A 121,896-nucleotide genomic window follows, 5' to 3' on the forward strand; every position below is an offset into this window, starting at 1 on the left:
GCATATTGACTGGTGCCTCTTAGTTCCCCCTCCCCCTCTCTCTGGGAGATATCTGCACACTGACTGGTGTCTCTCAATTCCCCCTCCCCCTCTCTTTGGGAGATATCTGCACGCTGACTGGCGTCTCTTTTTAAAGTTCATTGAATCACAGAATCCCCACGTTGTGGAAGGAGGCCATTTGGCCCATCAATTCCACTCAAACCCGACAAACGGCATGCCACACAGACAGGGGAAAGAATAAAAACCCTCCACCCACGCAGACCCTCTCAACTCGGACCCAGAGACAGAACGCCAAATGAATGCTTTCTTTCTGGGCTGCATTATAGAAGAAACAGGGAGTGCAGAAAGTGAGCTTGTTCAGCCCACTGAGCCCGTGCTAGCTCTTTTGAAAGTCGCTGACACTCGGGATTTTGTACATGGTAAGTTTGGAAGATGCTGCAGATAAACAGAGCAAGACAGAGACTCAACAGAAAAAGAGGAAAGGGTCACTTTTATTGGGGTGAGAGCACAATACTTTTCCGTCACCTTCCTGTCTTCCTCAAGAGAATTCGAACAAACCAGAAGTCAAACCTAAGGAGGTCGGCCCAGGAAGAACACTAGCATTGTGGCAAGAGCCAGCGAGCAACACAGCCTGTGGGAGGAGCAAAAGATATTAAATGGACTGATGTTCAACGTGAGGTCAGCGCCGCACTGTCGGAGGGTCAGTGCCGAGGGAGCGCCGCACTGTCGGAGGGTCAGTGCCGAGGGAGCGCCGCACTGTCGGAGGGTCAGTGCCGAGGGAGCGCCGCACTGTCGGAGGGTCAGTGCCGAGGGAGCGCCGCACTGTCGGAGGGTCAGTGCCGAGGGAGTGGGCACTGTCGGAGGGTCAGTGCTGAGGGAGCGCCGCACTGTCGGAGGGTCAGTGCTGAGGGAGTGCCACGCTCTCAGGGGGGTCAGTGCCGAGGGAGTGGGCACTGTCGGAGGGTCAGTGCTGAGGGAGCGCCGCACTGTCGGAGGGTCAGTGCTGAGGGAGTGCCACGCTCTCAGGGGGGCTGTACTGAGAGCGCTGCACTTTTGGAGGGTCAGTACTCTGTGGGGAAGGGGGCTGGATTCTCCTGGAGGGGGGTGGCGAATCAGAAAGCAGCAACCATGCGCCACTGGGAGGGCAGTGGCCACTGCTGTTACTACAACCCAACTTGCCAAGATCCAATCAGCCTCTTCTCCCCAAGTTAGTCAGGATGTTCATGGGGCATTGCCAACTCCAGCATCATGAGGGGATGGTCTTGTCTCAGGAAGAGCTTGGATCCCCTACTCCCATTCACAATACCTGCCTGAAAGTGCTGGTCACAGTCCCCGAGTGGGACCAATAGCGATAAGGTTCAACTTGGAAAACAGGATGGGATCGGTAGGTTCGCAAGATCTTCCTGGCGCTGAAACAGAAAGTCATGGGGTCAGACCGTGGGAATTTAACATCCACCGCGTGTTCTTCATTCACTCACTGACAGGATGTGAGTGTATCACTGGACACACTGACAGAAGTCTCTGTTTACAGAGAGATTCTCTCCTTGATGAAGGAAATCCCTGATTAAGGGCTTATGCCCGAAACGACGACTCTCCTGCTCCTCAGATGCTGCCTGACCTGCTGTGCTTTTCCAGCACCACACTTTTCAATGTCTCATTCTGTCAGGGACAGCGTTTAACGAGGGACTTCCTCCTCTCTCTGTCAACAGCCCTATTAAAAGAGGAAGTCTCTCTCTGGGACCCTATTTAAAAAAGGGACTCTCTCCTCTCTATCAGGGACACTGTTTAAGGAGGGAGACTCTCCCTCTGCCAGTACAGTGTTTAAAGAAGGAATCTCGCTCTCTCTCTCTCTGTCAAGGGCCCTCTCAAAAGAGGGAGTCTGCCTCTCTCTCCCTCATGGACCCTGTTTAAAGAGGGACACTCACTTTGTCTATCAGAGACACTGTTTAAGGAGGAAGACGGACAGTGTTTACAGAGGTAGACTCTCTCTCTGTCAAGGACCCTGTTAAAAGAGGGAGTTTTTCTCTCTCTGTCAGGAGCCCTGTTTAAAGAGGGAATCTCCCTCTGTAAGGGACCCTGGTAAAGAGGGAGTCCATTTCTCTCTCTCTCTCTGTCAGGACAGTGTTTAAAGTGGGAGTCTCTCTCTCTGTGTCTCATTGTCAACGGCCCTGTTAAAAGAGGGTGTCTCCCTGTCTCTCTCTCTCTCAGGGACACTGTTTAAGGAGGGAGACTCTCTCTCTCTGCCAGGACAGTGTTTAAAGAGGGAGTCTCTCTCTCTCTGTCAAGAGCCCTGTTAAAAGAGGGGGTTTCTCTCCCTCTGTCAGGGGCCTTATTTAAAGAAGGAATCTCCCTCTGTAAGGGACCCTGGTAAGGAGGGAGTCCATCTCTCTCGATCTATCTATCAAAGGCTCTGTTTAAACAAGAATCTCTCCTGCTGTGTCAGGGAATGGTGTTTAAAGAGGGAATCTCTCCCTATCAAGAGTCCAGTTTAAAGAGGGACGACACTGGCTATGTTTTACCCAGCTGACCCCTCCTGAATTTTGACCACTCACCCCTTCCACTCATTTGTGGCGAGCAGGTATTGCCTTGAACTCTCCTTCCTGACGTCCAGCGAGCAAAATGTGGCAAACTCCTTCGCGATCTCCGCAGGAGTCGAACTCCAGCCTCGACGTACCTTCACCAACAGGATAGGAGGTCGCTCGGCCTGTGGGTCAGGCCCCGAGAGGGACTGGGAAACACAGCATTTACAGCCAGTGTCAACAATCAGCACACCCAGGATAACAGTGTTAGAGACGGTGGAAAGCTACCGCTACACTTAACTGCATATACAGTGATCCGTCAAACACACTCAGGACAGAGACAACATTGTGTTAGGAGATGGGACACAGAACAATACAGCACAGGAACGCGCCCTTCGGCCCACAATGCTGTGTTGAACAGGATGCCAAATTAAACTAATCCCTGCTGCCTGCCCTTGTTCCATATCCCACTGCTCCTGCAGACTCTGAGTTTACAAAATACCATGCAAGGACTGCACAAAACACTACATAGGACAAACAGGAAGACAGCTAACAATCCGCATCCATGAACATCAGCTAGCCACAAAATGACACGACCAGCTATCCCTAGTAGCCATACACTCAGACAACCAGGAACATGAATTTGACTGGGAAAACATTACCATCATAGGACAAGCCAGACAGAGAACAGCCAGGGAATTCCTAGAGGCATGGCATTCATCCACAAACTCCATTAACAGACACATAGACCTGGACCCCATATACAAACCACTACAGCTGAAACTGACACCCGGAAACGGCAAGAAGATCCATCAACAGACACATCGACCTGGACCCCACATACAAACTACTACAGCTGAAACTGACACCCGGAAGCGGCAAGAACAATCCACTATAAATACCGGAAGAAACATCTAAGCAGCGCTTCACAGGAGGCTCCAATAGCACTGATGATGTTCCCTAGCCAGGGAACGAAACGTTTGCAGCAAAAACTTCCAGCTCGGCGAACAGAACCATAACAACGGACACCCGAGCTACAAATCTTCAACCAGACTTTATCTAAAAGTCTCTTAGAAACGCTCCTGTCGTATCTGCCTCCACCACCACTCCTGGCAGCGGGTTCCACACTCCTACCACACTGTGTAAACATCCTGCCCCTCACATCCTTGAGAACTTTCCCTCCTTCACATTGAACGCATGCCCCTAAATTTAGACATTTTACTTCGGAAAAAGCATTCTGACCATCAACCCTATGTGTGCATCTCAGAATTTCAGAGACTTTTTTCAAATCGCCCCTCAGCCTCCGTCACGCCAGACAAAACAACCTGGGTTTTTTCCTGATTTGGAGATGCTGGTGTTGGACTGGGGTGTACAAAGTTAAAAATCACACAACACCAGGTTATAGTCCAACAGGTTTATTTGGAAGCACTAGCTTTCTGAGCGCTGCTCCTTCATCAGGTGGTTGTTGAGTACACAATTGTAAAACACAGAATTTATAGCAAAAGTTTACAGTGTGATGTAACTGATTATACATTAAAAAATACCTTGATTGTTTGTCAAGTCTCTCATCTGTTAGAATGACCATGACCGTTTCGCTTCTTTCATATGTAAATCACGATTTCATTTTTAAAAGTTACATTCTCAGGTTAACTTTAACAATTGGTGTCAGGCCAGATAAGATGTTGAAGGTTTTAGCCCCCAGTTAGAGAACACTTCAGTGATCCAGAACATTTGACCTCGGACCTTCGGGTGACCATCCTCCAAGGCGGACTTCGGGACAGGCAGCAGCGAAACGTGGCTGAGCAGAGGCTGACAGCTAAGTTTGGTTCCCATAGGGAGGGCCTCAACTGGGACCTTGGGTTCATGTCACACTACAGGTGACCACCATTGCACTATACACACACAGACACTCCTCTCACACACACATACAATCCTATGCAGAGACATGCACACAGACACTCCCACACTCTCACATACGTGGACCCCTTTATACTCACACACGCACACAAACCCACATGCAGATGTACACATATATGTTTGTGGGGTGAATTTTTACTTGCAGAGTTACATTGTACTTTGCTCAAAAACTGCATGAATCCATATTAGACTCCGTTAACTCATTTTTAGATTAGAATCAGTCTAAATATTATGGCACAGACAACAGAACACAGGGGGCTAACACCTACAACATCTTATCTGGCCTGACACCAATTGTTACAGTTAACCTGTGAATGTAACTTTTATATAAAAAAAATGTGATTTACATATGAAAATAGTGAAACTATCATGGTCATTCTAACAAATGAGAGACTTAACAAATAATCCAGGTCTTTTTCAATATATAATTTCAGTTACATCACACTGTAAACTTTTGCTATAAATTCTGTGTCCTATGATCTTATACTCCACAACCACTTGATGATGGAGCAGCGCTCCGAAAGCTAGTGCTTCCAAATAAACCTGTTGGACTATAACCTGGTGTTGTGTGATTTTTAACTTTGGTTTTTTCCAGCTCATACTCTCTAACCCAGGCAGCATTCTGGTAAATCTCTTCTGCACCCTCTCCAAGGCCTCCACATCCTTTCTCTAAGTGTAGTGACCAGAATTGAACGCAATACTCTAAGTGTGGCCTAACCAAAGTCTTACAAAGCTGCAACATGACATTCTGACCCTTGTACTCAATTTCCTGACCAATAAAGGCAAGCATTCAATACACCTTCCTTACCCCCCCCCCCCCCCCCCCCCCCCCAATCTACTTGAGTGGCTACGCAGTAGATTCAGTAAACAGTAAAGCATCCTCTACACTCAAACAATATTAAAGCTCTGATGACACTGTCTCCATCAAACACTCTCAGGACAAAAACAGCATGGAGTTAGAGTAAAGCTCCCTCTACTCTACTGAAGTGAAGGTAACGTTTTCCCTACTGTCAAACTGTAAACTTTCCTCTGCTTCTTTCAACTGAAAGTAAAGCTTTCTCTACTCTTTTGAGCTGCAAGTAAAGCTGCCTCACCACTGTCCCCCATCAAACACTCCCAGGACAGGGACAGCACAGGATTAGATACAGAGTAAAGCTTCCTCTACACTGTCCCTCCCATCAAACATTCCCAGGACAGGGACAGCACAGGATTAGATACAGAGTAAAACTCCCTCTACACTGTCCCCCATCAAACATTCCTAGGACAGGGACAGCACGTGATTAGATACAGAGTAAAGCTTCCTGTACGCTGTCCCCACATCAAACACTCCCAGGACAGGAACATCATAGGACTGGATATAGGGTAAAGCTCCCTCTACACTGTTCCCCATCAACATTCCCATTACAGGGACAACACAGGGTTAGATACAGATACAAACTCCCTTGACAATTCTCTTTCAAACACTCCCAGGACAGGGCCAGCACGGGGTTAGATTCAGAGTAATGCTCCCTCTACTGTGTTCGCCCATCAAACACTCCAGGACCGGACAGCACGGGGTTAGATACAGAGTAAAGCTCCCTCTGCACTGATCCCACATCAAACATTCCCAGGACGGGGACAGCATGGGGTTAGATACAGATACAAACTCCCTCTACACTGTTAATGAATGTAATGTGAAAAATCACTTTGCAGTTTTGTCATTCCCTGAATGAAGGTGAATCCAACCTCTGGCATCTTGGTTGGTCATGGTGGCAGAGTAGATGTGTCATGTTGGAGTGAGACTGCAGTGGAGAGAGCTCAGTTTCTGACATACTGACCCAGAATAGGCCAGCTTTAATTTGAGGGTTGTGTTGCCTTGTTCTGGGACACACACCAGGGGGAACCGTTCCTCTCCTGATTGACTCTCTGTGCTCACGGTGCCCTTTGAACGGATTTGTCAAGATCAACTCGGGCTTACAGGGATAGGTTGAGGGGAGTGGGCCCTGGGGGGGATGCTCTTCATTTGTGGGGGTGGGTAATTGCCAGAGATCAATGGGCCAAATGGCCCCTTTCCGCTCTATGGGGATTCTATGAATCCCTTGCTGATCCAAATGAACTCGGAACCTGAGGTGTAAGAGGTCCCTGTTCATTCATTTAACCCTTTTAGCTCCCAGGTTCATTTCTGCTGAATCTGCATGACCCCACATCTTTCTGAGGTCAGTCTGCCCTTCCTGTGGCATGCTGCCCCACTGCTGATTGGACTTATTCCTGTCTCATGTATCGAGATTCAGTGAAAAGTATTGTTTTTTTGTGTCATCCCAACAGATCACCACTTGCGAAAGTACATCAGGGTAACAGAATAGAAAGCAGTGTGACAGCTACAGGGAAGCTGCAGAGAATGACTAACTCTAATAAAAACACAAAATCGGTGCAGGAGTAGGCCATTCGGCCCTTCGAACCTGCCCCACCATTCAATAGGATCATGTCTGACCATGCAATCTCAGTATCCAATTCCCACTTTCTTCCCACACCCATTTGGCACGGCACTGTTGCCTTACAGTGCCAGGGATCCGGGTTCAATTCCCACCTCGGGCAATTGTCTGTGTGGAGTTTGCACATTCTCCCCTGGTGTCTGTGTGGGTTTCCTCCCACAATCGAAAGATGTCCAGGTTAGGGTGGATTGGCCATAGTGTGAGGCGCACTAGTCAGGGGTCAGTATAGGGTAAGGGACTGGGTTTGGGTGGGTTACTCTTCCGACGGTCAGTGTGGGCTTGTTGGGCCGAAGGGCCTGTTTCCATACTGGAGGGAAACTACCCCCTTGGTCCCTTTAGCTACAAGGGCAAAGTCCAGCTCCATCTTGAATATATCTAATGAACCAGCCCCCATAGCTTCCTGTAGGAGAGAATTCCACAGGTTCAGAGTTCTCTGAGTGAAGACATTCTTCCTCATTGTTGTCCTGAATTGACTTCAGGCTTTTATACGTTTCTATGAGATTACCCCCACCCCCCACATCTTCTAAATTCCAGCAAGTACAAGCCCAGAGGATCCAGGATTTCTGCAGAAGCCAGTCCTGCCATTCCGGGGATCAGTCTGATGAACCTTCGCTGGACTCCCTCAGGAGCAAGAATGGCCTTCCTCAGACTAGGAGACGAAAACTGCACACTAGGTGTGGCCTCACCAAGACCCTGGGTAACTGCAGCAAGACCTCCTTATTCTGATACTCAAATCCTCTTGCTCCGAAGGCCAGCATTAGCTTTCCCTGCTGTACCTGTACACCAACCTTCATCGACAGTTCCACCATGACACCCCAGGTCCCGCTGCACCTCACCTTTTCCTAACCTGCCACCATTCAGATAACAATCTGCCTTCCTGTTTTTGCCACCTAACTGAATAACCTCACATGCATCCACATTATCCTGCATTTTCCAAGTATTTGCCCACTCAGCCAGTCTGTCCAAGTCACGCTGCATCCTCCTCACAGCACACACTGCCACCCAGCTTAGTGTCATCTGTAAATATGGCGATGTGGCATTCAATTCCTTCATCCAACTTGTTAATGTACATTGTGAACAGCTGGAGTCCCAGCACTGAACCCTGTGGTACCCCACTCCTCTCTGCCTGCCATTCTGAAAAGGACCAGTTTATTCCAACTCTCCTCTTCCGACCAGCTCTCTATCCATGTCAATACCTTATCTCTGATACATCGAGCTTTGATTTTCCCGAGTAATCTCTTGTGCGGAACCTCGTCAAAAGCCTTTTGGAAGTCCAGATATATACAACATCCACTGATTTTTTGTCCACTCTACTGGTCACATGCTCAAAACACTCCGAAAGATTTGTCAAGCACAATATCCTTTTAGTGAATCCATGCTGACTAGGCCCGATTCGGTCACTGCTTTACATTCTTATTACACCCTTAACAACTGACTCCAGCAATTTCCCCGCCACCAATATCAGGCTGTCTGGCCTAGAATTCCCCGTTTTCTCTTTCCCTCCTTTTTGTAAAAATGGAATTATATTAGTTCCCCTCCAGTCCTTTGGGACTCTCTTCCAGAGTCTATAGAATGCTGGGAAACGATCACCAATACACCCACTATTTCTAGGGTCACTTCCTCAAGTACTCTGAGACAAAGAGCAACAGACCCCGAGGGTCATGTCCAATTGTAATCCCAATCTCCCCAATATCATTTCCTGACTAATAAGGATTTCCTTCATCTTCTTCCTCATGCTCCACTCTCTGGCCCCTAGCATTTCCGGAAGGTTACTTATGTCCTCCTGAGTGAGAGCAGATCCAAAGTATTTATTTAACTGTGATGTGGAGGAGCCAGTGTTGGACTAGGGTGGGATAATGTTAAAAATCTCACAACACCAGGTTATAGTCCAACAGCTTTATTTGGAAGCACTAGCTTTCAGAACGTCGCTCCTTCATCAGGAAGCTGGGCAGCTATAGTGCTTCCAAATAAACCTGTGTGATTAACTTTGTCCACCCCAGTCCAACACCAGCTCTTTCACCTCATGGCTACCACTAACCGCGTTCTCAAAGTGGAGAGGATTTCAAAGAAAATTGCGCATATCGACACAGACGAAGTGCCCCACAGCTCCCTGAAGGAGTAATGCTCCCATCACGAGTGCTTCCAAATAAACGTGTTGGACTATAACCTGGGTGTTGTGCGACTTTTAACTTTGTTCAAGGTCCGTTCATTAGTCTGATACCAGCGAGGAAGAAGCTGTTCATGAATCTGTTGGTACGTGTTTTCAAACTTTTATATCTTCTGCCCGATGGAAGAGGGAGGAAGGGAGTAACCCGGGTTGGGAGGGGTCCTTGATTATTTTGGCTGCTTTCCCGAGAGCGCGGTAAGTGCGGACAGGATCAGTGGAAGGAAGGCTGGTTAGCATGATGGACTGGGCTGTATTCACAGCTCTGAGATTTCTAGCAGTCTTAGACAGAGCGATTGCCATTCCAAACTGCGATGCATCTGGATAGGACGTTTGCTTGGTGCATCTGTAAGAATTGGTGTTCCAGTGTTTTGGGGAAGGAGAGAGGGCGGTAGGGTTTAGCCAGAGAGCTCCGTGTGTTTCAGATTGCACCCCCGTCCCATTCCCGCGCACTCCTGGACTCACCGTGAAGGAGACACGTGCTCTGATCACATTGACATTGTTCTCGTACGGCTTGAGTACGTCCAGATACTCCCCAATCCGTGGGGTCCGGGGTTCAAAGAAGCTGGAGGAGGCAGGGGAGAGAGAGAGAGAGACAGAGAGAAAACGGGGTCATGGGGAAGGGGAAGAGAGGAAGGCGTCGGCGCGGAAGGGAGAGGGCGCCAGGGAGAGGGCGACAGGGGGCGCGAGGGAGAGGGCGACAGGGGGAGAAGGAGGGATGGGGGATTTATATCTGTTGAGGCATTAGTTAATAACATCATATCGTGTTGGCAGGCAGCTCATGGGGTCTGACTCTGCCGTCAATGCAACCCCTCCCCTATGGATAAAGTCCCATCACCATGTGCATGGTGCTGCAACCCTCCCCCAATCTCCGCGAGGGTCACCTGTTTGCAGATGACACCAAGGGAGCTGGACAGGATTGAGTGTTGGGAGAGCAGAATGACTGCGTCGGCTGGCACAGTGGCCAATGGACCAGTGTGGGAAAGTGTGAGGGTAGGTGCTCTGGCAGGAAGGACAGAGAGTAGACCAGTTTCCACCCTGTATCTGAGGAAGGACGTGGTGTTGGAAGAGGTACATAGGAGGTTAACAAGAATGACCCCAGGGTTGAAGGGCTAGTCTTTAGAGGAGTGGTTGAGGACTCTAGGTGTGCAGCCAATGGATTAGGGGTGATCTCACTGAAACTGGGAAGCGAGTCTTGAAAGTGTGTAAGACTTGCAGGAGAGAGACATAGCGAGAGAGAGAGAGCGAGCGAGCGAGACAGCGAAAGCGTGAGTGAGTGTCTTTGATGCACGTGAGGGGGACGGGACAAGTGTCTCTGACTGTTCGCTTGTGATGGCCGGACCTACCCGCTCTGATGGGTCAGCAGCAGCTGGGCCAACTGCAGCAAGACTGTAAAGAGGATGGAGACATGTTAATCTTCGCCTTCCGTCTCCCCACCAACCCATCACGTCTGCTGACAACGCTCCCCCGACCCCCGCCCTGCCCCCTCTCCCCACAACTCTGGGAGCAGGGAGCCCTGGTTCCTGTTGTGAGAGACTGGGAAGGAGTGCAGACTGAAAACCCAGTGTGCAGCAGAGCAGGCTCGCTATCACACTGTTCTCCATCTCTCCAGACTCAACAGTGGACTAAATACCTCACTTGTGAATGAAGCCTTCCCTGCCCCTTGTCCCATGCTCTCTCTCAAGAGGAAACAAGCTGACCGTAGAGTTTTTACAGCACAAAGACCGGCCTTTCGGTCTGCCACATCCATGCCAGTCATCAAGCTCCTATTTATTCTAACCTCACAGCCTTGCGTGCTCAGGCATTTTACGTGGTCATATAAATATTTAAGAATCGTGCAGCACGGAAATAGACCCTTTGGCCCTCATCCACGCCGACTAGTCCCATTTTGCCTGCGTGTGGCCCATATCTATCTAAACGTTTCCTGCCTACATACCCATCCAGATGCCTTTTAAATGTAGTAATTGTACCAGCCTCCACCACTTCCTCTGCCAGCTCATTCCATACACGCACCACCCCTCGCCGTGAAACAGTTGCCTCCCGGTCCTTGTTAAATCCTTCCCCTCTCACTCTGCCCTCTAGTTTTGGACTCCCCAACTCTGGGGAAAGGACCCTGGCTATTCACCTTATTTACACCTCTCATATTTTTGTTAACCTCTACTAAGGTCACCCCTCAGCCTCACACACTCCAGCCTATCCAGACTCTCCTTATGACTCAAAGACTCCAGGGTCAGTAATTTCCTTGTAAAATTTTTCTGCACCCTTTCCGATTTCATAATATCCTTCCTAAAGCAGGGTGACTTGTCTGCATTCTTCCAAAAGTGGCCTCCCCAATGTCCTGTCTCTGTACTCAATGCTCTGACCAATGAAGGCAAGTGTGCCGAATGCCTTCCCTACCACTGCCTACCCCTGACACATTCTCAAGGAGCTACGTACCCAAAGCCCTCGGTCTCTCAGGTTCGATAATACTCCCCAGGGCTCTACCATGAAGTGTAGGAGTCCTGCCCTGGTCTGTCTGACCAAAATGTGACCCCTCGCATTTATTTAAATTAGACTGTATCTGCCACTCCCTACAGCTGATCAAGATCCTGCTGTACTCTGAGGTAACCTTCTTCCCACTCCATTATACCACCAATTGTGCTGTCATCTGCAAACTTACTAACCATGACTCCTGTATTCTTATCCAGATCATTGCTAAGTGCACCCAGCAGCAGTCCCTGTGGAACATTGCTGATCACAGGCCTCCAGTCTGACAGACATGTCTCTCCACTGCTTGGAGCGGAGTGCATGGCTCTGGCTCCATATACCTCCTATGTTACACACTTGGAGCACTGTGCAGAGTTCTGTATATCTCGGTTAGATCACATCTGGAGCAGTGCGCACAGTTCCGGGTCTCCGTATTCATAAAAAAGGACAGAGATTTATTTTATTAAAGGCAAAGATTTTGATGCAAGTGCATAAAGAGTTTGTTGAGACACCCCGGACTTGGTGAAGTCAGAGGAAGAGAGAACAGACCAGGCCTCTTGAAGTAGGCAGAAAGTATGCCCTTTAAGATGAGAAAGGGCACTCGCTATAGCAGGGAGGGGTGGAGATAAATAATACTGGCACACTGAAGGGAGCACTGGATTAAAACGCGAAGTAGGAAGGACAGAGTGATGGGTGAGATGAAGAGGGGGTAGGAGGAGTCGATGGACTGAGTGGTGTGTTTGGATGATGCGAATGCCATTTAAACCCAAACGTTGAGGAATTTGATCAGCAAACCTGTCCCACAGATAAAAGCATCAAATGCGGCTTCATGAGGATAGTCACTTTGAGCTGAAACAGAAAACAGAGAGATGGCGGTTAATCCATTTACCACAGTGTCTGTCACCCTGACTGATACCTCCCAGCTACACACTGATTGACTCAGTCCCTCTTTTTGTACTCCCATACTCTTGGAAAAAGAACTTGACTGTTCACCTTGTCTATGCCCCTCATGATCTTATAAACCTTTAAGGTCACCCCTCAACCTCCTCCCCTCCAGGGAAAGAAGCCCCAGCCTATCCAGTATCTCCTTATAACCCAATCCCGGTAACATCTTTGTAAATGTTTTCTGCACCCTTTCCAATTTAATGTTATCCTCCCTATAACAGTGCTACCAGAGCTGTAACGGTATTCTAACAGTGACCTCATCAAGGTCATGTACAGTCGCAAAATGACATCCCACCTCCTGTACTCAATGCTCTGATCAATGAAGGTAAGCATGCCAAATGCCTTCATCACCCTGTCGACCTGTGACACCACTTCAAAGCAAAAAAGTACCTGAACCCTTCGGTGTCTTTGTTCAACAACACTCCCCAGGACCTTTGACTCGCCTCACTAAAGAGCAACACCTTACATTTATCTAAACTAAACTCCATCTCCCACTCCTCGGCCCATCAGACCAAGATCCTGTTGTACTGAGGTAACCTGCTTCACTATCCACTATACCACCAATTTTGGTGTCATCTGAAAACCCACAAACCACGCCACCTCTATTTTCATCCAAAGAAGTGGCAGGTGGAGTTTAACTCAGATAAATGCGAGGTGCTGCATTTTGGGAAAGCAAATCTTAGCAGGACTTATAATGGTAAGGACCTAGGAATGTTGCTGAACAAAGAGACCTTGGAGTGCAGGTTCATAGCTCCTTGAAAGTGGAGTTGCAGGTAGATAGGATATTGAAGGCGGTGTTTGGTATGCTTTCCTTTATTGGTTAGAGTATTGAGTACAGGAGTTGGAAGGTCATGTTGCAGCTGTACAGGACATTGGTCAGGCCACTGTTGGAACATTGCGTACAATTCTAGTCTCCTTCGAAAGGATTCAGAAAAGAGTTACAAGGCTGTTGCCAGGGTTGCAGGATTTGAGCTACAGGGAGAGGCTGAACAGGCTGGGGCTGTTTTCCCTGGAGCATTGGAGGCTGAGGGGTGACCTTATAGAGGTTTACAAAATTATGCAGGGCATAGATAGGATAAATAGGCAAAGTTGTTTCCCTGGGGTTGGGGAGTCCAGAACTAGAGGGCATAGGTTTAGGGTGAGAGGGGAAAGATATAAAAGAGACCTACGGGGCAACCTTTTCACACAGTGGGTGGTACGTGTATGGAATGAGCTGCCAGAGGATGTGGGGGAGGCTGGTAAAATTGCAACATTTAAGAGGCATCTGATGGGTGTATGAATAGGAAGGGTTTGGAGGGATATGGGCCGGGTGCTGGCAGGTGGGACTAGATTGGGTTGGAATATCTGGTCGGCATGGACGGGTTGGACCGAAGGGTCTGTTTCCATGCTGTACATCTCTATGACTCTAAATGGTTGATATGAATGACAAAGGAGTCCCGGTATCCTTAAACTCTTTGCCCAAGTTCTAGACATCCCCCATGAGAGGAGACGTCAGTGTTCACTCTATCCAGACCCCGAGAATCTTACACATTTCAGTTCAACCACTTCTCCATCCCACATCCAATGGCTAAAGACCTAAGCTGTTCAACCTGTCCTCGTGGGGTAACCCTTTCATCCTGTGAATGAGTGGAAAGAGACTTCCCTGAATTCATTCCAAAGCAATTCTATCTGTTCTGAAATGGGGAGGGACCAAACCTTATGGAGTTCCCCAGATGTCATCTCACCAACACACTGTTACAGCTGCAGTAAAACTTCCCTGATGTTTTTATCCCATTCCTCTCGCAAATGACCATAACATTTCGTGAGATTTTTTAATCACTTAACATAGAACCCCTACACAGTGTTGAAGACAGCCATTCGGCCCATCGAGTCCACACCAACCCTACAAAGAGCATTCCACCCAGACCTGACCTTCCTACCCTATTGCTGTAACCCTGCGTTTCCCATGTCCAATCCGCACTAACCTGCGCATCTTTGGACTGTGGGAGGAAACCAGAGCACCCGGAGGAAACCCACGCAGACAGTCGCTCGAGACTGGAATCGAACCTGGGCCCCTGGCACTTTGAGACAGCAGCACTAACCACTGAGCCACTATACTGCCCTGTAATATTCTCTAAGCGATCACAGTACTAATGATAAATTTCGCTGCCAAGTTGTATGCTTCCTTCATCCCAGTCACTGATATAGTTGAGAAATAATTGAGAACCGATCACTGGTCTTGGTGGCACTCTACCAGGGACAGCTAACCAGCTCAAAACATAAATATCTGTTCTCCTCTCTGCTTCCTGTAGGTTAAGCAATTCCTTATCTCTGAAAATATCTTAGTCTTGACACTATTCCTTCTTATTGTCTGTAGCAACTTTTGATGTGGCTTTAACGAAGGGTAGGGTTTTCACGATGTAGATCTGCTTGTCCCTCTCACCTCTTTGTTGTTCACTCTGTCTGTGTCTCTATTTCCCTCTCCCTCCATCTTGGTTCTCCACCTCCCTCACATTTTCTGTCCATCTCCCTATATCCTTCAGGCTGTCTCCCTCCATCAGTCCATCCAACCGTCCATCTCCCTCCGTCCTGGTCCCTCTGACTTGCCTGTTCCCACACTGCCTGGCCATCCTTCTTCCCATTTCTCTCTTCCTCTCTGCCTCTTTCTCAGTCCATCTCTCTCCCTCCTTCCTTCCATCCTTCAGGCACTCTGCCTGTATTCCTGATGAAAGGCTTTTGCCCGAAACGTCGATTTTCCTGCTCCTCGGATGCTGCCTGACCTGCTGTGCTTTTCCAGCGCCACTAATCCAGAATCTGTTTTCCAGCATCTACAGTCCTTGTTTTTACCTCCTTCCTTCCCTGTCTATCCATCTTCTTCCTTCACCCTCGGACTCTCACATTTTCTAACTCTGCCTGTCTGTCTGTCTCTCCGTCTGCCCGTCTCTCGGACTCTCTGCCTGACAGTCTGTCTCTCTGTTTCCAGACCCTGAAGGGACAGGGAAAGGCAGTGACGTTACTCACAGTATCTCTGGCAGACTGCAGTGTGGTTCAATGTGGGTCCACGCTGGGCCAGGTCGATGAGTCGGCTAAACGAACATGGAGCCAAGGAGAGTGCAGACGGGTCAACATTCAGACTGTGTTTCCATTCAGCGTCCTTCCAAACCCTGCCTCCCTCCCACAGCCCAGGCCAGGCTGTGTGCAGGAACATCACCCCACCGCTGCTCCATCTCTCACTCCCGATTCTTCCTGTTTTCAGGAGTCTGCAGAGAGGTTTCCCAGCCTCCCCCCTCAGTCACCACCACCTCGGCCATGGTTCCTCCATATTTCAAGGCACATTCACCACGGACCACATTGGCAGCAACTCGCTGTCCCACATCAGCTCAATGTTAACATTCGGCCAATTAAATGTTCGCTCCCCCTGTGATCTCACCCCTCCCTCCCTATCTCTGTAACCCCCTCCAGCCCCTACACCCCCCTCCCTATCTCTGTAACCCCCTGCAGCCCCTACACCCCTCCCTATCTCTGTAACCCCCTGCAGCCCCTACACCCCTCCCTATCTCTGTAACCCCCTGCAGCCCCTACACCCCTCCCTATCTCTGTAACCCCCTGCAGCCCCTACACCCCTCCCTATCTCTGTAACCCCCTGCAGCCCCTACACCCCTCCCTATCTCTGTAACCCCCTGCAGCCCCTACACCCCTCCCTATCTCTGTAACCCCCTGCAGCCCCTACACCCCTCCCTATCTCTGTAACCCCCTGCAGCCCCTACACCCCTCCCTATCTCTGTAACCCCCTGCAGCCCCTACACCCCTCCCTATCTCTGTAACCCCCTGCAGCCCCTACACCCCTCCCTATCTCTGTAACCCCCTGCAGCCCCTACACCCCTCCCTATCTCTGTAACCCCCTGCAGCCTCTACAATTCTGATTCCTAACTGCTCCGAACCTGGCTTCTTCCACATCCATTGATTCCCATCGCTCCATTGCTGTGGCCCCTTTAACCTCAGGAACGTCACCCCTGATCCTCTCTGCACTTCTCTCTCTTGTTCCCCCGATTAAGGGGGTGACTCACAGCTAACACTGGCCTCTCTGACGAACGTTCGGTCATGCACTGGCACTGCCACCCTAATGCCACCAATTCCCAGGGGGTGAAAGTTTGACCTCTAACCTCATTGCGACCTGGGTTCCATTTACCTTTCAAGGGCAGCGTGAAGAGCGAAGAGATTAGGAATTCGGAGAGACAGAAACTCCTGTAAAACAAGAGGAAGGCACCATGTTTACCTGGATTCAACCCTCCAAACCTTCACGCACCCCCCCGTATCTGGGCAGCATGCTCTGTTCTGAAATGGTACACTGTAGCATTGCCACCTCTGTCACTATGTGGCACTGGGTCAGGGTTGTTTGAGATAATTCACTGGCCACACATTGTCCACTATCTTTGCTGCATCTTGGGTTTGCCTGGTGACCACAAAGGAAGGGAAATGCCAAACTGGCCTTCAAAGCAACAGGATCCAATATATGCCTTGCAGAGATTCTTTCACTTGCAATCTATTACCAACCGGATTTTCCCAGTCCACCTGCATATTGAAATCCCCCATGGTCACTGTAACTTTACCTTTCCTACACCCCTTCTCAATCTCCTTGCACCCCAGCTCCTGACTGCTGTTTGGAGGCCTGTAAGTATCTCTAATTACGCCTTTTTTACTTTTGCGGTTCCTCAATTCTACCCACAACAGATTCCTCGCCATCTGACCCTACTTCCTTTCTTACTGTTGAAGTAGTTTCATTCCCTACCAATAAGGCATCCCCACCCCCTCTGCCCACCTGCCTATCTTTTCGACAGGATGTATATCCTTGAATATTCAGCTCCCAATCCTAATCCCCTTGCTGCCGTGATACCCACACGTCATACCTGCCAGTTTCAATGTGTGCCACAAGCTCATTTACCTTATTCCTTATACCGCGTGCATTTAGATAAAACCCACTCAGTCCTGTATTAACTCCCCTTCTGCTCACTGTCTCTAGTTTGTCTAGTATGCTTGAAAATTGATAGCTAACCCTTTCCATACGCTCTGTGCTGAACATTTTAATAACCTCAGAGTTCTGTACTGTTAACTCCTGCTTTAATTCAAGCTCTCTAATGTCCCTGATCACTGCGCCTCCCACAGTTACGCATTTACCTGCTTTATGTTATTGACTCTGTGCCAATTAGCTCACGGCTCAGGTTGGAATCCAGAGATTACCACCTTTTTGGTTCTGCTTTTTAATTGAGCTTCTAGCTGCTCATGCTCCCCTAGCAGAACCTCTGCCCTAGTTTGTCTATCTTGTTGGGACCTACGCGGACCACGATCTTTCCCCTCCCACTCCAAGTTCCTCTGCAGCCCAGCTGAGAGATCCTGAACCTGAGCAGCAGGTTGGTAACACAACCCTGGGGACTCGCGATCCTGGTCACAGAGAACAGTGGCTCTGCCTCGAACTATTTTATCCCTAATTAAAACAACATTTCCCTTCTCTTCCCCCTGCTTGAATGGCTCCCCGCACCACGGTGTTGGGGTCAGTCGGCTCATCCTCCCTCTGTCCCTACCATTCCTATATCTGGGGACATTTCCCTCCCCCTCTCAGTCTGATATCTGCAGAGATTTCCCTCCCCCCTACCCCACCCCCAACCGATATACAGAACACAGAATATTACAACGCAGAACAGGCCCTTTGGCCCTCAAAGTTGCACTGACTTGCAAAACCAATCTGAAGCCCACCTAACCTACACTACTCCATTATCTGCAGAAGTTTCCCTCCCATCCCCATTCTCTTTCTCCCCCAAAAGTCTCTCCTATAACTGGGGAGGTCTCTCTCTCTCTCACACACTCTCCCCAATAACTTGGGGGGGGGGCTCTCTCTCTCACTCACACACACACACTCCCCTATAACTGGGGAGGTCTCTCTCTCTCTCTCTCTCTCTCTCTCTCACACACACACTCTCCCTTATAACTGGTGAGGTCTCTCTTTCTCTCACTCCCCTATAACTGGTGAGGTGTCTCTCTCTCACTCACTCCCCTATATCTGGTGAGGTCTCTCCATCTCACAGTCTCCTCTGTAACTGGGGAGGTCTCTCTCTCTCTCTCACTCTCCCCTATAACTGGGGAGGTCGCTCTCTCTCCCTCCCACACCCTATATCTAGGAAGGTCTCTCTCTGTGTCTCTCTCTCTCTCACACACACACACACACACACTCCTATAACTAGGGAGGTCACTCTCTCGCTCTGTCTCTCAGTCACAGTCCACGTATCTGGGAAGGGCTCTCTCTCTTTCTCTGTCAAAGTCTCTCTATTTGAGCTGGCGGGTGAATTCCTTACCTGTCTGGTCCTCTTGCTGATGTGTTTGGTGTCAAACACCGAGGGGAACAGCTTGTGGGTACTGGTCTTAAACTCAACAAAACTCTCTGAAAGGGAAACAGACAAACAGCTTCAGGCAGGGGGCACAGGGATGGCACAGCTGGGAAAGGACAGGGGAGAGCACGAGGTAGACTGGCACAGTATGGCATGAGAGCAGGGAGACGCGAGTGGGAGAGAGGAAGAATGAGAGAGAAAGAATGACAGAAAGGGGGAGATAGAGTGAGGAAAAGGAAAGACAAGAGGGAGAGAACAAGGCATGGAAGGGGGGGCTGACAGGAGACGGGCTAAGCGGCAAAGTGCTGTTTGACATGTCAAAGATAATCATCCACACAGTACCTGGTAGTGGTCGATAAAACTTGTCATGAAGGTACATCAGATCCAGGAGCATGTTATGTCCAATCAGAGGCTGGGGAGAGGAAAGCATGAGGTACAATAATTCACTCCACGTGAGACAGGGAGGCAGACAGAGAGATAGACAGAGAGGCAGACAGAGAGGCAGACAGAGAGGCAGACAGAGAGGCAGACAGAGAGGCAGACAGAGAGGCAGACAGAGAGGCAGACAGAGAGGCAGACAGAGAGGCAGACAGAGAGGCAGACAGAGAGGCAGACAGACGCAGTCTGTGGGTGAGGAGGGATTGGGGAGAGAGCCTGGAAAACAGGGAGACAGAGAGCGCAGGGAGAGTCAGGGTGAGGGGAAAGAGAGATGCAGGGCTGAGGGGGCAGAGACAGAAAGGGACAAGGCGAGAAGAAAGAGGAGAGCGAGAGTGCGCAAGAGCACGAGACGATGTGTGAGAGAGCGTGAAAGAGCAAACTCTCTCTCCCCCTCTCTCAGCAGCAAAAATATGCAAAAAAAAGCATTGAGACTCCTCCCCCAACTCTACTTTTAGAGAGACTCACCCACGGATTTCCCCAAGGACAGGGATAGAACGGGGTTAGATACACAGTAAAGCTCTCTCCACACTCTCATACAACGTGGAACAGCACAGCACAGGAATGGGCCTTTTCGCCCACAATATTGGGCCGAACATGACTCCAAAATTAAACTAATCCCTTGGCCTGTCCTTAGTCCATATGCCCCCATTCCTTGCACATTATCTTACCTAAAAAGTCCCTTAAACCCCCTTTCGTATCTGCCTCCAGAACCATCCCTGGCAGCACGTTCCAGACTCCTACCATTCTATGTAGAAAAACATGCCCCTCACACCTCTTTTGTACTTTTCCCCCCTCACCTTAAATGCATGCCCCATAGATTTAGATATTTTAACTCTGGAAAGATGCTTCTGACTGTCAACACTATCAACGTATTGCAATTTTACAGACCATCAGTCTCCCCTCAGCCTCCGCTGCTCCGAAAATAAACCGCGAGTTTTGCGAGCCTCTCCTTATAGTTCATCCTCTCTAATCCAGGCTGCATCCTGGTAATCGTCTTCTGCACCCTCACCAAAGTCTCCACATCTTTAAACGGGAGGGGAGTGGGGCTGGGCAGAAGGTAGCAAAGAATACAAAGAGCTTTAGGGCAGAGGAGATGACTCACTGAGATTCTTGTGGAGAGAGGAGAACGACTTCATTCTTGCAAGAGGATTCGCAGTGAAGTTAAAATTGGAGGTTCCCTGCCTCCATTCCCGATGAAGGGCTGAAACATCGATTTGCCTGCTCCTCGGATGCTGTGTTTTTCCAGCACCAAACTAATCTAGAGTCTGGTTTCCAGCATCTGCGGTCCTCACTTTTGCCGAGCTGTGGTCCTAAGCACTGATCCCTGTGCTTATTCTATCTGTCACATCCTGACAACCTGAAAAGGCCACATTTATCTCAATCCTGTGCGTCCTACTGGAAAACCAATCCTCCGTCCACACAAACACCCTACCTCCCAGGTCATGAGGTTCTCTCCTACCGTTCGGGGCATGTACCTTTTGGGATCTGATCAGCTCACGGAAGACTCGAGTAAAACCAAGCGCAGCCTCCAGCACCAGTTCCACGCGGCAACCATCCCTGAGTGAGTTCTCCAACTGTGCTCGTCTGGAGTAAGTGATCCTGTGAACGACAATCTGGGGAGGGGCGGCGAGAAAGGGAGCGAGAGGCAGAGAGATGGAGAGTGAGACAGAGACGGGGGGGTGGGGTAGATGCAGAGAGATGGAGAGAGAACAAGGATGCACAGACAAGAGACAGTGGCAGAGATGTGACAATAAGGGAAAGGGAGACAGGTGGCGAGTGAGAGAGTGAGAGAGAGAGAGAGAGTTGAAGGAGCAAGAGAGAGGAGAAGGCAAGTCAGAAACATTGAACGAGATGGTGAGAGAGAGAGAAAAAGACAGCGAAGGAGGAACAGAGAGAAGGTTGGGTTGGGGTGGGGAAGAGAAGGGAGGGGGAGAGTGTGTGGGGGGGTGGGAAGAGAGAGAGAGAGAGAGAGAGAGAGAGAGAGAAAGAAAGAGACACAGACAGTGAGGGAGAATGCGAAAAGCAGAGAAACAGAGGACAAGGTGGCGTGTGATTGGGACAGAGGTTCCCCTCCCCCTCACTACCCCCAACACATCTCCCCAACTCATCCAACATGAACCATGCACGCTCCCCAGCATTAGCTCAGCAAGAGGTCCCTTCTCCCTCTCCTCCTTCACACCACCCATCAGCAATACGACTACAAACACCCAGCCTCAACCACCACCACACTTCCCTTGTCCCTCAGACAACATGCCATCTTGCAATCACTTGCCCACAGGACACTGAAAGCCCGGCTGGGAAGGATTGCACATTCCCATGAAAGGCCAGCTTCAGGTACCATCACCCCACATCGCCAGGGAGTTTTACCTCGTTCTGATCATTCACTTCAGTCCAGATACTGGTCAGGGCTCTCCTCAACACCAGCTGCACCTCGAATATCTGAAGACCTGTATCAGAGGAAGAACAAATTCATTTACAGAAACCACATCGCTCAATGCCAACCCTCCAAAAGTGCGGCACTCCCTCAGCACTGACTCTCCGACAGTGCGGCGCTCCCTCGGCACTGACCCCCCGACAGTGCGGCGCTCCCTCGGCACTGACCCTCCGACAGTGCGGCGCTCCCTCGGCACTGACCCTCCGACAGTGCGGCGCTCCCTCGGCACTGCCCCCTCCGACAGTGCGGCGCTCCCTCGGCACTGCCCCCTCCGACAGTGTGGCACTCCCTAAACACTGACCCTCCCACAACACGACGCTCGCTCAGCATTGACCCTCCAGCAGCGCAGCACTCCCTCAGCGTTAACCCACTTAGTGGGAGTGTGTGAGGGAATGAACTCAGTGGGGAGCTGTTTGTAGGGGTATAGCAGGGTGAAATCTGGGACGAGTGGCCTCCTCCTTTACTGACCCTGAGAAGTGAGGTGGAGTTGGAAATGTGGAATGTACCGAGGGGCAGGTCATGCCTCACAAACCTTACTGAATTCTTTGAGGATGTAACAGAACACACTGATGAAATTAGAGCAGTGAATGTGGTGTACATGGCTTTTAGAAAGGTGTTTGAGTCAGTTCCCTATGGTATGGTCATTCAGAAAGTAAAGAGGTATGGGATACAGGGAAATCTGGCTGTCTGGATACAGAATTAGCTGGCCCATAGAAGACAGAGGCTGGTGGCACCGCCTGGATCTCGGGGACCAGCGGTGTTCCGCAGAGTTTTGTTCTGGGACCTTTGCTCTTTGTGATTTTTTAAAATGACTTGGATGAGCAAGTGGAAGGGTGGGTTAGTAAGCTTGCCGATGACATGAAGGTTTGTGGAGTGGTGGATAGTGTGGAGGGCTGTAGCGAGTTGCAATGGGACATTGACAGGATGCAGAATCAGGCTGCTAAGTGGCAGATGGAGTTCCACCTGGAGAAACGTGAAGGGATTCTCTTTGGAAGGTTGAATTCGAATGCAGAATACAGGGTGAAAGACAGGATTCTTGGCAGTGTAGAACAGAGGAATCTTGGGCTCCATGTCCATAGATCCTTCAAAGTTGCCACCGAGGTTAAATAGGGTTGTTAAGAAGGCATATGGTGTGTCAGCTTTCATTCACAGGGGGATAGAGTTTAACAGCCATGAGGTTATGCTGCAGCTCGATAGAATCCTGGTTGGACCTCACTTGGAATATTGTGTTCAGTCCTGGTCGCTTCATTATAGGAAGGATGTGGAAGGTATAGACAGGGTGCAGAGGAGATTTACCAGGACGCTGCCTGGACTGGAGGGCATATCTTATAAAGAACCATAGAGGTAGCTAGGGGTTTTCTTATTGGAACGAAGAAGGGTGAGATATGACTTCATAGAGGTATACAAGGTGTTGATGAAGTGGATAGTCAGAGATTTTTTTCCAATGGTAGAAATATCTCTCACGAGAGGACACAATTTTAAGGTGATTGGAGGAAGATTTCATGGAGATGTCAGAGGTAGGTTCTTTACTCAGAGTGGTGGGTACATAGAACAGACTACCAGTGGTGCTGGTAGAGTCAGATACATTAGGGACATTTAAACGACTCATGATTAGCCACATGGGACATAGTACAACGAAGGATACGCGGTTAGTCAAATCTTAGAATAGGACAGAAGGACAACACAACATCGAGGGCCCGAAGGGCCTGTACTGCGCTGTTGTATGTTCTTACCGGGAACGCAGGGCAGAGTGAGTGAATCTCCCTCCTGGGCGTGGACAACCCATTCTGAAACATCAGTTATCATCACCTTCAGCAGATCCTTCAGTATGGAACTGCAAGAACACGTCGTGATGGGAATTATTCCAGGAATGGGACAAAGATTTTCCACACCTGAGAGTGTTCCACAGCTCAGCAGCTCCTTTCAACAATCTCTCAGCTGGAGAAAATTAGCACACAGCAAGATCCCATAAACAGCAACTTGCTGATGACCAGCTGATTTGTTTGACAGGCACTCCTTTTTGTGATAATCCTAGTACAGGACAGGGGGAGAACCCTCAATGCAGTTTCAGAAACACAGGGGACTCCTTTATGGTCACGTCAAGACAGCAGACAGTACCTCTGACACTGTGACACTCCCATATCGCATAAACCATGACAGCAGAATGCTAGGGTTGGTCTGGTCATCGGACTGCCACACTCCCTCAATGTTGACCCTCCAGCAATGCGGTGCTCCCTCAGCACTGACCCGACAGTGCAATGCACCCTCAATGCTGACCCACTGACAGTGCGGCAGCCCCTCAGTGAGAGCCTCCGGCAGTGTGGCACACCCTCAGCACTGACCCTCCGGCAGTGCGGCACACCCTCAGCACTGACCCTCCGGCAGTGCGGTGACAGGTTTTGCAAGGAAACACGGCCCATCCTGATACACAGACCATGTGGGCGGTGAAGTACCCGGTCTTGGGCTCTCAACTCCACCCTGCTTCCTCAACTGAGACACTCCAACCTTGGTGAACCCCAGGAGACAGTATGTGGGCAGCACCCCATCCCGAGGACCGTGCACAGAATGGCATGGGAGCGCAGGGGCAGGTACAGGTCTTTGACTAAGGACAGAATGTGATGCTTCTCCCAGTCAAACTGCCTGCTCAATGGAGTGTCCTTTCAGACCAGATCCCCCCCAGCTCCTTCACATGATCCAGGCAGACGGTGTCCATCCTCCCTGCCTCCTCCTTACTTGTTCAAGCTCCAGGTCCCAGCGGTGAGAAGGTCTCGGAGTTTTGACTCCTGTTCCTCGTTCAGAAATGGGATGCCCTCCCTGAAAAACTGAATGTGGGGGTGGGGGGAGAGGGGTAAGAGAAAAGAGCCAAGTCAGGATCATGACTGCCCCTCGCTTTCACCCGAGAAACAGCCCCCCATTCGCCGGGGAAGATTACACCTGACTACCTTCTCAGTGCAGGCAATGGTCCCGCAGCCCCAGACCCCAGCGGCAAACTCAACGCCGGTCATGCTCCCAGGGCCTGGGGCTTTCCCGGCCTCCTCGTCCCAGGCACTGCTCTCATGGCCCCCCCACTCTTGGGCAATGGGACCTACTCCAACAGCCATGTCCCACTCCTCCCTGTCTCACGTTACATGGGTTAGGGCTCAATTGAGAACAACAGCCCCACAGGCTCCCCAGCAACGGCATCTGGCAAGCTTTACACTGCCCACCACACTCACCCCGGGGCAGAGCACCATGGCTCGCCCCCCCACCTCGATAGCAGCAGAGATCCAAGGGCACACCCCATCATGGCCACAGGGCACTGCTTCAGCCACAGCAGCAGAGCCCCACGGCCTGGCCGCCCCCACAGAGCCTGAGGGCCAATCCTGCCACACCCCTCCCCCCGACAGCGGAAGCACCCCAAGGCCCCACCTCTCCCACCAGCGACATTGCCCGAGGGCTCTGCCCCCTCCCCCAGCGACAGGGCCCTCCCCCCAGCGACCGGACCCATGGACCTGCCCCCTTCCCCCAGCGACAGGGCCCCATGGACCCGACCCCTCCCCCCCAGCGACAGGGCCCCATGGACCCGACCCCTCCCCCCCAGCGACAGGGCCCCATGGACCCGACCCCTCCCCCCCAGCGACAGGGTCCCATGGACCCGACCCCTCCCCCCCAGCGACAGGGTCCCATGGACCCGACCCCTCCCCCCCAGCGACAGGGTCCCATGGACCCGACCCCTCCCCCCCAGCGACAGGGTCCCATGGACCCGACCCCTCCCCCCCAGCGACAGGGTCCCATGGACCCGACCCCTCCCCCCCAGCGACAGGGTCCCATGGACCCGACCCCTCCCCCCCAGCGACAGGTCTGCAGGGACCCGACCCCTCCCCCCAGCGACAGGGCCCTAGAGTCCCTGCCATTCCGCCCAGTGAGAGCGCCACAGGGCTCCGCCCTTACCCTGTGACAGGGCCCCACAGACCCACCCCTTCCCCCAGTGACAGGGCCCCAAGGTCCCTCCCACTCCCCCCCCAGTGACAGGGCCCCAGGGCCCCGCCCCCCTTTCCCCAGTGACAGGGCCACAGGGGCCCTTACCCTGTGACAGGGCCCCCATGGACCTGGTCCCTCCCACTCCCCCCATCGACAGGGCCCCATGGACCTGGTCCCTCCCACTCCCCCCATCGACAGGGCCCCAGGGTCCCTCCCACTCCCCCCATCGACAGGGCCCCAGGGTCCCTCCCACTCCCCCCATCGACAGGGCACCAAGCCCCCTCCCCCAGCGACAGGGCCCCTCCCACTCCCCCAGCGACAGGGCCTCAGAGCTCTGCCCTTACCCTGTGACTGGGCCCCAGGGCCCCACCCCCTCCCCAGAGTCACATGGTTGCAGGGCCCTGCTCCCTTGCAACAAACTGCAGACCCTTCTTGCTGACGTACCTTCTTAAAGTCAAATCCGTACTTGGTGAGGAAGGAGCAGGTGGAGGACTGGAAGGTAAATTCCGAGTCCAGGGGACCGAAGCTGGGCGGGAACAGGTAGAAGTTGTAGCAGACAACGTCAATCCTGCACACGAAGGGCAGATTAAACAATCTCAACAACATAGACGGCCAACAGCCTGGAGACAACACCATTAACCAAATAACATCAACCTCCTATGGGACACTGAGGTCAGACATTCTAAACCAAGCGACTGAAGGAGACAGGAGTTCAGTGGAGTGAATACTGGGTCAAAGTGATCAGCTGAAGGAGTGTCCTGAGGGAGTGAGAAAGAGAGGGAGGGAGAGGAGTAGGGAGGGAGAGGAGTAGGGAGGGAGAGGAGTAGGGAGGGAGAAGAGTAGGGAGGGAGAAGAGTAGGGAGGGAAATGTAGACCCCTCAGGACCTCAAGCAGCTGAAGGCCCAACCGTCAATGATGGACAACGTTAAGAATCACACAGCACCAGGTTCCAGTCCAACAGGTTTATTTGGAAGCACTACTCCTCTATAACCACCTGGTGAAGGAGCAGCGCTCCGAAAGCTAGTGCTTCCAAATAAACCTGTTGGACTATAACCTGATGTTGTGTGATTTTTAACTTTGTTCACTCCAGTCCAACACTAGCTCCTCCACATCAATGGTGGAGTGACGGGAATCAGGGGAAGAGGGGGTAGTGGCCAGAGGAGGCTGTAGAGAGACAGAGAAGGGGTGTAGGAGCTGGAGAAGGTTACAGAGACAGAGAAGGGGTGTAGGAGCTGGAGAAGGTTACAGAGATAGGGAGGGGTGTAGGGGCTGGAGGGGGTTACAGAGATAGGAAGGGGTGTAGGAGCTGGAGAAGGTTACAGAGATAGGGAGGGGGTGTAGGAGCTGGAGGAGGTTACAGAGATAGGGAGGGGTATAGGGGCTGGAGGGGGTTACAGAGATAGGGAGGGACAGCACGGTGACACAGTGGTTAGCACTGCTGCCTCACAGCGCCAGAGACCTGGGTCAAAATCCCACCTCGGGCAACTGTCTGTGTGGAGTTTGCACATTCTCCCCATGTTCAGCGTGGGTTTCCTCCGGGTGCTCCGGTTTCCTCCCACAGTCCAAAGATGTGCGGGTCAGGTGAATTGGCCATGCTAAATTGCCCGTAGTGTTAGGTGAAGGGGTAAACGTAGGGGAATGGGTCTGGATGGGTTGCTCTTTGGAGGGTCAGTGTGGACTTGTTGGGCCAAAAGGCCTGTTTCCACATTATAAGTAATCTAATCTACCCAGGAGTGAGGGACAGACTGGGTATAGGGGCTGGAGGAGGTTACAGAGATAGGGAGAGGTGTAGGGGCCGGAGGAGGATACAGAGATAGGGAGGGATGTAGGGGCCGGAGGAGGATACAGAGATAGGGAGGGATGTAGGGGCTGGAGGGGGTTACAGAGATAGGGAGGGGTGTAGGGGCTGGAGGGGGTTACAGAGATAGGGAGGGGGTGTAGGGGCTGGAGGGGGTTACAGAGATAGGGAGGGGGTGTAGGGGCTGGAGGGGGTTACAGAGGTAGGGAGGGTTGTAGTGTTTCAGAAAGGTTTTGAGATGTCAAAAAGTCAGTTGATGAGGCTGAAAGCTGGAAAAATCCACTCACCCACTGGCTGAATCCGACTGTTGGGTAAACAAGGAGAGACCTTTCAATAAAAGGGAGAGACAGAGCGAACTGTTTGAAGCTGAAATATTCCAAGAAAATCAAACACATCTGCCACGCCATGCTGATCTGACAATGCATAAACCATTCATTCCATGACCCATGTGACTCATAACCCAAGTTCAGAAACAAGCCATTTGCACTGTAATAGTCTCCAGCACCATCCCACCCCCTCCACACACCATTCCTTTCACCCTCAGGTATTTGCAGAGATTCCCCTGAATGGTAACATCTCCACCAAAACATGCCTACGCAAAGGAAGTCTGGAGAGGAATGCAGTGGTGTTTGTTGAGGTTCGTCCCGAGCAGTTCCATGACGTGGACTCCATGCTCTACGATCTGTTCCCCGGGACGCCAACTGAGACGAACATCAACTGTGTCTGGAGGATCATCAACTCGGTCAAAGATGCTCTTTGGTCTGTCCGAAACCTGTTGACCTTCCAGCTGAAGGAGTTGACCCCGACTGAGTGTTGCAAACTGGCACATTCCAAGGTCCAGGACTACGTGTTGAGGGACGCTTGGTGCAGCTGCCACCATGGCGCGGCGGGGAAAGACCATCATGTAAGAGGCCCAATCAGTAACTGCCACACAACCCTCCCCCCCGCTTTTCGTCAGTATTCACTTAGGAATAGGACATTGTTGCCGATGTGAATATTGAGTCACAATTAATTAGAATGGATGGCTTTGAGGTATGTCGGGAAGAGGTATTGGAAATTCTGGAAAGGGTGAAAATAGATAAGTCCCCTGGGCCTGATGGCATTTATCCTAGGATTCTCTGGGAAGCAAGGGAGGAGATTGCAGAGCCATTGGCCTTAATTTGTTGTCTACAGGAATAGTTCCAGAAGACTGGAGGATAGCAAATGTGGTTCCCCTGTTCAAGAAGGGGAGTAGGGATAACCCTAGTAACTATAGGCCGGTGAGTCTCACTCCTGTTGTGGGCAAAGTCTTAGAGAGAATTGTAAGGGATAGGATTTATGAACATCTGGATAGGAATGATGTGATCAAGGATAGTCAGCATGGTTTTGTGAAGGGCCGGTCGTGCCTCACAAACCTTATTGAATTCTTTGAGAAGGTGACCAAGGAGGTGGACGAGGGTAAAGCGGTAGATGTGGTGTATATGGATTTTAGTCAGGCGTTTGATAAGGTTCCCCATGGTAGGCTACTGCAAAAAATACAGAGGTATGGTATTGAGGGTGCGTTGGATTAGGAATTGGCTGGCTGGACGAAGACAGAGGGTAGTAGTTGATGGTAAAGGTTCATCTTGGAGCGCAGTTACTAGCAGTGTTCCGCAAGGATCTGTTTTGGGACCATTGCTGTTTGTCATTTTTATAAATGACCTGGAGGAGGGGCTAGAAGGTTGGATGAGCAAGTTTGCGGATGATACGAAAGTCGGTGGAGTTATTGACAGTGAGAAAGGGTGTGGCAGGTTACAGCGGGATATAGATAAGCTGCAGAGCTAGGCAGAAAGGTGGCAAATGGGGTTCAATATAGGTAAATGTGAAGTGATTCATTTTGGTAAGAGTAACAAGATGGGATACTGGGCTAATGGTCAGATACTTGGTAGTGTGGATGAGCAGAGGGATCTTGGTGTCCATGTACACAGATCTCTGAAAGTTGCCACCTAGGTAAATAGTGCTGTGAAGAAGGCATATGGCGTACTGGCTTTTATTGGTAGAGGAATTGAGTTCCGGAGTCCTGGGGTCATGTTGCAGTTGTATAAGACTCTGGTGCGGCCGCATCTGGGGTATTGTGTGCAGTTTTGGTCGCCATACTATAGGAAGGATGTGGAGGCACTGGAACGGGTGCAGAGGAGGTTTACCAGGATGTTGCCTGGTATGGTAGGAAGATCGTATGAGGAAAAGTTGAGGCACTTGGGGCTGTTTTCATTGGAGAAAAGAAGGTTTAGGGGTGACTTGATAGAGGTATACAAGATGATTAGGGGTTTAGATAGGGTTGACCATGAGAACCTTTTTCCACGTATGGAGTCAGCTATTACAAGGGGGCATAGCTTTAAATTAAGGGGTGGTAGGTATAGGACAGAGGTTAGGGGTAGATTCTTTACTCAGCGAGTCGTGAGTTCATGGAATGCCCTGCCAGTAACAGTGGTGGACTCTCCCTCTGTATGGGCATTTAAACGGGCATTGGAAAGGCATATGGAGGAAAGTGGGCTAGTGTAGGTTAGGTGGGCTTGGATCGGCGCAACATCGAGGGCCAAAGGGCCTGTACTGCACTGTATTTTTCTATGTTCTATGTTCAAGAAATTGCTGCTTTGCTGACCTCTCCTGAACCCATACATCATGCCCATGAAGAGTCTAGCATTATCCCCCACCCTTGAATATGTCCTGTTTGCTCATTTTTGCACCTGTTCCATTTTCCTTTCCGCATCACTTACCAATCTGCGAGACGGTGAAGCGTGTCACACTGGGTCTCAGTTTATCGTAACGTTCCTGCGGGTTATCAAACAAACTGCAAGCAATTGGGACACTTGTTAGAATACCAATCCTCTGTTCCTACTGCAGCACCCACATCCCACCTCCAACTCCTAATCTCTCATCAGGCAGTAAAGAGGCTCAGTGGTTAGTATGGTGCCTCACAGTGTCAGAGACTCAGGTTTTCTTCCAGCCTCAGGCGACGGTCTGTCTGGGATTTGCACACACTGTGTCTGTATAGATTTCCTCCTGGCATTTCAGTTTCCTCCCACAGTCCAAAGATGTGCAGGTTAGGTGGGTTAGCCATGGGAAGTGCAGGGATACAGGGTTAGAGTAGAGAGTGGGTTTGCGTAGGATGTCCTTGGGACAATCAGTGCAGGAGTCAATGGGCCAAATGGCCCCTTTCCTGCATTGTAGGGATTCCATGTTTTGCCTCCTATGCTCCAATGAAATTCTGTGATTCCTGCTTCTACCTCTATATCCTCCTCCAGGCCCAATAATCCTCTCTGTCTCTGTAATCTTCCATCAATTATCTTCAGCCTTTATTCTTTCCCTAAGATTACAGAGTGATCGTGTTCAAATGGGTCAATGGGCTGAAAAATGGCAGCTAGAGCTTAATCTGGATAAACAGGAGGTATTGAGAGAACTAATAAGAGTAAGGCTCATACAATTAATGGTGGGGCCTTGAATATTGTTGTATAACCTAGGGGTTCAGGTACATTTTTTGAAGACTGCATCATATGTTAACAAGGCATTTGGCACGTTTGCCGTCGTTGCTCAGTCCTTTGAGTACAGGAGTGGGACATTATGTTGAGGTTGTATAGGACATTGGTGAAACCTCTTTTGGAATACTGTGTCTAGTTGTGGTCGCCCAGTTAAAGGAAGGATACTATTAAGCTGACGACTGTTCAGAAGAGATTTATGAGGATGTTGCCGGATATGGAAGTCTTGAGTTATAAGGAAAGGCTGGAATGTTTCTCACTGGAGTATAAGAGGTTGAGAGGCAACTTGATGAAACAACGAGAGGTATAGATTGAGTTAATGGTAATTATCTTTTCCCTAGGATGGGAAATTTCAAGACCGGAGGCACATTTTAAGGCGAGAGGCGAGAGATTTAAAAAAAAGACATGGGCAATTTTTCTTCCTACACAGAGGGTTCTTTGATTGTGGAATGAACTTCCCAAGGGCACGATTACAACAATTAAAAGACATTTGGATAAGTACATGAATAAGAAAGATTTGGAGGGATAAGGGCCAGGAGCAGACAGGTAGGACTAGTTTAGTTTGGGATTATGGAACGATTGGACCAAAGGGTCTGTTTCTGTGCTGCATCTCTCTGTGACTTTGGTGTTTTAAAGGATGTAGGCATCAGGCACACAGCCAACATGTACTGGCCAGCCCTAAATACTCAGAGGGGGCAGTTAGGTTTCGACTGCATTACCAATCATGCTGCCAGTGTTAATAATTTTTTTCCCAACTTAAACTAACAAAACCTTGTGATTTTGAGCAACTCTGTTCCCATTTTGTCGTCTTCCCCAATGCAGGAAGAATTCTAGCTTCTCCAGTTCGTCCTCCAAAGCGTAATCTCTCATCTCGAACAGCATTCTGGTAAATCCCTCCTCAACCATCTCCTAACCATGTTAGGAGTTAGTCCTTTCTTAATCTTGCCATGTCGGACCAGAGAATTCCTTACCTCAGTTGTGCAGTCGGGGAACCGAAGGAATGCAAACCTGTCAATTCGGTGTCGATCGCTGCATTAAACAAAAAGAAATGCAGTCCCAGAAATTGCAGTTATGATAATAACATTCTCATAGATTTCATATACTGAGGTTGCATTCTCCACACACTGGGATTCCAATAATTCCAGTTCGGTCGCATCAAGTAAGCACTCATCTTTATAAGCTATGATGATTTGGAGATGCCGGTGTTGGACTGGGGTGTACAAAGTTAAAAATCACACAGCACCAGGTTATAGTCCAACAGGTTTAATTGGAAGCACACTAGCTTTCGGAGTGACGCTCCTTCATCAGGTGATTGTCACCTGATAGAGGAGCGTCACTCCGAAAGCTAGTGTGCTTCCAATTAAACTTGTTGGACTATAACCTGGTGTTGTGTGATTTTTAACTTTATAAGCTGTGAGCAGTGTTATGATCTAAGCTGATGGCATTACTGGGCAAGTCAGATGCCACACTGAAATTTGGCTTGATAGATCATAGTTTGCTTTGTTTTGGTTTGAATGAGTTGGTCTGTCACGGGAACAGAAGCATGCAGATTTGCTTTAACAATAAAATAGAGGTTCCTCAATCAAAAAAAAATTGAAATTAAGAAAACTACCTAGGTGAAGATCATTGAATATGCTGTAAAGATATAACTGATGCCAATACACTGCTTTACAAATTCCAAAAATCCATTGCTCGGAGAATATCCAACCAGACTAAGAACAATAAATTCAACTGAAGATAAATGTGATTTACCTTGTTAATGGTTTACCTTGTTAAACCATTAAATATTCAAGAGTAAATAGAGGCCAATACTGCTGCCAAAGATGCTTCCACAAACTTTTGTGAAAATAAATCATCACGGCCACAGAAATACCGTCAAGTGAAAACTTAAGCTCACGCGTACAAAAATCCAATGTGTAATTATTCTGGAATCCAAAGTCCAAAGTTAAATGGATTCTCCACATTAGTCAAGAAAAAGCTGGGCAACAATGGCTGTACGGAATGCCCCCGTCCCTGAACTGTATGCCTCAGCATGAGACTATTCAGCCCACTACATAGTGTTGCTTTCTGAGAACTTAGTAATGAGGAAATACTGTCGGAGAGTTCAGTGCTGAGGTCGCGCCGCACTGTCGGAGAGTTCAGTGCTGAGGTCGCGCCGCACTGTCGGAGAGTTCAGTGCTGAGGTCGCGCCGCACTGTCGGAGAGTTCAGTGCTGAGGTCGCGCCGCACTGTCGGAGAGTTCAGTGCTGAGGTCGCGCCGCACTGTCGGAGAGTTCAGTGCTGAGGTCGCGCCGCACTGTCAGTAGGTCAGTACTGAGGGAATGTCGCACCCTCACAGGGTCAGTACTGAGGAAGCACCACACTATCAGTGAGCGAGTGCTGCACTGTCAGACCGATGTTTGGGTCCTTAAACTGACTCCCTACCTGCTCTTTCATGTAATTGCAGTTGTTCACACTCTACATTTCCAATTGAAATAGAAGTGGTCACCCATTATTCTGGGCCATATATTAAATGACCAAAGAACACCGGTAAAATGAGAAATACCGATGTGAAATATGAACAATAATAGACTGAAAAACCTCAAGTCAGGTTTATTCACAAATGCCTGAAGAGGGGCTTAAGCCCAGAACGTCAAATGTCCTGTTCCTTGGATGTTGCCTGACCTGCTGCACTTTTCCAGCAACATATTTTCAGCTATTCACAAATGCTGCCTTTCAGTTGAATGGCCTCCCAGGTTTGCTTATGTTTGATCTGATTTCTTTAAAAACAGGTTAGCCAGTAATTGCAACTGTTGTGGTATGTTGCTATGCATATATCAGCTATCACATTTCTTAGAAATGACTATCTTTTTGAAAAAAAACAATCATTTGGTTGCAAATTTGCAGGTTAGGAATAGCATTGTCCTTTCAATGCTGTCTCTGACATGAAAACCAACAAGGAGAAAGTGAGGACTGTACATGCTGGAGATCAGAATCAAAGAGTGTGGTGCTGGAAAAGCACAGCTGGTCAGGCAGCATCCGAGGAGCAGGAGAATCAAGATTTCAAGCATAAGTTCGTCATCAGGAATGAACAGCTTGCGCTCAAAACAGTGACTCTCCTGCTCCTCCAATGCTGCCTGACCAGCTGTGCTTTTCCAGCACCACACTCTTCAACTATGAAAACCAACATGTTAACTTTACAGATTGTACAAGCCACTGCTTTTCAGTCTATGCAATCCTGAAATAGTCACCAGTTCTTGCATCGATTATCAACCATTTTCTCTGTAAATCACATCCCCCGAGGATTCAGTGGGCACAGCAGATATTTAATCAAGAAATGTCAATGAATTAAATCTCCAACTTTCAGTGAACTTAGGACGCTAGAAAATTGACTACTGGATTTAGTTTAAGGGCACTTCATCAATACTTTTATATAAAGCAAATAATATTCATTACCCCAAGAGAGGGAAAAATCAAATTCAGTGACATGCACTGAGGTTTTATCTTGCCCTCTCTGAAAGAACGAGCATGCAAATATTTGGGGGAGGGAAAGGCAGCCACATCGAAGTAAGAGGGCTCCATTGCCAGCGGTGAACTGGATGTGACGGCAGGGTGTGGGGAAGAAGGGAATGTGTGTGTTTTCTTTTTTGCAGGAGGAAGGTGAGGGGGTTAGATTGCTTAAAACAAGCACTCGGATCAAGAGAATCCGTTGAAGTTATTTACAAGGGTATATTTTCCACACGAGTTGCAAACAGATGTAACCTATTGAAAATACAGCTAAAATCAAATTGGGGGATTTAACCCTCTCTTCTCACTAACTGATTTGCAGGATTCTCACCTACAAAGTCACAACTTGCAATCTCCTCCAGGATCTGAGGATACAGCGACTGGAAATTTGCTGCTGTTACCTCGCACATGTTCCTCTACCCACGTCCAACTCAATCACCCTCGCCTTCCGGCTCCACGTGATTCCTTTGCCGCGCCGTTTTGACGTCAGAGCACGCCCTGAATGGATACACACCCGGGCGCAGCCAATCGGCGCCGGATAACTAGTCCCCGCCCACTTCACCCAAATGTTGTCGAAAGGGCGGGGCTTGGCACGTCTTATGTGAACCTCAATTTGGCCCGTCTTCTTCATGGCTTTAGGGGATCAGCCAAGTGTGTTTGTTTGGGGAACATACCCAAGCTGTTCCTCCATTCAAATAGATATTCAATAATCAGACGCATTTGCAATACCAGCCCTTCTAATGTCTGCCAGCCTTTAGGACCCCACTTGGTCTTTCATCCAACCCTACTCGTTTCATCCCACCAATTCATCCTTATCTCTCTCGTATTTTTTTTGGTTTTGCTCAGCTTCCCCTCAAAGTATCTACTCCACTCACCTCAACCTCTCAATTCATTAAGAACAGATTACCCAGAAATTGCAGCTGCTCTGGGATCTTTCTGGACACACATTGGTTGCCACATTTCTCACCAGAAGCCAACTTTTTAAAAAAAAAGAATACTTAACTGGCTGCAAATCACAAATGAAGGTTGTGCAAAGGCATTGTGTAGGAGCACCAGATAAAACCAGTCCTGAGGTTGACTATCAGAAATCAGGGTAATGGGGGATAGGACTGTAAGCCTGCAGAACTTAAGCCCTGGGCAGGAGGTCAATGTCCCGCAATCAGCTGATGGTTGACAGAAAAGACTGCAGCGTTTGCAAGAGATGAAAATGATCTCGGATGCATTGAGCACCTTCTGATGGCTATGTGCCTCAAAGCTGATTGATCCACCTGTGCACAATAAATGCATCGCCACCCTCCAATCCTTTCACTGCTTAGAGAAGAGTTGATCAATCAAAGTTGGATCACAAAGTGGGAAAGTGGATTAAGTGTCAATAGGTCAGCGCAGACTCAATGGGCTGAAGGATCTCTTCTGTGCCATATGACTCCATGACTCAAAGACTGAGATTCCCTATTCATCTGCAGTTATGTGCATCATGGAAGAAGGTTGAGTGTTACTGACCAGATCAAACCCCCACAAAATATATCAAGGAGATGGCCTGGACTCTAACCTTGAATATATTTAAAGGTAAGTGTAAGGCACTGTGCTTCAGATGTGATATGATTGGTCAAACTACCAGGTTATGTGCAAAACACACTTTATTCTTACACCACAGTTAAAATACAAACAGAAAAGAAAAGAATTGGCATAGCTTTAACCCTACATTTACCCCGACTATGTTATTTAACGACTATTCATCAACTGTTCCAACACTGCAGCATTCCATAAACACACCCTTGGCAATGGCACATTCAGCAAAACAGGTTGTCTCACATGCTATCCCCAGTCCAGGAGGTAGGAATACTGAAAGAAACATTGTAGCAGCCGAGAGAGAGAACTCAAATTTAGCTGCAGCAGAGAGAGTTATATCTTGCAGCTTCAAACCCGAACTCCAACTTCAGCTGAAAGCAAAACAAGAATCTGAGGTCTGTGTGAGCCCGACTCCACACAGTCATGTTTTGTTTGTCTAAATTAAAAGAATAAACACTCATGGGCTCAAAGCTGTTTATCCACTGGTTCTGAAGCAGACACTGTGGCAATACCTCTCTGCAAGAGAAAAGCACAGAACAAATCCCTCTTAAAGGGACGTATCGCCACATTGGCCCCTTCATCAATTCAATAATTAGACAATACCAGCCTGAAAACTAATACCAGGAATTAGAGACATCCTAGATATACAGGTAAAGTGCAGATGGTTATTCCATACTGGACCTGGGGAAAACCTAACACTGAGGCTCCAATGCACATGGAAGTTCAGCAGTAACCAGTGTCCACCTCCTTTAATGAAAGGTACCAGTGGTTGTCAAAGGATTAAACCTATCCAGGATCTCCAGCGAATCCTGTGAGAGGGTTAGGGGTTAGAGTTTGAGATGCTTTCAGGAGTTAAGTACATGCAAATGGGGCAGTGCACTAGACAAATTCAAGGAGATCAAGCCAATTTGTATTGGGTTTGGGTCCAGTTCTGGCTGCCACACGTTTGGGAACACATTGCAGATGGAGCAGTAAAGATTAAAACAGGATTCCACGGATGACAAACTTCAACCATGCTGATAGATCAGAGAAAGTAGGATTGTTCTCCTAGGAGCAAAGAAGGAGGCAATTTGATAATGTGTTCGAAATCATGAGGGGTCATGGCAGAGGAAATAGGAGAACTTTTTTGCTGGAGGAAGATTGCGAGGAAGTGGGCACAAATTGAAGGTGATTTGGAAGGAAGCAATTGAGACATGAGGAAGTCTTTGTTTATGCAGTCAGTGGTTGGGGTATGGTGTTAACTGCTTAATACTTAGGAGGAGGCTCATTGAATTGAGCTACTCGTTAGAGAACTTGATTATTACCTGAATACACATCTTTAAGGAGTGAAGGCAGGGGTTTGGGACCAGCTGGAGGCCTCCTCTAGTGAGCTAGCACTGACATAAAGGGCCAAATGGCCTCCCTCTGTGCTGTAACCATTCTGAGATAGACAAACTGCATAAAATGGCATAAAATGCCATTAGAGTGTGCCGTTTTTCACCAGGAGATATGCACACTTTTACACAGTAATGTTAGAGTCCACTTGCCTCCTGGAAGGGCTGTAAAAGGGCATGTGGCACTCACCTTGACACTGCACATTGTCGTGATACACACAATCTGGAGTGATACTCGATGTGTGGTTCAACCTCTCACTAAGTGAGGTGGTTCCTTGGACAGCTACATAGGCTCCCACTCTCCAATGAACATCTCCCATACCAGGCAGTGTCAGCCTCCGACTGACTGTAAACACAAACTGCACTCTGGGCATCACTCCAGGACCACAGTTCACTGGGAAATGCCCACACAGTCGATAGGGGAAACTGTAGCACACTAACACAGACCATGTTAAGAGGACCAAACACTGTAGATGTGAACACTTGCTACAGAATGTGAATCTGGACATGGATAGATACATCATGATCGGTTGACACCAAGGGGAAAGTTAGGAGGAGAACATTTTTTACAAATTAGGACAGTTTTCTCTAGCGTTCCGAGGTTAAGAGGCGATCTGATCAAAGACTTCAAGATATTAACAGGAAAAGACAGGATAGATGAAGATGAACTATTTTAACAGGTTGGGGTATTCTTGGGGTTAAGAGTCTGAGAATTAGAGCTAGATCATGCAGCAGTGATGTTTAGATTAGATTAGATTACTTACAGTGTGGAAACAGGCCCTTCGGCCCAACAAGTCCACACCGACCCGCCGAAGCGCAACCCACCCATACCCCTACATTTACCCCTTACCTAACACTACGGGCAATTTAGCATGGCCAATTCACCTGACCCGCACATCTTTGGACTGTGGGAGGAAACCGGAGCACCCAGAGGAAACCCACGCAGACATGGGGAGAATGTGCAAACTCCACACAGTCAGTCGCCTGAGTCGGGAATTGAACCCGGGTCCCAGGCGCTTTGAGGCAGCAGTGCTAACCACTGTGCCACCATGCCGCAGTAAGCACTTCTACACACAAATGGTGGGAGTTATTTGGAACTCTTTTCCACAAACAGCAATAGGTGCAGGATCAATTAATAAATTAAAATCTGAGAGAGATTTTTTTTTCTCAGCAAAGGTATTAAGGTACGTGGATCAAAAGCAAGCTATATGGAATTAGGCCATAGATCAGCTGTGAGCTCATTGAATGGTGGGGACAGGCTTGAGGGGCTGAGTGGCCTCCCCCTATTCCCATACTCCTATGTTCCTATGATGGCCACACTGAAAATATAGTGTTCGAGGTTTTCGATGAGCTTCCTTCCAGATTAGTTTCCCCACATTGGGGAAACAGGCCTTTCGGTCCAACAAGTCCACACCAACCTTCCGAAGAGTAATCCACCCAGACCCATTCCCCACCCTGACTAATGCATCTAACACTATGGGCAATTTAGCATGGCCAATTCACCTAACCTACACATCTTCGGACTGTGGGAGGAAACTGGAGCACCCAGAGGAAACATGCAGACATGGGGAGAAGGTTCGAACTTCACACAGACAGTCACCCGAGGCTGGAATTGAACCTGGGTCCCTGGCACTGTGAGGCAGCACTGCTAACCACTGAGCCACTGTGTCACCCCAACAATTGATTGCTTCTCAGCTATGCACTTAATTTCCTGCTTCAGGAATGTTGTCACCATGATAAATGAGCAGAGGAAAATTCCGATTTCCAGACCAGGAATTGAACCTGGACCGCAGCAAAGTGAGTGCAAATCCTAACCATTAGACCACCAGGGAATGCATAGGGTCTTACACAGAGAAGGATGTGTGCCAGTCTACTAATCTTCACTGGGGAACACACATTGTCAGTCAAATTCTTATTGCCAATCCCCATCCTTCACTGGGAAACACAGGAACTCTTGATATATACATTATTCAGGACTGTGTAACATATATTTAACATACTCCATACAAGGCAAGGTAAAAATTGTTCACAAGATCGTGTGTTACAGAGTCCAACACATCACTGTGGAAAACATCAAGAAATGTTCTTGGAATACATTTCAGATTCAAATCCTCATTCAGAGGAATATATTCTGTGCATTGGGACACATGAGACACTGTCTGACTCAGTGGGAGAGTCATTAACTGTGGATATGTTTTGGCAAAGCTGACTCCTTCGTGGGAGTCATACGTTCTGTACATCAGGGCTCCTCATACAGAGGCAGACCTGAACATGGAACACACACACAGACACTATTTATACGCCGACACACACATACAGTCAAAATTTACACACACACACACCATTTACATACACAGACAGGCATGCACACACACACACACACACACACACGCACCATTTACACAGACAAACACACTATTTGTACACATACATACTATTTACACACAGACACTTGACAGACCCCAAAGTGGGAATCTTGCTTATTGCATACATCACTGATTTGAACTTTGTAGTCTGTGGAAACATGCCAACAAAAGGGGAACCTTATTACAGACTTCAACTTGACACTGGGAGAGACATACATTTTACGCAGTGAGATATGTTACATTGCTCAGTTCTTCTCAGCGAGAGATGGATAAAGGTGAAATCACCATAATCCTACCAAATCATAGGGCTGTTCTCTTGTTAGAGAGTGATGACAGGTGGTGTTTTAACCTGAGGGTCACCACTCCTCAGGTGAGCTGGGATGGGGAGAAAGACAGTCCTTCATGGTAACATCAGTCGATGCAGGAGTTGATACGATACATTGGCACAGTTTATCAGAGACTGAGAACACTGGGAGAGACAGAGAAATGGTGCAGACAAAGTTAAAAGGCAGTACATACTCAACCAACAACAGAAATTGCTGGAAAAGCTCAGCAGGTCTGGCAGCAACTGTGAAGGGAATTCAGAGTTAATGTTTCAGGTCCAGTGACCCTTCCTCTGAGAGGGGGAGCTCTGAGGAAGGGTCACCAAACCTCAAACATTAACTCTGCATCTCATCCCAGATGCGGCCAGACCTGCTGAGCTTTTCCAGCAATTTCTGTTTTTGTTTATGATTTACAGCATCTGCAATTCTTTCAGTTTTTATTCAGTATGACCTCAGAGTTGGCACAATGCCATTATCAGATTAATGATCACAGGCTTCTGTACAGTGAATAGAAAATATACTTTCCTGACTGTGGGGAGAGTCAGTATTGCAACATGAATTGGGATTAGATTCCAAAGTTTAAAATCACAGCTATGTCTATGATTTACCTGATTTCAGAATGAATTTGAATGGGTATTTCAATGCATTCCTCACTTCCTCCCTGAATTTAGTCTGGGTTATTGTGTAAATAAATGTGTTGGTGCAGAGACTGAGAATCAGTAGCATTTCTCCAATGGACAAAATATTGTGTTTTGTATATGAGGAGGAGGAATAATAATGATAAGGAGCAATTCTCCGATATAGGTTAAACACAACATATATCATCCATAACAAAATGAAATTGCCACATAAACTGAAGAGTAAAACGATGGATTTTCTCCGGTTCACCATCTCGAGGTCCTTGTGATTTTCACCACTGCTGATACCCCGCAGTGCGGTGCGGACTCGACCGGTCACTAAAATAGATCTCACTATCAAGCCGTTGAGTAGCAGCATCAGAAAAAATGGGAGACATGGAGTTAAAATCATATGAAGCAGTTCATATCCAGACCACAATGGGGAAGTGTAGAAGCTTGCTTTAGAAACACAATACCAAGGAACATTATCAATGGTAAATTCAGGTTCATATGTAAAATACCAGGGCAATGCCTCTAAACAGCTCAGCACACTCACTGTTCCCACAACCACAGCCGCCGTTTTCTGGGTACAATATTTTGGTTTCAGCTTCTGACAACAAATGGCCACAAATCGATCGAAGGTAAAAGCGACTGTGAGCCAAACAGAGGCACCCGTGGTTGCAAACACCAGGGTGAGGACGAGGCTACACACTGGAGTAATATGTAGGAATGAATCTGGAAAATAGATTCGAACAGTCCAGTTCAATGTGACATCAAAGATAACAACCAAGAGATCGGCCATTGCCATTCCCACCAGATAGTTAGTAATGCATTTAGAGAGGCCACATTTTCCTCGACTCAGGATAACAATTGCTACCAGGTTAACTGGAAGAGAGGGAAATTAATCCAATAAATTCAAGCTTTGAGTTGGAATAAGAAGAGCAGTTTGATATGATTGAAAATGAATCCTTTAGCATTTTGCCTCATCAAATAGTCACAACATATTTTGGGTCCAGTGACCATTTGCAACAGATCTAAAACATTTACCTCTGCTTTCTTTCCACAGATGCTGCCAATTGTACCGAATTTTTCCAGCACTTTCTGAATTTGTTTCTTGTTTTCAGAATCTGCATTTTTAAAAAAAATTTAGTAAAACATATTCATTAACTCCCTGGGCAGTTCTTTGCCACAGAGAAATGTTGAAAAACAATTATGAATAATGCATTGACAAATCAGGAGAGAACTAGAATGTGGTTTGCACTGGATTCACTAAATGTGTTGAGAGAAAATGTTGAATGAAAAGGTGTCATGACCACTATTGATTGGGAATCTGATGTTTTAACTTCAGATTTGAAATCTAGTATTATGCTGGAGGTAGTTTGGAGATTTTGAGAATCACACGTTTTGTTGCTCTGGGTGAAGAGAGTTGCCAGAGGCTAGGTAAAAACATATACCGTAAAAGTAAATTGATGAGAGGAACAGGAGTGAGTTTGAGGTTTCAGCGTTGGAATGGACGTCCTGAAACTGAGCCAGTGAGTGCAAATGTGAGGGAGACAAGAAAAACAAAAGATCTGAAGAAACTGCTGGAACGCAGGAGTAAATGATTTGGGAAAGTCTCCGAATGGAAATGATAGAAGATTCAATCCAGTTTAAAAGCTCAGCTGAGACTCAGCTGTTTTTGAGAGAACATAGTCTAATGCAACCAGACTTTGAGTTTACCAGCACGTCAGAAAGCCTCATTGGATACATTTGCATTTATTCAATTTGTATGACACAAATTTAAGTTAAAATGTACGCATTAAATAAGCACTTTCTTTGTTGAATGCATTGCTTTTGAAAGTAGAATATCCATACAATTTATTAAAAAAAACAAGTCAAAGGAACCTCACCAAAGCATATGTAGCTCCTGATGAGGTAAAACACTTCATTAATACAATAAATCTCTTAAGTTTGAAAACTTCTTCATTCTACCACCATTACATTTTTCCTTCATTATAATTGCACTGTGACAATTTAATTTGGTCATGATCTTGCTGATGGTAATACTGCACATATCAGATCTGAAAGGGGAACCTGATTTGATAGATCACAAGATTTATTTTTGATTGTTTTTCCCTATGGCTGCAGATAATTCCTTATTGAGATTGTAGTATTTAGTATCAAAATAACACACACAGCATTAACAGCAAAAAAGAATAGTTCAAAGCTTTACCCAGCAAGATTCTCAATGAGTACTCAATCCCAGTAATGTATTGACCCTGACCTTAACTTTCTAACAAAACTAATCTTTTAACAGTTAGCCTGTTCCAGGGTCCCAGATTCCTTTGCAGTTCTGAAGGCCACTCCAACAAACTCTCAGAACAAGTTAACAAACTTATTTTCTTCTCAGATGAAACTGTTGTTCTGAACTGAAATCATATTCTACTAAAATCAACTTTGCGAGGGGTACCAACTATTTTCTGTTTTTCTATTTGCCATAGAAAAGTAAAGTAGCCATTGTCCTACCAGGTCATGGAGATGCTCTTTCGTTATAGAGAGACGAATGGTAGTGGTTTAGCCTGACGATCACCACAGGCGAAGGGGGAGGCTGAGAAGGAGAATTCTTTATAGTAACCTCAGCCAGTGCAGGAGTTGATCTCATGCTGCCTGTATCAAGTTGCATCACAAACCAGGCATCCAGCCAACTGAGCTGGCAAACCCCAAAGTCGTAAAAATCAACACAGTAAATACTCTGACAATTAACTTCATTGTCTAAATCAGAGTGGTGCTGGAAAAGCACATCGGGTCAGGCAGCATCCGAGGAACAGGAAAATTGACATTTTGGGCAAAAGCCCTTCATCAGGAATGGAGGCAGGGAGCCTCCAGGGTGGAGAGATAAATGGGTGGGGGTGGGGGGTGGGTGGTGTGTGGCTGGGAAGACATTCATCACCACCCTCATCCACCCATTGTACTCTTTGCTACCTTCCCCCGCCTTCCTCTCTGACCTATCACCTCCATCCCCACCCCATTCACCTACTGTCCTCTTTCCTACCTTCCTCCACCCTCCTCTTTGACCTATCACCTCTATCCCCACCCCATTCACCTGTTGTACACTTTGCTACCTTCCCCCACCCTCCTCGCTGACCTATCACCTTCATCACCACCCCCATTCATCTATTGTATTCTTTGCTGCCTCCCCCCACCATCCTCTCTAACCTATCACCTCTATCCCCACCCCATTCACCTATTGTACACTTTGCTACCTTCCCTCACCCTTCTCTCTGACCTATCACCTTCATCACCATGCCCATTCATCTATTGTACTCTTTGTTACCTTCTCCCCAACCCGACCCCCATTTATCTCTCCACCCTGGAGGCTCCCTGCCTCTATTCCTGATGAAGGGCTTTTGCCCGAAACGTCGATTTTCCTGCTCCTCGGGTGCTGCCTGACGTGCTGTGCTTTTCCAGCACCACTCTGATCTAGACTCTGGTTCCCAGCATCTGCCTAATTAACTTCATTGTGTCTTGTGAAGCACTCAGCCTAAGTCTTAATGCCTCTGGAAATAATGTTTTTGTTTCAGTTTTTTGAATGACATTTTGACCTTTAAAGAAAACGAACTGCTCAGAACAGAGAACACAAATCTAATGCACAGCCACCTTAAATTCAAAATTCCCAAATGATCTTTGCATGCTGTAAACACATATAAAACAGTTCTGTTGTATCATTTATACTGCTAGAACTCTCTCACTCCTTGCAAATACTTTTTTACCCACCTCTCTCTGATAGTTAACATTTCATAACTACTTCTCCGTCCCTCCTTACTGCATCCTTTTTGCACTGCCATTAATTGTTTCCTGCTGTCTTTGTATCAATGTCATTGTTAATGTCCCATGTTGCATTTGTTCACCAGCTCCATGTTCGTTGATTCCATTCTCAGGGTCAGTTTGTTCAATGGTACAGCCTCTGTGAAAATCTGAACGTTGTTACACCCAAGAATCCACTTGCTCACTGTCACTGCTGCCACCATCTATGGATTTGGACACATATGAATGTCTTCTCCAGATACACCTCAGAAGAATGGAAATCCTTTCCCTTGTAGTTCTGAAGTGCAAAGCTAGATGGTGCCACTGATCAATAAATGATACATCCCCATCACCACAGATGATGGTTACACAGACTAATGTATAATTCCAGCAGAAGGAACAAACTACTGGCCAATGGCATGGATAAGGTGAATGAGAGTGGTTCATGTGTGGAACCAACTGCCAAGGAAAGTGATGAATACAGTTACAGTTACAACACTTAAAAGGCATTTGGATAAGTTCTTGAATAGGAAAGGTTTGGAGGCACAAGCAGGTGAGACTAGTTTAGTTTGGGGAACATGGTTAGCATGGACTGGATGGACCAAAGGGTCTGTTTCCATGCTGTACAACTCTGTGACTCTGTGACTCATAGGCTTATTTCATGTTCTTGTTTCGTGTTCTTGTCTTCAGTCTTCACTGACTGAAAGCAAGAACATGAAACCGAGAGAGAGACGGAGGGATGAGCAATCAGGAATGAGGCCAGATTAGAGTCTGAAGGTTCAACATATTCTGATGGTTTGGGTCCTCCCGTTGGCACAGAGACCTGATTCCAATACACCACGTTCAGAGAATAATCCACTAAGTAACTGTTCCACAAGCAGATCAACAATAACCATTACAAAAACGAGGCAGTTCCTGCAAGGACAGAAACTGAGGAAATTCCACAGTAGTAACAGAGAGAAAAAAAACATGAAACGATCAGTCTGAAATAATGTCAGGCACAGCAGCAAAAAATTAACACTGACTTAAAACTGTGACAGTTGTGATAACGACTTACCAGTGATTCCAACAGCTGCACACACAGGGAAGTAAACAGCCTGTATATTAGAGATAACTAAATATCCCATTTCTGTCAAAATCAGCTCCTGTGTTCCAGAAACCCAAAGCACTGACTCACTCTCTATTTCAATGGTTTATAATGGGTTCTGATTCACACAGGAGGCAACTCTCCACTGACACGGTTATCCCCCTGAGGATTATTATTTATTACATTCATTTGAACAAACAGTTCTGAGTTAATGTCATAACTTGCTGGGTAAAAGTAAACACTACAGTGTCATTTACACTGAATCCGAGGACCTAGGCAGCTGTATTTCACTCTGTCACTGCAGGTTTCCCCATTAAAATAAGAACTTTGATTCTCCAACCCTATGAAGTAAGGGACTGTGTGTCGGATTACTGTGGGCAATATGAGCATACAGAGAGTGATTGAGTTTCAATGACATTGCCCTCATCACTCGAACACTCTCACACGTTTCCTCATTTTGTCCAGGTGTTAAACATTGGGACAGGAGCAGCCCATTTGGCCCCCAATCCTGTTCTGCTATCTAATTGAATCCTGACTGATCTGTGGCTGAATATCACATACCTTTGGAATTTGGTCCCAGCCCCTTTAAACATCTCTCTCAGATGTGAAACGAACAATTGATCCAGCATCCAGCTCCGAGTGTGGAAGAGAGTTCCAAACATGCCCACCCTTTGTGTGTCGTAATGCTCCTTAACATCTCTCCTGAACGCTCAGGCCCTAATTCTGAGATTGTGCCCCCTAGTTGTCGAATCTCAAATCAGTGGAAATAGACTATCTTTATCGACCTTGACTTTTTCTGTTGAAGTCTTCCAGTAAAGCCTCCAGTAAAATTAGAAACAATTCCTGACAAAATTTGCTGATGATGTCAAACAGGGAGGTGTGTAGCAACAAGAGAAGCTGGTGCCAATCAATTGCCTCAGGTCACAGATGGACAGAAAGGCAGCATGTCATGCGCAGTAGCTCGTCTCTTGCACCCACAGTATTTCGGAAGAAATGTATTCGCCCTATACAGGTGGAAAAGGTATTGAGACAGCAATAACGGCCGTGTCCATCTCAGATTCTGAGGTATGTTCAACGCGTGACAGAGAAGGAGAACCCATGGGTTCCGGAACAGTCAGAAAGGCTGTCAAAGAGATGAGCACAGTTTGCTCCTGTACCCGTTTGCAAGTTTTATATGGTGCACATACTTGTTCAGGACCATCACACCTCCCTGAGCTTTACACTTCACTGGACCTGACCTCACGCCAACCTTCCTCTTGTTATGAAGCTGAAGGCATGTACTGTACCTTTGCTGTTTCACACTGAGAGTTTAGAAGCATCTGTCATCTGTCATCTAGCTGTCTCAGAGTGTACTGGAAAATTGAAAATGTGTGTCATTTGGCTGTGAATCAGAGACGGTTTCCTCCCACAATCCAAAAATGTGCAGCTTAGGTGAATTGGCCATGCTAAATTGCCCGTAGTGTTAGGTGAAGGGGTAAATGTAGGAGTATGGGTCTGGGTGGTATACGCTTCGGCGGGTCGGTGTGAACTTGTTGGGCCGAAGGGCTTGTTTCCACGCTGTAAGTAATCTAATTTAATGCAACCATGTCTGCATCCAATCCTGGCCACCAGACATAACGTCTCACCAATATCTTCATTTTGGAAACCCCTGGATGACCCTGGTGGAGTTCACCCAGTATCTAGCAGTGAGATTTGATCAGGACAATCATTCCTGCTTCCCATAATAATACATCATTGTCTACTGTGGTCTGGTTTCTCTGGGTCCAAAAAAGGTTTCGATTCTGGCTGTGGTGGCCTTTTGGTATCCCCCATCACCACCAGCTGTTTCAGTTTTGCCAAGACTGGGGATCTTTCTGCATCCAAAGTCTGATATTGGCAGCTGTGATTTGAAGTGTGTCCAGAAGATTGAAAACCATTACGGACTTTTCAAATGGCAGTAACAATGGAGGTGGGTCAATACAATCACATTTACTACACAGCCTCCTAGACAGTATTCCAGCTTGTAATTATAGTGTGCGGCACGGTGGCACAGTGGTTAGCACTGCTGCCTCTCAGCGCCAGAGACTCGGGTTCAATTCCCACCTCAGGCGACTGACTGTGTGGAGTTTGCACGTTCTCCCCGTGTCTGTGTGGGTTTCCTCCGGGTGCTCCGGTTTCCTCCCATAGTCCAAAGATGTGCAGGTCAGGTGAATTGGTCATGCTTAAATTGCCCATAGTGTTAGATAAGAGGGGAATGGGTGGGTTGCGCTTCAGCAGGTCGGTATGGACTTGTTGGGCCGAAGGGCCTGTTTCCACACTGTAAGTAATCTAATTCTGCTGCCCAATTTGTCCTGAAACTACGGGTGGAATTACCTTGTCCTCTTTAAGTAGACCTAGCAGGGATTTGTTATTACAAATTTACATCCGCAAAACTTTATGACTTAAAATACAACCGTCAAACCTTCCTTCTCCATCTCAGCATATCTATGGTCTGCATTAACTAAAGTCCTGGACGCATACGCTATTGGGTGTTCCTCTCCATTGAGTCACCTATGAGCTTATACTGCCCCAATGTAGGGAGGCATTGCATGTCAATACCAGACCTTGCTTGGGATAATAGTGTGCTATCAGTTTCGATGACATCGCTGAGTTTATTATTCATTCACAGACTGAGGGGGTCTCTGGTTAGGTCAGCATTTATTGCCCAGAAGGCAGTTAAGGGTCAACCATGTTGCTGTGGGTCAGGAGTCCAGACCAGGTAGTGATGGCAGTTTCCTTCCCTAATGTTCATTAGTAAACCAAAGTGGCTTTCCTGACAGTTGAATCATGGCTATTAGACTTTTAATTCCAGTATTTAAAAATTGAATTCAAATCCCACCATCTGCTATGGCAGGATTTGAACCCACACCCATAGAATGTTACCTGGGTCTCTGAGTTAAGATTCCAGCAACAATACCATGAGACTTTTGACACTCCGTCAGGAGCAGCCTCTTGACTTCCCTGAAGGATATGGCTTGGCTACGTGAAAATGTTTCCAAGGCTGTCCCTTTTTTAAGAGATGATGCAAAGGTGCAAAGATGGAGGCCAGGTTATGTATGAACTTTCCATAATAATTCACCAGCCCAAGGAAAGACCTAGGCTCTGGTACAGATATGGGAGCTGGTGCACTTTTGATTGCTCTCACTTAATCTTCCAAGGAGTGTAATCCTGTCTTGTCGACTCTGTACCCCAAGTAGGTTACTTGGAATGTCCGGAACAAGCATTTTTCCATTGGAAGGCATACACTTACCTGGGACAAATGTCTAAGCACTATGTCCAAGTTCTCTAATTACTCCTTATTGATCTTCCCAGTTATTAGCACATCATGTAGATAACTGATGACCAGAGATAGACCGTTTAAAATGTCCTCCATTGTCTGCTGAAAAATTGCACAGGCTGACCATACCCCAGATGGTAGTCTCGTATATTGTCGCAAATGCTAATGGCATACTTCTGGGAATTCCCAACTAACCGCAATTGCAAGTGCTAATAACTGGGAAGGCCAATAAGGAGTGACGAGAAAACTTGGACACAGTGCTTTAATATTTCTCCCAGGCAAGCGTATGCCTTGAATGGAAAAAAATGTGTGTTCTGGGCACCCCAAGTAACCTACTTGGAGTACAGAGTCGACAAGACTGGGTTCCACCCCTTGGAAGATTAAGTGAGAGTGATCAAAAGTGCACCAGCTCCCATATCTGGACCAGAGCTTAGGTCTTTCCTTGGGCTGGTCCAACTTTGTGAAGGACAGCAACCGTCCCCCTCCCCTGCCAGCTTTGTGTATAATTCCTCTATAAGAGGCGTTGGGTATTTATCCAGCTGCAAAAAGCAGTTCAACATTTGTTTCAAGTCCCCACAGAGACGGACAGATCCATCAGTGTTGACAATGGATAGGACTGGCCAGTGCTGCCAGTCCACAAACTGAGCTGGTTTGATGAATCCGTCTTGCTCCAGCCTTCTGTGCTCTGCCACTAATTTTTCCCGTAAGGTAAATGTCACTGGGCAAGCCTTGAAGAATCATGGGATTGCTTCCTGGTCAATATGCAATGTGAACTTGACTCCTTTGATTGTCCCTATACCCTCCTGAAAAACTTCCGGGTTTTTCATTTTCTCATTGAGAAAGGTTAAGTCAATCTAGGTGAATGTTTCTCAACCAATCAAACTTGGGCCCAAGACTTTCATTACAATTAGTGGCAACTGAACCAGCTGCTTCTCATAAGAGACCAGACCTAATTTCGCCCCTTAATGCGTAAAAGGTTCCCTGGAATAGTCTCTAAGTATACGTGAGGTCACTTTTGGAATACTGCGTGCAATTCTGGTCTCCCTGCTGCAGAAGGGATGTTGAGAAACTTGAAAGGGTTGAGAAAAGATTGACAAGATGTTGCCAGGGCTGAAGGGTTTGAGCTGTCAGGAGAGGCTAATTTCCCTGTAGCATCAGACAAAGGGTGATCTTGTAAAGGTTTATAAAATCATGAGGGGTGTGAATAGACAAAGTCATTTCCCTGGGATGAAGAGTCCAGAGCTAGAGGGCATAGGATTCAGTGAAACTGGAAAGATATAAAAGGGAACTAAGAGGCAACTTTTTCATGCAGAGGGTGGTATGTGTATGGAATGAGCTGCCAGAGGATGTGGTGGAGGCTGGTACGATTGCAACATTCAAGAGGCATCTGGATGGGTATATGAGTAGGAAGGGTTTGGAGGGATCTGGGCCAAATGCTGGCACATGGGACTAGATTAATTTCAGATATCTGGTCAGCATGGACGAGTTTGACCAAAGAGTCTGTTCCTGTGCTGTACGTCTCTATGACTCGACAGTCGAGGTCTTCTGCAAACTAAAGGGTTGGATTCCAGAGCAAAGTTTGGTAAAGACTGATTCCGCGATCACTGAAGCAGCTGCGTCTTTATCGTCCTCCATTAGAACTGGGTGACCATTTAACCAAACGTTTATTTTGATTGGTTCCAATTTGGATGTTGCTAAGCAATTTAAGTGTTCCAAACTGGGTGGAGTTAGTCGGTGGGCTTTCCAGGATATACACGCTCCTGTATACCGGCCTGTGAGTTCCCCTCCACAATTCAGGTCCAGTGGGATTCCGGCTGTCTCGGGTCTGTATACCGACACAACTGCAATGCCTTGCCAGACTGGAACCTTGAGAAAATTTTAACCATTTGACCGAGGCTTGGTTTTGTTTTGGGGTTTTGCTCTGGCCTGACCTCGACTCCCTCTGCTCAGGAGATCTCCTGAGTGAGTCTATGCAGTTACCTGCATTGAAGTGGTGCTCCCCAATCTCAGTCAGACTGGTGAGGGTGTCCACCTCCATTTGCCGCATTTTCTAATGATAAAGCCAGCTGTCGTGCCTGTTTGAAGTCCAGTTGGGCTTCAGCTTTTGTGTGGTTACTTCATTAATCTCAAATACAAAATGGTCTCTCAGAATCTCACTGAGGGTGAAACCAAAGTCACATGTCTCTGTCAATCATTTTAACCTCATCAAAAATCACATCCTCGTGACCACTGAGGTAACTTCACAGAAGTCGGTACTCCATCACCAATCACCCTTTATTTGCAAGTGGAAAGTCCTTGACGCTAATCCAGCTCTGAAAGTGAGGACTGCAGATCAGAGGCAAAGAGCGTGGTGCTGGAAAAGCACAGCGGGTCAGGCAGCAGTAGATTACGTGTGTGGACGTACAGGTAAATCTCTGTCAGGTGTGGAAGGATCCTTTGGGGCCTTGAATGGAGGTGAGGGGGGAGGTGTGGGCACAGGGTTCGCATGTCTTGTGGTGGCAGGGAATGGTGCTGGGAATGGAGGGTGGGGGTGGTCTTAATGAGGGAGTCACAGATAGAATGGTGTATCCGGAATGCAAATAGGGGTGGGCAGGGGAATATAGCCCCAGTGGTGGGGTCTGTTTGTAGCTGGTGAAAATGGCAGAGGATGGTACGATGTATCCGAAGGTTGATGGGGTGGAAGGTAAGGACCAGGAGGGTCCTGTCCCTGTTGCGATTGGAGGGGTGGGGTTCAAAGGCGGAGGAGTGGGATGCCCATTTCTGCTACCTACAAGCAGGCCCCACCACCAAGGATATAGTTCCCTCCCCACCCCATCTTCTCTCTGCAACTCCCTTGTTAGGTCCATATCCCCTCACCAAACCACCCTCAACTCCCCTCACCTTCTCCTGCCACCGTAAGAAGTGCAAAATGTGCGCTCTCACCTCCCCTCATCTTCATCCAAGGCCCCATAGGATCCTTCCACATCTGACAGAGATTTACCTGTACTTCCACACAAGACATCCACTGTGTCTGTTGCTCTCAATGGGGAGACAGAACGCTAACATACAAAACATTTCAGAGGACATATCTGGGACACATGTACCAAACAACGCCAGCACCCTGTGGACAAACACTTTAACTCTCCCTCCCACTCCACTAAGGGCATGCAGGTCCTGGGACACCTCCACTGACAAGCCCTAACCACCTGACACCTGGAGGAAGAATAACTCATCTTCCACCTTGAGACCCTCCAATCACACAGGGTCAATGTGGATTTCACCAGTTTCCTCACTTACCACCTCCTGTTTATATCTGTCAGCCAGGGCTCCCAAATTGAACCAAATTAACAGCGCAGTCAGGGAACTCCTATTCAACCCGGCTGAACTTGTTACAATCAACTACAGATTGGATAGGCTGGGATTGGTTTTATTGGTGCAGTGGAGGCTGAGGGGAAATCTGATTGAGGTATTCAAAATTATGACAGGGCAGAGACGGAGCAGAGCATGATAACCTCTTCCAAATTGCCAAAGGGTCTAAGACCACAAGGAATAAATTGAAGGTGAAGAGCAAACGGTTTAGAGGAGATTTACAAATTTGTTTTATCCAGAGGGTGGTTGATGTATGGAACTTGCTGCCCGAAAGTGTGATGGAGGCAGGTTCTTTCACAACGTTTAAGGAATGGCTCAATGAGCACTTAAAATGCCAGGACAATATTGACCAAGATGAATGGGAATAATTTGATTGGTGCTTGTTGGTTAGTATAGAGGTAGTGGGCTGAAGGGCTTGTTTCTATGCTTTACAACTCAATGATTCAAAGTGCGTGATGACTTTTGTTAAGTATGAAGGTTGTACTTTTTTTGTTTTTTTGTCCTTATGTTCCCATGTATTTTTGACTGTGGACTGAAATGAAAAAAAAGGACTAGTGTGTAAAGGATTGTGTAAAGATCGCGATATCTCTTTAAGGTCGCCTGACACTCATTGTGAGTGCTGTTTACACTGCTGTTTGTTCATGCAGTTGATGTGTACCAATGGAGATTCAGCCAGTAATAAGTAGCTGATTTGTCTGAGGGCTGGTGACCAGTTATTGATGACGATGATGTAATTGATTCTGTGGTAGCTGAGCAGCTTGTGGGTGGAAATATTTGGATCAGAAGCTGTCAGTCCTCTGAAAGGGCTGAAAATGTGTTGCTGGAAAAGCGCAGCAGGTCAGGCAGCATCCAAGGAACAGGAGATTCGACATTTCGGGCATAACGTCGAATCTCCTGTTCCTTGGATGCTGCCTGACCTGCTGCGCTTTTCCAGCAACACATTTTCAGCTCTGATCTCCAGCATCTGCAGACCTCACTTAGTACTCTGAAAGGAACAATTTGTGCTTTTTGAATGCTGTAAAAATAATCTAAAAGTCTGAAGAAAGCCAGTTCACGTTCCAGAATCATTTTCTTTTATTCAATCAAGAGTTGAGAACATCACTGCTGGACCTTGGAGAAATTACAAATATGATTGAATGAAATGATGCCAGGGATGAGGGACTTTAGTTCATGTTGATAGACGGCCAATGTTGGAATTACGCTCCTTAGACCAGAGAGTGTTAAAAAGTCACCTAAATGACATTTTCAAAATCTTAGCAGACTTTAACAGAGGAAACAAGGAACTGTTTCTAGCAGGAAGGTCAGAAACCAGCAGAACATATTTTGAAGACAATCAGCAAACAGCCAGATGGTGAGATCAGGGGGAAATCTTTCAACACATTGAGTTGCTGACATCTGGAATGCAATAACGGAAAGGAGAGGGGAAGCCGATTCCATCTTCTGTACTTTATCATTGCATGGGCAAGGATTGCTGATCATGCAAATATTAGAGAATGGAAATGCAGTGGCAAATACATTTCCACACAGTGAATTGTGAAGACATTGAATTCTGGACCAATGTGATTGAGCAGAGTATTTTTAAAAAAATATTTAAAAGGTCAGAACTTCAAAGTTCCAAGAGGTTCAGGGCTGTGTTCACAGGTTATTAAAGGATAGCAGTCAGGTGGAAACACTAACCAGAATGGCATAGAAAGTCATATATCCCAACAGAGGTGCAAGTGAGGACTGCAGATGCTAGCAATCAGAGTCAAGATTAGAGTGGTGCTGGAAAAGCACAGCAGGTCAGGCATCATCAGGAAGGGCTTTTGCCCGAAATGTCAATTTTCCTGCTCCTCAGATGCTGCCTGACCTGCTGTGCTTTTCCAGCACCACTCTAATCTTGACTTATATATCCCAATATGTTGATGACACAGGTTAAGTGGCCTTGTAGGAGTAAATGACAGCATAAAGCCACAAAAAGATTCAAAACTGAAAGAAGAAGGATCATTAGACTCAAAATATTAACTCTGTTTCTCCCTCCATGGATGTTGCCAGATCTGCTGAGTTTCTCCAGCAATTTCTATTTCAGATCTTCAGCATCGACAGGTTTTTATTCATGGAGAGTACATATTGGGCTTGGATAGCAACCTGTCCCCACACTGGAACAATCCTCCATGATCCCCAGTTTGGCTACTGAGGAGGAAATGGATGACTGCATCCATGTGTTCAATATAAACATCAGGAGAGCAGTCTTCATCAGTTGGTGGGAAGACTAAAGCTTGCAGATGAGATCAGGAGTGAGCTCCCTCCTGTACTCTGTCTGTTCCATTGTGTGTTTTGGTGAGGGTATCTGGAAGGATGTGGGTATCAGTCAGGGGTAAGAGGACCTCACCTATATCAGCACTCAGGTCAAAGGCTCCCTTTCCAAAGTCAGTGTCACTGTCTTCTGCTCAAATCTACAGTTGGTGTGCAGCCCAATGGGCACCTGTACATCGGAATAGCCCTGGATCTAAGGAAAATCAAGGCAAGAGAGGATAAAGAATGGAGCTGGAAAAAACACAGCTGGTCAAGCAGCATCACAGAACATAGAACATAGAACATTTCAGTGCAGTACAGGCCCTTTGGCCCTTTAAAGATGTGCTGACCTATGGAACCAATCTGAAGCCCATCTAACCTACACTATTCCATTTTCATCGATATGCCTATCCAGTGACTATTTAAATGCCCCTAAAGTTAGCGAGTTACTACTGCTGCAGGCAGGCTGTTCCACGCCCCTGGTACTCTCTGAGTAAAGAAACTACCCTGAAATCTGTCCTAAATCTATCACTCCTCAATTTAAAGCCATGCCTCCTCATTCTAGCCATCACCATCCGAGGAAAAAGGCTCTCACTGTCCAAACTATCTAACCTTCTGATTATCTTATATGCCTCAATTAAATCACCTCTCAACCTTCTTCTCTCCAACAAAACAGCCTCAAGCCCCTCAGCCTTTTCTCGTAAGACCTTCCCTCCATACCAGGCAACATCCTAGTAAATCTCCTCTGCACCCTTTCCAAAGCTTCCGCATCCTTCCTATATTGCGGTGACCAGAACTGTTTGCAATACTCCAAATGTGGCTGCACCAGAGTTTTGTACAGCTGTAGCATAATCTCATGGTTCTAGAACTCAATCCCTCTCCCAATGAAAGCTAACACACCTTATGTCTTCTTAACAACCCTATCAACCTGGGTGGCAACTTTCAAGGATTTATGTACTTGGACACAAATCTCTCTGCTCATCTACACTACCAAGAATTTTACCATTAGTTCAGTACTCTGCATTTATATTACTCCTTCCAAAGTGAATCCTCTCACAATTTTCCACGTTAAATTCCATTTGCTACCTTTCAGCCAAACTCTGCAGCTTATCTAAGTCTCTCCGTAACTATAACATCCATCATCACTATCCACAACGCTACCGACCTTAGTGTCATCTGTAAATTTACTAATCCATCCTTCTATGCCCTTGTCCAGGTCATTTATAAAAATGACAAACAACACTGGACCCAAAACAAATCCTTGTGGTACCCCACTAGGAGCTGAACTCCAGGATGAATAGTTCCCATCAACCACCACCCTATGTTTTCTTTCAGCCATTGTCTGATCAAAACTGCCAAATCACCCCCAATCCCATACCTCTGTATTTTGTGCAATAGCCTACTATGGGGATTTGCGAACCTCCAGTCTTCTGGAACTATTCCTGTAGACAATGTTGACATAAAGATCTAAGCCAAAGGCTCAGCAATCTCCTCTCTGGCTTCCCAGAGAATCCTCGGATAAATCCCATCCACCCAGGGGATTTATCTATTTTTACATTTTCCAGAATTACTAACACCTCTTCCTTATGCACCTCAACCCCATTTAGCCTAATAGCCTATATCTCAGTATTCTCCTCAACCACATTGTCCTTTTCTGATTTGAAAACTGATGAAAAGTATTCATTTAGTGCTTCCCCTATCTCTTTCTGACTCCAGGCACAACTTCCTGCTACTATGCTTGATTGGCCTTAATCTTACTCTAGTCATTTTTTTTCCCTGATACATCAATAGAAAGCCTTAGGGTTTTCCCTGGTCCTATCCACTAATGACTTCTCATGTCCCTTCCTGGTCCTTCTTAGCTCTTTCTTTCAGTCTTTCCTGGCTAACTTGTAACTCTCAAGTGCCCTAACTGAGCTATCACAACTCATCCTAACATAAGCCTTCTTCTTCCTCTTGACAAGAGATTCCTTCGTAGACCACGGGTCCTTTGCTCAACCACTTCCTCCCTGCCTGACAGGTACATACTTATCAAGGATCCACAGTAGCTGATCGTTGAATAAGCTCTACATTTCAATTGTACCCATCACCTGCAATTTCCTTACCCATCCTATGATCTTAAATCTTGCCTAATCTTGCCTTTCCTCCAGCTACAACTCTTGCTCAGTGGTATATACGTATCCCCCTTCCATCATTCAAGTAAACATAACTGAATTGTGGTCACTAATACCAAAGTGCTCACTGACCTCCAAATCTAACACCTGGCCAGGTTCATTACCTAGCACCAAATCTAATGTGGCCTCACTCCATGTCAACCTGTCTACATACTGTGTCACGAAACCCTCCTGCACACATTAGACAAAAACTGACCCTTCTAAAGTATTTGAACTATAGTATTCCCAGTCAATATTTGGAAAGTTAAAGCCCACCAAAACAACTACTCTGTCACTCTCACTCCTATTGAGGATTATCTTTGCTATTCCATTTTCATCGATATGCCTATCCAGTGACTATTTAAATGCCCCTAAAGTTGACGAGTTACTACTGTTGCAGGCAGGCTGTTCCACGCCCCTGGTACTCTCTGAGTAAGAAACTACCCTATATCTTTGGAACTATTTTGAGGCTGAGAGAAAACTCCCAACGGGGTATCCTCTCCTTTCCTGTTTCTAATCTCAGTCCATACTACCTCAGTAGATGAGTCCTCAAACATCCTTTCTGCAAACGGAATACTGTCCTTGACTAACAGTGCCACACCCCTCCCTTTTATCATTTTCTCTGTTCTGAAACATTTAAATCCCAGAACCTGCAACAGCTATTCCTGTCCCTGCTCTACCCATGTCTCTTAAATGGCCACAACATCGAAATCCCAGGTACCAACCCATGCTGCAAATTCATCCACCTTATTCTGGATGCTCCTGGCGCTGAAGTAGACACACTTCAAACCAACGTCTTGCTTGCGGGTGCCTTGTTGGGATCTTGAAATCTTAGTTCTGACTTCACTAATCTTCCACTACTGCAGGTGGAACACTGCCTGGAGTTGGAATATAACATACTCTCTGCAGCAAAGTTTACGGGAGAGAAAAAGTACTTTACACCACAAGTCCATCAAGCAGTGATCAGGAGGTAACTTCCCAGAGGCTGTGGCTAGAGGCAAAGTAGATGTGCGGACCCAGTCCAATGGCCCTCTGAGCAGACTGTCCAAATCCAGGGCAGAATGAGACACCAAATTTAGACACAATTCCAGGGACAGCATGGCTTGGAGGTAGAACTCAAGTGCAAAGTGTTTGCATGTTTGTTTTTATTCACTCATGGGATGTAAGTGGTAGTGACTGAAACATCATTGATTGCCCTGTCCCTAGTTCCCCCTTGAGAAGATGGTGGTGAGCTGCCTTCTTGAACCATTGTAGACCATCTGCTGTGGGTAGACCCACAATGCTGATGTTGGGGATTTCAGGATATTGACCCAACAACATGCAATGATGACAAAATATTTCCAAGTCTGGATGGTGATTGGCTTGCAATGGGAACTTGCAGTGGGTATTGTTCCCACGTATCTGTTGGCCTTGTGCTTTTAGTTTGAAGCAGTTGTGGATTTGGAAGATGATATTTTAAGAAGTCTTGGTGAATTTCTGCACTGCACCGTGCAGACGTTCACACTGCTGCTGAGCGTTAGTGATGGAGGGAGTGAATATTTGTATGTGTAATGCCAATCAAGTGAGCTGCTTTAGACTGAATGGTGTGGAGTTTCTTGAGTGTTGGAGCTGTACCCATCCAGTCAAGTGGGGTGTATTCCATTGCAGTCCTGACTTGGGTCTTGTCGATCTTGGAAGACTTTGGTGAGTAAGGAAGTGAGTTATTCACTACAGGTTTCCTAGCCTCTGATCTGCTCTTGTAGCCATTAAATTTTAATGATGAATTCAGTTCAATTTCTGGTTAATAGTAACTTATAACATGTTGATAGTAAGTGACTCGGTGATGGTAACATCATTTAATGTCAAGGGATGATGGCTAGATTCTCTTCTATTGGAGATGGTTACTGCTGGGCACTTATGTGATGCAAACCTGCCACTTGGCAGCGCAAATCTGGGTATTGTGCAGGTCTTGCTGCATTTGAATACAGACTGCTTCCATATCTGAGGAGTTATGAATGGTGCTGAATATTGCACAATCATCATTGGGTATCCGTACTACTGACATTATCTTGGAAGAAAGGTCATTGTTGAAGCAGTTGAAGATATTTTCTCAAAGGACAAAACTCAGGTGGAAATTCATGGTGATGAACGACCTCCAATAAGTAACTGCCTTATTCCTGCTGAAATGTATCATTACTGTATCAATTCTGTGTTTTTTTTCTCTCCTTTTTAATATTATCTGACATCCCCAAGTATCCAATTTCTTCTTGGGTACGTGGCAGCTTTAACATCATTCCTTTTTGTTGTCAATCTCAGCTTTTGAATTTCCTGCAACCTGGGAGTTAGTTCATGTGGACAAGATCACTATATAGATGTTCCCAGATCTGACCTTACCAAAAGAAGTATTTGTGCAGTCTCTGTATGCATGTTACTAACTTCTTGAAAATGAGGATCAACCAGTAAAGCCAGGTCTCTCCCATCAACTGTTCATTCTAATGAATTCTTCAAATGCTTCCCTCCCTTTCATGACCAGCTTTAAATAATTGTATAACATGTGTGTGAGTGTAAATGTAGAAATGGGTTGTGAGGGCTCCTGTGACATAGTGGGAGTGCCCCCACCTCTGAACCAGGCTGCCTGGGTTCAGCTCCTACCTGCTGTAGGGGTGTGTCATACCACCTCTGAACAGCTTGATTACAAATCTCTGCAATTGCGTTGGGGAATCTTCATGAAAACAAATGTGACTTCATGAGGTACATATACATGCTGATTCAGAACAGGCAGCAGTCAGTATGGAGCCTTTACTTCCATCAAGGATCAACCTTTGCAGAAAATTGCAATGTCAGTCAATGACAGGGTAATAGCCCTGTTTTACACTTGATATATATTTGAGTGCATCATTGCACCTGTTGGGATTGTTGGTGAGTCTTCTATGTGATTAATCTTGTCTGCATTGGTTTTTAAGGTTAATAATATAGTGATTGGAAATCGGTGCAAGATATTTTCACCAGCTATTTGTCACTGTTTATTTGCAGCTATAGTAATTTAATTTCTTGGCACAGCTTGCATTTTGATCCCATTAGTATTTCAGTTTTAGCTGGGATTGTAACACTGAGTGTTCAGAGAGGACTGTCTGTCTTGCTGGTACAGACCTCCAACTACTAGAGGAGAAATGGTCTGGGATGCAGAGTGGAAAGTTATGCTTTTAAATGAAATGAACAACCATGCCACCAAAAAATATGTTTTTTTTAAACAAGGGAATCAGGTACATGATTTTTACTGCAGGGATAATCTGGATAATTAAACTCTGCGGTCTAATGGTTATTCAATTGCCACAGTTACAAAGATGTTCTCAACCATTTTAATAAAGTGGATGTGTTGGACTGCGGCTCTTTATGGGCTTAAGAAAACCAATATATTTCTAACACTCTGGAAATTTGAGCTTATTCATGAAGAAATTGATTGTTTCTTTTGCTTCACTGACACCCCCCCCCCCCAACACATTCTGCTTACCCTGGCTCCCAGCAACACCATGGTATGAAATATGAATCAGTTTAGGAATCAAAATGAGTCAGATATTGGATAATAGGTGCAGGAGTAGGCCATTCAGCCCTTCGAGCCTTCACTGCCATTCAATATGATCATGGCTTGATCATTCCTAATTAGTATCCTCTTCCTGCCTTATCTCCATAACCCTTGATTCCACTATCTTTGAGAGCTCTATCCAACTCTTTCTTAAATGAATCCAGAGACGGGGCCTCCACTGCCCTCTGGGGCACAGCATTTTCACACAGCCACCACTCTCTGGGTGAAGAAGTTTCTCCTCATCTCTGTCCTAAATGGTCTACCCCGTATTTTTAAGCTGTGTCCTCTGGTTCGGCACTCACCCATCAACGGAAACATGTTTCCTGCTGCCAGAGTGTCCAATCCTTTCATAATCTTATATGTTTCAATCAGATCCCCTCTCAGTCTTCTAAACTCAAGGGTATACAAGCCCAGTCGCTTCAGTCTTTCAGTGTAAGGTAATCCCGCCATTCCAGGAATTGACCTCGTGAACCTACGCCGCACTCCCTCAATAGCCAGAATGTCTTTCCTCAAATTTGGAGACCAGAACTGGAAATGAAGTTGACACTGTAATAGGATTTCATAAAACAGAGATGTATCCAATATGTTTAAACTGCAACCATTTAGTTAGAAGTGTTTTGAGGAAGGGTCACTTGACCTGAAATGTTAACTCTGATTTCTCTTCACAGATGCTGCGAGATCTGCTTTTCCAGCAATTTCTGATTTACAGCATTCACCGTTCATTTGGTTTTTAGTTAGAAATGCAACTGTGGTTTCCTTTTTTGGTTGTAACACTTACCAGTCTTGACCCCAAATAAAGTGCAACTTGCCTGCAGTTTCTGCTTTTTCTGTCCTGGTTAGGTTTGGCTTGGTTGTACTGATTAATGCTGGGCTGTAGCTTCACACAGTAAAAAATGAGGTCTGCAGATGCTGGAGATCACAGCTGCAAATGTGTTGCTGGTTAAAGCACAGCAGGCCAGGCAGCATCTCAGGAATAGAGAATTCGACGTTTCGAGCATAAGCCCTTCATCAGGAATAAGAGAGAGAGCCAAGCAGGCTAAGATAAAAGGTAGGGAGGAGGGACTAGGGGGAGGGGCGATGGAGGTGGGATAGGTGGAAGGAGGTCAAGGTGAGGGTGATAGGCCGGAGTGGGGTGGGGGCGAAGAGGTCAGGAAGAGGATTGCAGGTTAGGGGGGCGGTGCTGAGTTGAGGGAACCGACTGAGACAAGGTGGGAGGAGGGGAAATGAGGAAACTGGAGAAATCTGAGTTCATCCCTTGTGGTTGGAGGGTTCCCAGGCGGAAGATGAGGCGCTCCTCCTCCAGCCGTCGTGTTATGTTCTGCCAGTGAATGAGTCCAAGGACCTGCATGTCCTCAGTGGAGTGGGAGGGAGAGTTAAAGTGTTGAGCCACGGGGTGATTGGGTTGGTTGGTTCGGGCGGCCCGGAGGTGTTCTCTGAAGTGTTCCGCAAGTAAGCGGCCTGTCTCACCAATATAGAGGAGGCCACATCGGGTGCAGCGGATGCAATAGATGATGTGTGTGGAGGTACAGGTGAACTTGTGGCGGATATGGAAGGATCCCTTGGGGCCTTGGAGGGAAGTGAGTGTGGAGGTGTGGGCTCGAAACGTCGAATTCTCTATTCCTGAGATGCTGCCTGGCCTGCTGTGCTTTAACCAGCAACACATTTGCAGCTGTAGCTTCACACAGACTAACAAGGCTCAGGGAATACTTGAAGCTGCCAATGCCCATTGCTGTTGTTAGTGACTGGGAATCAAGGAAAGCTCCCACCTTTACACAGGAGCTCGCACGGAGAGAACTATGAAAAGCAACAGTTGGGAAGTAGACCACAACCCTGTGATAATCCATCACCTCATGCTTTAAATGAAGCTAGCCTTGAACCTGTTATATCGGCAAGCTGCTGTAGTTTGCCTGGAGAGAAATGCAGCATCTTTTATGTTTATTTGTTCAATGTAATTCATTGACACTTATCATTCTTACCTGAAGATGTGGGCTCATTAAATATACCACCAGCTATCTCATCACCATGGCAGCAGCAGATCTCCTAGTCATCTTCTTCAGCGTAGTAATGTTGTTCATTTTTGGTGCATTGTACGCCTTCATGCCCCACATTGTCTCTTGCATCCTTCAGGAAGTGATGATATATGTAACCCTAGTCTGTTCTGTCTGGTTAACAGTCACTTTCACTTTTCATCGTTTTGTTTCAAATTGTTCCCAGCAGTTCAAACCTAAATGCTCCACCATCACAACTGTAAGGATGGTGATAGGAACCGTGTGTATATGTTGAGTTTAGTGACTAACGTTCCACATTACTTTACTGCTGAATGCTATGAATTATACATACCTGTTGGTTGTGTACAAAGTCCAGAATGTTTCACTCTTCCTGGGTGGCTGGCGTTCTTCTGGTTCCACGGTATTTCAACCCCACTGCTGGCTTTCTGTCTGATTTTAGTGCTTAATGTGCTGACGATCAGACATGTTTTAATAACCAGTGAAGCCAGGAGGAAGCTCAGTGGTCAAGGCAAGGCTGAGAAACATGAAGATCCAGAGATGGAGAGTTGGAGGAAATCAATGATTTGATTTTTCTGTCTGTCAGGGAACTTTATCTTTTCGTGGCTGACAGAACTGATTTTGGTGATGTATTTCAGTATCACCAACTCAATTGTTTTCACAGATTAGGGTGACCCAGTAAATATGGCTGGTAATGCAGAGGGACAGGTTAAAACTTCTCAGTTCCTGCACAAACATGTTTATTAACTCTGTCACTCAAAGTAAGATCCGAGAGGAAATAGTAAATGGAGTTAAATATCTATGTACATTCATTATAAAGTTGAAATAAGTCTCATAACCAGATTTCAAGATGTTTCTGGTCAGAGAGTAAGGGAGCTGAGGTGAATATAATAATGTTGTTGGCACTTAACAGGGAACATTACAGAAAATACAAGAAATTACATTCCAGTCCATCATTGACTGTTCATGATACTCCCAAAACAACCGACTACTCTTCTACATTTTCTCCCATCCTGTGTTTGTCCAGCTTCTCTCAGATACATGGACAACAATCACCTCAACCAACCTCAGCTTCTCTCTGCTCCATTTCACCTGAAATTCCAATTTGCCGTGTTGGTTAATCTTGAACTTTGAAGTTCTCACAGGTTGGTCACTTTCTGGAAGTGGAAAATGAGAACCGCCTTTATCAAAACCTGTTATAATTTCGCAAACCTTTATTTACTCTGCACTCCTCTATACATTGCAAAAGTGAAAGATATAACCTCATGGTGCTTTTAACTCTGTGTCCTCTCCACCACTTCTATAACCTTCACATAAGGTCAACAGAACTGTGCGTAGCCATCTATGTTTAAACACTATTTTTACATACATTGTTTACTTTTTATTTACTGGGTCTCTCCGGAAAAACATCCAACTGGCTAATTATCTCCTTTCTTGTTATCTTTCAAAGTCGTTTCATCACCTTTCTTTAGCCATGTATTCATCATGATGACTGTAATGAACTGTTCTTCAACAGGTATAACATTGTAGCAGGATTTTATTATTTTGCATTTCTGTTATTTATTCTTCTCATTGTTAATGCATGATCAACCTGGATCATGGTAATCAGACTGGGGAGCGTAGCAATTGAACTTCCACGACTGTGCTACGTTCCACCTTGAGACCAGGTTAGATACTACATGTGAACAACTGTCCAGTTTGGAGTTCAATTCAAGTTTGCTTATACTGCAGACTATCAGGGAATTTATCACTGGCGTCTTACTTCCTCATTTTGACTCAGTGTGTCAGCTCTTTCTAATTAAAAACGCAGATGGAACAGCGCAGGAATATGCCATTCCGCCCGAACAGAGCATCTCGGCACTTGGTCCCTGGGCGAACTGTCAGGCAGGTCCTGGGTAAGTAACAGAACAGCTGAAAATGTGTTGCTGCTTAAAGCACAGCAGGTTAAGCAGCATCCAAGGAATAGGAAATTCGACGTTTCAGGCATAAGCCCTTCATCAGGAATGAGGAGAGTGTGCCAAGCAGGCTAAGATAAAAGGTAGGGAGGAGGGACTTGGGGGAGGGGCGATGGAGATGTGATAGGTGGAAGGAGGTCAAGGTGAGGGTGATAGGCCGGAGTGGGGTGGGGGCGGAGAGGTCAGGAAGAAGATTGCAGGTTAGGAGGGCGGTGCTGAGTTGAGGGAACCGACTGAGACAAGGTGGGGGGAGGGGAAATGAGGAAACTGGAGAAATCTGAGTTCATTCTTTGTGGTTGGAGGGTTCCCAGGCGGAAGATGAGGCGTTCCTCCTCCAGCTGTCATGTTGTTATGTTCTGCCGGTGGAGGAGTCCAAGGACCTGCATGTCCTCGGTGGAGTGGGAGGGAGAGTTAAAGTGTTGAGCCACGGGGTGGTTGGGTTGGTTGGTCCGGGCGTCCCTGAGGTGTTCTCTGAAGTGTTCCGCAAGTAAGCGGCCCGTCTCCCCAATATAGTGGAGGCCACATCGGGTGCAGCGGATGCAATAGATGATGTGTGTGTGGAGGTACAGGTGAACTTGTGGCGGATATGGAAGGATCCCTTGGGGCCTTGGAGGGAAGTGAGGGAGGAGGTGTGGGTGCAAGTTTTACATTTCCTGCGGTTGCAGGGGAAGGTGCCGGGAGTGGAGGTTGGGTTGGTGGGGGGTGTGACCTGACGAGGGAGTCACGAAGGGAGTGGTCTTTGCGGAACACTGATAGGGGAGGGGAGGGAAATATATCCCTGGTGGTGGGGTCCGTTTGGAGGTGGCGGAAATGACGGCGGATGATACGTTGTATACGGAGGTTGGTGGGATGGTAGGTGAGAACCAGTGGGGTTCTGTCTTGGTGGCGGTTGGAGGAGCGGGGCTCAAGGGCGGAGGAGCGGGAAGTGGAGGAGATGCGGTGGAGGGCATCGTCGATCACGTCTGGGGGGAATCCTTGAAGAAGGAGGCCATCTGGGCTGTGTGGTGTTGGAACTGGTCCTCCTGGGAGCAGATGCGGCGGAGACGAAGGAATTGGGAATATGGGATGGAGTTTTTACAGGGGGCAGGGTGGACACAGACATCTACTATAACCCTTCCTAGACCTTTCCATTTCTATCTCGGGCGACCGACTCAACACAGACATCTACTATACTCATTTTGTACCCGTAAGTAACAGAACAGTCAGAATTAATTTCAATGATCACTATCAACCTTTGTTGGTGTTGCCAATTGTTAAAGGTATCATTTCATTGAAGGCAGCTCAGAGAAGATTCACCAGGATGATTCCAGGTGTGGAGGGACTGTCTTATGAGCAAAGACTAAACAGGTTGGGATTTTACTCATTGGAATTGGCGAAGAATGAGAGGTGATCTGATTGAATCATACAGGCGTCTTAAGGGGTTTGACAGGGTAAATTCTGAGTGGATGTTTACCCTCATGGGAGAGTCCAGGACCAGAGGGCACAGGCTCAGGATAAAAGGGCACAAAATCAAATTCCGATAAGGAGGAATTTCTTCTGTCAGCAGGCTGTGAGTCTTTGGGGGATGTGGGGGCAGGGTCATTGTATACATCAAAGGCTGAAATAGATTAGATTACTTACAGTGTGGAAACAGGCCCTTCGGCCCAACAAGTCCACACCGACCCGCCGAAGCGCAACCCACCCATACCCCTACATTTACCCCTTACCTAACACTACGGGCAATTTAGCATGGCTAATTCACCTGACCCGCACATCTTTGTGACTGTGGGAGGAAACTGGAGCACCCGGAGGAAACCCACGCAGACATGGGGAGAACGTGCAAACTCCACACAGTCTGTCGCCTGAGTCGGGAATTGAACCCGGGTCTCAGGCGCTGTGAGGCAGCAGTGCTAACCACTGTGCCACCGTACCGCCCATAATTCTTGATCATTAGAGGAATCAAGGGTGACAGACAAGACACAGGAAGGGGAACATGAGAAATGTTGGATCAATCATGAGCTAATTGAATGATGAAACAGGCTCGAGGAGGCAAATAGCCTACGCCTGTTCCTATTTCTTGCGGACGTAATTTTAAAAACAGATTCCAGTGACTCTGTTTCGCACCAGTTCTACTTGCAAATAACACCTGGGCATCCAGCTCATGCCTGTGAGGGCATTGTCTGAAAGCAGTTCCGATCCCTCAGGAGCTGTGGAAAAAGCGGTGAAATCTGAATAACATCTTTCTATTTCAGAAGCTGATAAAATACCTGGGAGCGGACAATGATTGGGAAATCTTACATCTTGCTGTTGCTTCTTCAAGGTAATGCCCTCGTCAGCTCGGACAGATGTATGCTTCAGAGGTTTGTAGAAGACCATTCTTATTGAGTTTTGGTTGGGGAACCAATTCAGCAGTGAGCCAGAGTACAAGCCCATACTATGGTAGGTTCACCCATCACCATTGTGCTCACTGATATGCCCTGGCTCCCAGTCTGATAGCAGCATTGGAGGGGGAGAAAGATCTCAGACGGACTAAGGGTTGGTTGAGGTTACAAAGGAGAGTGGAGGATTTGGCAATAGAAGGCGAGAATCATAAAACTGAGATACTGACACCCAAGGCATTAATGTAGGTCAGAGCGTGTGGGATGAGAAGGACATTTGAGAAGCGCGGATAAAAACTGAAGGGTGATGTGGGTTTTGATGCCAGGTCTTTGATAGCCACGGGTCGACTTTTGTGCCTGTTACTGATTTTAGTCCCAACGTCCTGCAGCAGCTCCTGGGATAGACAAGATACGAGTTATCCTGATGACCTCTGCTCTGTGTAAATTTCACAGACTCTGCAGCTGCAGAGGAAATGGTTTAGTCACCGACTGAGAGGACAATGGGATCAGATTGCAGAGGAAGTTTGAAAAGCAGGAATGGAAGGGATATTGGCAAGGGAAACACTTTCAAGGCTGTGGGAGAAAGAGTAGATCTTGGGGACTAATTTAAGTGGGCTGACCCGGGAACAGTGGATGGAATAGTCTCTATCTGTGCTGTATAATTCTGCAATGCAATGATTTAAGCTCCTTACCAACAACGGCTCACTTTCCTGCTGAAGTCATAGTTGTTCCAGATGGACAGGAAACAATTGGCTTCTGGTATCGGCCTTCTGCACGTGGCCCAGTTCCGTTTGAAGCACAAAGACTATGAGATCATCTGTAAAAGCCTTGCATCAATTAGAGAGACAACTTTGCCACATGCAGAGCTCAGGCCAGAGTGTTTCATAGTATCTGCTGCAGTAGGGTCAGTGCTGAGCCTGGAGACAAGTCAGTCTCCAATTCTGCATCAGAATCAACACTACAGCAATGTGAGGTTTGGAACAGATGTAATCCCTTCAACACTGAGCATCCAAAGGCAGTGCGTAGTCATTGATAACCAAAAGAAATCCCACAGATAAAGGATATCCAAAGAGATCCTGGAAACAATAATGATGCAAAGAGTATCCCCAGATAATGGGGATTCAAATAGATCCCTAAGACAACAGAGTTCCAAATACACTCCTCAGACAATGGAGACTCAGAGAAATCCCTTAGGCAATAAGGATCCAAAGAGATTCTTGAACAATGAGGATCTAAAGAGATTCCTCGGACAATGAGGATCCAAAGCGATTCTTGGACAATGAGGATCTAAAGAGATTCCTTGGACAACGAGGATCCAAAGTGAATCCTAATAGCCATCAAATTGAGAGCAATGACTTCCAAGGAGTCATAGAACATTACGGCATGGAAACAGGCCCTTCAGCCCAAACTGGTTCATGCTAACTCAGCTTGTTCTAATTGCCACATTTGGTTCCTCTCCCTTTAAACCCTTCCCATCCATGTATCTATCCAAATGTTTTTAAATGTTGCTATTGTGTCTGCCTCAAACACTTTCTCTGGCAGTTCATTCCATTTATGCACTACTCTCTGCATACATGGAACCCTCAGTAGATTCATTCGATGGCTGCAAGAGAGAGAAGGAGGGAGAAACAACAGAGAGTGAATACGAAATGGCTTGGGTCTGAGTGGCATGGAGGGAAGCTTGCAGTTGGTAGTGTTTCCTTGTATCTGCTGCCCTTGTCCTTTTAGATAGAGATAGTTGTGGGTCTGGAAGGCACTGTCTGAGGATCGCTGGTGAATTTCTTCAGTGTATCTTGCCGACAGCACACACTGCTGCTACTGAGCTTGAGTACTGCAGGGGGTGGACCTGCCATTTAAGACTGAAACGAGGAAACACTTTCAGTTTTTGGCAATCTCCTCAACTGAGAGTCATGGCAGATGGGTCATTCCATATATTCAATGCTGAGAGATGGAGATCTTTGATTTGCAAGGAAGTAAAGGTGTTAGACAGGGCAAGCAGGAAAGTGGAGTTCAGTTCACAACTTATTGCTTAGTGGTTCAGGTTGGAGGGGCCAATGGCTATCCTGCTCATAATTCTTAGGACGTTTAAGCAGAAAGTATTGGAGAAACTGAACAGATCCACTCCTCTCTGTGGAGAGTGATACAGAGTTTACATTTCATATCCAATATGAATCTTCCTCAGAAATCCTATTATTTGGGATCTTGACTTATACAACCTTCTCTCTCTTTCACAAATGTGTAAATGCCCCGATGACAGTTGATGAACACTGAGAAACTGTGTTGCTCAGCACCATTAGATGTTCCCCAGATCGGCACTTTTCTGTTCATGGTCAGTTGTAATTTCGGAGAAGAGGAAACTCAACTGTATAGAGGAACTTATGCTATTTAAAATTAAAATCGAAACCTTCTTTGAGACTATTAATCATCTCCATGGGGTGAAATTGTTCTGATTGGATTGGAACTGGGATATGATTGTGTATACATTCCATTAATAGAGAATCCTTCATCGCATTTGAAACATTTGGTGGAGCAGCAGTCAGTATTGAGACAGATAGAGACATAGTAACAGAGATGTGCAGCATGAAAACAGACCCTTCGGTCCAACTCATCCATGCTGACCAGATATTCTAACCTAATTTAATCCCACTTGTTAGCACCTGGCCCAGAACCCTCCAAACCTTTCCAAATCATATACCCATCCAAATGCCTTTTAAATGTTACAATTGTACCAGCCTCCACCACTTCCTCTGGCAGTTCATTCCATACACGTACCACCCTCTGCATGAAAAAGTTGCCCCTTGGATCTCTTTTATATCTTTCCCCTCTCACCCTAAACCTATGCCCTGTAGTTCTTGACTCCCCCACCCCAGGGAAAAGACTTTATCTATTTACCCTATCCATGCCCCATTGTTTTATAAACCTCTATAAGGTCACCCCTCAGCCCCTGATACTCTGGGGAAAACAGCCCCAGCCTATTCAATCTCTCCCTATAGCTCAAATCCTCCTACCCTGGCAACATCCTTGTAAATCTTTTCTGAACCCTTTCAAGTTTCACAACATCCTTCCGATAGGAAGGACACCAGAATTGCACACAATATTCCAAAAGTGGCCTAATCAATGTCCTCTACAGCTGCAACAATACCTCCCAACTCCTGTACTCAATACTCTGACCAGTAAAGGGAGGCATACCCAACACCTTCTTGACTACCCTATCTACCTGTGACTCTACTTTCAAGGAGCTATGAACCTGTTCAGCAACACTCCCTAGGACCTTACCATTAAGTGTATAAGTCCTGCTAAGATTTACTTCCCCAAAATGCAGCATCTAGCATTTATCTAAATGTGAGATTATAAGATAACATTGATGAATTTGCAGACTGAGCAGAAAATTGGCCAATGCAGATCAATATAGACCAATGAAAAGTCCTACATTTTAAACGGCGTCAAAGAGAGACACTTCGTTGAAACTTTTCATCTTGTGCTCATTGGGGCAGACTCAAGAATGGCAAATTTCAGAGGGAACTATGTATATGAGAAAAAAAGAGCTGATTGGAGTTGGCAAGTAAATAATCAGATAGGAGAAAGTGAGGGCTGCAGATGCTAGAGATCAGACAGCGCATCATCCTCCGCTATTTCCGAAACGTACAAACAGACCCCACCACCAGGGATATATTTCTCTCCCCACCCCTCTCTGCGTTCTGGAGACACCATTCCCTCCATGACTCACTTGTTAGGTCCACACCCCCTAGCAACCCACCCTCCACTCCCAGCACATTCCCTTGCCACTGCAAGAAGTGCAAAACCCGTGCCCACACATTCTCTCTCACCTCTGTCCATGGCCCCAAAGGATCCTTCCACATCTGGTAGAGATTTATCTGTACTTCCACACGCGTCATCTACTGTGTCCGTTGCTCTTGATGTGGTCTCCGCTACATTGGGGAGACAGGATGCCAACTTGCGAAACATTTCAGAGAACATCTCTGGGACACACACACTAAGCAACCCCACCACCCCGTGGCTGAATGCTTTAATTCTCCCCCCCACTCCGCTAAGGTCATGCAAGTCCTGGGACCCCTCCACCGTCAAACTCTAGCTAACTGACTCCTGGAGGAAGAATACCTCATCTTCTGCCTTGGGACCCTCCAACCACCTGGGATCAATGTGGATTTCACCAATTTCCTCCTTTCCCCTCCCCACCTTATCCCAGATCTTACCCTCCAACTCAGCACCACCATCTTGAACAGTCCTATCTGTCCATCTTCCTTCTCACCTATCTGCTCCACCCTCCTCTCAGACCACAACCTTCATCTACCTATCCCATTCCCAGCTACCTTGCCCCCCTACTCCCTCCCATTTATCTCTCAGCCACCTTGGGCCACCCCCTCATTCCTGATAAAGGGTTTATGCCCGAAATGTCGTCTCTCCTGCTTCTCGGGTGCTGCTTGATTGGCTGTGCTTTTCCAGCACCACACTCTCCAATGAAGTAAATAATCAGAGTCGTTTCGTTTGGTTTTTTTTCCAAATTAAACAGAAACTTGTTCCCCGTTACTCTCCTTGGCAATTGTCAATAGGCATTCACATGCATTCAGGAATACTTTCTCTTGCTGTACAAATTATTTAACCTTTGAAACTTGCTTTTATTGAGTCTGTTCTACTGAGTGTAACATGAAAAGCTTTGAAAGCCATCTCTCCCTTTTCAGCAATATTCAGGTTCAATCCCACTGAGCAACTGTTCGTACGTATTGGCAGGAAAGCCATGGCCTAGAACGTCAGGGTTCAGCCTAATAATGGGCGAAAGTGAGGACTGCAGATGCTGAAGATTAGAGTCGAGAGTGTGGTGCTGGAAAAGCACAGCAGGTCAGGCAGCATCCGAGGAGCAGGAGAATCGATGGTTCGGGTGTAAGCCCTTCATCAGGAAGAGTTCACTTCAGAAGTTTGAAAAGTCCCTCTCCGCAGGAGAATCAGTTTTCAATACCACAGAAGCATAGAAGAGTGACAGCACGGCAGGAGGCCATTCGGCCCATCATGCTAGTATCAGCTCTTCAAATGCATCATTACCTGGTGCCTCAGTTGAACCTGTCCCCACCACATTTCCTGGCAGTGGATTGACGCTCTCACATCACCCATGCTTCATCTGCACATCCCTTTACATCTCCACCCATCTTGTTCCTGTTTCTTTATGAGTGGAGAAAGTGAGGTCTGCAGATGCTGGAGATCAGAGCTGAAAATGTGTTGCTGGAAGAGCGCAGCAGGTCAGGCTGCATCCAAGGAACAGGAGAATCGACGTTTGGGCATAAGCCCTTCTTCAGGAATGAGGGCTTATGCCTGAAATGTCGAATCTCCTGTTCCTTGGATGCTCTTCCAGCAACACATTTTCAGCTCTTTATGAGTGGGAACAGTTCTTCCGATCTCCTCAGTCCAGCCTCCTCATGATTTTGGAGAGATGACCTTATTCAAAAACACAACATTGTTCAGGGACTTCACAGAGTAGGCACAGACAGGGTATATCCGTTTGTGGGAGAGTCGAGGAACAGGAGGCCACAAACTCAGAACAAAACGTCGCACATTTAAGTCTGAGATGAAGAGGAATTTCTTCTCTGAGATTCACGAATCTGCAGACCTCTTCTACTGCAGAGTGTTGTCGAAACTGGGTCATCATTAAGTATATTCAAGGATGAGGTAGACAGTTCCTTAATCAGTAAGGGGATCAAAGTTCGTGCAGAAAAGGCAGGAAAGTGGAATTGAGGATTATCAGTTCAGCCATGAACTGACTGAAAACTCGTTGAAAATTCAATATGCCATATTGCCTCTATCTTTATTTAGATTAGATTAGATTACTTACAGTGTGGAAACAGGCCCTTCGAACCAACAAGTCCACACCGACCCGCCGAAGCGCAATCCACCCATCCCCCTACATTTCACCCCTTACCTAACACTACAGGCAATTTAGCATTGCCAATTCACCTGACCTGCACATCTTTGGACTGTGGGAGGAAACCGGAGCACCTGGAGGAAACCCACGCAGACACAGGGAGAACGTACAAACTCCACACAGTCAGTCGCCTGAGGCGGTAATTGAACCCGGGTCTCTGGCGCTGTGAGGCAGCAGTGCTAACCACTGTGCCACCGTGCCGCCCAATGTATCTTCTCCTACATAGGATGGAATCATCAAATCCCTACAGTGTAGGGATAGACCACTTGGCCCAACAAGTCCACACCAATCCTCTGAAGAGTAACCCATCCAGACCCATTCCCCTACCCTATATTTACCCCTGACGAATGCACCTAAGCTGAACATTATGAGACAATTTAGTGTGGCCAATTCACATAACCTGCACACCTTTGGACTGTGGAAGGAAACTGGAGTACCCAGAGGAAACCCACCCAGATACAGGGAAAGTCCACACAGGCAGTCACCTGAAGGCTGGAATCAAACCCTGGTCCCTGGCGCTGTGAGGCAGCAGTGCTAACCACTGAGCCACCATGCCGCATGGTGATCTTATGGACGTCCTGCTAAATTTCTGTTGAAAGTCGGTGAAACCACACTAAGTTTCCTTCACCACCTTATAAAGAGGATATTGAGGGGTTGGAGATGTGTCAAGGAGATTGACAAAGATAATCCCAGCCATGTGAGGGTTTACTCATCAGGAAATTATTGCCAATCAGGATGTCTTCTCTTTTGGAAGAAAGAAGGCTGAGGGATGACTGTATAGATGTTGACCAAGTTTTGAATGTTTTAGATTGAGTGGACCAAGGGAAAAATATTTCATTTTGTGGGAAAGAGCATAACTTTGGCCAATAATAAAAGGCAGACACCAAGAAATCCAATGAGGAATTTGAGAGAAACAGCGAGTCGGGGGAATGTGGGGCTCGATCCTGCAGAGAGTGGGATGAGATAGTGGGACTCACTCCAACTGGGAGTCAGGAAGAGACTGTGGGACTCACACCCATAGTGAAGAGGGGGGAAAGAATGTGGGACTCACTCCCACAGACAACAATTGAGGTGAATCGTGTTGATGTATTGAATGGGAACACTGGATAAACACATGAGGGAGAAGGGAATAGAGCGTTCTGATGGGAGGCTCAAGTGCAGCATTAACAGCAGCATGGATGCGTTGACCCAAAGGACCTGTTCTCTGTCTTGTATCCTTTCCCATGGATTCACAATTATCTGTAATTCTTGCTCTTTCTGGTCTGTCTCATCGTTGTCAATAACTTTGTCCTCTAACAGTTCTAGAAGTTTTTGCCTGCTTCCTGAATCCCACAATTAAATTTGTCTTCAACATAACACCATCATGTTACAGATATTAAACTGTATCAATACATGAGACGAGGCATCTGTAATGCCTAAACCATCTGAAAAGGAATTCTTCAAACAAAAATGTTGAAGAATCACTGGCTTTGACAATGAAGATCCAGGAAGGTATCTCTAATTAGTGACTCATGCTGGTGATAAGGGTGTGAGTTCTGAGGATTCCTCATCCATCCTGCTCCTCTGTAAATCAGCAGAGATTGTATCTCCATTGGTGTGTCTTGGATGTACTGAGTTGGGTAGAAAACTGAACAGGGCTGTGAGAACTGCCAATGGACTACAGCAAAGCCTTTGATAAGGTTCCACATGGTAGGCTGTTGTAGAAAATGCAGATGCATGGAATTGAGGGTGATTTAGCAGCTTGGATTAGAAACTGGCTTTCTGAAAGAAGACAGCGAGTGGTGGTTGATGGAAAATATTCAGCCTGGAGTCCGGTTACTAGTGGGATCTGTTTTGGGACCACTGCTATTTTTCATTCTTATAAATTACTTAGATGCAGGCATAGGTGAATGGATTAGTAAATTTGCAGATAACACTAAAGTCAGTGGAGTAGTGGACAGTGTGGAAGAATGTTACAGGTTGCAGGGGGACTTTGATAAATTGCAGAATTGGGCTGAGAGATGGCAAATGGAGTTCAATGCAGTTAAATATGAGGTGATGTACTTTGGGAAGAATAACAAGAAGGCAGAGTACAGGGTCAATGGAAAGATGTGCAAAGGGATCTTGGAGTCCATGTATGTAGATCCCTGAAAGTTGCCACCCAGATGGATAGTGCTGTTAAGAAGGTATACGGTGTGTTAGGTTCCATTCGTAAAGGGATTGAGTTCTGGAGCCACAATATCATGTTGCAACTGTACAAAGTGCTAGTGCGGCCACACTTGGAATATTGTGTACAATTCTGGTCCCCATATTTTGGGAAGCATTGGAAAAGGTGCAGAGGAGATTTACTCGGACGTTGCCTGGTCTGGAGGGAAGGTCTTATGAGGAAAGGCTGACAGACTTGGGTCTGTTCCCATTGGCAAGAAGAAGACTAAGAAGGGATTTGATATAGACATACAAGATGATCAGAGGATTAGTGAGGGTAGACAGTGAAAGTCTTTTTCCTAGGATGATGACGTCAGTGTGTACGAGGAGGCATAACTACAAATTGAAGGATGATAGATTTAAGACAGATGTCAGAGGCAGGTTCTTTACGCAGAGAGTGGTAAGGGCGTGGAATTCCCTCCCTGCTAATGTAGTTAACTCAGCCACATTAGGGAGATTTAAACAATCCTTAGATAAGCACATGGATGATTTTGGGATAGTGTAGGGGGATGAGCTGAGAATAGTTCACAGGTCGGCGCAATATCGGGGGTCGAAGGGCCTGTTCTGCACTGTATTGTTCTATGCTCTATGTTTTATGTAGGATGAACCTGTCTGCTCTGTGTCCAGAGTTCCTCTCCATCTGCTGTGTACCCCTTGGGGAGTTGTGTGTTCTGTAGATGGTCCACACTGCAGCCACTGCGTACAAGTGACGGAAGGTGTGGATGTCAAGTCAAGTGGATCCACAGGCAATCCAGTGCTAAATACTGGTATTTCTCTCCACAGCTGGACTGGCACAAGAGTGGGAAGCCAATACTCCACGTGAGGTGGTGGCACAGGAAGGTTCCTGTGCACAGATTCCATGCCGCTACAGTTACCCTTCACATCTGGCAAACCTCCTGCGAATTGGAATCTGGTTTAACAACAAAAATAGGGGAACATCTTCAACAGCCTTTCACTCCAACGATCACAGTCGTGAGTTGGCACAGTTCCGCCATCGCACCCAGCTGTCTGGAGACCTGAAAGACGGAGACTGTTCCCTGATTATAAAGGGCATCACACAGGAAGATGCAGGACCCTATTATTTCAGAGTAGAATTTGACGATGTGAACAGTTACAGCTACCTTCCAGAAACCTGGCTTCAAGTTTCTGGTAAGTGCTGAATTATAATTACTCATAATCCTACTGTCAAGTCAATGGGAGAGGACAGACCATCAAGTCAGATTTGTTAGTTTTATAGCTGTGTTAACCTGGTGTTGCAGCTTTCAGGATTTCATCTGTTTGTATTGTGTTGTATTCATCTATTTGAGTATTGCAATTGTAATAGCCCCCACTCTGGCTGTTCATTCCATAAACAAACCACCCTCTGTGTAAAAAGGTTGCTTCTCAGGTCTCTTTTATATCTTTCTTCCGTTTTCACATCCTTGTAACCTCCCTCTTCCTTCCGCTCCATGGACAGTCTCGAGTTCTGTCTTCAAGTGGATACCTGTCTTTACGCATCCCATCGTTGGTGGATTGACATTCCAGTTGTCTGGAACTTGGAGGTCAGGAATTCCCTCCCCCAATGTCCCTGCCTCTCTCCTTTGATGTCCTGCCTTAAGATCTTAAGAAATTGGAATAGGAGGAGGCCATTCAGCCCCTCGTGCCTGCCCTACCATTCAGTACGATCATGGCTGATCTGACATTCCTCACATCCACTTCCTGCATTTTCCCTGTAACCCTTGACTCCTCAACTAATCAAAGATCTATCAACGTCAGCCTCAAATACACATAAGGATCTTGCCCCCAATAGCTCTCTGTGGCAAAGAGTTCTAAAGACGCTTGACCCTCCGAGAGAAGAAACTCCTCTTCATCTCAGTCTTAAATTTTAATCTTTTAATCCACGACACTGTCCTCTGGTACGAAACTCCCCCATGGAGGATAACATCTTCTCAACAGTAACCCTATCAACCCTCTTCAGAATCCTTCATGTTTCAATCAAGTCACCTGTCTTTCTTCTGAACTTCACTGAGAACAGTCCCAACCTGTTTAACCTTTGATCCTCCATTCTGGGGATCATCCAAGTGAACTTTCTCTGAACTGCCTCCAATGAAATGATATCTTTCCTTACATAAGGGGACCAAAACTGTTGACAGTACTCTGCAGGCGGTTTCCCCAGCACCTTGTCCATTTGCAGGAAGACTTCCTTACTCTTATCCTCTAAACCCTTTGAAGTAAGGGCCAATATTCCACTAGCCTTTGTTATGGACCAGGCCAGACCCCTGCAAGCCATTTCAAGAAAATAGCCTGGACCCTAACTTTGAGAGTTGTTTTAAGCAGGTGTGGAGTGGATATTCCAGGAGGAATGCAGCTGGCCCAACCACTTACTTTTAAACAAAACAGAATTTATTTGTAAAAATACCGAATGAAACACAGACAAAAGAGAACAGAATGCAGAACAACAACGTATCTGAAAACCCAACAGATAATCACAAACGAAAGGAAAAATTCTACACAGGATAGATGTCAGAGAAGGGGAGGAACAGCAAGGACCTGCTTCATTGGTTCCAGCAGCTTCACAACACTGCCTGACAGCTAAAACCAAACCTAACCAGAGAAAAGCTGAGCTGGGAGAACTGGCCACTCCCCTTTCATTGTACAAGTGTTTTCTCTTAACGTGAAGACCTTTTGCCTGAGACAGTATCTGTTAGCTATAATCAAACTGGCCCTAAAACCCTTCAAACCTAGATACCCTGGAACCTGTGTCTTTAGGATCGCCTTAGAAAAGAAAACCCAAGAACAACTTAACCTGGTTAAAAAAGCAGCATTATTACACCTTCCTGATTACCTTCTGTGTTTTGAGCACAAGTCTCTGCAAGACCTTGCGTTCAGCAGCTTTCTGCAGGTTTTTATCCTTTCAAATAAGACTCTGGTCTTTCGTTCTCCCTTCCAGAATGAACAACTTCCCATCTTCCCATGTTATTTTCCTTTTGCCAATTTTTTGTCCACTCAATTTTTTTAACCAATCAACAGCTCTCTCTAGACTGTTTGAATCTCTCTCATAACGTGCCTTTCCACTTGTTCCACTTTGACTCTTTGAGTGAGCTTTTAGTCAGCTGCCTTAATATCACTTCATATGACTCGGCATTTGTACTTTGCCTGACAATGGTCTTTTGAAATAATTTGGGATGTTTAGTACATTGAGTGTGCGATATAAACATAATTTTGGAATCCATTTTACTGATTACAAGCCCATTCTGCAAGTTAATGAAACCTTCAAATAATTGGTTCCAATCCACCTCAGCACTGACCATTTCTCAATCCAGAGTGACCTGTAAATCTGGATCTACAAGCCACTTGGTGCTAAATACGAATGTTTCTCTTCCTAGCTGGACTGTCACAGGAGTGGAAACATGATACTCCTGGAGAGGTGACAGTGCAGGAAGGTTCCTGTGCACAGATTCCTTGTCATTACAATTATCCATCATGACTAGGAAATGAACCACGCAATGGAGTCTGGTTGAACAGTGAGAACCAGAAGCCCTGGGCTCCCATAGAATTTCCCTCCAAGGATCACAATCACAAGTTGCCATGGTTACGCAATCGGATCCGGCTATCTGGAAACCTCAAAGATGGAGACTGTTCTCTGGTCATAACCAATGTCAAAGTAGAAGATGCAGGACCTTATCTTTTCAGAGTAGAATTTGAAAATGGCCCCAGTTTTAACTATTATCCTGCAACCCAGCTTCATGTTTCCAGTAAGTGCTGTGTTATAATTGCTCAATAGTTCGCATCCAACACTCAATGGGAAACAACATAAATTAGATTAGATTGCTTACAGTGTGGAAACAGGCCCTTCGGCCCAACAAGTCCACACTGACCCGGCGAAGAGCAACCCACCCATACCCCTACATTTACCCCTTACCTAACACTACAGGCAATTTAGCATGGCCAATTCACCTGACCCACAGTCCAAAGATGAGGAAACCGGAGCACCCGGAGGAAACCCACGCAGACATGGGGAGAACGTGCAAACTCCACACAGTCAGTCGCCTGAGTCAGGAATTGAACCCGGGTCTCAGGCACTGTGAGGCAGCAGTGCTAACCACTGTGCCACTGTGCTTGCTGTGCAATATTTGGTTGCTGTGAATTCTACATAGCAACAGCAGCTCCCATTGGAGAATTATTTCGGTGAAGCTATTTGGAATACCATGAGATGGTGAAAGGCACAACAGAAATAATGAGTTTTATTTTATCTCTCTGGGTCCTTTGCAAAGGATTGGAGAGGTAGATGGGAGTGGATTACCTTATAGCATTGATGGACATAGTTAATACATTGAATTATTAATGTTCAAGTCAGTAACAGAGGTTTCTTCAGGATTGAACTGGAAGCTATCTTCAGTAAATGAGAATCAGACATGGTTTCATCACACACTGGTTTTTGTGTTAATGTTGTCACAATTTGGGTGGCACAGTGGTTAGCACTGCTATCTCACAGCATCAGAGACCCGGGTTCAATTCCCGACTCAGGCGACTGACTGTGTGGAGTTTGCACGTTCTCCCCGTGTCTGCGTGGGTTTCCTCCGGGTGCTCCGGTTTCCTCCCACAGTCCAAAGATGTGCGGGTCAGGTGAATTGGCCATGTTAAATTGCCCGTAGTGTTAGGTAAGGGGTAAATGTAGGGGTATGGGTGGGTTGCTCTTCGGCGGGTCGGTGTGGACTTGTTGGGCCGAAGGGCCTGTTTCCACACTGTAATGTAATCTAATCTAAAACAGGATTCTGACAAAAATCTGATCGCGCCTTCCATTGTTCTGGCTGAGATTGTGACAAATCGGTGCTGCATGCGGGATATCTTTGGAATTTGGTATTTGGAGGAAGTGAGGAGCCTATCCTCCCTGGGCTCTGAGCTGCTCCCCCACCCTCCACCCCCACCCAGTATTGTCCAATCAGGGTCTCAGTGTAAGAGTGTGTTAAACTGAGTGACATAGAACTCACCAAATCCAAAAAAGGAAAGTCTTCATTGATTGTTGTCATCAGTACTAATATCATCCTGGGGAAAGCGTTTTCTCTCATGGGACTGCGATTTCTGCTTTAACAACCACTTCACGATATATGTATCTGAAAGAGCTCATTTTGTATGTGTTAGGTTTCACAGATAAACCCACAATATTCCCTGTGGAAACTATCGCTGGAAAACGTGTGAACCTAAGGTGCACCTTCAACACAACGTGCAATGGAACAGCTCCTGTCTTAACCTGGGATACTCCCACTGCGGTAACTGGATCAGTCTCAAACACTGTAACTCAGCATGGTGTCACTCTGACCTATACTACTGTTCTGAGCCTAATCCCATCACCCAGACACCAGGGACAAACTCTTACTTGCAGAATAAGTTATCCTACGGTTTCATCAGAGCAGACCATCACACTGACAGTACAATGTAAGTATGGACATCTACCATTCTACATTATGCGGAGTACTCTACGTTGTGCCTGGCAAGGTCTGACAGCGGAGGCATAACTGTGCAATCAAGTACTCTCCAGCAATGCAGCACTGACACTCTTACAGTGCAGCACTCCTCAGTACTGACCCTCTGACAGTGTGGCATTCCCTCAGCACTGACCCTCCAACAGTGCAGCAAAACTCAGCACTGACCCTCTGACAGTGCAGCACTCCTCAGTACTGACCCTCTGACCATGCATCACTCCTCAGCACTGACCCTCTGACAGTGCGGCACCCCTCAGCACTGACCCTCTGAATGTGCAGCACTCCACAGCACTGACCCTCTGACAGTGCGGCACTCCTCAGCACTGACCCTCTGACCGTGCATCACTCCTCAGTACTGACCTTCTGACAGTGCAGCACTCCACAGTACTGACCCACCAAAATTGCAGCACTTTTCAGCACTGACCCTCCGGCAGTGCAGCACTCCCTCAGAACTGACCCTCCAGCATTGCAGCACCCCTAAGCACTGACCCTCCAACAGTGCGGCACTCCCTCAGTACTGACCTTCTGACAGTATGGCACTCCCTCAGTACTGACCCTCCGACAGTGCAGCGATCCCTCAGTACTGACCCTTCGGCAGTGCACACTCCCTCAGCACTGCCCCTCCAGCAATATGGCACTCCCTCAGAACTGACCCTCTGACAGTATAGTACTCCCTCAGTACTGACCCTCTGACAGAAGAACACTCCCTCAGCACTGACTCTCTGACAGTACAGCACACCCTCAGCACTGACTCTCTGACAGTATGGCACTCCCTCACTACTGACCCTCCAACAATGAGGTAGCACGGTGGCTCAGTAGTTAGCACTGCTGCCTCACAGCACCAGGAGCCTGGGTTTGATTGCAACCTTGGACGACTGTCTCTGGAGTTTGCACATTTTCCCCGTGTCTGCGTGGGTTTCCTCCGGGTGCTCTGGTTTCCTCCCACAGTCCAAAGATTTGCAGGTCAGGTGAATTGGCCAGGCTAAATTGCCCATGGTGTTAGGTGCATTAGTCAGAGGGGAATGGGACTGGGTGGGTTACTCTTCAGAGGGTCGATATGGAATTCTTGGACTGAAGGGCCTGTTTCCACACTGTAAGGAATCTAATCTAATCTAATGAGGCACTCCATCAGCACTGACCCTCTGACAGTGCAGCATTCAGTCAGTACTGACCCTCTGACAGTGTAGTGGGCCCTCAGTACTGACTGTTCGACAATGAGGCATTCCTTCAGCACAGGCCCTCTGACAGCATAGCACTCCCTCACCACTGACCCTCCGACAATGAGGAATCCCCACAGTGCTGACCCTCTGACAGTGCAGCAATCCCCACAGTGCTGACCCTCTGACAGAGCAGCAATCCCTCAGCACTGACCTTCTGACAGTATAGCACTCCCTCAGCACTGACCCACTGACAGTGCAGCATCTCCACAGTGCTGACCCTTTGACAGTGCGGCACTCCCTGAGCACTGACACTCTGACAGCAGCATTCCGTTAGTACTGACTTTCTGACAGTGCAGTGGTCCCTCAGTACTAACTCTCTGACAGTTCAGCATTCTCACAGTGATAACCCTCTGATGGGGCAGCATTCCTTCAGCGCTGACCCTCTGTCAATGTAGCACTGCCTCTGTACTGACCCTCTGACAATGCAACCATTCCCTCAGTACTGATCCTCTGCCAGTGCTGCATTCTCTCTGTACTGATTTTCTGACAGTGCGGTGTTCCCTCAGTGCTCACCATCTGATAGTGTAATCCTTCCTCAGTGCTCACCTTCTGACAATGAGGCAATCCCTCAGTGCTGACCCTCTGATAGTATAGCACTCCCTCAGCACTGACCCTCTGACAGTGCGGCATTCCCTCAGTACTGACCCTCCTACAGTGCAGCTTTTCCTCAGTACTGACACTCTGACAGTGCTGCCCTCCCTCAGCACTGACCCTCTGACAGTATAGCACTCCCTCAGCACTGACTCTGTGACAGTATGGCACTCCCTCAGCACTGACCCTCTGACAGTATAGCACCTTCTCAGCACTGACTCTCTGACAGTATAGCACCTTCTCAGCACTGACTCTCTGACAGTATAGCACTCCCTATACTCACGCTCTGACAATTTAGCACTCCCTCAGCACTGACCCTCTGACAGTATAGCACTCACTCAATACTGACCCTTTGAGAGTTTAGTACTCCTTCAGCACTGACCCTCTGACAGTATACCACTCCCTCAGTACTGACCCTCTGACAGTATAGCAATCACTCAATACTGACCCTTTGAGAGTGTAGTACTCCCTCAGTACTCACGCTCTGACAGTTTAGCACTCCCTCAGCGCTGACCCTCTGACAGTATAGCACTCCCTCAGTACTGACTCTCTGACAGTATAGCACCCCCTCAGCACTGACTCTCTGACAATATGGCACTCCCTCAGCACTGACTCTCTGACAGTATAGCACTCCCTCAGCATCGACTCTCTGACAGTATAGCACTCCCTCAGCACTGACTCTCTGACAGTATAGCACTCCCTCACTACTGACCCTCCAACATTGAGGTGGCACGGTGGCTCAGTAGTTAGCACTGCTGCCTCACAGCACCAGGGACCTGGGTTTGATTGCAGCCTTGGACGACTGTCTCTGGAGTTTGCACATTCTCCAAGTGTCTGCGTGGGTTTCCTCCGGGTGTTCTGCTTTCCTCCCACAGTCCAAAGATTTGCAGGTCAGGTGAATTGGCCAGTCTAAATTGCCCATGGTGTTAGGTGCATTAGTCAGAGGGGAATGGGACTGGGTGTGTTACTCTTCAGAGTGTCGATATGGAATTCTTGGGCCAAAGGGCCTCTTTCCACACTGTAGGGAATCTAATCTAATCTAATGAGGCACTCCATCAGCACTGACCCTCTGACGGTGTAGCACTTCCGCAGTACTGACTCTCTGACAGTGCAGCATTCAGTCAGTACTGAACTTCTGACAGTGTAGTGGGCCCTCAGTACTGACTGTTCGCCAATGAGGCACTCCTTCAGCACAGACCCTCTGACAGCATAGCACTCCCTCACCACTGATCCTCCGACAATGAGGCACTCCCTCAGCACTGACCTTCTGACAGTGCAGCAATCCCCACAGTGCTGACCCTCTGACAGCATAGCACTCCCTCAGCACTGACCCTCTGCCAGTATAGCACTCCCTCAGCACTGACCCTCTGACAGTATAGCACCCCACAGCACTGACTGTCTGACAATATGGCACTCCCTCAGCACTGACCCTCGGACAGTATAGCATCCCTCAGCACTGACCCTCTGCCAGTATAGCACTCCCTCAGCACTGACTGTCTGACAGTATAGCACCCCCTCAGCACTGACCCTCGGACAGTATAACACTCCCTCAGCACTGACTCGCTGACAGTGTGGCACTCCATCAGCACTGACCCTCTGCCAGTATAGCACTCCCTCAGCACTGACCCTCTGACAGTATAGCACCCCACAGCACTGACCCTCTGCCAGTATAGCACTTCCTCAGCACTGTCTCTCTGACAATATGGCACTCCCTCAGCACTGACCCTCTGCCAGTATAGCACTCCCTCAGCACTGACCCTCTGACAGTATAGCACCCCACAGCACTGACCCTCTGCCAGTATAGCACTCCCTCAGCACTGTCTCTCTGACAATATGGCACTCCCTCAGCACTGACCCTCTGCCAATATAGCACTCCCTCAGCACTGACCCTCGGACAGTATAGCACCCCTCAGCACTGACCCTCGGACACTATAGCACCCCTCAGCAATGTCTCTCTGACAATATGGCACTCCCTCAGCACTGACCCTCTAACAGTTTAGCACTCCCTCAGCACTGATCCTTGGACAGTATAGCACCGCCTCAGCACTGATCCTCGGACAGTATAGCACCCCCTCAGCACTGATCCTCGGACAGTATAGCACTCCCTCAGCACTGACCCTCTGACAGTATAAAGCTCCCTCAGCACTGACCCTCTAACAGAATAGCACCCCACAGCACTGACCCTCTGCCAGTTTCACACTCCCTCAGCACTGACTCTCTGACAGTATAGCACTCCCTCAGCACTGACTCTCTGACAGTATAGCACTCCATCAGCACTGACTCTCTGACAGTATAGCACTCCATCAGCACTGACTCTCTGACAGTATAACACTCCCTCAGTACTGACCCTCGGACAGTATAGCACCCACTCAGCACTGACCATCGGACAGTATAGCACGCCCTTAGCACTGACTCTCTGACAGTATAGCACTCCCTCACCACTGACCATCTGACAGTATAGCACTCCCTCAGCACTGACTCTCTGACAGTATGGCACTCCCTCACTACTGACCCTCCAACAATGAGGTGGCACGGTGGCTCAGTAGTTAGTACTGCTGCCTCACAGCACCAGGGACCTGGGTTTGATTGCAACCGTGGGAGACTGTCTCTGGAGTTTGCACATTCTCCCCGTGTCTGCGTGGGTTTCCTCCGGGTGCTCTGGTTTCCTCCCACAGTCCAAAGATTTGCAGGTCAGGTGAATTGGCCAGTCTAAATTGCCCATGGTGTTAGGTGCATCAGTCAGAGGGGAATGGGACTGGGTGGGTTACTCTTCAGAGTGTCGATATGGAATTCTTGGACCGAAGGGCCTGTTTCCACACTGTAGGGAATCTAATCTAATCTAATGAGGCACTCCATCAGCACTGACCCTCTGACGGTGTAGCACTTCCACAGTACTGACTCTCTGACAGTGCAGCATTCAGTCAGTACTGACCTTCTGACAGTGTAGTGGTCCCTCAGTACTGACTGTTCGACAATGAGGCATTCCTTCAACACAGACCCTCTGACAGCATAGCACTCCCTCACCACTGATCCTCCGACAATGAGGCACTCCCTCAGCACTGACCTTCTGACTGCAGCAATCCCCACAGTGCTGACCCTCTGACAGAGCAGCAATCCCTCAGCACTGACTCTTTGCCAGTGCACCAATCCCCACAGTGCTGACCCTCTAACAGAGCAGCAATCCCTCAGCACTGACCCTCTGACAGTGCAGCATCTCCACAGTGCTGACCCTTTGACAGTGCAGCACTCCCTCAGCACTGACCTTCTGACAGCAGCATTCCGTTAGTACTGACTTTCTGACAGTGCAGTGGTCCCTCAGTACTAACTCTCTGACAGTTCAGCATTCTCACAGTGATAACCCTCTGATGGGGCAGCATTCCTTCAGTGCTGACCCTCTGTCAATGTAGCACTGCCTCTGTACTGACCCTCTGACAATGCAACCATTCCCTCAGTACTGAGCCTCTGCCAGTGCTGCATTCTCTCTGTACTGATTTTCTGACAGAGCGGTGTTCCCTCAGTGCTCACCATCTGATAGTGTAATCCTTCCTCAGTGCTCACCTTCTGACAATGAAGCAATCCTTCAGTGCTGACCCTCTGACAGTATAGCACTCCCTCAGCACTGACCCTCTGACAGTGCGGCATTCCCTCAGTACTGACCCTCCTACAGTGCAGCTTTTCCTCAGTACTGACACTCTGACAGTGCTGCCCTCCCTCAGATCTGACCCTCTGACAGTGCTGCCCTCCCTCAGCACTGACCCTCTGACAGTGCACCTTCCCCACAGTACTGACCCTCTGACAGTGCAGCAATCCCTCATGATTGACCCTATGTCAATGCAGCATTCCCACAGGACTGATCCCCTGACAGTGCAGCATTCCCTCAGCACTGACCTTCTGACAGTGCAGCATTCCCTCAGCACTGACCCTCTGACAATGTAGCATTCCCCCCATACTGATGTTCTGACGTTGTGGTGGTCCCTCAGTGTTGACCCTCTGATAGTGTAATCCTTCCTCAGTACTGACCCTCTGACAGTATAGCAATCCCTCAGTGCTCGCCCTCTGACAGTACCGCAACTCCCTCAGTTCTGACCCTCTGACAGGACAGCATTCCCTTTGTACTGACTTTCTGACAGTGCGGTGGTCCCTCAGTGCTGACCCTCTGACAATGTAATCCTCCCTCAGTGCCGACTCTCTGACAATGAGGTACTCCCTGAGTGGTGACCCTCTGACAGTGTAAACCTTCCTTAGTGCTGAACTGAAGTGTCTGCCTTAATGACCTGCCTTTTCCGACCAAGTATTTACATAACTCCTTTCACATTCCCACTGCCTTTCAATGCTTCACATTCAATGGAAATGTGGTTGTCTCATTTGTTTTCAGAATCACCACAGAATCTCACAATCACTTCACTTGCTGTGATTAAAGATTCATCGATCGGTGTAATTGAGGGGAATTCCGCAGTGATAATCTGCTCTGCCAATAGCTTCCCAGCTGCTAACCTGACGTGGAAACATCTTAATGACACAGTATCCCAGAAGTGGCCTAACCACTGTCCTGTACAGCCGCAACATGACATCCCAACTCATATACCCGGTGCACTGACCGACAAAGGCATACATACCCAAAACCCTGCTTCACTATCCAGTGGTTATGGAGTCTTGCTGTGCCTTCCATTTGCTCACAATATTCTCTTCCTTTCATCTTAGACTCACCACGGAATCTCTCAATTACTTCTCTTGCTGTGATTAAGGATTCATCGATCAGTGTAATTGAGGGGAATTCCGCGGTGATAATCTGCTCTGTCGAGAGCTTCCCAGCTTCTAACCTGATGTGGAGACACCTTAACATCACTTTGAACAGAACAAGTTCCAACAATGAGCTGTGGTTGGAGATTCCTCACATTACGTACAGGGAGACTGGAGACTATCAGTGTGTGGCAGAGAATGAACATGGAGCAGTGGAGGGCTCCATTACTATTGCTGTGGAATGTAAGTGAATGTCTATATGTTTCAACATCACTCACTGATACACACACAGAACGTCATATGCACTCAGACACACACTGCCTCACGCACTCGGAAACAGACACCAGGACAATACTGCCCGAGTGATTGGCAGATGACTCCCACTTTACACATTCACTGCCTCAACCATCATCACCCAGTTGCAGCACTATCTATAACACTCTGCACTCCAGAAATTCACCAAGACTTCATTGATAGCATCTTCCGTACCCGTATTGGTGGGCAAGGGCAGCAGCTACATGGAAACACTACAACTCGCAAGTTCCCCTGCAAGCAACCCATAGCCTGACTTGGAAATATATCATCATTTCGACAGCGTAACAAGGTCAACCTGCTATTTTTGAACACTACCTTGTGCAGACAGCACAGAGACTGCAATGGTCCAGTAAGGCACATTCTCTTTCTCAAGACAATTACCGATAGGCAACAAATGCTAGCTGACCCAAAACCACCTACAATCTTTGAATTAATAAAAGGAAACAAACAGGAATTGTTTTTTTGAAATGTTTTCATCAGAATTTTACAGGGGAAAGACAACTTGAAATGCATATGGTGTCAGATACAGAGGGATGAAATATTTAGCGTCCATGTGCTCTGTTTTCATTCACATGAATTCCTTATTTAGAGTTAGACATGCCACAAAATCTCTCAATTAGTTCTCTTGCGAAGTTTAAAGCTTCATTAATCAATATAATTGAGGTGAATTCGCCAGTGATAATCTACTCTGTCGAGAGGTTCCCAGCTTCTTACCTGGCAGGGAGATATTTTAATGTAAAAATGAACAGAACAAGTTCCAACAATGAGCTGTGGTTGAATATTCCTCATATTATGTACAGGGAGATTGAAGACTAGGAGTGTGTGGCAGAGAATGGTCAGGGAGCTGTGGAGGGCTCCATAACCATCACTGTGCAATGTGAGTGTACACAGACTTTAAAATGGCTTGCAGACACATACATTAACAGATATGTACAGCCTACAGACACCCAGTTGTGACATATCCTCTCAGTGTTACACTGGAGCATCAGTATAAGATTGAATTCTCTGTGGAAGGAATAGAAATTCTAGACTAACAAGATGCTCAATGATCCAACGGCCTCGTGCACCTAGAATTGTAGATTTCTTTGTTTTGAAATCAGCTTTGATGTTGATTTCATATGGATTGGTAAAGCAGCAACTGATGAACATTGTAACATTGAGGGAAAAGGAATTTCCGTGGTGACTATATTCAATCCTGCCGAGAAATAAGGGTGAGGTTTATTGCAACGTTTCTCAGATCTCACTCAGATCAATTCAAGAACCAGATGTTAGTTTAGGTTTTAATGAGTTAAACAGTTAGTAGGAGGGCAGGGAGAGAGAGAGAGAGAGAGGCAGAAGCTAGGTCCCTGCAGGTTAGAATACGTGAACTGGACTCCAGGCAAATGTTATGAATGAAACTGGCTGGATGGAGCTTAGAGTCAAGTCCCACAAAGTACTCTACAGCTCTAATGCAGTCAGGAATCATGAGATGTCATTTATGCCAATAAGCGAGGTTACATCATGCAGTTGGAATCCAGGAAGAATTTACTAAACATTATTAATATTTCAGAAAGGGAAAACTTGGAACAGCCTGAAAACATTTATTGAGATCTGGTGATCCCAGGGACACTAATGTCTGGTGATGCTCCTGAAAAGTCCATAGAATCAATCTTCACTTCATTTAGTGTTTAATGAGCTCTGTAGCATGATCAGTCACAGTTTCTCTGATATGATATTTTCCTCATGTTAACTTTGGAAATTACTGGATATGATTTAATGTTCTAAATTTGAATCATAACATTTCCTTTCATTTGTTTAAAATATGGACTTTTATGATTTTATTCTCTTTGTCATGACATGGCAACACAAACATTGCCTCCGTTCAGGAAAGCACTTGACAGATGATAACTTGGCAACCTGGCTTGACATGATAACATGTCCTTCAATATTAAATCGGTCATATCCAATTCACAGCTGCCAAGGCTTTGGGAATATTGTGAGGATGAGACAGGCGTTTTCTTCCTTTCAGGATGGAGAGTGTCCTCATTTGTGGGATGAGAAACCGACAGTGTGACAGTTTACATGGGCAGTGTCCTTCATACAGCTACTACCACTCAGAGAAGGTGATGGGAGGTGCACATTTGAGTGTCAGAGAGATGGTTATGGAGTCTTGCTGTGCACTCTGTTTGCTAACAGTACTCTCTTCTCTTGTTTTCAGACTCACCACGGAATCTCTCAATCACTTCTCTTGCTGTGATTAAAGACTCATCGATCAGCGTAATTGAGGGGAATTCTGCAGTGATAATCTGCTCTGTTGAGAGCTTCCCAGCTTCTAACCTGACGTGGAGACATCTTAATGTCACCGTGAACAGAACACGTTCCAACAATGAGCTGTGGTTGGAGATTCCTCACATTACGTACAGGGCGACTGGAGACTATCAGTGTGTGGCAGAGAATGAGCATGGAGCAGTGGAGGGCTCCATAACCATCACTGTGGAATGTGAGTGCATACAGACTTCAACATCTCTCTCACATACACACACAAACACACAGGTTCAGGCCTGTAGACACACACATGCGACATGGGAGATTTAAACAATCCTTAGATAAGCACATGGATGATTTTGGGATCGTGTAGGGGGACGAGCTGAGAATAGTTCACAGGTCGACGCAACATTGAGGGCCGAAGGGCCTGTTCTGTGCTGTATTGGATTAGATTAGATTATTTACAGTTTGGAAACAGGCCCTTCGGCCCAACAAGTCCACACCGACCCGCCGAAGCGCAACCCACCCATTTCACCCCTTACCTAACACTACGGGCAATTTAGCATGGCCAATTCACCTGACCCGCACATCTTTGGACTGTGGGAGGAAACCGGAGCACCCGGAGGAAACCCACGCAGACACGGGGAGAACGTGCAAACTCCACACAGTCAGTCGCCTGAGTTGGGAATTGAACCTGGGTCTCAGCCGCCCAAATTGTGACAACATTAACACAAAAATCGAACCCGGGTCTCAGGCACTGTGAGGCAGCAGTGCTAACCACTGTGGCACCGTGTTCTCTGTCTTGTGTTCTATGTCTCTTCTCTCAGTGTTGCACTGCAGCATCAGTATAAGTTTCAATTCTCTGCTAAAGAAAGGGAAACCCTAGATGAAGAAGTGCTGCCTTGAACCCACAGTCCCCTGCACAGATAATTGTTGATTTTGTTGTGGTGAAATCACTTTTGCTGTTGGATCCATTTGTACTGGGTAAGCCAGTAACCGGTGAACATTATAACATTCAGGGTAACAGAATTACAAATGCTGCTACATTGAATGCTGCCTAGAAATAAGCAAGGTAAACATTTCAAGGTTTTTAAAACCGAAAGAACTGCGGAAGCTGTAATTCAGAAACAGAAACAGAAATTGCTGGAAAAGACCTTCCTCAAAACTGTCACCAGATTTGAAACGTTAACTCTGATTTCTGTTTACAGATGCTGCCAGACCTGCTGAGCTTTCCCACCAATTTTTGTTCTTGTTGCAATGTTTTACATTAGTTCAACAGTCAAAGGCAATTCAAGTTGGAGGCATTTATATAGTTAATAGTGGGGGGAGGGTGTGAGAGATACAGAGACACAGACATGTAGTTTTCCCTTCAGGAAGTGTTCTAACATCTGTGCTGCTAAGGGGGTTCCCATAGGGGAATGATTGCCTTGGGATAGAGCCTGTGCTCAATCCTAGGAGCTGTTTTATGGTGCCATAAAATCAGTAATCATTAGACATTTTAGGAGCCATTGGGTGAAGCCAAGTGTTACAAGTAAATGTTGCGATGTTTATTTTGAGGCATTATTCAATGCAGCAGCCATTGAAATTCTGTTACCCTCATTAAATGCATATTGTCATAGAACCATAAAGCTGTCCAGAAACAGACCCTTAGGTCTAACTCATCCATGCTGACCAGAAATCCTAAACTAACATAGTTCCATTGACCAGCATTTGGCTCATATCATTGTAAACTCCTCATATTCACACACCCATCCAGCTGCCTCTTAAATGTTGTAAATATACCAGCCTCCATCAGTTCTTCGAGCTGCTCATTCCATGCATGTACCACGATCTGTGTGGAAAAAGTTGCCCATTAAGTGCCTTTGTAATCTTTCCCCCTCACCTTAAACCTATGCAATCTAGTTTAGAACTCTCCTACCTCAGGGAAAAGACCTGTATATTTACCTGATCCAGGCCCCTCATGATCTTATAAAGCTCTACAAAGTCACTTGTTAGACCCCACATTCCAGGGAAAACAGCCCCAGCTTATTCAGCCTCTCCCTATAACTCAAACCCTTGATCCCTGGCAACATCCTTGTAATTCTTTTCTAAACCTACTCCTGTTTCACAACATCCCACCTAGAGCACGGAGACCAGAATTGAACGCAGCATTCCAGAACTGGCCTAACCACTGTCCTGTACAGACGCAACATGCCCTCCCAACTTCTGTACTCAATAAAGGCAAGCAGACCAAAGTCGTTCTTCACTATTCAGTCTAGTTGCTTTTCCACTTGCAAGGCACTATGAACCTGCACTGCTCAGGACTTTACCCTTAAGCATATACATCCTATCCTGATGTGCCTTTCCAAAGTGATGCAGCTCACATTTATCTAAATTACACTCCATCTGCCACTCCTCGGCCCAACTGCTCAAAGTCCTGTTGTACTCTGAGGCAACCTTCTTTGCTGTCCACTATGCCTCCAATTTTGGTGTCATCAGCAAACTTGCAAACTGTACATCCTGTGTTCACATCCAAATAATTTGTATATATGACAAAAAGCAATGGGCACAGCAAAACAAATCTCAAACCCATCTCTGATTGTTTACTAACTCAAATGGTGAGAAATTGCTGTTGCTTGTAAATTAGATTTAAATGACATTTCATGATCCAGAGTGTCATTAATGTCTGAGAGGGTTGTTGAGAAATATTTGGGGTCTATCTTTACTTCATCAAACATTTCTGTGGGGTGATCAATCCATCATAGTCACGCTGTTAATTTTGAAATTTTGAATTTAAGTTGGAAATTGTTGATTGCATTACTGTTAAAACTTTGTATAGTTACACTTTTCATTTACTAGCACCACCGAAAATTGTGACTTTATTCTCTCTGTAAGTCTGTGGCATCTCAAATGTTGTCTCTATCAAAGAAAACATCCTGGTTCCCCCATCAGATGGTAACCTGGGGATCTGGTCTGGGGTCACAATATATCCCTCAATATTCCATTGACCAAATTCAATTCATTGCTCCCAAGGCTTTGGGAATATTGTAAGGATGTGAAAGGCAGTTTCTTTCAGATGGCCAGCACTCTCATTGGTAGGGGGAAGAAGCAACAGTGTGGCAGTTTACAACAGCAGTTTCGACTGGAAATGTAATACAGCAACTTGCACTCAGAGGCGGTAATGCCGGATCCGCATTTCACAGACCGAGAAGTGGTTATGGATACTTGCTGTCCATTTGCTCAGAATATTCTCTTCATTTTTTCTTAGACTGACCATGGAAACACTCAATTACTTCTGTTGCTGTGATTAAAGATTCATCCATCAGTATAATTGAGAGCATTCTGCAGTGATAATCTGCTCTGTTGAGAGCTTTCCAGCTTCTAACCTGATGTGGAGACATCTTAATGTCACAGTGAACAGAACAAGTTCCAACAATGAGCTGTGGTTGGAGATTCCTCACATTACGTACAGGGAGACTGGAGACTATCAGTGGGCAGCAGAGAATGAACATGGAGCAGTGGAGGGCTCCATAAGCATGACTGTGCAATGTTAGTGTACATAGACTTCAACATCTCTCTCACATACACACACAAATACACTTTCACACACACACATGTGACACGTCCCTTCTCTCAATGTTGCACTGGATCTTCAGTTGTCTGTTAAAGGAAGGGAAACTCTTGATGAACCCACTGTCCCCTGTACAGATAATTGTTGATTTTGTTGTGGTGAAATCATTTATGCTGTTGGATCCATTTGTACTGTGTAGGCAACTGGTGAACGTTGTAACATTCAGGGTAACAGAATTACAATGGCTGCTGCATTGAATAATGCCTCAAAATAAACATTGCAACATTTTTAAAACCGACAGACCTGCGGATGCTATAAATCAGAAACATGAAATTGCTGGAAAAGCCTTTCCTCAGAACTGTCACCAGACCTGAAACGTTAACTCTGATTTCTGTTGACAGATGTTGCCAGACCTGCTGAGCTTTCCCACCAATTTTTCTTCTCGTTGCAAGGTTTTACATCAGTTCGACACTGAAAAGCAATTCAAGTTGGAGGTATTTAGATAGTGAGGAGCACGGGGAGAGTGTCAGAGAGAGAGAGACAGACAGACATGTAGTCTTCCCTTCAGGAAGTGTTCTATCATCTGTGCTACTAAGGAGGTTCCCATAGGGGACTGATTGCCTCGGGATGGATGCTCTGGTCATTCCTAGGAGCTGCTTTATGGTGCTATAAAATCAGTAGTCAGTATACATTCTAGGAGCCAGTGGGTGAAGCCAAGTATTGTAAGTAAACATCATTAAATGCTTAATGTTATAGAATCATAGAGCTGGGGACACCATGGAAACAGACCCTCCGGTCATCTATGCTGACCCGAAATCCTAAACTTATATAGTCCCATTTGCCAGCATTTGGCTCAGATCTCTCTAAACCCTTCCTATTCACATACCCATCCAGCTGTCTTTTAAATGTTTTAATTGTACCAGTTTCCACCACTTCCTCTGGCTGCTCATTCCATACGCATACCACCCTCTGTGTGGAAAATGTTGCCCATTATGTGCCTTTGTAATCTTTCCCCTCTCACCATAAACCTATGCATTCTAGTTTTGGACTCCCCTACCCCGGGGAAAAGATCATAGTTACCCGATCCATGCCCCTCACAGTCTTATACACCTCTATAAGGTCACCCTTTAGATTCCAACATTCCAACAAAAGTACCCCTTAGCGTATTCAGCCTCTCGCTTGATAGCTCATACCTTTGAAACCTGGCAACATCCTTGGAAATCTTTTCTGAACCCATTCCTGTGTCAGAAAATCCCACCTAGAGCAGGTAGACCAGAATTGAACGCAGTATTCCAGAAGTGGCCTAACCACTGTCCTGTACAGCCGCAACATGACCTCCCAACTCATATACTCAGTGCACTGACCGACAAAGGCATACATACCCAAAACCCTGCTTCACTATCCAGTGATTATGGAGTCTTGCTGTGCTCTCCGTTTGCTTACAATATTCTCTTCCTTTCTTCTTAGACTCACCACGGAATCTCTCAATCACTTCTCTTGCTGTGATTAAAGATTCATCGGTCAGTGTAATTGAGGGGAATTCCGCAGTGATAATCTGCTCTGTTGTGAGCTTCCCAGCTTCTAACCTGATGTGGAGACATCTTAACATCACAATGAACAGAACAAGTTCCAACAATGAGCTGTGGTTGGAGGTTCCTCACATTACATACAGGGAGACTGGAGACTATCAGTGTGTGGCAGAGAATGAACATGGAGCAGTGGAGGGCTCCATAACCATCACTGTGCAATGTGAGTGTATACAGACTTCAACATCTCTCTCTCTCTCTCTCTCACACACACACACACACATTCCCTGCAGATCCACACATGTGACATGTCCCTTCTCTCAGTGTTGCACTGGAGCATCAGCATGATCTTCAGTTGTCTGTTAAAGGAAGGGAAACTCTTGATGAACCCACAGCCCCCTGCACAGACCATTGTTGATTTTGTTGTGGTGAAATCATTTATGCTGTTGGATCCATTTATACTGTGTAAGCAACTGGTGAACGTTGTAACATTCAGGGTAACAGAATTACAATGGTTGCTGCATTGAATAATGACTCAACATAAACATTGCAACATTTTTAAAACCGACAGAACTGAGGATGCTATAAATCAGAAACAGAAACAGAAGTTGCTGGAAAAACCCTTCCTCAGAACTGTCACCGACCTGAAACGTTAACTCTGATTTCTGTTTACAGACGTTGCCAGACCTGCTGAGCTTTCCCACCAATTTTTGGTCTCGTTGCAAGGTTTTACATCAGTTTGACACTCAAAAGCAATTCAAGTTTGAGGTAGTAAGATAGTTAAGAGCAGCGGGACAGTGTCAGCTAGAGAGAGAGAGAGAGAGAGAAAGAGAGACATTCATGTAGTCTTCCCTTCAGGAAGTGTTCTATCATGTGTGCTGCTAAGGAGGTTCCCATCGGGGTCTAATTGCCTCAGGATGGATCCTGGGGTCAATCCTAGGAGCTGTTTTATGGTGCTATAAAATCAGTAGTCAGTATACATTCTAGGAGCCAGTGGGTGAAGCCAAGTATTGCAAGTAAACATCATTTAATGCTTAATGTTATAGAATCATAGAGCTGGACACCATGGAAACAGACCCTACGGTCCAACTCTCCACGCTGATCCGAAATCCTAAACTTATATAGTCCCATTTGCCAGCATTTGGCTCAGATCTCTCTAAACCCTTCCTATTCACATACTCATCCAGCTGTCTTTTAAATGTTTTAATTGTACCAGTTTCCACCACTTCCTCTGGCTGCTCATTCCATACACATACCACCCTCTGTGTGGAAAAGTTGCCCATTATGTGCCTTTGTAATCTTTCCCCTCTCACCTTAAACCTATGCATTCTAATTTTGGACTCCCCTACCCCAGAGAATGAATCATATTTACCTGATCCATGCCCTTCATGGTCTTATACACCTCTATAAGGTCACCCCTTAGATTCTAACATTCCAACAAAAATACCCCATAGCGTATTCAGCCTCTCGCTTGATAGCTCAAACCCTTGAACCCTGGCAACATCCTTGTAAATCTTTTCTGAACCCATTCCCGTTTCAGAACATCCCACCTAGAGCAGGTAGACCAGAATTGAACGCAGTATTCCAGAAGTGGCCTAACCACTGTCCTGTACAGCCGCAACATGACCTCCCAACTCGTATACTCAGTGCACTGACCGACAAAGGCGTACATACCCAAAACCCTGCTTCACTATCCAGTGGTTATGGAGTCTTGCTGTGCCTTCCATTTGCTTACAATATTCTCTTCCTTTCATCTTAGACTCACCACGGAATCTCTCAATCACTTCTCTTGCTGTGATTCAAGATTCATCGATCAGTGTAATTGAGGGTAATTCTGCAGTGATAATCTGCTCTGTTGTGAGCTTCCCAGCTTCTAACCTGATGTGGAGACATCTTAATGTCACAATGAACAGAACAAGTTCCAGTAATGAGTTGTGGTTGGAGATTCCTCACATTACATACAGGGAGACTGGAGACTATCAGTGTGTGGCAGAGAATGAACATGGAGCAGTGGAGGGCTCCATAACCATCACTGTGCAATGTGAGTGTACACAGGCATTGAAATAGCTCACACGCGCACACACACACGTAGATTTCGTTGTGGTGAAATAGTTTTTGATGATTAAATCATCTGTACTTGTAAACCGGTAATTGGTGAGTGTTGTAGCAATGAGGAAACAAGAATTCTAGAGGTGATTACATTCAATCCTGGCTAGAAATAAGTGTGCGGTGTTTTGCAATGTTTTTTTCAGATTTCATTCAGATCAGTTGAAGAATCACAAGTTAGTTTAGCTTTTAGTCAGTTAGACATTTAGTAAGAGGGAAGAGAGAGAGAGAGAAAGAGAGAGAGAGAGAGAGAGACAGGAGCTGGGTCCCTGCAAGATGGAGTACTGTGAGCTGTGCTCTTCGAAAGTATTACAAAGTAAACCAACTCTGTCTGGATAGCACTCGGGATCAAGTCCCACAAAGTATTCTACAGGTCAAATTCTACAGTCAGGAATCACGAGAGGTCATGGGAGTCAATTGGTGAGGCTACACCATGCAGTTAGAATCCAGAAAGAATTTATTTTGCATCATTAATATTTTGGAAAATAAAAAATTGGATCAGCTTGTAAAGTTTTAAGGAAATCTGGTAATCCCAGGCATGCTAATGCCTGGTGATGTTACAGATTAATCCATGGAATCTATCTTCACTTCATTTAATGTTTAATGAGCTCTGTGGTGTTATCAGTCAGTTTCTCTGTTATCATATTTTCCTCATGTTAACTTTGGATATCGTATTACAGTTCAAATTTTGAAGAATAACATTTCTTTTCAGTTGTTCCAAATATAGACTTTTGTGACTTTATTCTCTATGTAACAACCTGGCATCTGAAACTTTGCCTTGATTAAAGAAAACAGCCTAGTCCCTTTCCAGATGGTAAGCTGGTGATCTGGCTCACAGATCGTACCATATCCCTCATATTCCATTGGTCAAATCTAATTCATTGCTGCCAACACTTTGGGAATATTGTGAAGATGCAAAAGGCATTTTCTTATTTGGTTGATAGAAAGTGCCCTCATTGGTGGGAGATGGAACCTACAATGTGACAGCTTACATAGACAGTGACCATCAGAAACACAATATAGCAACTCCCACTCACAGAAGGTAACGGAGGGTCCATACATCAGTGTCAGAAAGATGGTTATAAAGTCTTGCTCTGCGTTCTGTTTGCCAACACTATTCTCCTCCTTTGTTTTTAGACCCACCAGGGAATCTCACAATTACTTCTCTTGCTGTGATTAACGATTCATCGATCAATATAATTGAGGGGAATTCTGCAGTGATAATCTGCTCTGTTGAGAGCTTCCCAGCTTCTAACCTGACGTGGAGACATCTTAATTTCACAGTGAACCGAACACGTTCCAACAATGAGCTGTGGCTGGAGATTCCTCACATTACGTACAGGGCGACTGGAGACTATCAGTGTGTGGCAGAGAATGAACATGGAGCAGTGGAGGCCTCCATAACCATCACTGTGGAATGTGAGTGTATACTGACTTCAACATCTCTCTCACATACACGCACACACAAACACGTGGGTACAGACCTGCAGACTCACACATGTGACATGTCCCTTCTCTCAGTGTTGCACTGCAGCATCAGCATGAGCTTCAATTCTCTGTTAAAGGAAGGGAAACTCTGGAGTAAACAGTAGCCTTGAACTAACAATCCATTGCACAGATAATTGTAGATTTTGCTGTGATGAAACCATTTTCCTTTTTGCACTCATTTGTACTTTGAAAGCCAGCAACGAGTAAGTATTGTAACATTCAGGGAAAAAGAATTTTAATCATTGCTACATCGAATGCTGCCTAGAACTAATCAAGGAGAAAGTGAGGACTACAGATGCTGGAGATCTGAATCGAGAGTGTGGTGCTGGAAAAGCACAGCAGGTCAGGCAGCATCTGAGGAGCAGGAGAATCGATGTTTCGGGCATAATCCTTTCATCACCGAATTCCTAATGAAGGGCTTATGACTGAAACATTAATCCTGCAGCTCCTCAGATGCTGCCTGACCTGCTGTGCTTTTCCAGCACCACCCTCTCGACTAGAAATAAGTAAGATACACATTGCAAGGTTTTAAAAATTGAAGTAACTGTGGGTGCTGTAAATCAGGAACAAAACCAGAAATTGCTGGCGAAGCCCTTCCTCAGAATTGTGGCTGGACCTGAAACATGAGCTCTGATTTCTCTTCACGGATGCTGCCAGACTTGCTGAGCTTTCCCAGCAACCTCTGTTTTTGTTACAAGGTTTTACGTCAGTTCAGCAGTCAAGGGCAATTTAAGTTTGAGGCATTTAGATAGTTAATGGGGGGGTGGGGGGGGGGGGGTAGGGGGAGGTGGGAGAAAGAGAGCGAGCAGGAAGTGTTCTATCATTTGTGCGCACAGAGCGTTTCTATAGTGGCCTGATTGTCTCTGGTTGGTGCCTGGGATCAATCCTAGGATCTGTGTTATAGCACCATACAATCAGGAGTCAGGATACATTCTAGGAACCAGTAGGTAAGCCAAGTGTTATAGGTAACTCATTAAATGCTGAGAGTCATAGTACCACAGAGCTATGCAGTACAGAAACAGACCCTCCTGTCTAACTAGTCAATGCCGACCAGATATCCTGAAATCATGTTGTCCCATTTGTCCGCATTTGGCCAGATCCCTCTAAACCCTTTCTATTCATATACCCACCCAGATGCATTTTAAATGTTGTCATTGTGCCAACTCAACCACTTTCTCTGGCAGCTCATTCCATAAAGACAACACCCTCTGCATGAAAAAGTTGCCCCTTTGGTCCCTTTTAAATCTTTGCCCTTTCGCTTTAAACCTACAGTCTCTAGTTTTTGACTTTGTCGCCCCAGGGAAAAGACCTCGTCTGTTTACACTAGCCAAGCCCCCCATGATCATATAAACCTCGATGAAGTCACCCCTCAGCCTCCGACGCTCCAGGGAACACAGCCCCAGCATATTCAACCTCTCCCTGTAGCTGGAACTCTCCAACCCTGCCAACATCCTTGTAAATCTATTCTGAACCCTTTTAAAGTTCGCAACATCCTTCCTATAGCGGGGAGACCCGAATTGAACGCGGTATTTTAAATGTGGCTGAACCAATATCGTGAACATTCGCATCATGACCTCCCAACTCCCTTACTCACTGTACTGAGCAATAAAGGCAATCTTGCCAAAAGCCTTCTTCACTATCCTGTCTGCCTGAGGTCTCGTTTTCAAGGAACTACGAACCTGTCTCTGTTCAGCAACACTCCCGAGGACCTTATCATTAAGTGTATAGGTCCTGCCGTGATTTGCCTTTCCAAAATGCCACATCTCACATTTATCTAAATTAAACTCCATCTGCCACTCCTCAGCCCATTGGACCATCTGATCAAGGTCCTATTGCACTCTGAGGTAACCTTCTTCAGTGTCCACTACACCTCCAATTTTGGTGTCATCAGGACACTTACTAACCATACTTCCTATGTTCACATCCGAATCATTTGCATCAATGGCAAAATGCAATGGACCCAGCAATGATCTTGGTCACAGGCCTCCAGTCCGAAAAGCAACCCTCCACCAGTCCCCTTCGGGATATGAGCGCAATGGTCTGGCTCAGAACACATCTCTGATTAATTACAAATTCAAATGGTGAGTAATTGCTATCTATTGTCAATGAGATCTCATTGACATTTCATGGTCCACAGGGTCAGTAATATCTGGGAGTGTTGGTGAGAAATATTTGGGATCTATCTTCTTCTCATTTGGCATTTGATGAGATCAATTACAGCCTCACCGTTAAACTTGAAAATTAGAATATAAATTGTACATTGGTGATTGTATTACTGTTCTAACTTTGGATAGTTACACTTTCCATTTGTTAATATGGAATGTTGTGACTTTACTCTCTTTCTAAGTCCATGGCATCTCAAACTTTATCTCCATTAAAGAAAGCTTCCTGGTCCCTCACCAGATGGCAACCTGGTGATCTGGCTTGAGATCATAACATATCTCTCAATATTCTATTGATCAAATTCAATTCATTGCTCCCAAGCCTTTGAGAATGCTATGAGGATCTGAAAGGCCATTTCTTTCATTCAGATGGACAGGACCATCATTGGTGGGAGGAAGAACGTACAGTGTGACTATTTATATCAGCAGTGACCATCAAAACTGTAATACAGCAAGTTCCACTCTGAGAAGGTTATGGGGATCCACACAACAGAGTCAGAGAGATGGTTATAAAGTCTTGCTGTACACTCTGTTTACTCACAATATATTCTTCCTTTCTTCTTAGACTCACCACAGAATCTCTCAATGACTTCTGTTGCTGTGATTAAAGATTCATCGGTCAATATAATTGAGGGGAATTCTGCAGCGATAGTCTGCTCTGTTGATAGCTTCCCAGCTTCTAACCTAATGTGGAGACATCTTAATGTCGTAATGAACAGAACCAGTTCCAACAATGAGCTGTGGTTGGAGATTCCTCACATTACGTACAGGGAGAATGGAGACTATCAGTGTGTGGCAGAGAATGAACATGGAGCAGTGGAGGGCTCCATAACCATTATTGTGGAATGTGAGTGCACAGACATCAACATCTCTCTCACATACACACACAAACACATGGGTACAGCCCTGCAGACACACATTCGACATACCTCCTCCCTCAGTTGTTGTACTGGATTATCAGTATGAGTTTCAATTCTCTGTTGATTTGCAAGATACTGCCTTGAGCCAGCAATCCTCTGCACTTAGAATTGCAGATTTCTTTGTGGTGAAGTTATTTCTGCTGTTGGGCTGTCTAATCCAGCAGTCGGTGAATATTGCAATATGCCGGAACAAGAATGAATGCTGCTGAGAGATCGAGGTGGGGTTTGTGGCAAGGTCTCATTCAGATCTGTTGCAAGGTCAGCCGCCATTTTGGTTTTAATCGCTCAGATAGTTAGTTGGAGGGAGAGTGAGCCAGAAGCTGGCTCCATGCAGGATTATTGCTGTTAACTGTCCTGCTATGAGAAAGCAATGAGGCCATTATGGAGGCTACTTAATTGGCTTCTCCCAGCACAATGCTACCCCTGCACCACTCTGCACTCTGCACTATTTTAGAATCTACTGCCAGGATTTCAAGCTCTCCTCGGACAATTTGGCCCATTAACTTTTTCTTTCTGCACAAATGCTGCTGAGAATGTCAAGGCCTTTCAGTTTTCATTTGAGATTTTGAACTATTTTCCCAACACTGGGCAGTGAATACCCTGGATTGTTTTTAGTTAGGTAGGAAACGACCTGAATCCAATGTAGATAAATGGGGATGAGACGGAGATTGCAGTGAGCTGACTAAGTGGTGAAATAGGCTCAGATGGTTTATGCTGATTCCTGATGGAGGGCTTATGCTCAAAACATCGTCTCTCCTGCTCCTCAGATAGTGCCTGACGGACTGTGCTTTTCCAGCACCACACTTATTGACTTTGACCGACTTACACTCACCCCTAACGTTTCTCCCAAGTATTAATTCTTCAACCTATGCATGTTGTCCTTCATTCTTCTCAAATTTGTTGGCTGTGGCTTGTGTCCTTCGCTAAGTGTTTCTATTTCAGACAGCTCGATGCATGCCTTCATACGATGTCATCAAAAATAAATTACTGCACACGGTGTTTCCATCAATCATTCAAATTCCCCAATTTGCTTTCCAAGCATTTTTTTTTTTGCTAAATATTCTGCTAAGCTGAACTTTAAAGACCTCAGAATGCAGAAAATTAGCATGAGCTCAGTGTTTGGTCCAAAGTTTTGATGTCACTGAATGCTTCCTGTTATCCTGTGACTCCCTTTTTAACTGCTTGGGATTTGATTCATTTACCGAACCGCTCTCCTCAGGTCAACATATAAGTATTGGAGATTGGAGTTTAGTGAGCTCATGGGAGTATTAAAATTAAATTCTAATTTCACAGTTTCTGCTTTTGTAAAACAGCACCTCAGGATGTGGACATAACTGGCAGAAGTTAGGTTTAGTGTACGTGGGTAGTTTTCTCAATAGGTTATTTCCTTCTGCACTGTAGTCTTTGTAGTGAAAGTGCCAAACTGATTTATGCTTTTTTTAAATACAACTTAACAGAGCTCTGCAGAGTGCAGTTCAGTGGATGAGAGGCCCACACATAGGCCAGAACAGATAGGTTTTGCATGCTCTGTCAATTAATAGAAATTAGGGATTAGCTTGGTTTTTAAAGCAATACAAATTACGTGACACTTCCTAATCTATTTGTTTTATTATTTTCAATTTCATGAATTGAATTTGAACTTTAAAATCTGTCATGGGAGGTTTGAATGGAAATTCTATGGATTGTTACAAAAACAGAAATGGCTGGAAAGGCTCAGCAGGTCTGGCAGCAGCTGTGGAGAGAAATCTGAGTTAACGTTTCGGATTCAGTGACCCTTCCTAGAACTGATGGTAGTGAGGTAAAGGTTGTTTATATGCAGAAGATAGGGCGTTGGGAGGATGGTAAAGTGTAAACGATAGGTGGAGATAGAGACCAAAGACAGAGAGAAGAACAGTTGGACAAACAAAGGATTTGATGATAAGATGAGGAAAATGGAGAGCTACTAATGGGGACAATTAATGGTTAACCATGGGTTGTGTATAACAGCAGACTGTGTGATAACAAGGCCTGGTGTGAAGGGAAGGGGGTCAGGACATGGGAGAAGGAGTCTCAAGTCCTATATTGTTGAACTCAGTATTGAGTCCAGAAGTTTTTATGGTCATTTAAGCGGGCATTGGATAGGCATTTGGAAGTTATTGGGCTAGTATAGGTTAGGTAGGATTCGGTCGGCGCAACATCGAGGGCCGAAGGGCCTGTACTGCGCTGTATCCTTCTATGTTCTATGTTCTATGTAAGGCTGGGAAGTTCTCAAGTGGAAAATGAGGTGCTGTTGTTCTAGGTTGCGCTGAGCTTCACCAGAACACTACAGCAAGTCCAAGACAGAGATGCTGACCAGGGGAGCACAGTGATAGAAGTGGTAGACAACCAGAAGCTCAGGGTTTCTGTCAGTATAAACACCCCCAACTTCCTGTTGAAGGTAGTTAAAAATGTGCAGAGAGCTGACAATGGCAATATTGGAGTTACAGCAGTGAATAATAAGACTGGCACAATATGTTCCAAGTACAAAATGATACAATTTAATGTTTTGGATTGCCACATGGATGATTAACAGGTCATTTGGAGTTTTATTATGCAAAATACATTTTATTTGAGTTGTTTCACCTCATTATTAACCTGCCCATTGAGTACTATTTAAGCAAAGGGTGCATGTGTCTGCAACCTTAAAAATCTTCAGCCAATCTTCTCCAGCATTGTTCAGTATGGCATCAAAATTATGTTTGTAACTTTTATCATGGTCTCATTTTAAAGCTGGCTGCAAGGGTCAGCAGGTGTGTAAGGAGTGGAGGTATAATCAGGATTGAAAAGGGAGTGTTGACAGATGTTGTTTTGGTGGACTTCCAGAAGGCATTTGATAAGGTTTTCAACAAGAGCAAAGACGAAGGAACACAGAATTCAGGTGTAACATTGAGGCCTTGTAGAGTTAATGGTAGGGCTCTGGGTAGTGTTGTCAGAGAGACCTCGGGATTCAGGTACATAGTTCTTTGAAAGTGGCTTCATAGGTGGACAGAGTGGTTAAGAAGGCATTTAGCATGCTTGTTTTCATTGCTCAGATCATTGAGTGTAGGAGTTGGGACACTATGTTAAGATTGTAGAGGATATGGTGAGGCGACTTTTGAAGTACTTTGTTCAGTTCTGGTCACCCTTTTACAGGAAAGATATTATTAAATTGGAGATTGTACAGAAAAGAATAACCAGAAAGTTACTGGGATGAGAGGTTTGAGTTAGAAGGAGAGGATAAACTGGGACTTTTCTCACTGGAGTGTAGGAGGTTAAGAGGTGACCTTACAGAGGTTTATAAGATCATGAGGGGCATAGATAAGGTGAATCGTAAAGGTCTTTTCCCTGATGTTTGGCTGGTTCAAATGTAGAGGCCATATTTTTAAGGTGAGAGGGAAAGATTTAAGAAGGACCTGAGGGGCAACCTTTCTACACAGAAGGCGGTATGTATATGGAATAAACTGCCAGAAGAGGTGACGGATGCAGGTACAGTAACAGCATTTAAAAGACATGTGGATGGATGCAAAAATCGGAAGGGTTTAGAGGGATATGGACTAAATGCAGGCAAGTGAGACCAGCTTAGTTTGTTAAACTTGGTTGGCATGGACGAGTTGGGTTGAAGGGTCTGTTTCTATGCCGTATGACACTCTGACCCCCTATAACTGACTTGATCTGATTGGAGCTTCGGATGACATCCTAGGAAGTCCTATAGCTCAGTCAAGTTTAGAATCAGGCTATGTTCTGGGAGGCGGGAGGTGAGGCTACATTTTAAAGTTTGAACTCAGGTGAAAAGGTTTTTACTTTGTGAGGCAAGATGCTGAGAAGATGCTGTTTTTCATCAATGACTGAAAAAATAAGGATCTGGAAACCCTTGCAAAGTTTTACTCGGGGAATGAAGAAGGGATAAGAAAATTTGACAAGAGGTATGGGCTGGTGTGTGGGAGCCCCTTGTAATGATAATCCACAGGATCACTAATGTTTGGGAGTGTTGTTGAGAAATCTGTTGGATCTATCTTTACCTCATTTATTAGTTGATGAGCTCTGTGGGGTGATCAGTCACAGTCTCTGTGATCCACATTTACCTCATATTCATTTTTTAAAATTCATTTGTGGGAAGGGGGAATCACTGGCTGTCCCAGCATTCATTGCATGTCACTAGTTGCCCTTGACAAGGTGGGGGTGAGCTGCCCTTCTTGAACCACTGCAGGTCAGCTGTTGTGGGTTGACCCATAATGCCCTCAGGTAGGGAATTCCAGGATTATTACCAAGTGACTGAGAAAGGCAAAGTATTTCCAAGTCAGGATGGTGAGTGGCTTGGAGGGGCATTTGAAGATGGTGATGTTCCCATGCATCTGCTGCCCTTGTCCTTCTGGATAGAATGGTTGTGGGTTTGGAAGGTGCTGTCTGAGGATCTTTAGTGAATTTCTGCAGTAAGGCTTGTAGAACACACACACTGAACATCGGTGATGGAGGGAGTGGATGCTTGTGGATGTAGTGCTAATCAAATGGGCTGCTTTGTCCTGGACGGTGTTGAGTTTCTTGAATGTTCTTGGCGCTGCACACATCCAGGCAAGTGGAGGGTATCGTATCTCACTCTTGACGTGTGATTGCAGAATTTTGGAAATTAGAATAAAAGGTGTATGTATATTGCCCATTGCATTACTGTTTTAAACTTGGATTGTAAAATCATTTGCAGAAATCTAAAGAATTTTATGTGTATCTCTTTATAGGTACCTGCAGTCTCAAACTTTGTTTCCTATAAAAAAGAAACATCCTGATCCCCTACCAGATGGTAACCTGGTGATCTGATCTGGGATCATAACATATAAAACCTCTTTGGATTCTCCTTAACCCTATTTGCCAAAGTTATCTCTTGTCCCCTTTTTGCCCTCCTGATTTCCCTCTTAAGTATACTCCTACTGCCTTTATACTCTTCTAAGGATTCACACAATCCCTGCTGTCTATGCCTGACATTCGCTTCCTTCTTTATCATAGCCATCACTTTAATTTCTCTCGTCATCCAGTATTCCCTACACCTTGTCTTTCACCCTAACAGGAACATCCTGTCTCTGCATTCTCATTATCTCATTTTTGAAGGCTTCCTATTTTCCAGCCATCTCATTACCTCTGAACATCCATCCCCAATCAACTTTCGAAAGTTCTTGCCTAATATTGTCTAAATTGGCCTGCTTCCAATTTAGAACTTTCACTTTTAGATCTGGTCTATCCCTTTCTATCACTATTTTGAAACTAATAGAATTATGGTCGCTGGCCCCAAAGTACTCCCCAACTGACACTTCTTTCCCAAGCGTAGGTCAAATTTTGCACCTTCTCTGGGAGGGACATAAAATATACTGAATCTAAATCTTTTCTGATACACACTGAACAAATTCCTCTCCATCTAACCCCTTAACAGTATGGCACCCCTGACCTATGTTTGGAAAGTTAAAATCCCTACCATTATCACCCTATTATTCTTGTAAGGAGATAACTGCGATTTCCTTAACAATTTGTTTCTCAATTTCCCGCTGACTATTGGAGGGTCTATAATACAATCCCAATAAGGTGATTATCCCTTTCTTGATTCTCACTTTCACCCAAATAACTTCCCTGGACATATTCCCAGGAATATCCTCTCCAAGTACAGCCATAATGTTCTCCCTTATCAAAAACACCACTCCCCTCCTCTCTCAAACCCCTGTAACATTTCTATTCTGGAACATTAAGTTGCCAGTCTTGTCCATCCCTGAGCCACATCTCTATAATTGCTAAGATACCCCATGTTCCTAACCATGCCTTGAGTTCATCTGCCTTCCCTGTTAGGCCTCTTGCATTGAAATAACTGAAGTTTAATTCATCAGTCCTACCATGTTCTCTGCTGTGTTCCTGCCCACCCTCCCTGTTTTGATTCACTCCTTTTCCCAATGGTACCAGTCTCAGATTGATCTCTCTTTCCTCACTATCTCTCTGGGTCCCCCCCCCCCCCCTCCCCCTTCTTAATAGTTTAACCGAAACACACTTCCTGCAGACAGAATCATTAGTAACATGGAAATTCCCCCTAACCTCCCAGATCCAACAGGAAGAGCACATCGCTCTACTAAAGGCCATCTTTGCACCTTCAGAACCTCCAGACCTAGAAAATAGCACAGTCTTACTACTTGAAAAAACACTACTTCAGGCTAACTTAGTACTCAGTTTGATATTTTTAAATTTTAATCAAGAGACAGATCTCAGTAAAACATATAACCAAAAATAACCCACTCTCCTCACTATTGTAGATTTACAAAAAAAAGCAGCAAAGTTATACTTAAAAATCATGCACTTATTTGCTGCTGTAAAGTGCTGTTGTTTTGATTTTTTTTCCCCAAAGTTCGAAAGCAATGCAACAATTTATAAAACAATAATTACTGCTCCTGGAATTTGAGGAAATGAGTTCCAACACCTAAAATACCTCAAAATTATTTTGGTGCCACTATTTCAGAAAGGTGATAAGGAAAAGCCAGGGAACTATAGACCACTGAGCCTGACATCGGTGGTGGGAAAGTTGTTGGAGGCAATCCTGAGGGACAGAATCTACATGTTTTTGGATATGCAAGGACTGTTTAGGGATAGGCAACATGGCTTTCTGCGTGGGAAATCATTTCTCACGATGTTGATTGAGTTTATTGAAGATGTAACAAAGAGGATTGATTAGGGCAGAGCAGTGGATACGTATGGACTTCTAAGGCGTTTGAAAAGGTTCCCCATAGTAGACTGGATAGATCACATGGAATACAGGGAGAACTAGCAATTTGCATACAGAACTGGCTCAAAATTAGAATGATGTGCAGGTGCCGATGTTGGACTGGGGTGGACAAAGTTAAAGACCACACAACATCAGGTTGTAGTCCACTGGTTTATTTGGAAGTACAAGCTTTCGGAGCGCTACCTGATGAAGGAGCAGTGCTCTGAAGGATTGCATTTCCAAATGACCTGGTGTTGTGTGATTTTTAACTTCAAAAGTAGATGACAGGGGGTGCTGGTGGAGGGTTGTTTTTCAGACTGGAGGCCTGTGACCAGTGGTGTGCCACAAGGATCAGTGCTGGGTCCATGCTTTCCGTCATTTACACAAATGATTTGGATAGGCGGTGTAATTAATAAGTTTGCAGCTGACATCAAAATTGGTGGTGCAGTGGACAGTGAAGAAGGTTACCTCAGAGTACAACAGAATCTTAATCAGATGGGCCAATGGGCTGCGGACTGGCAAATGGAGTTTAATTTAGAAAAATTTGAGGTGCTGTATTCTGGAAAAGCAAATCAGAGCAGGACTTATACACTTAATGGTAAGGTCCTGGGGAGTGTTGCTGAACAGAGAGACCTTGGAGTGCAGGTTCATTGTACTTTGAAAGTGGAGTCACAGGTAGACAGGATAGTGAAGAAGGTGTCTGGTATGCTTTCTTTTATCAGTCAGAGTATTGAGTATAGAAGTTGGGAGGTCATATTGTGTGTGTACAGGACACTAATTTGGCCACTTTTGGAATCTTGTGTACAATTATGCTTACCCTACTATAGGAAGGATGTTGTAAATCCTGAAATGTTTCAGCAAAGATATACAAGGATGTTGCCAAGGTTGGAGAGTTTCAGCGATAGGGAGAGGCTGAATAGGCTGGGGCTGTTTTCTCTGGAGCATCAGTGGCTGAACAGGTTATAAAATCATGAGGGGCATGTATAGGATAAATACACAAGGTATTTTCCCTGGGATGGGGGAGTCCATAAGTAGAGGGCATAGGTTTAGGGTGTGAGGGGAAAGCTTTCAAAGGGACCTAAGTGGCAACCTTTTCACTCAAAGAGTGGTGAGTGTATAGAATGATCTGCTAGAGGAAGCGGTGGATGTTGGTACAATTTAACATTTAAAAGGCATCTGGATGGGTATGTGAATAGGAAGGGTTTTGAGGGACATGGACCAAGTGCTGGCAAATGGGCCTAGATTAAGTTCGGATATCTGGTCAGCATGGATGTGTTGGACTGAAGGGTCTGCTGCACAGCTCTATAGGCAGCACGGTGGCTCAATGGTTAACATTGCTGCCTCACAGTGGGGGCCCAGGGACCTTGGGGACACCGGCTCGATTTCAGCCTCAGGCGACTGTCGGTTTGGAGTTTGCATGTTTTCCCCTGTGTTTGGGTGGTTAGATTATATGTGGGTGACATGGTGGCACAGTGGTTAGCACTGCTGCCTCACAGCGCCAGAGACCCGGGTTAAATTCCCGACTATGTGGAGTTTGCACATTCTCCCCATGTCTGCGTGGGTTTCCTCCGGTTTCCTCCCACAGTCCAACGATGTGCTGGTCAGGTGAATTGGCCAGGCTAAATTGCCCGTAGTGTTGGGTAAATGTAGGGGAATGGGTGGGTTGTGGGTTGGCGTGGACCTTGTTGGGCCGAAGGGTCTGTTTCTACACTGTAAGTAATCTAATCTAATCCCTCAAAATTCCATTGAGCAAATTGAATTCATTGTTGCGAAGGCTTTGAGAATATTGTGAAGATATGATAGGCATTGTGCTTCTTTCAGGATGGAGAGCGCCCTCGTTGGTGGGAGGAGGAAGAACGTACAGTATGAAAGTTTACATTGGTAGCGTCCATCAACAATGTAATACAGCAACTTAGATATGAGGATCCATACGTCAGATTCAGACAGAGATAAGGAGTCTTGCAATGTACTGTGTTTGCTCACAATATTCTCTTCCTTTCTGTCTAGATGCACCACGGAATCTCTCAATTACTTCTCGTGCTGTAATTAAAAATTCATCGATCAATATAGTTGAGGGGAATTCTGCAGTGATAATCTGCTCTGTCGAGAGTTTCCCAGCTTCTAACCTGACATGGAGACATCTTAATGTCACAGTGAACAGAACATGTTCCAACAATGAGCTGTGGTTGGAGATTCCTCGTGTTACATTCAGAGAGACTCGAGACTATCAGTGTGTGGCAGAGAATGGACACGGAGTAGTGGAGGGCTCCTTAACCGTCACTGTGCAATGTGAGTGCACACAGATTTACACGCACACACACACACGCGCACACACATACAGACATGATGTGGAGGTGCCAGTGATGGGCAAAGTCTGAAGCCACATGACACCAGATTATAGTCCAATAGGTTTATTTTTGAATCCCCAGCTTTCGGAGCACTGCTCCTTTATCAGGTGAGTAAATTTGACTACACCTGATGACCTGGTGTCATGTGACTTTTGACCCACACACAGATAAGACCTGTGGCATCCCTCAGTGTTGCACTGGATCAGTATGAGCTTAATTCTCAGCTGAAGGAATGGAAATTCTACATTAACAAGATGCTGTCTTGAACCAGTAACTCTTGCACATTTTGCTGTGCTGAAATTATTTTCATTGTTGGATCCATTTGCACTATGTAAGCCAGCAAGTGGTGAACATTGTAACATTCAGGGAACAAGCATTCCAATGGTTGCATGTTCATTCCTACCTGGACATAAGGGTGCGATTTGTTGTAACGGTTCCAGTAAATCTCTCAGATGAGGTCAAGAATCAAAAGCTGTTTTGAGCTTGTGTCAATTGGACAGTTTTTGGTGGGGGCTGAGCGGGGAGGATTTGGTGGTGGAGAGCACCAGACACCACCAGAGAGAGAGAGAAAGAGAGAGAAAGAGAGAGAGAAACGCATTCGAACATCTGTTTATGAAGAGTGCTGTTTGCTGTGCTGCTCTGATAAAGGCCTGATTCTGTCTGACCGGAGATTGGGATGAAGTCCCAGGAGCTGTTTTATTGCTCAGTTAGGAATTCGGAGACCACCTCTGATCCAATAGCTGATGCTACGTGTTACCGTTTGAACTAACAGGAATAGGTCTTAAATTTGTGTGAGATCAGAAGCTCAGAAGATCTTCATTAATAATCCAGCAAGTGAGGAGTTGCAATCCCTTTTAAAGTTTTAATGAGAGTTGATGATATACAGGGTCACTAATGTCAAGATATGTCACTGTGGAATCTATCTATTTAGTATTTGAATAGCCCTGTGGGCTGATTGATCACACTTTCTCTGGAATCTATTTTTATCTGATGTTAATTTTGGAAATTCGTAAGATAGGACAAAGCAGCAAGAGTAGACCATTCGGCCCATCAAACTTGTTCTTCTGTTCAATAAGATAATGGCTGATCAATGAACAAACTTCATCAACCTGCCTTTGGCCCATCTCTATGGATGGCACGGTGGCACAGTGGTTAGCACTGCTGCCTCACAGCGCCAGAAACCCAGGTTCAATCCCATCTCAGGCAACTGACTGTGTGAAGTTTGCACATTCTCCCCGTGTCTGCGTGGGTTTCCTCCCACAGTTCAAAAATATGCAGGTTAGGTGGGTTGGCCGTAGTGATAGGTGAAGGGGTAAATGTAGGGGGGTGGGTTATGTTTTGGTAGGTCGGTGTGGGCTTGTTGGGCCAAAGGGCCTGTTTCCACACTGTAAGTCATCTAATTTAATACCTTTGCTGAACAAAAGTTTATCTGTCTCAGAATTAAAGTTATCAATTGATCAAGCATCGGCTGCCATTTACAGAACAGAGTTCCAAATCTGGAATCTAAGTTGGATATATATTATCTATTTTATTACTGTTCTAACTTTAGATAGTAACTTTTCGTTTGTGACTTTATTCGCTTTGTTAGTCCGTGACATTTCAAACTCCGTTTCCTTTCAAAGAAAGCTTCCTGATGCCTCGCCAGGTAAGAACTGGTGATCTGGTCTGGGATCATAACATATTCCGTTGATCAAATCCAATTCATTGCTGCCTAGGCTTTGAGGATGGACAAGGCATTTTGTTTCTTTCAGGATGGAGAGCGCCCCCTCATTGGTGACAGCTTATACAGACAGTGTCCATCAGAAATGTAATAAAGCAACTTCCACTCAGTGATGGTAACAGCTGATCCACATATGAGAATCAGAAAGATGGTTATAGAGTCTTGCTGCTTACTGTTTGCTCACGGGATTCTCTTCCTTTGTTTTTAGACCCACCACGGAATCTCACAATAACTTCTCCTGCTGTGATTAAAGATTCATCAATCAATATAATTGAGGGGAATTCCGCAGTGATAATCTGTTCTGTCGAGAGTTTCCCAGCTTCTAACCTGACGTGGAGACATCTTAATGTCACAATGAACAGAACAAGTTCCAACAATGAGCTGTGGTTGGAGATTCCTTACATTACATCCAAGGAGACTGGAGACTATCAGTGTGTGGCAGAGAATGACCATGGAGCAGTGGAGGGCTCCATCACCATCATTGTGCAATGTGAGACTACTGCTAGATTCATTCATTGTTACAGGAACCATTGGCACTGTCTTCTTCCTTCTCATAAAGCCCCCCCTCATTCCACCCTCCAATGTTATTCACAGTCTGATTTTCCTTCATCCTTTCCTGCTTTATAGAATAGAATCCCTACAGTGTGGAAACAGGCCATTTGGCCCAACTGGTCCACACCGACCCTCCGAAGAGTATCCCACCCGGACCTATTCCCCTACCCTATCACTTTACATTTACCCTGACTAATGCGCCTAACTTGCACATTCCTAGACAATTTAGTTTGGCCAATTCACCCGAACCGGCACATCTTTGGATTGTGGGAGGAAACCCGAGCACCTGGGGGAAAGACACGGGGAGAATGTGCAAACTCCACACAGACAGTCGCCTGAGGCTGGAATCGAACTTGGGTCCCTAGTGCTGTGACACAGCAATGCTAACCACTGAGCCACCGTGCTGCCAATTTCTCTGACAACTATTGCTGAGACAAAGATAGTTCCTCATTTCTATGTCCTTACTCATCTGTCTCGTTCACTCTGACTGGACTTAACACTCCCTTTTAACTCCAATTTTTCCCAGTCTTTATCTAAGCCACTCACTTATCTTGCTCTGCATTCAGCTGAATCTGAGCATGCTCAGCTATACCCACATCTCAAAAGCTGTTACCCTCCACTCTCTCCACTTTCTTCAGACCCTAACCCTCACATCCATCACATACAATCCTCCACATTAGTGACTACAGCTGACACTTGCTCAACTTCGGACTGTTTTCAGGTGTTGAGACCGAAGTCACAGGTCATGCTGTGGCTTTTCTAAGCTAAATTTCAGTCCTGGATGTAATTTGGATGTTTATTGTTGAGCCAAATATTGGAATGTGTCCACTTTCCCTATCACAATGCACCCAATCATGTTGTCCCCAATGCCATTCAGAGCCATTACATTGACCATCACCACATTCATGTTCAGTCCAAATATCTCGTTGCCTTTTGTCTGGGTCCATCAAACCCTCCAGTTCCTCCTTTGTTCTGTTTGTGTGTGTGGTGTCATCTGCAGACCAGTGACTCCCCAGCTATGTCATTAGAAACCAAAGAATGTCCTGAGAGACTCTGAGATTTACATTGTTTATGACAGGAATGTGGATGTGTATAAACACAGGCACAAATACTTCAGCTGTGTAACAGGCTAGAGGAGGAGGGGCTGAATGGCCTTCTGTTCCTGTGTACCAGGCTGTAGGGGGAGGGGCTTTCCTCTTTTAAGACACTTTCTAAATTAAACCTTTGGGTGGTGCTTTCAGTCTCCTTTTGTGGCTCAGGATAACATTTTGCCTGAAGGTGGTTAAACTTGAGTGAGAGACTTCCAAAGCTTTAGGCTGTATCTGATCGGCCTGGACGCGTTGGACCGAAGGGTCTGTTTCCGTGCTGTACATCTCGATGATTCCATGCAGGCAATTGAAGGTGGAGCCATAACTATCAGAAAATACTCAAGATGCTGTAACAGGGATCCCAGAACATTGTGGGCCATGGGGATTACCTGCTGATTCTCCTCTGCTCTTGTTCCAGATCCCCCACGGGAGACCACTGTGTCCATCAGTGGAGCCTCAGCTGGGATCAGAGAGGGACACAACGTCACATTAATCTGTTCCGGTCAAAGTGTCCCACCGATATTGCATTACACGTGGTTCAGGATGGAAGGTAACACCAGCACCCAGCTAAACACAAGCAGCCGGATTCTCTCCTTCACTCCAGTAACACGAGGGAATGATGCAGGTTTCTACTGCATGGTCACAAATCCATTGGGTAACAGCAGCTCCAATATGACCCACCTGAATGTGGAATGTAAGCATTTTACTCTGTCTGTCTCTTCTTAAAACTCAGTGATCATCTGTCTGGGGAAGCTTCCACACTGTAGTTTAGTATAACCTCCTCGCTGCTGTAACCTGTCCCTCACTGAGGTACATAGTGATACTAGGATAGGTGACCTTAGATAGCTGCTAAGGGACATTGTAAATGAGGAGAGACTGGGGCATGGAGGATTAGGGAGGAAATTTCAGAAATTTGACTCCTGGGCAGGTGAAGATATGGTCACGAATGGAGGGGCGATTGGGAAGGTTGAAGGTGCCAGAATTAGAGGACGGTAGAGATCTTGGAGGATTGTAGGGGCTAGATGAACTCACAGATTTAGGAAGAGATGTAGGGTTGGAGGAAGTTACAGAGGAAAGAAGTGGGTAGGGAAAGATTTTAAAGGAAGGATGGGAATTATCAATTGGTGTTCCCAGACTGAGCGTCAATGTTGCTCAGTTAATGTCAGAGCATAATTATTTAATCCAATTCAGTGCAACTTGGGACATGGCAGTAGAGTTTTTGATGAGCTGAAGTTTATGGAACATGGCAGATGGGGGAGAGCATTGAGAAACTTAAGTTTGGAGTGAAGCAAGGCCTCGACAAAGACTTTGGTGTGCAGGGTGTAACTTGACTAATTGTTGTTATTCCCTCCTCAGATGGTCCGGAGATTTCCTGGGAGTCGGAATGTGCTCGGAGGGCAGAGGGGATCACCTGCGCCTGTGTGGCCAACTCCAACCCTCCTGGAGACCTGACCTGGCACCTGCCCCATGCCAACCTCAGCGGAAACCAAACACTCGGAGGTTTTGTGTCGCAGCAGCTCAGAGTGGGGCATCTGGTGATGGGTTCGCTGATCCTGAAGGGAGACCAGGGTGAAGAGAAAGTGATGGCATCCTGCTCGATTCGAAACCCACATGGAGTAGCCACACACAACATGTATCTTTGGGTCAGAGGTGAGAGGTTTGACCCACAATCGATCTCTGCCTGGCTGGTTGTACTCTAGACTCGAGAATCCCCTTCCTGTCCCCTCGCCACTTCCTTTGTAATGTGCTTTTCCACTGGCCTCTGACCAACATGTCCCCATGTGCCAGTGACAACACTGGATAAAGTTCGAGTCAGGACATTTTGGGGAGGAAGTCAGGAAATGCTTTCTTCACCAAGTGAAAAGGAAATCAGGAACTCTCATCAACATATTCCCACCCTCACCCATACCCCCACACCTCCCCCCCCCCCCAAAAAAAGCCTTAATTGAAAATACAGACAGACAATGTAGTAGGGGGTGGTGTGGGGGCAGGGGGTTGGGGGGACTGGTTGAGGACAATGTCCAGCCTTTGGGTGGGTGTCTCATCACAGGCTGCAGGCGGGTGGTGGAGAAGTGGTTGGTGGGGGGTTGTTAATGTGGCAGGACAATTGGAGCTAGACATCAGGCTAGCAGCAGGGTAGCATTGGGGCCTTTGTTGGGACTAGGCTGGGGGAATTCAGGCCATTGGCAGTTTGGGTAGTGGGTCCCATCCCAATGGTTCAGGCCAGCAGTGAGTTAAGGTGAATCATTTTGAGTTGGGTGTTATGTCTGGATTGGGTCGAGCGGGAGTCTGTCTGTTTATTGGGGGAGGAGGAGAAGAATGGCATTGGGTTGTTGGTGAATGAGAAGGTGCCTGTTCAGAGGAGGAATGATTGTCAGATGTCTGGGAAATGTAAGGGTACAGTGAGGTGAACTCAGGGATTATGTGGTCTGTTTGGGGCTTGTGGGATCAGTTTATCTGGATGTTAGACTAAGCTCTCAATCGTCTGAACATAAAGAAAATGGTGACCTCTGAGGTCTCTGACTTGAATGGGCTTTGTCAAGGCAATCCGGATGCAGGGCAGCAGCCTATCAGAATTCCCAATTTCCTGGACAATTCCCATGGAGGCAGCTGCTTATGGGATTCTGCAGGGTGCTGACACACAACACCAGTCTATGGTGCTCTGACAACTAACGGTACATCAGAATATCCAGACAATGTAAATACAAATGATCCATAGATTACATCCAGACTCATAGTCATAGAGATGTACAGCATGGAAACAGACATATCAGACCAACCCGTCTATGCTGACCAGATATCCCAACACAATCTAGTCTTGGACGAGTATATTGCTCACATTATGACAGGATATGTTTACCCATGTTGTTGTACTTCAGAAGTGTGATGATCGCTTGATTGGAGGAAACATAACTTCTGATTTATGCAAAGTAACATCCCACAAACAGCAACATGATAATGAACTGATGATTGATTATTTTACTGAGTTTGCTTTGATACAAAGACAGAGATCATGAAGTGGGTCACTGATACCCCATTAATGATGGAAACCCGATGTTTTACTCCAGTCTGTGCGTATGTGATTACAGTTTCAAACTCCAATGCGGTTACCTCTTAACTGCCCTCCTCTCTCAACTGGTGTGGTTCAAGAAAAAAATACCCACAACCCTTCAAGGGGCAATGGAGGTGTATGAAGTGTCAACAGTGCTTGAGAGTATATTCTGAAAAGTGGAGTGCATTGCTTCCAAAGATACATCAGAGCATCATTCAAGTGTGATAATTAATGGTTGTTTTTACAGGTAGATTCTGCAGTAAATGCACAGTAGGACTGGTCGTGATTGGAATCATGTTGACTGTTTTTCTGGCTGGAATCTTAATCATGCTGAGTGTGAAAAAGTAAGTGTAACTGCTTCATTCAATTTTACTCGCAACATTTGCTTCCACTTTCATTCCTTCAGTTGATGACTGTTCCCTTGAGGTGAAGTACTAAACACTACTTCTCTAATTGGTCCTTTTTCCCCATAATCTAGAGCACTTCATTGTTGTGTGTCCAAGTGTCTGAGTTGTTGTGATCTGGAACGTGCTGCCTGATAGGGAGATAAAAGTACAATCAGCAGAAATGTCCAAATATGTAACTGACTCTCTGATATACATTAACCACATTGTGATATTATGTTATTGCAGGAGAAAGACAGCAACTGAGGAGACAGCTTCGAAGACCAGTGACATTGCATTGACCGACCGTCGAGTCTCTGTGAAACACCAGGTACAGAAGCTGTTTATACTCACTCCAAAGCTTTAAGTTCAGTATTTAGACAATGCAACATGTTGCAACTAACAAATCCAAGTTAAAATTCACACAACACCAGGTTATAGTCCAACTGGTTCAATTGGAAGCACACTAGCTTTCGGAGTGACGCTCCTTCATCAGGTGGTAGTGGAGGGCTCAATCCTAACACATAGAATTTATAGCAAACATTTACAGTGTGATGTAACTGCAATTATACATTGAAAATTTTTCAATGTGTGTTGTGAATTTGTGTTTTGTGAATTTTAACTTTGTACACCCCAGTCCAACACCGGCATCTCCAAAACAAATCCAAGGATCTCTGCACCAGCGTCACCTTTTTGAAACTGCCCAGGAGTGATGGGAGTTTGCACGGAAGAGACATAATGTTAAATTCCTACAAAACTGAGTTAGAAACAAAGAGATGGGTGTGAAGGTTGTGTGCAGGCAACATGGTTGAATTGGCAATATGCCAATGATTACCCATGGATTTGGAGAGAGTGAGAACTGCCGATGCTGGAGAATCCGAGTGAACAGAGAGTGCAGCTGGAAAACGCACAGCAGGTCAACCAGTGTCAGAGGAGGATGGGAGTTGAGGTTTCAAGTGAGATGCTTTCATTAGGAGTAGCTCAGCAGGCAGCACTCTCACCTTCCATTTCTCTGAGTCAGAAGGTCTTGGGTTTAATAACCAACTGCACAAATTTAAACACAATCTGACAGCACTGTCACTCCGGGGTGTTAGTACCAAGGGGGTAGCACACTATTGGAGGGTCAGTCCCAAGGGAGTGCCACTGGCCCTGTTCTGTCGTACAGTCATTCTACTCTCAATATGCACTGCTTTCTCTTTACTCGTGCTGCCAGATCTGCTGAGTTTGTCCAACAGTTTCTTTTTGTTGTTATTTTCAAATTTCCAGCACCTGCAGTTCTTCTTTTGTGCAGAAATTGGCTCATGCTGCCTGTTTATTTTATTGCTGCTTGTGGGACCTTTCTGTGCACAAACTGGTGCTGCACATCCTACATTACAACAGCAAATACACTTCAAAAAGTGGCTGTGAGGTATTTGGGAACATGTGAGGGAAGAAGAGAGCTCAAATCCAAATTTCAGAGTCAAACTATGTCATTCTATCTCAGAGGTGAGAAAGGGTCAAGACTAGGAGATGGAGAATGGAGACAGACAGAGAGAGAAAGAGAGAGAGAAAGAGAGAGATGGAGACATAGAAATGGATGACATTGCATCCACTGAGCTATGAATACCATATACAAGATTCTACGATCATTTAACACAAATGTCCCAGAAAATTTCAGAACGTCTTGCGTTTCCAATTCTGTGATGGAACTACATACTGTCAGAGGTGCCATCTTTCAAATGATATATTAAATGGTTCTGTCTGTCCTCAGGGGGATATTAAAAGATCCCACAGCCATTATTTGGAAGAGAAACAATGAGAAACAGTGTCTTGGAACCTATCATTATCTCTCTCAAACAGAACAGCATTAAAAAAAAATGTGAAGATGTGAGTTATTTCAACACAGCTGTTGAGAAATTTAAAGTCATAGAGTCATAGAGATGTACAGCATGGAAACAGACCCTTCGGTCCAACCCGTCCATGCCGACCAGATATCCCAACCCAATCTAGTCCCACCTGCCAGCACCCAGCCCATATCCCTTCAAACCTTCCTATTCATACACCCATCCAAATGCCTTTTAAATGTTGCAATTGTACTAGCCTCCACCAATTCCATACACGTACCACCCACTGTGTGAAAAAGTTGCCCCTTAGGTCTCTTTTATATCTTTCCCCTCTCACCTTAAACCTATGCCCTCTAGTTCTGGACTCTCCCACCCAGGGAAAAGACTTTGTCTGTTTATCCTATCCATGCCCCTCATAATTTTATAAACCTCTATCAGGTCACCCCTCAGTCTCTGACGTCCAGGCAAAACAGTCCCAGCCTGATCAGCCTCTGCCTATAGCTCAGTTCCTCCAACCCTGGCAACATCCTTGTAAATCTTTTCTGAACCCTTTCAAGTTTCACAACATCTTTCCGATAGGAAGGAGACTAGAATTGCACGCAATATTCCAACAGTGGCCTAACCAATGTCCTGTACAGCCGCAACATGACCTCCCAACTCCTGTACTCAATACTCTGATCAATAAAGGAAAGCATACCAAACGCCTTCTTCACTATCCTATCTACTTGTGACTCCACTTTCAAGAAGCTATGAACATGCACTTCAAGGTCTCTTTGTTCAGCAACACTCCCTAGGACCTTACCATTAAGTGTATCAGTCCTGCTAATATTTGCTTTCCCAAAATGCAGCACCTCACATTTATCTGAGTTAAACTCCATTCGCCATGTCTCGGCCCATTGGCCCATCTAATCAAAATCCTGTTGTAATCTGAGGTAACCTTCTTCGCTTTCCACTACACCTCCAGTTTTGGTGTCATCTGCAAACATACTAATTATACCTCTTATGCTCGCATCCAAATCATTTATATAAATGATGAAAAGTAGTGGACCCAGCACGATTCTTGTGGCACTCCACTGGTTACAGGCCTCCAGTCTAAAGAATAATCCTCCACCACCACCCTCTGTCTTCTACCTTTCAGTCTATTCTGTATCCAAATGGCTAGTTCTCACTGTATTCCATGAGAATTAACCTTGTTACCCAGTCTTCCACAGGGAACCTTATTGAATGCCTTACTAAAGACCACATAGATCACATTTACCACTCTGCCCTCATTTGTTACTTTTTCAAAAAACTCAATCAAGTTTGTGAGACATGATTTCCCATTCACAAAGCCATGTTGACTATCCCTAATCAGTCCTTGCCTTTCCAAATACATGTATCTCCTGTCCCTGAGGATTCCCTCCAACAACTTTCCCACCACCGACATCAGGCTCACTGGTCTATAGTTCCCTGGCTTGTCCTTACCACCATTCTTAAACAGTACCACGTTAACCAACTCCCAGTCTTCCGGCACCTCATGCTCAATGATTCAAATATCTCAGCAAGGGGGCCAGCAATCACTTCCCGAGTCTCCCACAGAGTTCCAGGGTACACCTGATCGTTCCTGGGGATTTATCTACCTTCATGCGTTTCAAGACATCCAGCACTTCCTTCTCTGTAATATTGACATTTTTCAAGATGTCACCATGTATTTCCCTACATTTTTTAATCTTCCATGTCCTTTTCCACAGTAAACACTGATGCAAAATGCTTATTTATTATTTCCTCCATTTTCTGTGGCTCCACACAAAGGCCGCCTTGCTGATCTTTGAGGGCTCTTATTCTCTCCCTAGTTACCCTTTTGTCCTTAATGTATTTGTAAAAACCCTTGGGATTCTCTTTAACTCTATATGCCTCAGCTATCTCATGTCCCCTTTTTGCCCTCCTGACTTCCCTCTTCAGTGTACTCCAACTGCCTCAATACTCTTCTCAGGATTGCTTGTGCAAATTGGCTGCTGTGTTCTCTAGATTACATTAATGACTACAGTTCAATAAATAAAATTCTTCAGTGGCTAAGGAGAACTTGGGACGTTCAGTCTCTGTGAACAAGGAACTTTAGTCTTCAAAGTAAGAAAGAGCAGGATAAACTCCGAATAAACCCACAGGACTACAGTTGACAAAAGGCTTTGCAATAATTTAAAACTACCCCTGCTGACAAATGACGTGAGAATATCTTCTGTTTCCATTTCTCTACAGGGTTCACAGAACATGAAAGTTACGGACCCTCTGGACACAATTAGAGAGGGGGATACACCATCTCCTCAGGATGTCTTTGACAGTCCAGTGGGAGGTGATGCTGGACAAGAGGACCCCAACAGAACTGAAAATGTTCTCTACGCCAACATCAACTTCTCAAAACTGCCCAAAGGTGACGGGACAGTGCACAGAGACGAGGACACAGAATATGCACAGATCAGATTCCAACATAACTGACAGAGAAACAGGGAGAGGGGTTGGTGCAGCCTATATGGTTGGATAATAATGAAGATAAAAATGACGTTGCCCAACTTTGTTGGTAGTTCTGAACATGCTTTCCAATTGCTGCATCTTTTTCATGCTGTCAGAAGGTGCATAATACTTATGAATAATTTTACATATGTTAGTAAAAGCAGTTGTGACGAAGCTTCATAATGTGCTGTCATTATTTGGGAACTTTGTTTCTAAAGTGGAGAAACGAGGCAAATTTATTCGGTCAGAAGTAATCGAGAACAGAAGTGCTGTTAATTGCTGCCTCCAAGGCAGTAGCACTGAGAGAAAATGACCCGATGTAATTGGGAGATAATGAGATTTGAATTCCAAATAAAATATGGAATTAAATGGCCAATACTGACCATGTAACAGTGGCTAAATGGTTTATTTCTGCTCCCCTGTGTTATGGTTTAATCTTTGTTATGATCATAAAAACTCATCTGGCTCAATAATGGTCTTTAGGGAAGGAAATGTACTGCAATATGCGCAGGTTCAAACCCACAGCAATTTTGATTCTTAGGTGTCCTCTGAAATGGCCTAGCAAACTATTCAGTTGTATCAAATTGCAAAATAAATCTCAGAACAGAAACAACACCAGGACCTCCACAAGATACCGATCTCAGCTTTGGAAACAAGAATGACAAAGTCCTCCTTACCATGCTGAGGTGGATTAGGAGAGATGTTCTCAAAGACTCGACAGACAATAGCCTACCTCAAGGAATTCCCCCTTATAGACATCGTTCCA

At 46.1% G+C, this 121,896-nt stretch overlaps 1 protein-coding gene and 1 long non-coding RNA gene across 2 annotated transcripts; one reads left to right on the forward strand and one right to left on the reverse strand.

Moving 5' to 3' along the window:
- Positions 1-15,477: 15,477 nt before the first annotated feature.
- Positions 15,478-18,866, reverse strand: LOC132833860 (uncharacterized). The gene is made up of 3 exons (XR_009647120.1): positions 18,809-18,866; positions 16,651-16,706; positions 15,478-15,547 (listed from the first exon to the last, which is right to left on the reverse strand). It is a non-coding gene; the product is annotated as an uncharacterized LOC132833860 (long non-coding RNA).
- Positions 18,867-64,016: 45,150 nt separating this feature from the next.
- LOC132833913 (sialic acid-binding Ig-like lectin 10) lies at positions 64,017-121,209 on the forward strand. The gene is made up of 15 exons (XM_060852573.1): positions 64,017-64,099; positions 66,391-66,458; positions 75,416-75,781; positions 79,754-80,047; positions 86,607-86,888; positions 89,158-89,439; positions 97,524-97,805; positions 100,602-100,883; positions 109,685-109,966; positions 111,954-112,235; positions 113,804-114,079; positions 114,742-115,035; positions 116,685-116,781; positions 117,070-117,151; positions 120,879-121,209. The coding sequence occupies exons 2-15, from the start codon at positions 66,419-66,421 to the stop codon at positions 121,113-121,115; spliced, it is 3,378 nt and encodes a 1,125-aa protein (XP_060708556.1). The 5' UTR covers positions 64,017-64,099; positions 66,391-66,418; the 3' UTR covers positions 121,116-121,209.
- Positions 121,210-121,896: the final 687 nt, after the last annotated feature.

This window comes from Hemiscyllium ocellatum, chromosome 38, assembly GCF_020745735.1.
Source record: "Hemiscyllium ocellatum isolate sHemOce1 chromosome 38, sHemOce1.pat.X.cur, whole genome shotgun sequence".
NCBI classification, from domain to species: domain Eukaryota; kingdom Metazoa; phylum Chordata; class Chondrichthyes; order Orectolobiformes; family Hemiscylliidae; genus Hemiscyllium; species Hemiscyllium ocellatum.

Bases quoted from the DNA above. Each gene is read 5' to 3' on its own strand.
- LOC132833913 (XM_060852573.1), top strand. From the start codon at position 66,419: ATGATTGGGAAATCTTACATCTTGCTGTTGCTTCTTCAAG. The intron at 66,459-75,415 runs GTAATGCCCTCG...TTCTCTCCACAG, and splicing joins CTTGCTGTTGCTTCTTCAAG to CTGGACTGGCACAAGAGTGG. The intron at 116,782-117,069 runs GTAAGTGTAACT...ATGTTATTGCAG, and splicing joins ATCATGCTGAGTGTGAAAAA to GAGAAAGACAGCAACTGAGG.